We start from the raw sequence: 118,172 nt of genomic DNA on the forward strand, positions 1-118,172 counted from the left end.
AGAACAGCAGGTGTGTTAATTGGCAGTTTAATCAGCTCATTCAAGCTAGGATATTGGGCAGTTAATTGCTTTTGACAGTTCCGAGCTTGCTATTGAAGAGATTATAGACTTCACGGGTGTTTTCATCTGTCCTGGCCATTTGGGTACCAAAGTACCTGAGCCCAAAACTGTGAAGGCAGGATCTTTTGTCTTAGCAAGGACCCCATAACGATCAGTTCATGATTATTTCAATAAAGCAATTTTCTTGCAACAAAGTCTGCTTATTGGAAGTAACTGATAAACTCATGCTGTGTCTTTAACACCAGCAACAGATGAGGGTTACCAACTGGTCAAGAAAAAACCCAGCTTGGCTCACATCTGGGTCCTTAACAACTGATCAGTAGGCAAAATTTTTCTTGCTGTGGGGAGGAATGTGACCACTGGTTCAGGGACCTTATGGACCTTATGGACTACATGATTGTGCTCTGCAGCCGTTTTTTTTCCCTGCATGGCATTTGTAGCAGAACCGGCCCACTTTTGCCTTGCAAAGCCTGTTCCGACTTGCTCACCCCCTCTTCTGGCTGGTGGCCAATTCCAGAAGAGCGGCAAAAGGGACTCCCTCTGGGTAACACACACTGCCACCACCTGGCTGCAATACAGGGCCGCAAGCTGGGAAACCAGGACTTCTAGGTGCCCCTTTCTTCCTGAAGTCTCACCTCCGTGTGTCCCGCAACCCCAGCATGTGAATGCCATGGAGCCAACTCACTGCTAAACTCGCCCTATCTGATGTTAAATACAGGACAGGTGCCTTTCCTGAAGTTTCCAAAGTTTTCATTGCGTTATCAGCTTACCTGCAGCCACATGTCCAAGATGGCTGCTCACCTCTTCTCATTAGAGCAACCTCCTGCTCCCATGGTCAGCAGGCAAAAGTACCACATTTTACTCTGGTCAGCCGTAGAAATAGTTTCCTGTCCCCTCCCATGGACAGCTCCTCTTCTAGGAAGTCTGGGAGGAAGGAACTCTCCCTCCCCCCAACTCCAGGTGCCTGTTTCCTGGTCAGGCCAATCAACATTTGAAAGGGAGGGTGAGCAAGGGATTAGTGACTCTCTTTTCTCTTCACAGCAGAGGAAAAAAACCTGGCTGGTTTTGGGCTAAGGCACTTTGGTACCCAAATGGCCAGGACAGGTGAAAGCACCTGCAAAGTCCCTGGCCACCAGCCAAGTTTTTTTGAAATAGAAACGGTGGGGGGCAACTTGCCACACCATTCATAGTATTCAGGGCTATTCTTATTCCTATTCATACAGTATTCAGGGGCTAATTCCCTCTCCTGTGAGGCAGATGGGCTGAGAGAGCTCTGAGAGAATTGTAACTGATCAAAGGCCAAGCAACTGGCTTCGTGTGGAGAAGCAGAGAATCAAACCCGGTACCCCAGATTAGAGCTCACTGCTCTTAGTCACCTCACCAAGCCGACTCCAACTGGCTTCCCCTGCTTTTAAGACTCCACCCTGAAACACTCCATGGAAGAAAACAAAAAGGACATCCAAGGTCCAAGTTTGCCACAGTGTGGGATCTCTGAGGAATCTCTGTCAACTCAGACCTCTTTGCCTGACTGCCTGCAAACCAGCCAGAGAGGGCTGCAATTCAAACCTTCTTTGCCCCCCTCTTCCCATCTGAGATGCCAAGGATCACAGGTTGCAGCTGGCCCCAAACACAGAAGGGGATGGGCAGACTGGCCACGCCCTTTGCCATTGACCTCCATCCTGTAGTCAGCCTGTCCTGCTGCCCCCTCCCTGGGGTGTGTGTGCCAGGGTGCCCCTCATGCATTGTCTGAGCAGTTCAAGGGCACTATTATTACAGGGCCTGAGTCCAGAGGGAGGTGGCAATGCCAGAAAGGAGGGGGGGCAGGCATCGAGGGATGAGAGGAAATTAAAATCTAACATCCACCCTGCTGTCCAAGGCCAGTTCTAGGGGTATTATTGGGGTGGGGCAGATAATGCTGAGGCCCCCTGACTGTCCTCTGTCTACCACCAGGCCCCCTTCCACTTCCTGGCCCCCATTCCTGTGTCTTTCCCCCACCCCTCCCTCTTATCACCTGCCCTTGCAGCTGCCTCTTCCCTGGAGATGCTGGGGAGGTGTGGGGTTCATGAGCCCCATCGGAAGCCTCAATGTATGCTGATGCCAGTCCTGCTGCTGATGGAGGTGGGTACAGAGGACCAGAATTCTTTAAGGAAGTCTTAACATGACAGAGTAAAAACTTCCTCGAGAGGTCACAGAAGACACATCACCACTGCCCTCAGGTCTTAGATTGGTATTGCAACACTGTCCTTCAGCAATGATTCGCAAACGGATGGTCCACCTAGGAACATCCTGTTGCTCCATTTTATCCAATGGGACAGAATCTTCATTGGATAGGAGATATGGGGGCAACCTCTTTTGAAGCCCCTGGACGAGGGCTCCATGGTCCTATCATCGGGGAATTTGGAGGGGCATCAGGAAAGAGCCTCTCGGAGCAACCCTGAAGGTTTGGAGGCTGTAACCGGAACTCCCACCCTCCCAGGCCCCGGGAAAGGCAGGAACACTGGAATTCCCATTAAAATCAATGGCGCCATTGACTTTAATGGACACCGAAGCCGAATCGGGCCCCTGCTTAACAAGCCTATTCCAGACCACACGTTACTGAAGAAACAATCCAAGATCTGAGAGATTTGGCACCAACCAGCAGATCCTGGTTTGCTGGACCTTCCCAAATTTAGACCTGCCAGCAGGTGTTTTGACCACAAGGTGGATCTTCAGCACATCTGCCGGCTGTCCAGGGCACACGGCCAGGAGTCACGGGCTTTTCTGCACAGGCAAGAGAGCTGCATTCTACTGAATGATTCACCAAGTTAGGGACTGTGGTCTGTACCACTCCGTATTGCTTGCCAGGATCTGGCTGTGGAATTTTGCGTCATTTCAGTGTTAATACTTCTGCTTTGCTTCTGTCCCAATCCCAGACTCCTCTTTGACTCCCCAGCCCTAATCCTGCTGCATTATTCCTTGAATGTCCATCAGTCGACTGGGTGATCTCCCTCAACTCCGTGTGAAAGAGGGCTGGAAACATACAAATATAAAAGGCAGAAGTTGCAGAAAAGGGATACACCAGCTTGTGTTTCTTCAAAAAGGCTACCGTTCCCCCATCTGAAGCTGAGTGGATGAAACCTAACACTGCAAATAGCAACCTTTGCTGACATGCCAAAGCAAGCTTACAGTCCCCAAATTTGGTTAATCTCTTAAGACATTACTGGACTGACTCTTCCCTGCATGCTTTGCAACGGGGAAATAGGCCTAGAGCTGCAGCATCGCTTGGACAGGTAGGATTAGGGGAAGGTGTGAAGCCTTCCAGGACTCCTCTGTGTGGCTGTGATAGCCTGGAGCAGGGGTAGTCAAACTGCAGCCCTCCAGATGTCCATGGACTACAATTTCCAGAAGCCCCTGCCAGCATTCGCTAGCAGGGGCTTCTGGGAATTGTAGTCCATGGACATCTGGAGGGCCACAGTTTGACTACCCCTGGCCTGGAGGGTCACAACTGAGGAAGGCGGGGAAGGGGCAGATCCATTGCTGGAAACAGGCCCCAAACTGGACGTGAGATGGGGAAACGGGCAGGACAGAGGATGTACGGACGTTCCTTCGTCTCTCCCCTCCTCTCGGTCACACAAGACTACTGCCAGGAACCTGAGATGTATCTAAGCATCATGAGCAACCGAAAGCTCATTGATGAGTAGGCCAAGATGCATCACTTCTGGTTCACACCCTTCACCTTCCTTAGTTCAGAAATCCTTAGCCTGGTTTGCTGAGGCCCACAGGAGGGCGTTTTCAGCCTCTGCCAGAGTGAATGTGAGGCTTCGGAATGGAACAGAACTTTCGTTTTCCAGAATGAAATTGCGTTATGAATATAGGCAGATAGCAAGAGAGGGGACAGGATGGGATGAGCCCTGGAGGGATGGACCAGAACCAATGGGTGAGATTAATTCAAAAGAAATTTTGTCTAAACATCCGGAAGAAGTTCCTGATAGTCAGAGCGGTTTCTCAATGGAACAGGCTTCCTCGGGAGGTGGTGGGTTTTCCATCTTTGGAAATTTTTAAGCAGTGGCTGGATAGCCATCTGACGGAGAGGCTGATTCTGTGAAGGCTCAAGGGGGTGGCAGGTGACAGGGGATGAGCGAGAGGGTTGTGAGTGTCCTGCATTTTGCAGGGGGTTGGACTAGATGACCCCGGAGGTCCCTTCCAACTCTATGATTCTATGTGTATCTGGACCCTTGCAACTGCATCTGCAGGAGTAGCACTGGTGGAAACAGAATGTACAGAAGAATTCTATTCCTTCCCAATCCCTACCTCCAGCTGATGCTGTCCCCTCCCAAAAATGATCACAGGCAGCAATCTTCTTTCTGTGCAGGTTTTTTTTCTCTTTTATATATAAACAGAATTATCTCCTACTTTCCAACAATCAAAACTCTTCAAGCCAACTCACACCTTCATTTTTGACAAAAAAAAAAACATCTTTTTTTTTTTTTGCTTTTCTTTCCTGTGATTTGAAGTCTCTTCCTTCCAGCTCACATTCCCCGGGGTCAGAGTGGGTCCAAGCGATCCAAAGATTTTCCCAATTCCGGTTGCAATCCTGGTTTTGTTTTCGGGGGGGGGGGGGGGGGTCTGATATATAGATTTATGCATATATATTAAAAAAAGAAACCTAAGAGCCTTGCTATATTACAAAGTTTGTCTAGAGCCATTCTTTTCATATTCCCTTAAAAAAAAAAGAACTGCTTGGAACCAGGGAGGGGGAGAGGGTGACCACCTCACCCGCAGAGATCCGTAATTGCGTCTTTTAAAAATTCATCTCTGGATTTATTTTTTTCTTTCCTTTTTTAACCTGAAGTCCTAAAACACTGCTGACGTTTAATTAAAAAAATTATATAATATCAAAAACACAAGAAAAACAAAGCAACCCTGCTGTCAAGCCAATCCACCACTAAAATTTTTCTGTCGTTCGGCCGGGTTTCAGCTATTTTACAAACAACGTACCTCTATACAAAAAAAAAAAAAAAAAAGCGCCCCAAAAAACTAATTGAAACAAAAAAAGGAAAGGGGATAGAAGCTTTTGGGGAATTGCTTCTCCAGTGCGCTAAACAAATGTTACAAAATGCAGGGGAAATGTGGAAACAGAGTGGTTTGAGTTAGGGGGGAAAGACACAATGACGGACTCACACTGTCTTGACCTTTTTCTCGATTCTTACTCATATGTAGCCTGGAAGATTGCTTGATTAAGCATTAGAGGAGAAGATGTGGGGTGATTTTAACCCCTCCTCCACCTGCATATTCTCTGGAAAACCTGCCCCTGAACCGCTTTTACCCTCAGTAGGGAGAAAAAATACCCCCAAAAAACAAATACAGGCTATGTGCACTTTCCCCCCCAAATGGGAGTAAAATCAAACTTATACCTGCATCCCCCCCCCAAAAAAAATAGGTGACAGCTGATCAGAAGCAGTGCTTTCAAGTGAGACAATAAAAAGGGAGGAAAAAGTTAAAAAGACGGAAGAAAGTTTTGTGTATCTGAGCCCCCAGGATTACAATCCAGCAACATCTAGTTGTGGCCAGAGCCCTGTGGAAAAAGGGGAGGCGGGTCAGGTTCACACGTAAAGGGAAATGTAGTGGAATTGGGGTGGCAGAAGGGAGTGCACCATTTCAAACAAGCAGGGGAGGCTTCCGAGCGACAAGTATTGCCTTTGCATAAAACACTCCCCGCAAGCAGAAAATAGAACATGCCTTGTTTACTGGTTTTCTACCTGCAGGGAGTTTTATTCCAAAATGGGATCCTTCAAATACAATCCCAAGTGGGGCAGCTTATTCTATTGCTTCATTCCCTTGCTTTAGGCCTATCCAGACATGCTCGGTTTACACGTGCGAGAGACTGAGATAGGCGTTAGACAAGAAATGCTGACTGTACCATCCAGCGGAGGATCACCAGCGGCAGCGTTAGCCTATGTCCCACCCTCCCTGCTACTTGAAAGCCAGCGTAGCCAGCAAAGGAGAGAGAAGTTTTCTCTCTGCAGAGTTAGCTTTCTACTTGCACCGAGGTTTTATGCAAAGGCTGGGAATCACCGCTTGGAGTTTTCCGCGATCTTGCCTGGTCAAACATCTCTGCAGCCTGCTGCTTTGTTCTCCTGCTGGCACGCACAAGGTCGTCTCGGTCGCAGTTGACCGGTCCTGACCATGCAAGCCATTGGCCTGCGCCAGCAGGGCAGTTGGATTTTACACAACCGTCTACGGGTGTCCACTAGCACGCAAAGAGAGCGAGGAAACGTGAGCAGGGCTTGTTTTTGCACGTGGGAGCCTCCGACGAGAAGTGAGCCAAAGAGGGTGTAGTGTCCGAGACCCTCTCTTGAAGAATCACCCACAAGATGCGGGGGCCGTACAGCTGCCCAAGCTCCCGGCCGCTCAGTTCGGTGGCCAGAAGCCCAGCCTCACTAGGTGCCTGCTTCCCGCCAGGTGGAGAAATCCTCAAAGGGCCAGGGAAGAAGAGAAGACACAACCGGACAGCTTGAAGGGCCAGGAAAGAAGAGAAGACACAACTGGACAGCTTGAAGGGCCCCGGACAGCTTGAAGGGCCAGGGAAGAAGAGAAGACGCAACCGGACAGCTTGAAGGGCCCCGTTTTGAAGGGTCCTTGCTCCAGAGATCCAGCAGAGTAGGAAAAGAAGTGTTAAGAGTCTACTATTTTTTTAAAAATGCAGCTGTCATCTCTTTAATCTTACCGTATCCTAAGTAAAGGATGAGAGAAGGGCCGGGGGGGGGGGGAGGAGAAGAAATCAGGAAAGAAAAAGGACACGGACGTTGGAGGATCCTTTTGGGAAAAGAAGAAGGGCTGGGCCGGCGTGGCTAATACGTCACATGGCTGGATTTCCTTCCCCCTCCCTCAATTCCCCCCTCCCCTCTGACTTCCCCACCTTGGGGGAGGAGGGGCTGAGGCAAGGTTCACTCAGAGGAGGGGGAAAGGGTCTCTTTGCGCTATATAAAAGGGACGTGGAGGTGGAGATCCCGTGTGTGTGTGTGTGGGGGGGAGGCAGTGTGCATGTGTCATTTGGAGGGGGGGGGTGTTACTGCCCCGGGGTGTCTCCCACGATCTCGATCCCGTGCTGCTGCAGCTGGGCTCTCAGAAGTGCATTTTCGTTCTTCAGTTCTTCGATCTTGGCAGGAGCAGGGGGGGGGAGAACGAGAGGGAAAGAAAGAAAAGTTAGTGGCTGCTGCCAAGTCCGAGGCCTACGAGGGCTGCACCGCTCCACAGAGCCGTAACGCTCGACAGGCTGCGGGCGAGGGCCTGTGGGTAAGCTACGCTCGGCGAGATCTGCTGAACGGGCCTCTGCGTCTGGCGTCTTGCTCGCCTGCAGTGGCCAACCGGATGCTACCAGCTTTTATTCCTGACCGTGATCATGGCTATTTTATTGTTGTTTGACTTATTTGGTTGCCAACCGCTGCGAGCCGGCTGGCTGGAGAGCAGCTGTCAACAAACCTAATTAATAGCACTAATAGTAATAACGGTAATAATAATGATAATAATAGTAACAACAATAATATACGTGGGGTACGGAGGCTGAGGCCTCCCCGACATTACAGCTCCCCAGCGGCCGGCGTTCAGGGGCTCTTTAATATGGAGGTTCTGTTTGGTCCCCGTGGCAACGGATGGGCCTCTATCTACTTCAGGGGTAGTCAAACTGTGGCCCTCCAGATGTCCATGGACTACAATTCCCAGGAGCCCCTGCCAGCGAACGCTGGCAGGGGCTCCTGGGAATTGTAGTCCATGGACATCTGGAGGGCCGCAGTTTGACTACCCCTGATCTACTTTGCTCCCCGACCCTGGAGGGAGAGGATGCGGCCCACGACCACCAAGGCCCACCTGCTGCCGTAGTAAGTCGTTATCCATCTGCAGCCTCTCGGCCTCCTTGAAGGTTTCCTGCATGCGCTGATTCGTCTGGCGTAGCTCCCGGATGTAGTCACAGGCTTTGGAGAGGATGCCGCCTTTACTCTGAGGGGGGAGCAGAAGTTGTCTTGGACCCCACAACGGCTCCATCGCTGAGCCGCAGCCCTCTCCGGAGAAGGGCCAGACGGTCCCCTCTTCCCTCATAAGAGATGGGAGTGGCAAACAATATACGCCCCAAAGTATCCACAAGGGTGCACATCCCACGGTTCCTGGGGGCCTCCCCATTGCTCCCCACTGAGGTGCCCCCCCCCAGATCCTTGTGGCCCTCCTCTCAAGCTTCCCCTTCTGCCCTGCAATCTCCAGGCACTACTTTTTGCCACAGGTCCCTTGGCACGAAATTGGGTGTCCAAAGGTGCACCTACAGCAAGGACATGGGGAGAAGCAGTGGCCATGAACTTAGCATGAGGAGTGGGGATGGTGGGAAAGGAGAACAAGGAAGAGATTATTTCTTTATACCCTGCTTTTTACTACATGAAGGAGTCACAAAGCAGCTTACATCTTCCCCTTGCTCTCCCTACAGCATTGGGGTCGAGAGTGCTCTAAGAGAACTGCGGTTTGAGAACAGCTCTAAGAGAACTGTGACTAGCCTGAGGTCACGCAGCTGGCTGCAAGTGGGGGAGCGGGGAATCAAAGAATTGGTTCTTATATGCCACTTTTCTCTACCCAAAGGAGTCTCAAAACAGTTTGCAATTGCCTTCCCTTTCCTCTCCCCACAACAGTCATCCTGTGAGGGTGGTAAGGCTGAGAAGAAGAATTGGTTCTTATATACCTCTTTTCTCCACCTGAAAGAGTCTCAAAGCGGCTTACAGTCGTCTTCCCTTTCCTCTCCCCACAACAGACACCCTGTGAGGGATTTGAGGCTGAGAGAGCCCTGATATTCCTGCTCAGTCAGAACAGCTTTATCAGTGCTGTGACAAGCCCAAGGTCACCCAGCTGGCTGCATGTGGGGGAGCAGGGAATCAAACCCGGCTTGCCAGATTAGAAGTCCACACTCCCAACCTCTACCCCAAGCTGGCTCTTCAAAAAGAGCTCAGCCCTCCCCCAACTGAATTCAAAAACCTTCCCTGCAACACAGCAGTCAAGAAGGGGCAAGATAGCTCTCTGCCACCCTTTGGGACCACCTCCTCCAGACGGCAGCCAAGGCCTCCTCCCTGCTACCCCTGCCCTGCCCTGCGGAGACCCTCACCGCTCCAGTCTTGCTGTTGTCGGTGTTGCAGTCTGGAATGATTTTCGACAGCTGAACGATCCAATTGTTGATCTTGTCCCGCCTCCTCCGCTCCACTGGGGACAAAGAGGGGAATGAAAGCAGCATAACCCTGCTGTTGGAAATGTCAGACGTGGGCAAATCCCACCTTGGTCAGAACAGTGCTATCAGGGCTGTGACTAGCCCAAGGTCACCCAGCTGGTTGCACGTGGAGGTGCAGGGAATTAAACCCGGCTTCCCAGATTAGAAGCCTCTGCTCCTAACCACTGCAGCACTGCACGCAACCAGTGCATGCTAAAGCCATGCAATGTTTCTTCGATATAAACCAGAAAAGGGGGAAAGGACCAGCTGGCACTGCAGCCAGGTGACAGCCCACAGGTGGCAGGAGGTGTCTTAAGACCAGAGAAGCTCAGGTGGGCCTCTTTAATAATTGTCTATTGGTGGTTGTGATCTGCTTTTGCAATAACATCCATATTCTGGTTTAAATACATAACTCTGAAAAGTACCATAGTGCAGATATGATGGTTTGGAGCATATGGCTGAACATCTATTCATGTGCTTTTTATGTTGCAGTTAATGCGGGACTTTTATGTGTGCTCCTCATTGTGGAACAAAATTTGAGCCCAGTGGCACCTTTAAGGCCAACCAAGATATATTCAAGATGTGAGCTTTTGTGTGAACGCCCGCTTTCTTAGACAATGTAACAAGAAACATCAGAGTACAGAAAGAGAGAATAAATTAGGAGCAAATTAGTAAACAGCATCACAACTGTTATGCAGCATGACAGTAAAGCTTTGTTGCTCTTAAAGGTGCCGCTGGACTCCCATTTTGTTCCGCTACTTCAGATTAGTCCATCCTCTTGGTGGGTTTACGCTTCCTGGGAACACTAAACAGGAGCCAGCTTTCAAAAGATTAGCAAGGCAAATGACATCCGGAGGTGCGGCGTGGACACCTGACTTCTTCGACAGCCATCCAAGCCCCTTTGGAGGGGTCTGGGGACAGCAGTGAGTCAGTGTGGCCAAAAGGGAAAAAAAATCCTAGAGCCAGCCAGGGAGGAGCAGAATACAAAAATAAAATCATATTTATAGAAAAATGGAGATCCAGTTCCGCTTGCCCACCTTCGTTGTGCTGAGCTCTCCTCCTCTCGTCTCGCGGCGTCCGCGTCCCGTCCATTTTCCTAGGTTTCCAAGGAAAAGAAAAAGGTCACCCAAAGAATAGATCAGGGGTAGTCAAACTGCGGCCCTATTGGATAGCATGCTGGGGGACTGGACTACAATTCCCATGAGCCCCTGCCAGCAAACACTGCGGCTCTCCAGATGTCCATGGAGTACAATTCCCATGAGCCCCTGCCAGCAAACACTGTGGCCCTCCAGATGTCCATGGAGTACAATTCCCATGAGCCCCTGCCAGCGAACACTGCGGCCCTCCAGATGTCCGTGGACTACAATTCCCATGAGCCCCTGCCAGCGAACACTGCAGCCCTCCAGATGTCAGGGGCTCATGGGAACTGTAGTCCATGGACATCTGGAGGGCCGCAATTTGACTACCCCTGGAATAGATCAACTTCATTGCTCCATTCACCACCTGAAGCAGGAAGCGGCAAAATCACATACACACACCCCTCTTAAATTTAAAGATCGGGTGGCAAGATCTCAATCTAGTATTCTGCCACCATCCTGGAAACAGGTAGTGGGAGACAGAACACGCCCTTCCCACCCTAAAATGAGAGGGGAAGAAAGGGGTATTAATAGTGCCCATTGGGGGAAATCCTGTTTCCTCCCTCCATTTCTCAAGGGAGCAGTGGAAGGAAAATGGGGAGGGGGGGAACAATGACAAAGGCACAATGTTTAAATGTCACTGTTACCCCCAAAGACACTCTAGGAGAGTGGTTCTCAACCTGGGGGTCGGGACCCCTTTGCATGTCGAACGACCCTTTCACAGGGGTCGTGGCAGGGCGAGCAGCTTGGCTGGGTGGGGGACACCATCACACAACAGCCTTGCGGGGCAGATTGAGATAGAGTGTACGTCTTTCTAGAGCAGCGGAAAAGAGCGGGATCAGCATGGTGGGACAAGAGGCAGAACTGAACTGAGAAACCCCGGAAAGAAACCAATTTATATACAATCATGAACAATGGATCTTCACACCCTTGGTCAGTTTCAGTTTAATTTCTGGGAAAGAACACTTGCGTAATTTTATGGTTGGGGTCACCACAATATGAGGAACTGTGTTAAAGGGTCGTGGCATTAGGAAGGTTGAGAACCACTGATTTAGGAGCTGATCAAATCTCAATGGTGTTTACCAGTGTTTGTGGGACACTTAAGACTGTGTGTGGGCATGCACGCAGTGACATCACACCTGGAAGTGACATCAGTGCATCAGTGATGCTTTCCCCACTCAGGCCCTGCCCCCAAACAGCCACCAGGAGCACAGAAATTATATCCCCTGTCGGAAAGGGTCACATGAGGATAGCCGTGAGGGATCTACATTCTGATTCAGGGCAGTTCCGGCTGCATTTACTGCCTGCAATGAGAATCTCTGCCATATTGCTATCCTTGGCAGCATCTCCACCGAAGAGGGGAACCTGAGCAGACAGTAAAAGGTAAAGGTATCCCCTGTGCAAGCACCGAGTCATGTCTGACCCTTGGGGTGACGCCCTCTAGTGTTTTCATGGCAGACTCAATACGGGGTGGTTTGCCAGTGCCTTCCCCAGTCATGACCGTTTACCCCCCAGCAGCAAGCTGGGTACTCATTTTACCGACCTCGTAAGGATGGAAGGCTGAGTCAACCTTGAGCTGGCTGCTGGGATCGAACTCCCAACCTCATGGGCAAAGCTTTCAGGCGGCTGCCTTACCACTCTGCGCCACAAGAGCAGACAGTACATCTGAGCAATACCCGGGGGGGTCTTGGTTACCAGGTAGAAGTACGGTAGCCAGCCTCCGCCCTATGGTTCCCTCTGCTCCCAGAGCCATACGTACGGAGAATAGGGGTGAGTACGGGGGGCGATGGTGCGTTGCGTTCCCGTCTGCAGTACGTCTTGAGGAGTCATCATTACGTAGAACTGGCCTAAGGAGGAACCAAGCAGAGGAAGGGCCCGTGTTAACGCGGGAAGTCCGAACAAGCTAGGGCGCAAGGAAAACCTTGCCTGCGGGAAGTAGAAACTTCATGTGGGGGACCACTAGGGGCTACAAGGTGCCAATAGGTAGATCTGCACACATGCTGCGATTCTACAAAAGTGCGCCAAATGGGTTTATGCTTCTTGTGGATCACTGTTTCTGATTTCCAGATGGAAGAATGAGCAAGTTCTCACAACTTCTGAGACCTCCTTGTATAGCAGCTTGCAATTCTGCAGGGCAAGGAGAAGGCTGAATGCCCTTTCTTGTCGAAAGGAGGGCAACAGATATGCACATTTCGCAACCTTACGGCTGACATGATTCAAATTGCCAACGAGCAATGAGACAACCCTGCAAAATTATACTCAAGAAAGTAAAAGCTTATGTATATACGTGCAGAATTCAGCATTCATAACTATGGGTATCAACATTATTATTTTATTATTATATTTACATTAGATTTCTAGCCCACCACTCCCAATGGCTCCCATATATAAAAACCCCAATAAAATATCCCAATAAAATTACACTAAGACCAAACTACAACAATCTCAATATGTCCAGAAGCAGCAGACTAAATGGGGGGGGGGGGGCGTGGGGGGGGCGTGGGGACGATGACCATAACCCGCCTAAGAATAACTAAGAATAACATAAACCATGTGAGGACATGCTAGAGAGAACAACGGAAGATGCACTGGACATATAGAATCATAGAGTTGGAAGGGGACTCCTGGGTCATCTAGTCCAACCCCCTGCATGATGCAGGACACTCACAACCCTATCGCTCATCCACTGTAACCTGCCACCCCCTTGAAAACACATCGCGCTTCCTACCTCCGGCTTGGGCTAGTGACTGATCCGTCGTCTGCACCGACACTGCCGTGGCGTCCCCCACCGTCGAGGCCGGGAAGTAAGCGAATCGGGCCTCCCCGCTGACGGCGTCTGTTGCCGGGCTTCCGCCATTGCTGAACGGGTTCTGGATCACGGCCTAGAAAACAGCACAAGGAGGCTCAAGCATGTGGGGTCGGGGTCTGATCGCCAGGGCCAGGGAGGGAACGGAAGCTGCTGGGGTTGCAAACAGAGGCTGCTGGCAGAGAGGAGGCCGGATTCCGTAACATTTCCCAGCAGCCTTGCAATGAAGATGCTCCGAGAGCACACTGCCCCCCTGTGGTTAAAATGGGAAACCTTGCCGGATCGAATGTGAAAAATGCAGTCATTTGGAACTTATTTTTAAAATTCATTTATGCTCCACTTTTCTCCCCAGCGGGACTGGGGCAGCTTACATCATTTTCATCTTCGCCATTTTATTCTCCAAACAACGCTCTGAAGTGAGGCTGAAAGAGTGGGATTCGCCTGCATTACAGTCTCCCGACAAGCTTCCATGGCCAAGTAGGGGTTTGAACCTGCGGCCCCCCCTCAGATCCTGGCCCGACACGTCAACCACGAGAATACACTGGCTCCCTCAATGCTGACATGGAATTAAACAGCTGCTTATCCAGCCCCCTTTTAATCCACAACTAGCCAAAGGGAGGAATTGTTTCTCATCCACATGAAATAAGATTTTTTTTTCTTTAAGAAGGTCTTCTCTGAAAAAGGGAGGGCCTGTTAATATTTTCTGTTTCCCAGGCCTGTTACAAGACGGCTACCACAGGCAATCTCTTGCAAATTGTTGAGGCACTAATTAATCACAGCCTAGCTCATTAAAACTGCCCCATGTGCAACCGGCTGGGTGAGCTTGGGCCCAGTCATGGTTCTCTTAGCCCTCTCTCAGCCCCACTTTTCTCACGGGGTGTCTGTTGTGAAGAGAGATAGGGAAAGCAATTGTAAGGCACTTTGAGAAGCCTTCAGGTAGTAAAAAGTGGGGTACCAAAAACAGTTCTTTATTATTTATTGTTTTTAACGTTTTTAAAGCCTACATTTTATCGATGTAAATGGATGTAGTACACTGCCCCGAACCGCATGGGAGGGCATAATAATAATAATAATAATAATAATAATAATAATAATAATAATAATAATAATAATAATAATAATAATAATAATAATGGATGTAGTACACTGCCCTGAACCGCATGGGAGGGAATAATAATAATAATAATAATAATAATAATAATAATAATAATAATAATAATAATAATAATAATAATAATAATAATAATAATAATAATACCATCCTTATTTTACCGTTTGAGATGGCTCTGTCTCTACTCTGGCTGTGTCTGCCAGGAGACATCTTTGTTGGCAGACTACTCTTTAAAAAAAGCCAGTTGTGACTATTTTGGCACAGGCCTGAACAGAATCTGCCAGTTCACGCTGGAGCAAACCACAAGCCAATAGATTGAGTGTGCACAGCCAGGAATCCAGGGCTGCAGAGTTTGCATTTCAGGGAACCTTTGCCAGCTGGAAATGAGGCAGCTGGTCCTTCTGGGTTCACAGAAAAAAGCAGGCGTAACAACAAAAGAAGCTCCAGAAGCCACATGATATCCAAGGATCCTCTAATTCAGTCCTCTCATTGGCTCTTTGGGGTCACATGAAGAGAAAGGCTTCCACCAGAAACGGAGAGACTAACTGGAGACCTCAAAATCTGAATTCAACGCTGGCTGAAGGCAAACTTTGCGTTCTACCGCCATTCTCTTTCCAGGGATTTCAAAACTTGTGCAAGTTTTTCCAGGGCAAGGTTCAAATGACCTCACGGTGGGGTGGGGGAGAGAGAGGAGAGGGCATGAGAGCACTGCATAAGCAGAAGCCAGTAACCACATCCTGGTGGCGTAGTTCTCCGAGGGATACCACCAATTCACAACCTGAAAGCTAAAAATAAAACACTCCGCAGGTAGCGGAATAGAAACCTCAGCGGCGTGACAGCCGAAATGATGGAGCAGTGAGAACTCCAAATCCCCACATTGTCACAAAGCTCTCAAGGTGATCTTGGGCCCTCTCTACCAAGGGATGGGCTTTCTCAGTACGGCTGAAGACTCTACCTAGGAAGTGGCACCAAATTCCGGGGCCAAGAAGCCACCCCCTTACCTGGGCAACAGCCTGTTGGCCGCTGGTGAACGCCGCGGTCGAGACCACGCTGACGGCCCCCGTTGCGTCCGTCTGTCCGTCCAGCTGACTGTCCGTCACCTGGACTACTCTGTATGTTACCTGGGGGAGAAGAGGCACAGAAGAGTCACTCTTGGCCAGGGGGGGGGGGAGAGATGTTTTTCTTGGTTGGTAATGCCTGTCTGGAAGGAACAGGAGGGGGGGGGTGCTAATAGAAAACATGAAAATGAAATTGCTGATGTTCAAGGAAAACACGCGCTCTAAAAGACACAACCCTGATTGGAAACCTTACCAAAAAAATCCACACATGCGCTTAAAAACACCACACAAAAACACACACGCTTGGAAACAAAAACCCACTAGTCCGCCAATCAGTGCCTTTTTGGAAGAGAATTAAAAAGTGACTGGTATTCATATTTATAAAGACTGCTGCTGAAGACCACCAATTCCACAGAGAGACCTGGAAGCGGCTGGCCCACAACCTTTCTACATGCAGGGAGTTTTTGGGGGACACGTGTGCCATCACATGACAGTGCCGCTGGTCAAATTGCAAAAGAGTGCAGTCCACAAACAAGCCCCTAAGCCTCAACGCACAGCCCATGGGCACTTTGGGACCTTCCCTGGCACCCGCCAAGAAAACAAGGGTGGCATTTGCCCAGCGAGGCTCCCGATTGGCCTCTGGAGGTCTGAATGGCTGTGCAGTTTTTTAAGAACGCTGCTTTGGCAGCATCGGCCACCGTGACACAAGCTTCTTCATAGTGTGGGGAAGCCATTTTGTGGCTGCCCTCACCAAGCAGTGTCAGAATTCCAAAAATGGCCGCAGGCACACAAAGGCTGGGGACCCTTGCTCTATGCCAGGGTTCACTCAGAGGGGAGCTGGCCAGAGGGCACCATTGTATACCCCAGGCCCTTTCCTCTCTCATCCGCCTCAAGCCGCAATGGCAGGCCCAATCCTTCCTCAAAGTTACCTGTCCTCCATTGTTCTCTGTGCGGAACTGGTATTGGATATTATGGTCTGTGAAGGCCGCTTGCTGGACGCTGGCGATAGCCACTGCAGTCTGCTCATCCGCGTTCGTGCCGTCTCCTGGGAAAAGCAGGGACATCCGATTACCTATAACGGGCATCAGAGGTGGGGGTGGGAGCGACATCTGGAACTCTGCTGGGTCCAAGAGATGGCCTGGCTTATGGGAGTGGGGGAGGGGGTGAGGGTCAGAACAGGGGAATGAGGGTGGGCTAGAACCGAGCTCCATGAAGCCTGCCATTATTGGCCTCTGCACATGAGTGGTCCTTTTGGGATTTAAGGGGGACGGATTGCACAATCTCGAACTCATGACAAATTCACGTTGCATGTGATGCAAAGTTGTGGGAGACCATGGCATCCCTACAGAGGACCAGGAAGCCGGTGTCGTTCCCCCAGCTAGCCTATGTCTCCCACAATGCACTACTATCACTTCCTCAATTCATCTGGCCCTAAACTTACCTCTTCCAGTATACCTATCTGTATCATAAATAAAGCCGGACAGAAATGGTGGGAGGAGTTGGGACTCATTGCCTACTTGATTGGCTGTCCGTCCAACGAACGACCAATCAGGTAGGCTGTGCCACCCGATTGACCGCCCATCCAACGAACAGCCAATCAGATAAGCTGTCCCACCCCTGGCCACATCCCCGTCCACTGTCAGCCCGCTTCACTTGACTGCCTGAGAGGGATAAGGCAGCCAGCAAGTGCGAAGTGGAAGGACGGGGGTGGGACTAGAACTGCAGCCGGTACCAGGGTTTGTGAGGGAAGGGAGCCAAAACTTGGCCTTGTTGGAGCATGGGGGGTGGGTAGGGTGGGGAAGGCCACAACCCTTGCCAGCAATCTCCCCTGGGACCTTTGATGGGCCTGCGGGGGGGGGGAGTAGGCAGTGCTCCCCCCTGCCCCGGGTAGGCAGTGCTCCCCCCTGCCCCGAGAAGGTCCACCGTGGCCTCTTCAGGCTTTGGCAGGCCTACCCGGGGTGGGAGGGGGGGGGAAGGCAGGAGGCAAGTCCCCAGCAGTGCTCCCCACCGCCCCAAGAAGGACCGACGTGGCTTCTCCGGGTCTCTGCAGGCCTGCCCAGGGCAGGGGGAGACAAGGCTAGCGCTTGTTGTATTTTAAATGACAAGAGGCTATTTTGCTAGTGAGGATACACTTGCCAAAAGTTGTTCCTGCCTCGATTGCCAACCTCCAGGTTGGAAATTAAGAAACAATCCCGTGTAAGGCAAAAAGAAAAAGAAGAAAAAAATCTCCAAGTATTAGCAGCAAGCTTCTTTACTTACTGACTGAATATATATATTTTCTTAAGTGCTTTCTTAAAATAGAAAGATGTCTTATTGAGAGAAAGGAAAATTCAGCTCTTTGGCGTGGCAAGTCAATAATGCACTTCTGATGAAAGAATTGAAAATAAGAGTATCCGTTCGCTATTTCAGTGCTTATTTCCCCCCCAATTGTCTCATCTTTGTCTTATCAAGTACCACGCACATTTTCTACGCACTCTGTGAAGTTTCCTTTGTTAAGCAATTGTCATCATTACGGTGAAGTTTTGTTTTCAAGTACTTTGTGATGAACCCCTGTTCTATTTTGATGAAACTACTTGATATGCAGCTACTCAGTAAAGAAGCTTTCTGCTAGTACTTTGAGAAACAAATATTGAGCTTTTGCCTTACACTGGATTGTTTCTTAATTTCCTTTTGACCGTGGGGCCAACTTTCTATAGCACCTCCAACGGGGGATTGGGGCTGAAGATCTCCCGGAATCACACCTGATCCTCAAAGAAGATGAAATGGCTGCTTTGGAAGGTAGATTCTATGACACAAGGTCCCTCCCCTCCCAGGGAATCACTTCCCAAATGTCAAGGAATTCCCCATCCCCGGGGAGACAACCCTACTCTTGAAGAAGAGGAAGAAGAGTCGGTTCTTATATGCCGCTTTTCTCTGCCCGAAGGAGGCTCCAATTGGCTTACATTCGCCTTCCCTTTCCTCTCCCCACAACAGATTCCCTGTGAGGGAGGGGAGGCTGAGAGAGCCCTGATATTACTGAAGAAGAAGAAGAGTTGGTTCTTATATGCCACTTTTCTCTACCCGAAGGAGTCTCAGAGGGGCTTACATTCACCTTCCCTTTCCTCTCCCCACAACAAACACCCTGTGAGGGTGGTGAGGCTGAGAGAGCCCTGATATTACTGAAGAAGAAGAAGAGTTGGTTCTTATATGCCACTTTTCTCTACCCGAAGGAGTCTCAGAGGGGCTTACATTCGCCTTCCCTTTCTTCTCCCCACAACAGACACCCTGTGAGGTGGGTGAGGCTGAGAGAACCCTGATATTACTGCTCGGTCAGAAGAATTTTATCAGTGCTGTGGTGAGCCCAAGGTCACCCAGCTGGCTGCATGTGGAGAAGTGGAAACCAAACTCAGTTGTCTGAATTAGAATCCATAGCTCTTTAACTACGCCACCACACTGGCTCTCTACAAGATGAACAGTATTTTGCATGGGATGGGACCGCCACTCTGGAAGGGGCGTGTGGGGATTGTGATGCCCGCTGCGGTCCGGGCAGATGTAGGCCCAGAGGGGTCCTGTCGGAAGAAGACTAAACGCTCACCTTTTTCCCATAATACAGACATTTCGCATGTCTTATATTATTGGGTGGGTTCTGGGCCAGCCCTGGACCCCTCCTCACCTTCTTGCAGCTCGACTCCCTCCTCTCCTTCTTGAGGTTTTTCGTGGCTGTAAACAGACAAACAAGAAATGGGGTGGGGAGGGGAAAGAGACAAGTCACTTAAAAACCTGAGAAAGAATCTGTGTTGGTTGAGCCCCTTCCTATGCTTTAAAGTTATTTATTTTTAAATTTATTGACTACCACTTTTGGACCAATCTGACTCGTGGCGGTTTACGGTAAAAACACTGATAAAATTACAGCATTCCCAAGCAGCATTATCCCATTTTACTCCCTCCTCCCTTACTGGTCCAGCACAGGCTGATGGTCCTTCCTCTGCATCCATTGCTGATCAGCCTTGGGGTAGGGATGGGGGTGGGGGGCTTCCTGCCCTACATGTTCAGGGCATCTTGAGGAGACACCCCAGATTTTCCACAACCTGACCTCAACCAAATACCTGGTGGAAGAGCTCCATCTTGCAAGCTCTTCAGAACTGTGATAGCTCCATCAGGGCCCTCAGCTCTACTGGGAGCTCATTCCACCAGGTCGGGTCCAGGATCCAAAAAGCCCTGGACCAGGTTGAGGCCAGGCACACCTCCCGTGGCCTGAGAACCATCAACAGATTCAAACTCACAGAGGGAAGAGCCTTGTGGGGGGCATAAGGAGACAGGCTGTTCCTCAGATATGCAGGACCCAGACTACAGATGGCCTTAAAAGGTTAATCCCAAAATCTTGAACTTGCTCCAGAATGCAACCAACGCAGCTGCCTCAGCGCAAGCTGGATACGGGCCCTGCAAGATGACCTGGCGAGGACCCTAGCAGCTGTATTTTGCACCAACTGTAATTTCCGGGTCAAGGACAAGGGAAGGCCCGCATAGAGCGAGTTACAGGAGTCTAGTCTGTAACTGAAGGTTGCGTGGATCACTGTGGTCAGGTGTTCCAGAGACAGGTAGGGTGCTAGTATCCTGGCTTGGCACAGATGGAAAAATGCCACCTGGGCTACTCTGGTGATCCATAGATAGAGAGGTGTTGAAGATCACCCCCAAATTCATGGTGGTTGGTACAGCCTCCAGCTGCACCCCACCCAGGGAGGGGAGGCGCACTTCCTGGTCCTGCCCCCTTCTAGCTGGCCACAGGACCTCCATCTTGGAGGGACTGTCAGCCAACTCTGCCTGAGCCACCTAGGCATCACTTCCAAACATCTGGTACACATTTCCGGGGGTAGGGAGTCCAGCCGTCCATCCGTCCATCCAGCAGAGATAGAGCCTCAGTTACAAGAACAACACCCATATGGTCTAGGGCAGCTGTCCCCAATCCCCGGGCCAGGGACCGGTCACGGTCCATGGATCAGTCAGTAAAGGGCCGCGGCTCCTCCCCGGCTGCTGCCTCAGGGGCTGCCCTGCCACTCTGCCGCCAGCTCACCTTTGGTGCTCTCCGGTGGCTGCCATGGCTAGGGCTCCCTCTAGGAGTGGCACTGCACAGCTACTGCTGGCAGTGCCCCCCAGTAGGTGGCGGGAAGTCAGGGGCACCAGCGGGAAAGCAAGTGGAGCAGGGGCTCAGGCGGCGGAGATGTCCCTCAGCAAAAGACTACCCCCCCCCCCGGACCTCAGTAAAATTGCCAAGCATTGACTGGTCCCTGGTGATAAAAAGGTTGGGGACCACTGGTCTAGGCCCATCATACCAGGGAGACCCCCCCTCCCATGCGTCCCCCAAAGAGCTTAATGGGCTAGCAGGCAAAACTTGCTCAGGATCTTAGCCTTGGTCCTGGCCTGGCAGGGGCTTGCCAAACACAACAGCTCCGCCAGGCCTATGGCTGAAGCCTGCAGTAACATATGAATGATGCTGACCTCTCCACCGAAGCCTTATTTACACACCACCTAGGGCTGAAAAGATCCTCCCAGCTCCTGTCTCTCTCTTTCTTAGTAGGACAAGAACTACCAGATAGGCAACTGAATTTGTTTGAGGTTTTAATGCATTCGATCATCTAATACAGGGGTAGTCAAACTGCGGCCCTCCAGATGTCCATGAACTACAATTCCCAGAAGCCCCTGCCAGCATTCGCTGGCAGGGGCTTCTGGGAATTGTAGTCCATGGACATCTGGAGGGCCGCAGTTTGACTACCCCTGAATAGTTCCTATTTTCCCCACTGTATTTTACCTCGACGTGATTTTACTGCGATCTCATGGATGGACTCTGCCCTGAGTCACATAGGCTAGGGCGGAAAATAAATATCAACAATAACAACAACACAACCAACTCCCTTTCTAAAGGCCAGGCATTTGGGGACAGAGGAACTGCACAATCTCGGAACCGATGCCCACAAGCGTGAGTGACGATCCGGCATGGCAAATCATAGAGGCAGGCAAGGGTGACAAGTGTTTCCCCCATGCCTACTTGTGCACATGCCAGCTGCTTGCGTGGAACAAAACGCTTGAGGGCAGGGGTGGCCAAACCATGGCTCTTCAGATGTCCCTGGACTACAATTCCATAGGTTGGAAGGGACTCATGGGAATTGTGGTCCATGGACATCTAGAAAGCCACGGTTTGACCATCCCTGCTCAAGGGTCATGGAATTCCATGGAACACATTGGGGTTTGTATGGGGGTTACCTCCCCCCCCCAATTCTCTCCATGACCGTGACTGTGGTATTCCAGGCCGAGATAACTATGGAATCACTGAATGGGAAGGTGAACTCTGTGGATTCACTGCAACCTTTATTGGAGCTTCCGCCATAGGAACAACCCGTGTGGCGTAGTAGTCAGATTACGAGTCCTGGGTTCAAATCCTTGCTGTCCTACGAAACATGGACTCTTCTTCAGAGTTCCCTGGAGAAAGGAGTTCAAGGTTTGCTTCCCACTCTTTCCCCCTGCTTATGGGAGCGCAGAAGAGAGATCTATCAAGGGACAGGCAAGAGAGACACGCTTTCCACCCACCCACCCGTTATATGCACAGAGGATCTGGCCACAAAGAGTATGCAGACCGCTGCATCAGACGGCTGCTTTGCTCTACGTTACAAGACATTTCCCACAGTCTCCGGCAGCAGCTCACAAACTTTGTACTTGCAAAGAACCCTCTTCTTGTGCACCCATCTAGAGCCTCAACTCATTGCCACACTGCATTCTCAATGCTCCCCTGTGGCCAGGGAAGATCTGTAGTAGCAGGCCAGCCTGCCTTCCCTGGAGGGTCGCTCGCTGTCCTATATCTTCTCCTTCTTTGTTAACATTTCTAAGAACAGTTTCCCCAGAATACATCCTGAAAAACCACAATTATATCGTCGGCTGAGACGCGCAAACCCCACGTCAGCCCAAACAGCTCCTGGGCCGAGAGAAGCTGAACTCTGCAAACCACAGGAGGAGAGGGAGGGCTCGCCTGCAAACTTCGTAATTCTGCGCACTTCAGAATTCCGCCCATCTAGAAGAGAGGCTACTCTTTTTGCATGAGATCAGAGCCCTGAATGAGAGGTCCCAGGGCTTGCAGGGCCCTTCCCTAAAGTCCTAATGGCCATTAGCATCGCTAGATGTCACTGGAGCCCATTTCCCCTGTTGGCCTACAGACCTAGCCCCTCTCTCCACAATGGAAGTGGTCAATGATCGATCAATCGATTGGCTGGCTCCTGCATCTTACTTCCATTGCCAAGATCACCACTTCCAGGGGGTTCCTCAAAGCCTGACCAATAATTCAGAGATTCTTCCATGGTCAGAATGGTCTTTAGGCTGCCTTAAGACAGTTCCGCAGGGCTTGAAAAAACAGAGTTGTTCCGCCAGGCCTATGGTGGAAGCCTGCCGTTTGACATCTAAATTTGCCGATTTCTGTCTGCACCCACCAAATTATGCCCTGCAGAGAGGGTTATGCTGCCGCTCTCCCCATCCCAAACAAAAGACAAGTCTCTATGGGCAATACCAGTAATTAATTGTATGATGTTTTAAGCATTAATTTTAAACTAATCAGATTTCTGGTTTTTTTGTATCCTATAATTTTTATTATGCGATTTGATTCATGCTGTGATTCTGCCTGGAGTGTGCTGAGATATGACAGAATTAAAGCCACACAAAAAATAAAAAATAAACGGAATAAATGCTGCCATTCTTAGCATACTAATTCATGCCCATAAGGATGTTATCTGGCCTTACATGGTATGGCTACAGAATATCCACCAACACACCTCTTCTCTTTGCTGCTCCCATTAGAATCATAGTCTTCGAAGGTCCCTCCAGGGTCATCTAGTCTAACGTCTGCAGAATGCAGGAAATTCACAACTGCCGACCTACACACAGTGACCCCATTTCCATGACCAGATGATGCCCCCTCCAAAAACCTCAGAATCCTTATCCACTCTGGCATTCAGGCATGCCCCAAACATATGACACGCTGATACCTTTCCTTCTTGCTGCTAGACTAAGGAGAGCATCAGGGCTGCTCACACACAGAATCTTTACCTATAAGGTAGGAGCAGGCTGTAGGAAAGGGAGGGGTCCAGGGTCACCCAGAAAGCCTGTGGTGTAAGTCAGGCTGGGGGGGAAGACAAATGTATGCTCGACAGGCCTGAGGTCTCTTGGGTACATGCGGCAACAAGCATGTTTGCATGCACCTTTTGCTTGCAACATCTATCCTGAACTGTTCACTCGGAAGGTGCCCTGTGCACCAACACTACAAACAGGGCATAAGACAGTTGTTTTTTAAACCTGGGGGTTGGAACCCCTTTGTGGTCAAACGACCCTTTCACAGGGGTCTCGGCAGGGCAAGCAGCTTGCCCGGGGGGGGGGGGGGGCGCCATTTACACAACAGCCTTACGGTTCGCCTGTCCGGAGCAGTGGAAAGGAGCAAGATCGGCATGGTGGGACAAGAGGCAGAACTGAACTGAGAAATCCTGGAGAAAAAACAATTTATATACAATCATGAACAATGGATCTTCACGCCATTGGTCAGTTTCGGTTTAATTTCTGTGAAAGAACCCTTGCATAGTTTTATGGTTGGGGGGTCACCATAACATGAGGAACTGTATTAAAGGGTCATGGCATTAGGAAGGTTGAGAATCACTGACATAAGACAACAAATAAAACAAACAAAAACTCCAGAAAAATATGGAGCTGGTGTTATGGAGCAGCTAGTGCCAAAGGAGGATTGAGAACACATATGTTCAAATTAGAGACGTGCGTTTGGGGATTTCCATGCCCAAACGGTGTTCAAAATGTGTGCTTGTTTAAAGTGCCATCAAGTCACAACTGACTTCTGATGACCCTGTGAGTTTTTCAAGGCAAACGGGGCTTTCCTCTGCTCAGCAACCTTGGAATTCCTCGACTGGCTCTCATCCATACACACCAGGGCCGGCTCTTCTAAGTTTCTGATATCTGACCAGATCAAGTTAGCCTGGGCCATGCTGAGCCAAAAGTCAGCAGAGAACTGGGGTCACTGCTGCGATCCATAAATACCTGAACGTAGACCCCTTGTCCCGATGGCTCCAGGCCACACAGCTCACTGAGAGCCGCCACAGTGGTCATGCTTTCTTTCAGCCCAGCCTACTCTGCAGGAGTAGCGCAAGGATAAATGGAGGAGAGCATATGCCATGCTGGGAAAGGGCGGGACAAAACCTCAACAGATGAGAGGACTCTCAGGTTATCGAGGAAACCGAATTCTCCCTTTCTTTAAAAGAAGCAAGTTTCTAGTCCTCACTGAGGCTGAGAGATATCTGAAAGCTATTGGGTTACAACTCCTGCTGTTTCAGAAGCAAAGGGAGTAGTTGTTAGGTTTTCAGAGATCCATGGGATGAGCTGTGCACCCTATGGTGATTAGCAAAAACAGAATATTTCCAGAGAGAGACAGAGACAGAGAGAGAGACAGAGAGAGAGAAAGACAGAGAGACAGAGCAAAACTTAAATCAATGCAGAATTGGTCAAAACATAGAGAATCTATACCGTCCACTGCTGTTTTATCTGCAGGTTGCCAAATTGGTGCGGAATTCGTATCACTCCATACGATCTCTCACCATGCAGCACCCCAGATTAGCACAGCCGTGTGCTTGCATCAGAGGAGGGGTTCTAAAGCTCCGCTACGCGGCTCTCACTACTCCGCCGTAGCGCTCCTGGAAGCCGGAGATCTTGTTGCTGATGTCTGCATGGCGGGTAAAATTAATATCCTTTGCTTTCATAGAGACAGGATGGAGGCGGGCATGCATCCGCCTACAGAGAGGCGAGGGAACGCATTAAACGGCCTTAATCCTTCACACTGGCAGGGAAAGATAAGGCTCTGTATCTATCTTGACACGACCACGGCAGAAAGGCCGCCAGGCCGCCAAACGGCAGACAGGCCAAAATGCCTGATGGATAGGAGAGGAGGCTGGGCAGCAGAGCTCCTAAACGGCCGGGCCCTTAAAATCAAAGCAATCTTAGGAATCTCTCGGATAGGAGCTGGTTTTGCCCGTTCCATGCCCCAATTTTTGACTTCCTCCAGCTCTGTATCGATCTCCAACAGCTTTTGCCCTGCAACACCAAAAAAAGCTATGCCATCTTTTCTTAGACGGTTACCGGAACAACCGGAAGACTTTCCTGGGAGCGCCCTCCTCCCCTGTGACGCCAGATCCAGTTTTTCCTTTGGCCAGGCAGGGACAGGAGAAATATTTCTAGGATCTCTCCCCTGCCCCTCAGCTGTGGCTTGGCCTCGTAAAATCTGCTATCCTATTGATGATGCCCTGGCTTTGTGGCGAAGGATCAATGCTCTTTCCCGGCTCCCACAGACAGACGGAAACCACTCACACAGCTTAACTCCTTCAAGCCTGTTTCGAACCCATCACCCAGCGTGCCACTCCACCCTGAGACAGTCGGAGACCCTCTGGCCGAGGCTAGCACCAGGGTTTCCTCTGGCCCAGCCAAAGACTTTGAAATTATAGCGATGTCTTCCGAGTCCCGTATCTTATCCGAAGCTGAAATTACCGGGTGTCTCGTTGGGTCCCCGTTGGGATGGATGGTGAGAGATAAATAAATGGAAATAAACTAAATAAACCAAAGACGGCTACATGAACTGCATCAGACCCTAAATCTCCCTGCGTTACATGTGTGTGATTCTCCGGAACCAGCATAGAAGTACATGCTTTAAGCAAGCTTCGGTGCGTGAGTACTTCCATCACGCAGATCACATTTCTGCCTTGACCCCAAATGACCCCACTGACTTGTATGAATGCACAGACAGGAAACACCACATCCTAGAAGTGGGGTCTGCTTAAGGCAGGGGTAGTCAAACTGTGGCCCTCCAGGTGTCCATGGACTACAATTCCCATGAGCCCCTGCCAGCAAATGCTGGCAGGGGCTCATTGGAATTGTAGTCCATGGACACCTGGAGGGCCGCAGTTTGACTACCCCTGGCTTAAGGAGTATGGGGGCTTCCCCAAAGCGCCCCTGAAAATATTTCGAACTTCTGGATGAAGTCAGAAGTGGCCAAAAGGCCACTGTGCTGAATCTAGGGCGAACACAGGAGCCCTGCTGTCCAGCCGCTGCCTGAAGACTGCCAGTGAGGGGGAGCTCCCCACCTCCTTAGGCAGCCGATGCCACTGCTCAACGACTCGGATTATGAAAATATTTTCCTCCTACGTAGCAGGCACCATTCTACACTTAGTTTAAAACCATTACTGTCCTATCCTCTGCTGCCAATAGGAACCTTCCTCTGCCCTCCTCCAAGTGACGACCTTTCAAATACTTAAAGAGAGCAATCCTGTCCCCTCTCAACCTCCTCTTCTCCAGGCTGAACATTCCCAGGTCCCTCAGCCTTTCCTCCTAGGGCTTGGTCTCCTTGCCCCGGATCATCCTCGTCACTCTCCTCCGCACCCTTCTCAATTCTGTCCACATCCTTTGTGATGTGAGGCCTCCAGAACTGCACACAGGATTCCAGGTGGGGCCTGACCAATGCAGTACACAGCAGGACTATGAGATCTTGCGGTTTTGATGTGATGCCTCTGTTGATACAGCCCAAGACTGCATCTGCCTTCTTTATCCCTGCATCACAATGTCTGCTCATATATAACTTACAGTCCATGAGGACCCCCAAAAGTATCCCCTCTCCATGTGAGATAGGATACACAAAGTCAGGGTGGAGAGTTTCCCCCAAACCTTGGCTCCTTAACTCTTTCCCCATAAGGAACAGTTTTCATTCATGCATATTGGGGGGGGGGGGGGGAGGAAAAATCAAAGAGGAGAAAAGGAAACCAAGAAGAAAAGCTGCTTCAGTTTGTACCCTGAGTTCCACGGCTTGAGTTTCAACGCATCAGGAGAACAGAAATAGAGTGACACACGGGAGAACGACCAGAAATTCCCCACCCCTGAATCTACTGGGCACATTCTCTCTTCTCTCATCCCATCCTCACAACAACCCTGGGAGGTAGTCAAGGCTGAGTGCATGCCTGGCCTAAGGACCTGTCGGGGAAGCTCAGTGATGCAATCCCAGTGATGAACTTGTAGCTGATTTATGGCGACCTCTCAAGGGGTTTCTAAGGCAAGAGATGTTCTGAGGGGGCCTGCCATCCCCCCCCCCTTGGCGTGGTGACCCTGGACTTCCTGGGTGGTCTCTCATCCAAGCCCTGAACAAGGCCAACCTTGCTTATTATCATTTATTTATTTATTTCAATTTATTACCCGCCACTCCCAAGTGGCTCGTGGCGGGTTACAACAGTCTGAATAAAATCCCCAATGAAACTCCCCTTAAAACCACAGACATAAACACAGAGATCCATAATCGCAAATCAAGAAAAGATCTAAGGAGATCTAAGGAGAGCAGCCTAGGTGGAACCATCCAGCTTAAGACTTATAATTACTACCCCCCCCCCACACACACACAAATTTATTCCCCAAGTCAGCCCTTCTTGTATTTTGACAGCCCTGGAAGAGTTTCCTGAGTGGGTGGAAGTGATTTAATTGTTCAGATTTTTTTTTTTAAATTGTTAAACAATTATTTGGTGACAGAACCATATGCGATCATGTCGACCTGGCCCTCTCTCCCAAAATGGCCAATGTTGGGCCTGGAAAAGGGATGGGGCCTGTCCACAGCTCTGCTTCTCCCGACCCTTTTTCTGCACCATCGTACCACTTCTGGCGTTTCTCAAAGCCTGAAGAATCTTTCAGGGGGTTCTCAAAGGTAAAATAGTTGAGAAAGCCTGCCCTAAGTACAGATCTGAATTTATTTATTATATTTATATACTGCTGTCCCCGAAGGCTCAGGGCGGTTTACATCAAACAGGAGCGATACAAGTGACTCAGTTTCTAACAATACAATAACAGTGGAAACTGTTATGGGACAATAGAACACTGGGGAGAACAAGTCAACCTGTACTGATGGCCCAGTGAGATGGGTGAATCTGCAGTGATGGCTGTAGGAGGGAGGCTCGGGGGGAGTGGAGAGAGATGGGAAGTGGTGGTTTGGCTCGACCTCAACCAAATGCCTGGCGGAGGAGCTCCCTTTTGCAGGCCCTGCGGAACTGTTCGAGTTCCGTCAGGGCCCTGATCTCCTCCGGGAGCTCGTTCCACCAGGTAGGGGGCCAGGATGGAGAAAGCTCTGGCCCTGGTTGAGGTCAAGTGAGCTTCCCTGGGGCCAGGGACCACCAGGAAGTTGGAAGCGGTGGAGCGCAAGGTTCGTTGTTGGGTGTAGGCCGAGAGACGATCCCTCAGGTACACTGGGCCCAGACCACATATGGCCTTAAAGATGATAACCAGAACCTTAAGCCTGATCTGGAATTGAACCAGGAGCCAATGCAGCTGCTGGAGGATGGGCTGGATGTGGGACCTCCGAGGTGTTGCTGTGAGGACCCTGGCAGCAGCGTTCTGGATCAATTGTTGTTTCCAGGTCAAGGATAAGGGCAGGCCAGCGTAGAGCTAGTTGCAGAAGTCCGATCTAGAGGTGACCGTCGCAAGGATCACTGTGACTAGGTGTTCCAGGGCCCAGTAGGGCGCTAGTAGTTTGGCCTGTCGAAGGTGGTAACCTTACCAGCCACGTTACCTTCGTGATCTGAGCCTCCACTGAGAGGGAGGCATCAAGGATTACCCCCAGGTTCCTGGCGGAGAAGGTCACTGATAGCTGCACGCTTCCTCGCTTGGACCTTTCCTGCCCCTCCACAGCAGGGCCTCCATCTTTGAAGGGTTGAGCTTCAGGTGACTCTGCTTGAGCCACCCCATCACTGCTTCCAGGCAGCTGGCTAATGCTTCTGGGAGAGAGTATCTCACCCCCGGGGACTGGCTGCCATTCACATTAAGGAAATGCTGCCCCCCTTTGCTTCCTTCCTGCCCCTAACTTGCCCCCATAAATGTCAAGGTCATCAAAGGTTCCTTCCTAGAGACGAATATCATTGCCATTCCCCAATTCCAAAAAAAACACTTCCAGGGATCAGACCAAGAAAAGGAAGGAAGACAGATGCAGGGAATCTTGCCAATGTGGTGTAGTCATTAAGAGTGTCCGACGAGAACCTGGAAGACCCAGGTTCGAATCCCCACTCCCGCCCCGGGAGCTGGCTGTGTGACCTCAGGACAGTAAAAACTCTCTCGGCCCAACCAAACGCACAGGGTGGTCATGAGGATAAAACGGAGAAGGGAATACAGGTAAGCTGATTGGGGTCCTGATAGGGGAGAAATAAAGTAAATAAATAAATCCACTTCTTTGCTACATGCACAGCCAGCTGAGTAGAGCAGTTAGTGAGCTGGACAAATATGTGCGAAACTCAGGTTCGAATCCCCGACTCACCCCCAGACAGCCTTAGGGGCTTCCTGGGTGGTCTCCCATCCAAGAGCTGATCTTGCGTAGCTTCTGAAATACACACACACACACGCGTACATATTCCACAGAAAAAGTTGCAATCCTGGCCCAGCTACATTCCATGCCAGTAAAGCAGTGGCACATAGAGCTGCTTATTTGGGGGTGGAGCCTGGAGTGGGCGGGGTTTGGGGAGGACAGTGACTTCAGCCCAGTATGCTGCCATAGAGTCCCCTCTCCAAACCAGCCATTTTTCTCCAAGGGAAAAGATCTTTACTGCCCTGGGGGACCAACAGGAATTCCAGGAAGTCTCCGGGCCCCACCTGAAATCTGACAACCCTAGCCCTGGCAAGGCACAGGCAGACCTCAAGATCCAGGTTCAAGTCACACAGCTATAAACCACAGGCACGCCAGGATTCCATCCCTGTCACCTTCGCCCTCCCCACAGGACACTCACTATTATAACATAACAAAGGTAATAAAAGGTTTATTTTATAAAGGTGGCTGTTGTCCAAATTACGGAGAGAGAATGGAGAACATGTACACAAAGTGCTTTGGATCCTCACATTATGCGATATAAAATGATTATTGTTATGATTATTTGAAACTCATTTTCTCTCGGCCTGATCCACCTCACAGGGCTGTCGCGCCAGCTGTCTTCTGTGCGCCTGATCAACCTTATCGGCTTGTGGCGCTGGCAATTCTCTCTCGGCCTGATCCACCTTGCAAGGTCGTTGTGAGGATGAAACGAGGAAAAGGAAAACCACATACATTGCTCTGAGCTCCTCGAACAAAGGCCCGGAGAATCATATGTGACACTTCCGAGCCCAGGATAAGCGCATGGAGCATTCACACGATCCTTATGGTACACTTTTCAACTGGCTAGGCCTGCCAAGTTGCCAGTGCGCTACAAGAAGCCGGGCCAAAGCTCTCCCACAACCAGGGAGCATGGGACACCCGGGGAGAGGGGGGGGGGGGGCTTTATGACACTCAATAGTTGTTTTGCCCCGTCGGGGCCACTGAGCCCAGGGCAATGCGCAGGGCTACTATTCCCAGCTTCTCAACTAGTGCGCAGGCGGTGCGCGCAGAGCCCCGAGTCCTCCGTTCTTAGGCTTCAACTCTCTCCCGCACCCCCCATTGGAAACCCCCCAAAACTGCAGGATCGCGCCCCCAGGACTCCACTTCTCCCCCCCCCCCCCGCCTCCTTCTCTGCCCGGCGATCCCGCCCCAGACAACGCCGCCTTCCTTCTTCGCAAGCCGCTCTCCTTCCCCCGGGGGCGCGTTCTCACAAGTCCCCCCCCCCACCCCCGGGCTCCACGGTCCCTCGGCAGACCCCTAATCCCCCGAACCCACCGCCAGGGGCCTGCCCTGCCCCCCATGCAAGGCTCGCCCCCCAGCCCCGCCCTGGCCCTCTGACAATACCGCTTCGCAGACCCCCCCCCCCCCAAAAAAAAAGAAGCCAGCCAGCGAGCAAGCAAGCGGCCGTCCCTTGTCCCCGCCAGCCGGGACCGAAGTGGCCGGGGCGCCCCCTTAGCCCCCCAAGCGCTCGTCTCCCGAGCAGCGCCTCGTCCTCCATTTTGTTCTCCCCCTTCTCTGTGCTGCTGCTGCTGCTGCTGCAGCCGCAGGAGGAGGAGGCGGCGGCGGCTCATGGCCGGTTTCCTCTCCCCTCCCCCCACGCTGCCTAGGCCCGGCCGCGACGGCGAGGATCGAGGCCTTCAAAGAGAGCCTGCGGGCTGGGAAGGTGGAAAGGGGGGGGGGCGCTCCTCTTACCTGGCGGCAGCAGCGGCGGCGGCAGAGGCAGTGGCTGTGTCCAGGCCGGGATCCAGCATGTCCATGGGGGGAGAGGGAAGGGGGGGAAGGGAAGGGAAGGGGGGAAGGGAGAGGGGGGGGAGAGAAGGCGACCAGGGGGGGAGGGAGGGGTGGGGGGAAGGGAGGAAGGAGAGAAGGGGGGAGCGAGTCGAAATCTCACGCCGGATGGAGGTAGAGGGGACGCGGAGGAGACACGGGAGCCGAGGCGCTGATCACGGGGACAAACACTCGGGTCATGTGAGGAGGAGAGCGAGCGAGCGAGCGATCCTCTCCCTCCCCGCCTTCCCCAGCTGGGAGCCCGGGACACGTGAGGGGGAAGAGACGGGGCGAGCCGCGGGAGCCCGAGGCCGGAGGACGCGGCGGGGCTGCAGGCAGGCAGGCGGGCGGAGCGCGGCGGCCGCGGCGGCCTGCCTTGGAACGTTCGGCGGCGGATGGAACGTTGCAACAGCCCGAGCGGGGAGGGGGAGGGGATAGAACGTTGCGACGATCCGGGGCGGGGGAAAAGCGGCCGCCGCAGCAGTAGCAGCAGCAAGCAGCCGCGGGAGGAGGAAAAGGAGGAGGGCGGAATGGAACGTTGCGGATGGAACGCGGGGCGCCCGGATCGAACGTTGCAACCCGGGATGAAAGAGCGGCGGGGAGCGGAGCCGCGCGCGCGATCGGGGGCTCGACAGTCTCGTTTCGCTCTCTTTCTCTCTCCCCCCCCCCCAGCCCGTTCTTCTTCTGCACCCCCCCCTTTTGTGGTCCCCAGGGCGCATGCGCGCAGGCTCCCGGGTCTAGACAGTGGCTGGTCGGGCCCAGTTATGGAGGAGTGTTGACAGTTCGGAAGGAAACGGGAGTCCCCCGCACGGAGAGGGAGGGGAGACCAGGCAGGGGCACAAAAGCGGTTCCCGGGAGGCTGCGATCCTGAGCACGACTGTGGCTAGGAAACGGAAATGGCTAAAGGCGCCGTAAAGACTCGGAGGTTTAATTCTTCACGTGCAATGTACACGAGAAAGGGGGGAAGGGTGTCCACGAATGCTTATTTCTGGAATACAGCGCTGTCTTAAAGGGTGTTCCCGAAATCCAGCGGGTTTGTTTTTGTTGCCACCGGATCGACCCTGCTGCCACTTGGAGATTAGTAGTGAAAAGTAGTCAATGCGGCAAGGCTGAATGGTGCCTCGGATCGCAGTCCTCTCCGCCGAGGATCGGGCTGCGCTTCCTTCCTGACAGCTTCGGAACTGGCTTGTGGGGCCGAGAGCAGTTGGATTTGTTTTAACATCACACTCTTGTGCCTGCTCCGAAGTAGCTTCAAGTGGGTCACTCTGTAGGTCTGAAGCAGCGGAACAGATTTTTGAGTCCAGGGACACCTTGGAGGCCAACCGAGTAAACTTCCTGTTGCATTGCGTGGAGTTTGGCCCCGAGGATCGTGGCCCTGTACCCCCTGAGCAGAACCCCCTGCTGGTGCTTCGATTCCAGCATTTCACAGTGGCACCCTTGCTTTCTCTGAATAGAGAACTGTCCAGTCTGGAGAGATTCAGGTGGGTCGCTGGGTTGGTCTGGAGCAAAACAAGAGAAGAGAACAGGCTTCCTCGGGAGGTGGTGGGTTCTCCATCTTTGGAAATGTTTAATCAGAGGCTGGAGAGCCATCTGAGGGAGAGGCTGATTCTGTGAAGGCTCAAGGGGTTGGCAGGTGACAATGGATGAGCAATAGGATTGCGAGTGTCCTGCATAGTGCAGGGGGTTGGACTAGATGACCCAGGAGATCCCTTCCAACTCTATGATTCTAAAAAGTTGCAGTGCGGTGGGATTCAGGGTATAAGCCAGGCTTTCTCAACCAGGGTTTTGTGAAACCCTGGGGTGCCCTGACGGCCCTAGCAGGGTGTCCTGAATGGGTGGGAGTTAAATCAGTTTTGTATATATTTGATGTGACTATAGATAAGCCATGTTGACCCCTTACCCCAGTGGCCAGTGATGGGCCTGGAGGGGGTGAGATGGGGAAGCACAGCTACGCTTCCCAATAATATCCTGCACGATTGTGACACTTCTGGGGTTTCTCATTGGCAAAAAAAATTGAGAAAGTCTGGTTTAAGCTCTCCTGAGCAGGTAACTGAGCAAGTGTGCGTTGGGAGGGGCGGTGGGACCGGCACAGTGCGAAAGCTCACACCTTGAATAAAACTTTATCTTAAGGGTGTCGCTGTCCAGTCTAGAAACAGAGAGAGAGATTTGTTTTCCACACCCTAACCCCCCCCCCCCCATTTGTGTGTTTATATTAAAGGGAGGGACAGATTTTGTTCAGTTGCTCCAGGCCATTTGTGATTTAAAAGACTGCCATGATCGTCCTTTTAGCCCGGAGCATCAACAGAAACATCATGTTCCCTTCCCTCATAATCCCATGTCTGTCCCTTAACCAGAATACAAACAAGAAGGATTTTTTTTAGTTCTTTTTAAGGAGAAAAGGGAGTGTAAATTGGCCAGTGGAGAAAAGGGAGTGTGAATTGGCCAGCCTGTTTGTTAGAACTGGAGAAGGCCAAAGCTTGTAGGGCGGGAGGGGGAATGTAGCATCTTAAAAGAAGGGTTAAAAGAATAGAAAATTTAGGAATTGTAGAGCTGATAAGGAGGGAATATGCTCAGTGGCGCTTTGTAGCCTTAGTTTGTCCCCCGAAAAGTTATTTCCTCCCTCTATAACCAGATCCTCAATTAAGGAGAGGATCTGGTTATAAAATGTATGTATTTATGACATGGGGAGGTGACAATGGGGGCTGCTCAAGCCCACATACGTTTACTCAGAAGTAAGAGCAACTAATTCTAATTCAGTCCTGTGTCCCGTTCCCCCAATTTAAGGATTCTATTCTGAGCAAGCCAGTGTTTTCTTGAATGGTGATAGGCCAGAGCTGGTCATGTGGTAAGGCTTGTCCAATGAAGACTTATGTTTAGGTGGGCCCTGGAGATCTGACAGAATTAGAACTGATGTCCAGGCAGCAGAGGTCGATCCCCCTGAAGAAAACAGCTGCTTTAGAGGGCAGAGAGAGATGGGTAAGGAAGATTTGTAGGATTGTGCAAGGTAGAGGAGGGAGAGAAAGAAGTACTTTTTCTCCCTTTCTCACGATACAAGAATTCCATGGACATTAAGGAGCAGGAGGCCTCCAGAAGATAAAAGGAAGTCCTTCTTCACCCCAAGAGTAATTAACATGGGGAATTCACTGCTGCAGGAATTGGTGGTGGCACCAAGGGTAGACACCTTCAAAGGGGGATTGGAGAAATACATGGAACAGAGATGCATCAGTGGTTCTTAGCTACAAGGCACAGATGGATCACTGTGTGGGGCAGTGATGCTCTGTGTTCTTGGTATTTGGGGGGCTACAGTAGGAGGGCTTCAAGGGGTCTGGCCCTGCTGGTGAATCTCCTGACAGCACTTGAGTTTTGACCACAGAGGATGGACCATTGGCCCGATCCAACATGTCTTTGCTTGTGTCCTTATGACTCCATGGCGTCACTCACTGTCCCATTCCTTCCCAAGGACCTCCCTCCTCAGGCTCCACCCCCCAAATATTTGGAATTTGGGGAAGAGAGGGGTACAATGCCATAATCTCCCCCCTCCAAAGCCGCCATTTCCCGTGGGAATCTGCTGTCTGGCAATCAACAATAGTGGGAGATGTCCCCCAAATATTTGGAATTTGGGGAAGAGAGGGGTACAATGCCATAATCTCCCCCCTCCAAAGCCGCCATTTCCCGTGGGAATCTGCTGTCTGGCAATCAACAATAGTGAGAGATGTCCAAGCGCTACATGAAGATGAGAATTGGTTCTTATATGCCACTTTCTCTACCCGAAGGAGTCTCAAAGCAGCTTACATTCATCTTCCCTTTCCTCTCCTCACAACAGACACCCTGTGAGATAGATGCGGCTGAGAGCCCTGATATTACTGAAGAAGAGAGCCCTGATATTACTGATATTACCCTAAGAAGTCTCAAAGAGGGCCTACATTCGCCTTTCCTTTTTCTCTCCCCACAACAGACACCCTGTGAGGAGAGCCCTGATATTCCTGCTCAGCCAGAACAGTTTTATCAGTGCTGTGGCGAGCCCAAGGTCACCCAGCTTGCTGCAGTTGGGGAACGTGTAATCAAACCCGTCTCACCAGATTAGAAGTCCGCACTCCTAACTACTACACCAAGCTGGAGGTCGGCAACCCTATGTGGAAGGTTGCCTGTTGTTTGCTGCAGATATTAAAGGGACTGCCATTAAAGAGACTTACACTTAAAGGGATTGCCAGAGAGACATCTTTAAAAAGTTGACAACTATATGTTGAAAAAGAAAGGAATAAAAGTATTTCTTTCCCAAATCAGACATATCAGGCCGTACATGCTGCAAAGTCAAGGAGTGACTCAGTTGCTCAGGGCGTTGCATGTTTTCTGCGTGTGGCCAGGCCTGAGTGTCCCCGTGAAACAGCTGAAAAACAAAATGGTGTCCGAGGGGGAGGGTTCTGCTGAACAGCAAATCGATGTTGTGCAAGTTGCCAAGTTTCTCCATCTCTGGACTGGAAACTTAGAGCTCTTGTAACCCAGCCGTTTCTGGAAACAGGAGTATCATGGCAACAGGAAGATGGTGGCAAAGAGCATGCATTCTTCTCCATCATTCATGGTGCTTGCCAAAGTTCATCCCGTTGAACTATCTAAAATTGAAAAAGTCTTTACAATCCTGGGCCGGATTCCCTGGAAGACCAGATTCCATCTTCTCAGTCCTGACAGTTTCAAGATCCATTTCTGATAGAGTCTGTCCCTTCTGACTTGACTTTAGACTCCCCGTGTCAAAGTTGACAGGTTTCTGGGTGTCATGCAAACATAAACTTGAGCCTTTCCCCCTCATGGTTAATTATATGGCATTATGAGAAAGGTGGAGGCTCCCTTGGCCAGGATAATGAATGTGTGTCCAATTGAAGGTTATTTAAAATCCTGAAGGAGGTAGATTTTCTAGACTCCTGCGGGTGAGAAGCCTTCCGTGCTTGAGAAGGATGTAGCAAATTATACATCGGACCTTCTTTGGAGGAAGGCAGTTGAGTGGGTGGTGGTAGGTTTTGGTGAGCTGGGGTTGAAGGAGAGTGTGCTAAATTAAACTGATACTTGGCCACTAGCACCCTGCATGGCTCCGGAACACCTAGTCACAGTGATCCATATGAGGGTCACCTCTAGACTGGGCTTCTGTACATCGCTCTACGCTGGCCTGCCCTTATCCTTGATCTGGAAACTACAGCTGGTATAGAATGCTGCAGCCAGGATTCTCACCAATACACCATGGAGATATCACATCCATCCTATACTCCAGCAACTCGGATGGCTCCCAGTAGAATTCCGGATTAATCTTAAGGTTTTGGTAATCACCTTTAAGGCCATATGCAGTCTGGGCCCACTGTATCTGAGAGACTGCCTCCCTGCCTATACCCCCAAAGAGCCTTACGCTCCGCCACCTCCAAATGGCTGTGGATCCCTGGCCCCAGAAAAGCATGTTGGACCTCAACAAGGGCCAGAGCCTTCTCGGTCCTGATCCCCATCTGGTGGAACGAGCTTGCTAAAGAGATCAGGGCCCTGCCTGAACTCTCACAATTTCACAGGGCCTGCAAAAGGGAGCTCCTCTACCAGGCATTTGTGAGGCCGACCACCCAGGCACCCCCTCCCATGTCCGGAGAATCTGACCAACCCCAAAGCTGTGTCAGTATTCCTGTTCCTGTTAAATATTGTTCTGGTTGATATGTTATGATTGTTATATTTGTTATATATTGTTATATAAATATTATATTTGTTGCAATGTTCTGTTTAATTATGTTATAGGTCATATATGATGCTATACGTAAACCGCCCAGAGCCGTATGGAAGGGCGGTATAAAAATCTAAAATAAATAAAATAAGGTGGGATGGGGCGTGACACTGGTTAGAATGCTGTCAAATCGCAGCTGACGTTTGGCAATCCCAGCAAGGGGCTTTCAAGGCAGAAGAAATGCAGAGGCTTTTGCCTTCCTTTGTGGAGTCTGTCATGGTGGCCTACCATTCCCGTGTTGAGCCCTGCATATCTTCAAAGATCACCCTGTACAGTGCTGCTTTCCCTGCATTTGGCTCGAATAGCCAGGGTTAATTTCTAAGAACAAGGGCTTGGGGCACCTGGGACAAAATGAGCCAGCAATAACTCACTTTGAGATTGCCTCTGATTTCCCTCAGGGAAGCTTGGCACAGCATGTGACTGTGTGGGTTCCAGCTCATGAAAATGTAGGCCACACTCAGTGTGTTAGTCTTCAAGGGTGGCACGGCAGTCTTTGGCGGTTGCGTGTAGGTGACGGATGTGGCTGTCTCGCTGGAAATTTGTTTTAGAACTCGTCATGACCTGTCATTACTCTTTATTATTCCATATACATAAAATGAAAGATGTGGTGGTGATGACTCACTTCTTGAAGGAGGCGGCGATCGCCCCCAAGTGGAGCATATTCCAACAATAGGAAAAAGGCAGTCCGAGGGATCTGCCTAGCAACTGCTGACAAAACGAGGCTGCCTTTTCCCTATTGGAAAAGAGTGCCAACTTGGTGTAGTGTTTAGGAGTGCAGACTGGTAATCTGGCGAGCCGGGTTTGATTCCATGCTCCATGCAACCAGCTGGGTGACTTGGGCTCGCTACAGCACCGATAAAGCTGTTCTGACCGAGCAGTAATATCAGCCCTCCCATAGCCCTACCTACCTCACAGGGTGTCTGTTGTGGGGAGAGGAAAGGGAAGGTGATTGGAAGCCGCTTTGGGACTCCTTTGAGTAGAGTAAAGTACCATATAAGAACCAATTCTTCTCCTCCTTCATGCAATATTTCCCACTCAGTGTCAATTGTGACTTTTGCCCTGAATTCCATGCCCCCCTTCCCTTCAGGCCTGCTGTGAATATGCTATTGTGAGGCTGGGGTGCCCCTGGGAGTGCCTTTCCCAGCAAGGCCAGGGTGAGACAGGAGCAATAGAGGAGGCTGGTGCCAGGCCAAGGTACCACCACTGATGCTCAGGCGGTCACCACAGCTCCAAACAGTTACCTAGCCCGGACCACATGGACCTGAGCGCACAGTGCTTTGACTCACCGCTGGTGCTGTACTCGGAGCACACACCTCTGCCGTACCTGGCTCTGTTTTAACAACCTGGCCAAGCACAAGAGTGTCCAACACAGCCTGCTCCGTGGTCCTAGACACCAGCGAGGAGGCTTGGCCGGTGCAGCTGCCCCACTTGAAGCCGTACCTGGAGCCGACCTGGCCGTGCCCCTGCTGACTCTGAGCACATCTAGCGCCTCCACACCCTCATGATGGCAAAGGAGCCTGGTTGAAAGGTGGCTGAGGATGTCCGAGTAGGAACCAGAGCCCCATCCACCTTCTGGAAACACTAGGTGAGCACCAAGAAAAATATTGACTAGTGTCCATGGTCACCATGTTGGGGGACCCCTGCAACACAGCAACAATTCCATGATGTGGCCTGCAGGCACCAGTATATTTCATTAGAAGTAGAACAAGAAGTGGCCAAAGATTTTTCAATCTTGCATGGTAACCTTCCAGAGAACCAGAAAATCTTTTAATATTGCTCCATGGAAGGCACATTTAAAACACACCTGAGAGCTAGTCAGGTCGAAAAGCGACTTCTTTTAAAGAGGGGGGAGATCCAGGCTTCCTTTAGAGGCTGAGGAGCCTTCTAAAAGTCTCTTCACCACAAGCATGTACAACCCAAGCTGGTTTCCCAAGACACAACAGATGAGGATCCAGGGAATAAGAAATTAGCCTTGGTGTCCTTAAGAATCCCGTCTACATCCTTTAGGTCAGTGGTGCTCAACCTGGAGTCGGGACCCATTTGGGGGCCGAATGACCCTTTCACAGGGGTCACAGCAGGGCAAGCAGCTTGGCTGGGGGGGCCACCACTGTTGCTCCTCCTGCAGGCGTCTGGAGCAGTGAAAAAGAGCGAGATCGGCATGGTGGGACAAGAGGCAGAACTGAACTGAGAAACCCCGGGGGAAAACCAATTTATATACAATCATGAGCAATGGATCTTCATGCCATTGGTCAGTTTTGGTTTGATTTCTGTGAAAGAACCCTTGCATAATTTTATGGTTGGGGGTCACCACAACATGAGGAACTGTATTAAAGGGTCATGGCATTAGGAAGGTTGAGGACCACTGCTTTAGGCAATAACTCTTGGACAGTTTACCTAGATGAGGACTTCTCTGGTAAATGTGCACCAAGTCCGAGATACAGCAGCTACAAGGAATCCTGCCTTCTTGCTCAGCCGATCTTCTGATTTGCCAGTGATCTTATTGGCGATGCAGACTAAAATTGGGTTGCCAACCCTGAGTTGGGGAATTCCTGGAGATTTGTTTTGGGAGGGGTGGGTGGGTCAACATGATCATAAGTGTTCTACATAATATATTTCTGATAAGGGCTTGGAGGAGGAGCTGGCCTCATGGCTTAAGTGCCACTCAGCACTTAACACCCACTCAGATAAGCTGTCCTGCCCCTGAGTGCCTCCTCCTCCAACCAGCTTGCCTGTCTGTCCAGTGGCCAGCCAATTGCCTTCCATCCCCCGCCCCTGACCACCCCCTCCTCCTTCCACTTCCCTCTGAGGCTCGGAGGCTGCAGATGCCTGCTGCGTGAGATCTGCCCCTGCCAGTGAGTTCCTTAACAGCTGCCTGCAGCCTTTCCAGCTGCCTACAGTCCTGGGGGGAGGGGGAGGCTGTCTGCAGAGTTCTTCCACCCCCAGCCCCAATTGGGTGTATTGTATTCCTCTATTCCTGAATGCAACGGGCTTGGTGCCTACTATGGTTATATTACCCAATCAATGTTTAACGTTTTTTGAAAAAATTGACTCCCTCCTATTCAAGAAACCACGGGGTTTTCACGAAAGCCTGGTTGAGAAAGCCTGGTTTAAGCATTAACATGACATGAAGTGACACTGCAATTACATAAAGATCCTATTTAAAATGAGCTCATTGATCCAAGTACGTTTGTGCAGCGTTTTGAACTGTGTAAGCCTGTGTCCTGTGCAGAAACGCTCGATAGTTCAGTTCTGCCTAGTTTCCGGGAGACTGGGAGCTCTCCTGACCTCCACACGCAAGCTGAATTTCGTCTCTGTTTATCCTCCTAGCCTGCAGACGTTCTCCGATTTCCTTAATTATATTTCTGTACTGCTTGTCCTCATTGCTTCAAAGCGGCTCGCAATAAAAGAAGCAAATTAAATATTAACACAACGAAACATTAAAACCAAGCTAGGAAGTGTGTGTGGGGGGAGGAATGATCTAAATCAGGGGAAGTCAACCTGTGGTCCTCCAGATGTCCATGGACTACAATTCCCATGAGCCCCTGCCAGCTGGCAGGGGCTCATGGGAATTGTAGTCCATGGGCATCTGGAGGACCACAGGTTGACTTCCCCTGATCTAAATGATACAGCCTTGTGATGCCTTCTCCGTTGGATCAGTGAAAACCCTCACTTCAAATTGACATCCTGTTCTGGAACCAGGAGTCCCCTATAGAGAAGGTTCTTGTCTCGGCGGTCACAAATGCCCCCTCCTTGAAGAGGAAGGTGGAAGAAATCTTGTGAGGATCTTAAGGCCTCTCCAGGCTCACATTAGCTTTTGGGCCCAGTCAAAAAGCTGGTGCTCACGTGAACAGCAAAGGTTGGGATCTATATTCGCCCTGCTTGTGGAACATGGTATACAGTTTTGTACCCCATATCTTAAAAAGGACATTGCAGAGTTGGAAAAAGTACCAAAACAGCCAAGCAAGATGACTAGGGGGTTGGAGAACCTTCCCTATGAGAAATGGCTGAAGTGGCTGGGAGCTTAGAAAAGGAGAAGAGCTGGCTTTTGGTAGCCTGCTTTTCCCTTTCCAAAGGAGTCTCAAAGCAGCTTACAATTGTTTTCTCCGTGGAGAATGGGGTTTGTGAGGGAAACGGAGACAGTTGTAAGCCGCTTTGAGATCCCTGCAGGTAGTGAAAAGTGGGCTATAAAAATGAACTCTTCTTCAGAGAGTCCCAACCAGGCATCTCCCCTATATCCTGCCTTAATGGACTTGTTGTTGTTATGTGCGAAGTCGTGTCCGACCCATCGCGACCCCATGGACAATGATCCTCCAGGCCTTCCTGTCCTCTACCATTCCCCAGAGTCCATTTAAGTTTGCACCTACTGCTTCAGTGACTCCATCCATCCACCTCATTCTCTGTCGTCCCCTTCTTCTTTTGCCCTCGATCTCTCCCAGCATTAGGCTCTTCTCCAGGGAGTCCTTCCTTCTCATGAGGTGGCCAAAATATTTGAGTTTCATCTTCAGGATCTGGCCTTCTAAAGAGCAGTCAGGGCTGATCTCCTCGAGGACTGACTGGTTTGTTTGCCTTGCAGTCCAAGGGACTCGCAAGAGTCTTCTCCAGCACCAGAGTTCAAAAGCCTCAATTCTTTGACGCTCGGCCTTCCTTATGGTCCAACTTTCGCAGCCATACATTGCAACTGGGAAGACCATAGTCTTGACCAAACGCACTTTTGTTGGCAGGGTGATGTCTCTGCTTTTTAGGGTGCTGTCTAGATTTGCCATAGCTTTCCTCCCCAGGAGCAAGCGTCTTTTAATTTCTTTGCTGCAGTCCCCATCTGCAGTGATCTTGGAGCCCAGGAAAATAAAATCTGTCACTATCTCCATTTCTTCCCCTTCTATTTGCCAGGAATTGAGAGGGCCGGATGCCATGATCTTTGTTTTCTTGATGTTGAGTTTCAAGCCAACTTTTGCACTCTCCTCCTTCACCCGCATCAACAGGCTCTTTAGTTCCTCTTCACATTCTGCCATTAGAGTGGTATCATCTGCATATCTGAGGTTGTTGATATTTCTCCCTGAAATCTTGATCCCAATTTGTGACTCCTCTAATCCTGCATTTCTCATGATGTGCTCTGCATACAAGTTAAATAGGCAAGGCAACAGTATACAGCCTTGCCGAACTCCTTTCTCAATTTTGAACCAGTCAGTGATTCCATGTTCAGTTCTCACTGTTGCTTCTTGACCTGCATATAAATTTCTCAAGAGACAAATAAGATGCTCTGTTATTCCCATCTCTTTAAGAACTTGCCACAGTTTGTTGTGCTCCACACAATCAAAGGCTTTAGCATAGTCAATGAAGCAGAAGTAGACGTTCTTCTGGTACTCCCTAGCTTTCTCCATGATCCAGCGTATGTTGGCAATTTGATCTCTAGTTCCTCTGCCTCTTTGAAATCCTGCCTGTACTTCTGGAAGTTCTCGGTCCACATATTGCTGGAGCCTAGCTTGTAGGATTTTGAGCATAACTTTGCTAGCATGAGAAATTAGTGCAATGGTGCGGTAGTTTGAACATTCTTTGGCATTGCCCTTCTTTGGGATTGGAATGTAAACTGACCTTTTCCAATCCTGTGGCCATTGTTGAGTTTTCCAAATTTTCTGGCATATTGAGTGTAGCACTTTTACTGCATCGTCCTTTAAGATTTTGAATAGTTCAACTGGAATGCTGTCACTACCACTAGCTTTATTGTTGCTTAGACTTCCTAAGGCCCATTTGACTTCACATTCCAGGATGTCTGGCTCCAGGTCAGTAACTACCCCATTGTGGTCATCAGGGATGTTAAGCTCGCTCTTGTATAGTTCTTCTGTATAATTTTGCCACCTTTGTTTGATCTCTTCTGCTTCTGTGAGGTCCCTACCATTTTGGTCCCTTATCATACCCATCTTTGCATGAAACGTTCTCTTCATATCTCCAATTTTCTTGAAAAGATCTCTGGTCCTCCCCATTCTATTGTTTTCTTCTATTTGCTTGCACTGTTCATTTAAGAAGGCATTCTTATCTCTTCTAGCTTTTCTCTGGAATTCTGCATTCAATTGGGTGTATCTTTCTCTTTCTCCCTTGCCTTTCACTTCCCTTCTCTCCTTAGCTATTTGTAAAGCTTCCTCAGACAGCCATTTTGATTTCTTGCATTTCTTTTTCTTTGGGATGGTTTTAGTTGCTACCTCTTGTACAATGTTGCGAACCTCCGTCCATAGTTCTTCAGGCACTCTGTCTATCAGATCTAATTCCTTAAATCTATTTGTCACCTCCACTGTGTATTCGTCGGGGATATTATTTAGTTCATACCTGAGTGGCCTAGTGGTTTTCCCTACTTTCTTCAATTTAAGCCTAAATTTTGCAACAAGAAGCTCATGATCTGAACCACAATCAGCTCCTGGTCTTGTTTTTATTGACTGGATAGAACTTTTCCATCTTTGGCTGCAGAACACATAGTCAATCTGATTTCTGTGTTGACCGTCTGGTGATGTCCATGTGTAGAGTCGTCTCTTGGGTTGCTGGAAAAGAGTGTTTGCTATGACCATTGTATTCTCTTGACAAAATTCTACCAGCCTGTGCCCTGCTTCATTTTGTACTCCAAGGCCAAACTTGCCTGTTATCCCGGTTATCTTTTGACTTCCTACTTTAGCATTCCAATCCCCCATGATGATAAGCACATCACTTTTGGGCGTTGCTTCTAGAAGGTGTTGTAGGGCTTCATAGAACTGATCAACTTCATCCTCTTCAGCAGCAGTGGTTGGGGCGTAGACCTGAATGACTGTGATGTTGAATGGTTTGCCTTGGATTCGAACTGAGATCATTCTGTCATTTTGGGGATTGTATCCCAAGACTGCTTTTCCTACTCTCTTATTGATTATGAAGGCTACTCCATTTCTTCTGCGAGATTCTTGTCCACAGTAGTATACCTGATGGTCATCTGAATTAAATTCACCCATTCCTGTCCATTTTAGTTCACTGATTCCTAAAATGTCGATGTTCAGTCTTCTCATTTCTTGTTTAACCACGTCCAGCTTGCCTTGATTCATGGATCTGACGTTCCAGGTTCCTATGGAATAAAAATCTTTACAGCATCGGACTGTCTTTTCGCCACCAGTTACTTCCACAACTGAGCTTCCTTTCGGCTTTGGCCCAGCCGCTTCATTCATTCTGGCGCTACTCGTACTAGCCGTCTGCTCATCCCCAGTAGCATATTGGACACCTTCCGACCTGAGGGGCTCATTTTCCAGCGTCATATCGTTATGCCTATTGGAACTTTCCATAGAGTTTTCATGGCAAAGATACTGGAGTGGTTTGCCATTTCCTTCTCCAGTGGATCACCTTTTGTCAGAGCTCTCAGCTATGACCTGTCCGTCTTGGGTGGCCCTGCACGGCATAGCTCATAGCTTCACTGAACTACGCAAGCCCCCTTGCCACAACAAGGCAGCGATCCTTGAAGGGGGTTAATGGACTTAGCTACAAGTTATTCCCAGCTTTGCCATGAAGCCTGCTTCCATTGACCTGGGAGTGGCATTCTCGTGCCGTTAATGGCTCTGGGAAAGGGGGCGGAGCCTGGACGCCTACTTCTGCCTTGTGCAGCCTCGTTTCTTCCCCGCAGTTGTCCCCGGGCGTGGCAAGGATGCATGGTCAGCTGATATCACTTCTGGCTTGGTTCCAGGGCTTCTTGAAGCCTGAACAATATTTCAGGAGCTCTTCCATGGTAAAAACGTGAAAAGGGCTGCTCTGGAATTTTGTATTAGCTTCTGGAAATTAAGCCTACAGATTGGGAATGAAGCAGAAGGAACATTTCTTTTTTATTATTTGGCCATTCAGTCATTCTAGGGTTCTATGTATCTATGATGTATCACAAATTAGCCAGTTATAGCTTTGTCTTCCACAAAAGAATGGAAAGCAAGAGGTGACTGTATACACTGCTCAGTCTACAAGGGTCAGAGGCAAACCAAGTAGGTAGCAGTGTGTGTGAATGGGACCTTGGGGTACTTGAGGACTGTACAGTTCATATGAGCAGGCAGTGTGATGCCATGGTAAAGGAGAATGCAGTCTTGGGCTGTATGAGCAGGGGTATCACATCAAAATCTCAAAATGTCATAGTCCCACTGTGTACCACATTGGTCAGGCCCCACCTGGAGTCCTGTGTGCAGCTCTGCAGACCTCCCTTCAAAAAGGATATGGGCAAAATTGAGAGGGTGCAGAGGAGAGCAACAAGGATGATCTGGGACCAGGGGACCGAGCCCTATGAGGGAAGGCTGAGGGACTTGGGAATATTCAGCCTGGAGAAGAGGAAGTTGAGAGGGGACCTGATTGTTCTCTTTAAGTATTTGAAAGGTGGTCACTTAGAGGAGGGCAGGGAAAGGTTCCTGTTGGCAGCTGAGGATAGGCCCCGCAGTAATGGCTTTAAACTACATGGAGAACTGTACTAGCTAGATATCAGGAAATAAATGTTCACATTCAAAGTGGCTCAGCAGTGAAATGGGCTGCCTAAGGAGGTGGTGAGCTCCCTTACACTGAAGGTCTTCAAGCAGTGGCTGGACAGATACTTCTGGATGCTTTAGGCTGATCCTGCATGGAACATGGGGTCGGACTAGATGTTCCCATCACCACTTCCAATTCTATTATTCTATGAAAGCTGGGCCAGCTGATAGCCAGGCAAATTATAAACAGCTGGCAGAGCCACACAGCTACCCTGCTGATCGAAAGGACCATTAAATCACTTCTGAATGGTTGTGCCCCTGGAGGTTTTTCAAGGCAAGAAATGTTCAGTGGGGGTTTGCTGTTGCCTGCCTCTGTGTCAACCCTGGACTTCTTGGTGGTCTCTCATACAAGTACTAAGGAGGGCAAGTCCTGCTCAGCTTCCAAGATCTAACAATGTTGGCCTCTCCAGGTCAGGATGGCTACTCTCACTCTTAAACTGCACAGGCAAGGTGGCACTGGAAGAACTAAACAGACAGAGAAATTCTTGGATACAAAGAAGAAAGGGTGGCTGTTCTAAATGTCCCATTCACATGTGTTCACTTGGCCAAGAGCCACACAACCACTTCTCTGAGTGAGTTTCGATCTCCACCTTATTTACTAGGGGCCAAGCCCGTTGCAATCAGGAATACAACGGGTGCTAGATGGGGAGTGGAGGGTGGAAGAACGTCTTCAGATGGCCTCTCCCTCCCTCCAGGACCTGGACAGGCTGCAGGCTGGAGGCCCCCCAGGAAGGGAACTCACTGGCAGGGGCAGCTCTCACACAGCAGGGATCTGCAGCCTCTGAGCTTTGGAGGGTAGTGGAAGGAGGAGGGAGTGGTCAGGAGTGGGGGACGGAAGGCGATTGGCTGGCCACTGGACAGACAGGCAAGCCGGTTGGAGGAGGAGGCACTCAGGGGCAGGACAGCCGCACTGAGTGGGTGATAAGCGCCGAGTGACACTTAAGCCATGAGACCAGCTCCTCCTCCAAGCCCTTACCAGAAATATATTATGTGGAACAGATGTATGTATATATTTATTTATTTTCTTTGATTTTTATACTGCCCTCCCATATGGCTCTGGGCAGTTTACATAAGAGTGAAAGAAGAGCATCCACTGCCCCGTACCCCTGGATCATCTGAACTTCTACTTATTTATTCCAAAGAGTGGCTTGTATTCTTTCAACAAAACTTTCAATGTAAAACACACACACACATACTTGTATAATCACAGTCAACAAATATAGAATTGCCGATTAACATGATTAAAGGATATGAGATCAACAACAAACCAGTACTTCAAAAGCCAAAGCAATGAAAAGACAAAGACTAAATTTGAAGGCCTTGAAACACAGGTTACCCACTGGTGATGTGCAAGCAGCAGAAGGGCCAGGTAACCATCTCTAGGAAGAACCTTCTGCCGTGCAGGTGCCAACAACCTGTCAATTCCTGCTCCATTTATGGATACAAGATAAAGAGTAACACACAGACTAGGACCTCCTCCTTGGACCTGAGCATCGTGTGGTAGGAAATATTGCCTAAGGTTGGCAAAGCTAGGAGGTTTAGAGTTTATCTGTGATAACTAGATTCAGGTAGGTAGCCGTGTTGGTCTTAAGCCACAGAAGAAAGCTTGAGCCCAGTGGCAACTTTATGTTTAATTCTGGGAATAAGCATTGGTATCTGAAGACGTGTGCACACACATAGATTCAACCTTTGTTCACGTAATAGCTAGGTCTTTAAGGTCTGACCCAGCAGTTCTCGAACTGGGTCAGGACCCCAATGCAGGTCGTAACTTTTTGAGCCGGGAGGGATGTCTCTGAAGGTCTCAATGGTAGAAATCTGGGGTAGAAATCGGTATGATGTGGAAAATGTTCATGAGATACAGCTGGCTGCTGTCGATACTCAACATGAAACAATAAAATAGCAACTTGTTCTGTGCAAACTGTTGCAAAATACCTGATTCTTATGTTGGGGAGAGGAGGAAGGCACATGGAGTTACTTTGCAAGGGCCGTCCTGAATAGTATAATAACTAGAAATGGGTGCTGTTTCAGAAAATTTGATAATTCAATGCTTTAATCAAGCCATTGGGTTACTGTTTTGTTTTTTCAGTGGTTTAGGTTAACTAAGAACGATTCCCCAGATAAAGAGGGTTGCCAACCTGGGGTTACAACTGATCTCCAGGTGACAGGTCAGTTTCCCTGGAGAAAATGGCAGCTTTAGAGGATGGACTCTGTGGCATTATACCCTGTGAAGCCCCACCCCTCCCCAGACCCTCCCCTCTCTCTTCAGGCTCCATCCCCTAAACCTTGAGGAATCTCTCAACAGGTGACCCTGCCAATTAATCAAGCAAGTGCCTATGGAAACGGCAGGTAGGTCTGTCATGTTGAAGAGGCATTCTTCATTTATGTATGGATGGGAATGGTTCTTCTAAGCTGTTGCCATGCCTCAGGCATTCTCCTCTGAGAGCCAGCATGGGGTGTTGCTTAAGAGCAGTGGACTCTAATCTGGAGAACTGGGTTTGATTCCCCGCTCCTCCTCCTCCTCCACGTGCAGTCAGGCGGGTGACCTTGTGCCAGTCACAGTTCAGTCAGAGCTCTCTCAGCCCCACCTCCCCCACAGGATGTCATGGGAAAAGGAAGATGATTGGAAACCACTTTGGGACTCCTTTGGGTACTAAAAAGCAGGGCATCCGAAAAAGCTCTCCTTCCATCTAAGAACAAAGTATGTCAACCTGTAATGATTTGATTTCTGGACTAGTTTAATGGACTGGAAGGTCTTTAATTGAATGGCAGCCCCTGTAAGGAGAAGAATTGGTTTTTATACCCTGCTTTCCACAGCCTGAAGGAGTCTCAAAGTGGCTTCCATTTTTCTTCCCCTCCTCCCCTCAAAAAGACACCCTGTGAGGTACGTGAGGCTGAGAGAGCACTGAGGCTGAGAAGACTGCTCTGTGAGAACAGAACTATCAGGGCTGTGACTAGCCCAAGGTCGCCCAGCTGGTTGCATGTGGAGGAGTGGGGAATCAAACCTGGCTTGTCAGATTAGAAGCCGCCGCTCTGAACCACACCACCACCTTGGCTCTGTAACATAATGAAGATGTAGATTTAACTCTGGAAGCTGCAAATGCCTCTATTGCACTGAATCGACCCCCCTTGGTCAACAGGCCACAGAATTTGGTACCAGGTGTGGTTCCAATCCAACCGTTGTCACTAGAGAGCACTGCGGTCATCCAGGCGTCACGCTTTTGCCGACAAAACTAAAGTGACAATTGAACATCATCCTAATTATGCCGATGACACAACTTGTTCCTGCCATGGGGACCCAGGCTCGAGCTGTGAGGTGGACCTCTGCAACTATAGGAAGTGTCAGTGGAGTAACCTCTTGGCCTTAAATGCTCCTGAGCATCAGGTAACGTTTTCAAGAACTGGAACAAAGGCGAGGATACCAGAGGTTTAATGGGAAAGCCGTAGACGGCAGCATTAAAGCCATAAAAATAACCCCACTTTGTGAAATCTGGAACTATGAAAAAAAGCTAAAACGGGCCGTGGTTGGTGGGGCTCATGAACTGAAGGTTGAGCGGCTGCATCGGTGCAGAATTCGGGATGGCCAGGGGGGCAGGCTGGATGTTCCGGTGGCCTTTGCCGTCCTGGACAAGAAAAGACGGCTCCCCAGGAAGCATGGCGGTGGCCACGCACGGCATGTTGGTAATGACCATGATGTCCGGCTGCAAGGGAGGGCTCGTTTCTTGCGAGGGTAGCCCGGGGGTACCGATGAGGGTTGCCTTGCCGGCGTAACTGAGCGCCAGCTGCTCCAAGCGTCTCTTCTTGAAGAACGCCTGGGTGGTGGCATGCAGGGGCTGGAGAAGACGGGGGACGGGCTGCCCCGGGTGCAGGAAGAAGTCGAAGCCAGCGCAGTCGGCCGGATCGTAGGCCACTTGCTGGCCCGCTTCACCCTCGCTGGGCCAGGCGAAAGGGAACGGGAGCGTGAAGTCCTCGGTGAGGATGCGGATCGCAAAGTCGTCTTCTTTGCCGAATTCTTTGTACGCCCTCTGGATGCTACGGAAGTGTTCCTCCCATTTCTTCATGTCCCCGTCGTAAATGTCTGGGAAGGAGCCGGGAAGGGTCTGGACCTGCCTTGGGGGTGAAGAGGAAGCGGCGGGGCCTGACACGCTGTAGACCACTCCCATCGGGTCGCTGGGCGGGGCCATCTGGTTGAACAGGGGAGGCGGCAGCAGCGGCAGCAGGAAGTCTTGGGAGTTGCTTCCGGCCCCTCCCCCAGGCTTGGAGCCACTTCCTGTAAGGGGGAGGGGCTTCCCCGGTTGCAAGGGGGGTGGAAGAGCAGGTTTTCCTCCATCCCCTGTGAGAACATAACCCAAAGGTGGCAGGGGTTAGAATCTTTCACTGAGAAATTTGCCGGCCAAATCCCCTTTGTGAGTAGGATGGCCAGCAGATGGATCCTTTCCCAAAGAGTAGAAGAGACCTCTACTTTCGTTTTTACTATATATATATATATATGCTAATACAAATGAAAAGAACCTCTTGTGGCACAGAGTGGTAAGGCAGTGACATGCTGTCTGAAGCTGTCTGCCCATGAGGTTGGGAGTTCGATCCCAGCAGCCGGCTCAAGGTTGACTCAGCCTTCCATCCTTCCAAGGTTGGTAAAATGAGTACCCAGCTTGCTGGGGGGTGAACGGTAATGACTGGGGAAGGCACTGTCAAACCACCCCGTATTGAGTCTGCTAGAGAGTGTCACCCCAAGGGTCAGACACGACTTGGTGCTTGCAGAGGGGATACCTTTACCCTCTAATGCAAATGAGAGAAATTCCCTGGCTCCCTCCCAAGCCTCCAATAAAGGTCGGAGGACTAAGAGAGTTAATAGTGACCATAAACAATGGCCGATAAGTAAGCTTAACCAAGGCTTGTGTAGACTTAATTCAATTGGGGTAAAAGTGTTCCATGGGAAGACAGCACCTGTTAATTCTTGGCATCCATTCCTTGGGGATGTTTGCCAATTAATTCCAGGTGCTTTTCTTGGTTGCCTTCTAGAATCATAGAGTTTGAAGGGTTCTCCTGGATCATCTAGTCCAACCCTCTGCACCATGCAGGACACTCACAACCCTATGGCTCATCCCCTGTAACCTGCCACCCCCTTGAGCCTTCACAGAATCAGCCTCTCCGTCAGATGGCTATCCAGCCTCTGTTTAAAAATTTCCAAAGATGGAGAACCCACCACCTCCCGGGGAAGCCTGTTCCACTGAGAAACTGGTCTGACTGTCAGGAACTTCTTCTGGATGTTTAGAGGGCCACAGAGAGCCTGTGTGGTGGTCTGGTTACAGTATTTCGGACTAGGATCTTAGGTACCCAGGTTCAAATTCAAACAGGAACTCTTTGAATGATCTTGAGCTAGTTAATCTTTCAGCCAAGCGTACCTGACAGGGTTGTTGTGAGTATAAATAGAGGGGGGAGATGATGCCAGCTGCTTTGGATCCCCATTGGGGAACAAAACAACAGGCACATGCATAATTCTTGACTTTTAATTCTTGTTTATTTGGTTCATTTATATGCCGCCTTCCTTTCCAAGAAGGACCTAAAGGACAACGTTCCCCTCTATTTTCCCCTCACAACGCCCGTGTGATGCTGGTTAGGCTCAGTGTGTGTGTGTGTGTGACTGGGCCAAGGCCACTTAGCAAATTGTGTGTCCATGTGTGTTTTCATTTAACAGCTTTCCCATGCCACTGGGACCAGTTTGCATGGAAAGCAGTCCATAGTCTTTCCCCCAAGAAACAAGCCCATGATGCCCACTTCAGAGAGGGCCTTTAAAGAGAGAAGAGGCAAGACCAGGAAAAAAGGTTCCGGCAGGAGGCCAAAGGCCAAGGGAGGGGACAGGTCTGATGGTGTCCTGAAATGATGGATAAAAGCATTTTCCAAGGACTAGATGAGCGGAGATTCAGGTTGGAGGGATGGAGGTAGTGGGTGGAGATGTCAGCTAGAATTTGTCCTGCATCCACCTCATTCAGAAAGGGTATAGATTCTGGATAAGGTCTCCAAACTCATGGTCAATAACTGGTCTGACATAGCAGCAGCTTTGAGGGAGGGACATTCAGTCAACCCTCTTCCATGCCCAGAATGAACTAACCCTCCCACACAAGTTCCACTGGGACACCCACCACTTTCTCTACCCTTCTCTTGCTTCTGTGATTGCAGCTGGCACCCCTTTCAAGGGTTTGGCTTTGGCCCTGGGGCTTTCTGAGGTTGATCCCTCCTTGATATCCCCCCTTGATATCTCCTCTTGCCCCTCCAAGGGCTAGTGAGCATTCCTTCTCCCCAGCCTTGGTGTTGTCCTACCCAGTCCTTTTCACCTGGAAGTTGTGGTAAGTTCTCCAAGGTCTCTGAGGCTAAAGAGGCCATTGTCTGAGGTTGCCATGGCAGAGGGGAAGTGGAGGACAATTGTTGACTGTGGTCACCGAGGAAACTGCAATGGCTCTGTGATGACATCACAGAAGATGAATGGGGAGAAAGGGGGACAGTCAGAACATTCTTGAATGGGGAGCACAACACTTCATTTCCCTGCAGTGTTGAGGAAAACCACCCCAAGGAGGCACCCCATGAAGCTGCCTTAGATGCTGTCTACGTAGCCAAGTAGTCATGGCCCTCCCTTGGTAGAGGTTTGCCATGTGGGATCTTTTCAGTGAGAGATGCCAGGGGTTGAAATTGTAGGGCTTTCTGCAACCAGAATAGGGCTTTGTCCCTGAGCAGTGTGGTTCTTCCCATTACCATATGTCACTTTTGCACATCTTCCTTACCAAGTTTTCTAGAGATTGGGCGGGATCCAACCTAGATTTTTTTGTTCAAACTGGCCATTACTTCCTCTATTAGTACACTCCTCCCCCTCAAGTCCACATGGCATTTCTCCACACAGGTCTCATAATGCCTAAAGGTAAAGGTATCCCCTGTGCAAGCACCGGGTCATGTCTGACCCTTGTGGTGCAGAGTGGTAAGGCAGCAGACATGCAGTCTGAAAGCTCTGCCCATGAGGCTGGGAGTTCAATCCCAGCAGCCGGCTCAAGGTTGACTCAGCCTTCCATCCTTCTGTCGGTAAAATGAGGACCCAGCTTGCTGGGGAGTAAACGGTAATGACTGGGGAAGGCACTGGCAAACCACCCCCTATTGAGTCTGCCATGAAAATGCTAGAAGGGCATGATGCCTATTTGAGCCTTTTTAGGCCATCAAAGACACCTCCTTTTTCACCATTGGAAAATTGGCTGGATCCCACACATTGGTCTTGCAATGGAGACCAGGTAAGCACTTGGGGTGCTAGTCCCCAGATATGGGACCTGAGAATTATACCTCATCTCCAGGTGACCGGGATCAGTTCCTCGGGATAAAATGCCTGCTCTAGAGGGACAGACAAGTAAAGAAGTGGGAAGGAGTAGCAATATATGTTAAGAATCTTTATACTTGTGAAGAAATACAGGTACCTGAGCATGAAAGTTCAATTGAGTGTATTTGGGTAAATATAAAAGGAGTAGGAAAGGAGAGTGGTATTATTATGGAGGTCTGCTGTAGACCACCAAGCCAGTCAGAGAACTTGGATGCAATACTCCTAAACCAAATCACACAATTCTCAAAGAGGGGGGAAACAGTGGTCATGGGTGACTTCAATTACCCAGCTATCTGTTGGAAGACCAACTGTGCTAAAAATACAAACCGTGCTAATTAAGAGATTAATTGTCTTGCTGACAGCTTCATTTCCTAGAAAGTAGAGAGGGGAACCAGGGGGTCTGCTATTTTAGACTTGATTCTCATCAATAGGGGAGAACTGGTGGGTGAGGTGGAAGTAGATAGTAGCAATCATGTGCTTTTGGAATTTTCAACTGTGGGAAAGAGACAACACATTTACTACATTATGACAAATTTGTTTTCAAGGTAAAGAGGACAACCGCCCCCCCTCCGATGATCTGTCCATCTTCACCCAACCAAATAGCTCTCAAGAATGGGGGAATCAGGTAGCCCTCATGGACCATGTTTTTTATGTAACAAAGGACGAGAGAGCACAAAGCCAGTTCTGTGTCTGGGTGACGCTCAGTTAGCTGCATGACTTGACTTCCTCTTCCAGGGCCTGTCCAGATGGCCTATCAAAGAAGCCATTCACCTGATGTTTAGGAAGAACCGGGATCAAAGGACCTTGTTAGCTCTTATCAATGCATGAGCAGGCCAAGGCAGAGATTGGCTCTGAGAGTGCTGCATTTTGCAGTGGATAAAGGGAAAACTTGGCACCTGAGCAAGCACAGAAGTTTGCCCTAATTATCAAAACATTTTTTGGCACTGGACATAGGATTAGACAGCAATGCATGTTGTTGCACTTTATGCTACCCACCTTCTTTGAATCCTTCATCCAAGGTAAGGTGGGGTTGCCAGATGTCCTGTTTTTAGAGGACATGTCCTATTTTTGTGTCCATCGTGTTTTGGCTTTTTGTAAACCAATTGCTGAAAATGTCCTTTTAGGATTGGGAGGGTAAGAATATTCCTAGTTAGCAGCAATTATCACAGTTTAAATGACAGAAGTATTTAAAATGAAATTTGACAATAGGACCACTTGTTTGAAGTAGCCGGGAAACATGCCATTATTTTTGCTTTTCAAAATATAGTACCCCTAAGTACCATATCGCCGAGGGTCGGACACGAATGAATGGATAACATCATTATCAAGTATAGGAGATACCATCGGGGCAAATGGCCATGCTGCAATCCTTGCAAATGGGCCTTGCAGGAACTGAATTGTTCAAGAAGATGTTTTAATAAAAAGGATAAAGGCTGTTGTTTTTATGCTGCTTTTTACTACATGGGTTTCTAATTTCTATAATAAGGTAAAGGTAAAGGTATCCCCTGTGCAAGCACTGGGTCATGTCTGACTCTTGGGGTGATGCCCTCTAGTGTTTTCTATAATATTATTTCTCTAATATCATTTCACAAATTCGCATTATGCCCACTAGGTGGCAGTCACATTACATGGGTTTCTTTTTCTAACATATCATTTCACAAATTCTCAGTATGTCCACTAGGTGGCAGTCACAGACTTACCTATCTATTATGCATAGACCAAAGAAATGGATCAGCATTGAATTCGCATACATTTCCACCTGCCACCTTCCCCGTTTTCCCCGTTTTCAGTACTTTATCCAATCTCAGTATTGTGAACTCTTATAATTAGCTGAGTAGTAATAGTGAGCCTCAAGATGGACAATATAATGAAGATGGACCCTCACAACACTGAGGAGCTCAAAATTTTGGGAGGGGCCACAAGTTCCAATTCAGCTGTTGTAAACAAGATGCAACAGGCATAAATTAAAAAGTGTGATTGCCCTGGTACAAGAGGGAAAGGAAAGAAAGCATTGGAACTGGGGAGGATATAGAAAAAGCCTGATACCCTGCCCTGGCTGTTTAGCCCATCGGCATAGTAAATAAGGATCGGGACTTGGGCTCCCCCAGCACTCCAGAAGAAAAGGAAAATCTCTCCACAAAACATACTTTATGAGCCCCTTAGAACACATTCATGGGCAACCCTGTATACTGCCCGGAATGTCCCAGAACCTTGTATCTGTCTTGAATGCCACCACTGGAGATCACTCAATTACTAGCACTGAATCTCAAAACAACATCACAGACAGAGAAACCTCCAGCTTAATGCTTCTGAACAATCCTGCTGCTTAATCATGTGGCCAGTAGTTACTTAATGGCGTGCAAAATGCTCTCTGCACATTGTCAGAGGTGCTTGAGTTTCCTTAGAGGCAAGCAAAATTAAACAGTGTTTGGTCCAATCCTCTGCAAAAGGGCCGGATTAAAGCTACTGAGTCTTGGGACTTATCTGCACTGGGCTTTTAAAGCTGGTTGGGTTTAGTTAAACAAAAACCATCTGCACATGATCCCAATCTCCACTCTGATCCTGGTCTGTTTTTTTTTCTCCAGTTTGCAAGGTTGAGCATTGACTCTGCAGTCACACTACTTATTCGCCGGCATCTCCAAGTTTGGTTTTTCTCTATTTCATCAAAGAAATGTGAGCCCATGACACTCTCTTTGGGGTGCAGATGTCCTGCTTATGGGCTTTCTTCCACTTCCCCCAACCATACCTACAGCACAGACATTGTACAGAGGTCTCTGCTGTTTGGTTGGTTTCCAGCAGGAGTAGGCCCTTTGACTTTGGTGGTTCTATTTTAGTGTTTCCTTCATTTTATGCTCCTTTATCAGCCCCCTTAAGTGACATGATAAGCTTTAATATCAGAAGAGGTAGAGACCTTCTTTCCTTCCCCCTCTATCCTGAGAAGTTAACAGTTTGAATCAAACTGATTTACAAATTATTGAACACTAATATTGAAATGGCAATGTTGACAGCCTTGGTTACTCCTCAAAGTTTTCAAGTATTAAAAATATTTCAGATGTGAATTCGAAATTCTCTTCTCGATTGAATGCAGCAGCAGGGATGGACGGGGGAAAGCTACCTGTCCTTTCTGCAAAAAAGACAGTGTGTAGGAAAAACGTGGACCATTTCTGCATTAGGAGGCATACCTTTTTTTAGCCTCTCTTTGGATTTCCTTTGAATGCTGTGAGTCAACTCCAGACTTTCTGCATTTGGGCTTTCCTCCCCTTATTTCCCAGGATGAAATTCGCAATATGCTTCTTGCACCGAGTCCAACAGAGGCAGCCTCCCATGGTGCTTTGCTCTCTTCCCCTTTTCAAAAATGTGTCATTTGCAAAAAGGAGATTGCTTGCCTCTTTGTTTCATTGTGTCTCACTGTGCTGATGATCACCTCCCCTTTCCCATCAAAGTGTCCTGAATGCAATTTTATTTTTTAAAGTCCTGGGTTATAATATTATAATTCTGCTATGCAAGACTGCTTTTTTAAAACTTAGAAACAACAGAGGGAGGGAAGAGGAAGAAGGGAAGGGAAGGGGCAGGGAGGATGGTGACAAGGACAGGGGCATGCCCCAATGACTCACAATGGTGGGCGTGGGGGGAAAAAACCAATTGCACACATTTCCAAATTGGGCAGGCCCCAAATTAGACTCTGCCTTGACTGATGAAATTGCTGTAACTGGGAAACCACAAAATGTGGTTAACTCCAGAGGCAATTTGGGACTGCAACTGGACAGGCAAATTTTTGTGTTGAAACAGGCAGAAAAGCTGGCCCGTTAAAAATGCAAATCTGGATGATATTTCTAGTGCAGAAATGGTTGTGGCATTCCCACTGCTGTTACCTCTTGGTCTTGGAAGCCCTTGTTCACCTCCACCAATGTTCTTTCCACCAGAATGGCTCTGCGATAAGTTAATCCCTCTGACCTTTCTTAATCCTAACTGATTGAATAAGGGAAGGCTTTCAGTTTGGGCAGTGGGGCTTGCAATGCCGTTGATAAATAAAGGTGTCTCAATGCCCTCCCCCCCCCTCACTTGGGTATTTCCACACCTGGGGAGGACGCATCACAGCTGACCAGCATGAGTCTCCAGGCAGCCACTGCCGTTCTCTTTGTCTTCGTGCTCGGCCTGAAGGAAACAGAGTCTCAGGTGAGGAGCACATCCACCTCTTGAGGCCCAGCATAGCCAGCTTGGTGCAGTGGTTAGGAGAGCGGACTTCTAATCTGGCGAGCCAGGTTTGATTCCGCGCTCCCCCACATGCAGCCAACTGGGTGACCTTGGGCTCGCCACAGCACTGATAAAACTGTTCTGACCGAGCAGTAATATCAGGGCTCTCTCAGCTTCACCTCCCTCACAGGGTGTCTGTTGTGGGGAGAGGAAAGGGGAGGCAATAGGAAGCCGCTTTGAGACTCCTTTGGGTAGAGAAAAGTGGCATATAAGAACCCACTTCTTCTTTAGTAATATCGGGGCTCTCCCAGCCTCACTCACCTCACAGGGTATCTGTTGTGGGGAGAGGAAAGGGAAGCCGCTTTGAGACTCCTTCGGGTAGAGAAAAGTGGCATATAACTCTTCTTCTTCTTCTTCTTCTTCTTCTTCTTCTTCTTCTTCTTCTTCTTCTTCTTCTTCTTCTTCTTCTTCTTCTTCTTCTTCTTCTCTTCACACCAACTTGTGCTGATTCAGAACGCCATTCTTTCAAGGCTAGTTTTGTCCACTCAGGCTGCCAGGGGCTTTCAAGAGTCTCAAGCGGTGGTCTTTATTATCACCTACTTCCTGAGATGCCATGGATTGAACCTGGGATGTTTTGCATGCCAAACAGCTGTACTACTGAGCCACAGCCTCAGCCTAATTAGGGCAAGAATAAGAAAGTCTCAGCTTTACATGTTCAGCTTACAGGATCATATTGAGATGGATGGCAGCGGGATGATAGCATAAGGCCCACGGATCTTGGTCAAAACCTTTCCCACAAAAGGGGAGGCAAGGAAGATTTCTTGTTTTCCCTTTAAAAAACAAAGCCTTGCACATGAATTGCCACTGGGTGGCAGCAGAGTTATGCACAAACAAGGAGAGGAAAATTGTAGCAGAAAACAAAAGCTATTGTAGGGTAAAAAATTAGCGACCGTCTGACTCTCACAAGGTATGTGGAATGCATACCTGCTCCGGGAATCCTAGAGTTGGAAGGGGACACATGGGGCATCCGGTCCTACCCCCTGCTCAATGTCGGATCAGCCTAAGGATAAATAACTGTCCAGTTGCTGCTTGAATTCTACCAGTCAGGGGGAGCTCAACCTCCCCGGGCAGCTGATTCCACTGCTGAACTACTCTGAGTGTAGAACAGTTTCTCTCCAACTTAGATATTTCGGGAGAATGCACAATCTGTCTGCATAACCGTTGTACCTATTTGACTACATGTTTTGTATTATTATTTGCTTTTTTGTGTGTAACTCTGCCATACGATAAATCATCATCATCATCATCATCATCATCATCATCATCATCATCATCATCTAATATCTTGCACCCAAAATGTCATTTTTTTGCTTTTCATAATTGGACTTGGGGTAGACATATATTCCAAAGGCAATAGGCATCCTTTACAGCAGGGGTAGTCAACCTGTGGTCCTCCAGATGTGCATGGACTACAATTCCCATGAGCCCCTGCCAGCAAGTGCTGGCAGGGGCTCATGGGAATTGTAGTCCATGCACATCTGGAGGACCACAGGTCGACTACCCCTGCTTTACAGGGCTCCCCTCCCTCACACACAACTTTTCCTCCCATTGACCCCACTGTTCTTTTAGATTTGAAGCTTTTCAGTGGTATATGTTGGTTGATTTCCAAACAGCCTGTGAGGTGCTACAAATCCAGGGAATGTCATATAAATAAAAAAATAATTTTAGTATGATGCCATATTTCCAGAAGGGGTCCCCCATCTTTTGAGTCTGTGAGGACCTTAGAAACTCCTATACAGGGTTGTGGACGTAACCACAAAATGGCTACCAAGGAAGGTACAGCTGACTACAAAATGGCCACCATGGGAAATGGAACGACCTCTCCCACCCCAGACCACCAACATTCAGGGGATGACAAAGTGCAGTAGATGAGGAATGATTTTTTTTAATATAGTGGAGAAGAGGAATGAAACAATAAAACCAATGCCGTTGCTGCCAAAACATTATTATAATCCACACAGCCAATAGCCAATAAGAAATCTTGTTGGGCAAGTGCCCCACCTGGCACGACCCACTTTGAAAAAACAACTTGGAGGGTACCAGGAAAGTGCTTGTAGGGCCCATGGTGCCTATAGACATTATCCGGGGGACTCCAGTCAACAGTGTCATATTGGGAATTCTGGGTTCTAGCCAGGGATTAGGGACAAGTGAAGAACCTCAAAGATGCAGGGTATCTAATCTTGTCTGCCTTTTCTGTTTTAGTTATTTGGGCCTCTTTTAGGAGGCGGAGGCGGTGCCAATGGAGGAGGCTTTTCCCCAGTGAGTATCACTACCCCCCCCCTTTTCCCCCAATTATCCTGCCTGTTATAAGAAAGGCCAACAAAAGAGAGAAATCAGGATTGGGCTCCCATCGTTTTCGCATTTCATCTCTAAAATGGTAGTGTCACTGCTGAGGCCAGCTGGGCTCTTAATGACAGCTCCAGGTGTCTTCTTCCGTTGTTAAAAATGCTGAGAAGACTGGATCACAGCCCTCCCTGTGTCTCCCTTGGCCTCTGGCCATGCAGTCATTTCAGACTCTGGATTGAATGATCTGAGTGGGGAGGGGGTTGTTGAGAAGTAGGTAATGTGTGCTTCAAAGGCAAGGCTGTGGCCTGTTTTTAAGTCACTCCTCCCCTGGTTGAGCCCACAAACGAGAGTCCGAAATTCCCTCCCGTCCCTCAAGTCTACTCCTGACAACAGCACTGGTCAGAAATCCAGCTAGGAGAAAAGATGGATGGGGAGAGCTGGAAGCCCTGCAGAACACTGTGGCGGTCTCAACTCTCAGAATTATGTATGTAAACATCACAAAGTCTCAGTTGCTGCACAGAGACCCCAGCAAGGGGTTTTCAAGACCTCGGAGAAGCAGGGCAGGTTGGCCTTGGCCTTCCTCTACCCAGTCTTCCTGGGTGGACCCTGCATAGCTTCCATGATCTGAGGAGGCTGGGCTAGACCACAGACTTATGGTGACCCCAGCAAGGGGCTTTTAAGGGAAGCAGGAAGCAGAGGGGGTTGCCCATAGCTGTCCTCTGCAGAGCCTTCCTGGGTGGACTCCCATCCAAGTACTGACCCTGCATAGCTTCCATGATCTGAGGAGGCTGGGCTAGACCACGGACTTATGGTGACCCCAACAGTGGGATTTTAATGAAAGCAGGAAGCAGGGGGGGTGCCCATAGCTTTCCTCTAAAGAGCCTTCCTGGGTGGACTCCCATCCAAGTACTGACACTGCATAGCTTCCATGATCTGATGAGACTGGGCTAGACCATGGACATGCAGTGACCCCAACAAGGGGCTTTTAAGGAAATCAGAAAGCAGAGGTGGTTGCCCATGGCCTTCTTCTGATCAGCCTTTCTTGGTAGTCTCCCTTCCAACTACCAATGCTTCTTAGCTTCCGAGATCAGGCTATGCTGTGCCACTTTCCCCTATTGATTGATTGCCACCCCATAGGGTTCCCAAGGCAAGCGACCTTCAGGGATGGTTTTCCTTTGGCTGCCTCCATGTCACAACCCTGGTGCTCCTGGGATGTCTCCCATCTGAATGTGGACCAGGGCTGCTTTGCTTAGCTTCTGAGATCAGCAAACTTCAGGCTAGCCTGGGCTATCCACATTCTGCACCCAATGGTTAATGCACTTTCAATGCACTTTCAAAGTAGATTTTCCTGTTCTGCACAGGAAAATCCAGCTGTAAAAACACATGGAAAGTGTATTATTCTACAGGAGCAGCCCAGGTCAGAGCCCAACTTCCCTATCCGTGGATAGCAACTGTCTCCCAAACTTCTTTTGCTTAAAAGAAAGAATATGCAATGGTTTTCCCCCAGGCATTTGTTTGTGTTTGTTTTCCTTCCCACAAGCCTCAAAGGAAATGGGGCTGAGCAAGGGGAAATAAAGAGCCTCTTCTAATATCTGCCTTTTTCCTCTTGCAGTTTGAAATCATTAACAAGGTGAGGAGATGGGAAGGGATTCTGTTTCCTGAGCTGCTTTGTATAATCTCTGGTTCGAGCAGAGAATCTCAGGTGTGATTGAATGAAGGCTGGCCACTGGAAAGGTCTGCAGTCATTGGAAATTGGTGGATAAATCTGGCTGATGAGGAGACCTGGGTCCAGATCACCATGCCTGTCTTTCAGCCAAGCCTACTCCACAGGGTGGTTGTGAAGACAAGACTTGGAGGAGGGGGAGGCTATTCTACTGTCCTGAGCCACATGGAGGGAGGGGAAGGAACATTCAGTCTGTCAATTAGGGGAGGGTTGCATAATTCAACACTTTGCAATATTAAAAATTTAGAGTTTAGTGGCACCTTTAAACCAACAAAACTTTAGAAGAGAACGAGGGAAGTTACCACTGAGTTCTTTGGATTTGGTTGATAAATGGGGAATGGGGAGTATGTGGAGAAATAGAAATATAACTACAAAACATTTAACCTTTTTTTCCTGAAAAACATAGTTCATGGTCCAGATTAGATATGATTTGGATTACAAAGGATATATGTAGAACTGAGATACTACCTGGATGACTACCAGATCATAGACCTGTAGTAATGAACTTGAAGTCAAAGAGAAGGAAAAGTAGTCAAAGGTGGAGAATGATGGATAGTCTGTTATTACATGAAGAAATTGTGAAAGACTGTAGAGTGAAATTAAAACACTTCCTTGAATTAAATATACAGGAGGACATAAAAACATTGTGGGAGACCAGTAAAGCTTACATGAGAGGTTTATTGATAGCCCACAGCTATACATTTAAAAAGCTTAAAGATCGAGAAAGGCAGAAATTATTCAAAATTACACGAGAAACAGGAAAGCTCTGAGGATTTCAAGTGGGAACATTCAAAGGGCAAGGCATAAGGAGGAAAGCAATGTCACTTCCAGGTAAAGACTGTGTCAAGTATCGCACTAGGCATTTCCCCAATCCCTATGGCAGATAATATAGAAATTGGGGGGGGGGGGATTCCTAGAGTATTTCTTGATGTTCCATGTAAACCACCCTGAACCACAAGGGAGAGTGGTAAATAAATACAATAAGACAGACAGACAGCTAGATAGACGAACAAATGGATGGATGGATGGATGGATGGATGGATGGATGGATGGATGGATGGATGGATGGATGGATGGATGGTGGACAGAAGGACGGACGGACGGACGGAAGGACAGACGGACAGACGGACGGCTGGAGGGACAGACAGACAGACAGACAGACAGACAGACAGACAGATAGATAGATAGATAGATAGATAGATGAACGGATGGATGGATAGATAATGGACGGATAGATAGACTGATAAATAGATAGATGACAGATAGATAAAATATGGTGACGTCACTTGTGGGTCTTTCCTGGAAGTGACATTGGTGCATCGTATGACATTCCCCTGCCATTTTTGCTCTCACTACCGCACCACGATGGGCTTCCTTAGATGGTGGACTATCACTTTACCACCAGGCAAAGCCATTCACGTCTTCCTTTGGAAGGTGCAATTCCTTCTACCCGGATGGAGAATTCCAATTCACAAAGAAGGGAGCTGCCCCTGCATGAGTTAGCATGAGGTCATGGCTAAGTAATCCAGATGAGTGCTTCATGCCACAAACCCAAACAAAGAACTGTTCCCTTCACAAAACAGAAGTTGAAATTTAATTTTCTAAGTCTTCCTATTATTTCTTGAAGTCAAAGATTCAAAAAGAACCCCACGCAACTAACCATGTCAGTCTTTTCCTTTTTAGCTTGTTGCACCTTTTCTAGGAGGAGGAGGAGGAGGAAAAAGTGTGAGTATTGCCAGGGGAAATAATATCCACATGATCTTGTCTATTGAAGAACCCCGAAATGCCTAAGAAACAGATAGTGCCTTCTGGCTGCATTCTGATATAATGGCAAACCATGGGGATCCTCAGTCTCACCAGCCTCGTTCTCTTCCTGACTTCCTGCCATCTGTGGCTCAGATACTGAAAAGTCTCCATTTGCAACAAACCATCATTTGCCATGTATTCTACACTACTGGCCAGGAAGCTGTGGTCCAACTCTATGGCAGAATTATGGTTGCTAGCAGCAGGGGAGGGGAGTGGGTAGGATTGCCGTATCCAGGCAGGGAAACTTTTGGAAATTTAGCGTTGGAACCTGGAGAGGACAGGAGCTTCAGTAATGTGCAACGCCATGGAGTCCACCTTCCAAAGTGTCCATTTTCCCCAAGGAAATGGAACTTTTTAGTCCCGAGATGAACTGTAATTCTGGGGGATCCCCCGGTCCCACCTGGAGGCTGGTATCGCTATTTGGAATCCTTGTTCATAGGCAAAAGAGCTAACCATCGAGTCATGATAATGCCCAACCGGAAAGGGCAACCCCAAGAGGCAGAGGTGACAGCGCCACCTGATGTGTGGAGGTCGAAAAGACAGAATAAAGGAATACCTGCAAAAGAAGGAGGCAGAAAAAGAACACATGGCCCCAAAACTTACACGGCCCCTACCTGTAATAACAAGCCTTAGGTCAGAATGTAGTCCATGTCCAGGAGGGGGAAGTCTTTTGTCTCCGTATTTTCTTGGGATTTAACTGACATGTTGTACAATCTGCAAGTGAAGAAACACACCAAGCTGATGATGGCATGTAGGCAACTTTTAATAAGGATATGAATCAGGGCCAAAACAAGCCCTGGAGCAGGGGTAGTCAAACTGCGGCCCTCCAGATGTCCGTGGACTACAATTCCCAGGAGCCCCTGCCAGCGAATGCTGGCAGGAGCTCCTGGGAATTGTAGTCTACGGACATCTGGAGGGCCGCAGTTTGACTACCCCTGCCCTGGAGGAATACAACTCAATTTCAACAACAATCGTTGTCTTCATCAATGTCTGTAGGAAACACAAAACTGAGACAGTGAACACACCCATCATTTGAAATCCTGCCCAAGCCCTGGGCCAGTTGCCTCGTTCTATTTACTGTATTTACTTCTAATAGTATCACATAGACCAGGGGTAGTCAACCTGTGGTCCTCCAGATGTCCATGGACTACAACTCCCATGAGCCCCTGCCAGCAAATGCTGTCAGGGGCTCATGGGAATTGTAGTCCATGGACATCTGGAGGACCACAGGTTGACTACCCCTGACATAGACCACAGAGGTTCAAGGATTGTTTATTCAATGGGGATTGAGTGGTGACCATTGGTGTGTTCTTTCTTTCCCCTCCAAGTCCATCTGAGAAATGGGAGATTCCACTGTTCTTGGCTGCTGGGTCCTTCGGTTTTCATATCGCGCTATCCTGCACAGGGGCTCTCCAGTCTAAACCCACAACTTTCAGTGGGCTTGAGCTAGAATCAACTTGCACACATGAGCACTGATAACAGAAACCTTTCTCCCAGGGAATGGCCAGTGAGTTGGCTTCTAGAAACGGGGCTGTACCTTTCCTTTTTCTAAGAGGACATGCCTTAAATTATTTAAACACCCTGGGAGGATCTGGACTGTGTGGTACAGTTTTATTTCAATGAGCAACCAAATCTGTATCCCAATGACTGTTGGCAGAGTTTCAGTATGCAGAGAAGAGCCAAGCACCAAGCTGCTTAAGGAACAAAATAGTTTTATTTTTTATGAAGAGAAACAACTATGTAAAGAGAGAGGGGGAAGGGGCCAATCTGTTTCTGCAGGTATTCTCCTGTTCAAGCTCCTGTTCTGGAGGCAAGCAGGAAGTAAGTGGGCTCAAAAAGCAGGAAGTCTACTTTTGAGCCAACCAGGACACTAGATGGGATAATTTGTAAATCCTCAGGAAGTTCCTATCCTACGTAAGCCAAATATACATCTCCTCCGATGTTCCATGCAGGACACCCTTTAAATTCCGCTCAGTTGTGCACACTGCAGATCTTTCAAATTCCAACAATGACAGGGCATCTGTAGTTATATAAAATGGATCTTCTGAAAAGGCCTTGAAACCAGTTCCATGGGGGAGCCACAGCGCCTGGCGGCGGCCAGGAGACAACAGCTGTGGAGCAACCAGGGAGGTGGCCATGGAGCTGCCAGGGAGGGGGCAGTGACAGCGGCGCTGCTGGAGAGCGGCCGGTGCCATTGTGCAGGCATCATATGAGGCTGTGATGTTGACTGCACAGAGCACGTGGTGGCAATGGAGAGCCCTGTGAGGAGCCCCCAAACACGCCACAGGGGATGTGGCGGCAGGGGAGGTGCCGTGCTCTAGTTAATGGAGCAGGCGGCGGCAGCTGGACTGGGGCCCACCAGCCCCGAGGCCAACCTGCCAACCCTCTCTGCCCCTCCACATTGCTGCCTTCCCTGCAACCGCCGTCCCGTTGGCGCCATGTTGCATTTCAGCCTCTGCAGCAGGCTTTCTCCGAGTAAATTAATAAAAGGAATGTAATCCTGTCTAGAAACCGTGGTGGTGGTATCCACAAAAACTTGGGCTTACATGCTGCTTTATTTCATAAACAATGCATATGGAAACAAGATAAAACAGCTGACTTTTTTTCTTTACATTTATTTAGGCTTGCAGTGGCCCAGTGAGTATCAGCTATTTGTTTGTCTCCTTATGTCTACATACTCCTATGTTGACATATAAATCATATGGACCTCCCTCCTTCCCTCTCCAGAATAAAATCCCACCTCTTAATACTGACTGTATGGAAGTAGCAGGCATATCAGAATGCTCAGCGCATTTGTTTTATAGTTTTTATTATATCTTTGATTAATTGAACCAAAAAAAGATGCATTTGGGGTCGAAATGTCTTCCTTTGAACTCTGCAATTCCTTTCGGACGCCGCTGAGATTCCCTCTACAATTTTAAATGTTAAATGTTGAGAAACTTTATTTAATGTTAAACATTTTGTTTGGTAATTAGGATGTTTTAATATGACCTATGCTGCCCTCAGCAGATGTGCTGGGAGGGCAGTATAGAAATGTTAATAAACAAACAAAAAATATAATTCTAACATGTTGTGAGCTTGTCCACAAAGTGGGGCAATATAAAAATTTAATAATCAATAGAATAAAACATAAACAAAACATTAGATGCCCCCTGTTGACAGATATCAGGACCAACAAGGATTAAATTGCGGTTTTCAAAGTTCAGTTATTGGGAAGGAAATGAACTGTGATTAGTTCAGAGTGAGTTAGTTGAAAGCTTCTGTCTTCAAATATGGTGAACAGCACACAAGGATGAAGGAGGGAATGGGGGAACCCAACATTTAATCCAACTAAAATTTTGAAGCCTGAATAGATTTGAGGAAGTATATTTCATCAAGATTCTATCTGTGATAGCTTTGGTAAGAACAATAGAGACATTGGGTAATTCCTAGAGAGTCACCATGGAAACCACTTTTTCTGCTGTTCTCTGTTTCTCAAGGGTAGGAGAGAGAAGCCAAGGGTGGGAGTTCATTTGCTTTCAGAGGGTAAATAACAAGGCCCCTGTGCCAAGATATATCAACTAAGCCTTTAGTTGTTGGAGTAGACTTTTGAGGGAGGAGGGTGAGCTGTAGCACATCTTGGCCCTCTTCTTTGTGTAGACTAAGATAAACCAAGCGGGTAGTAACACTGGCCAAGTATGCCACAAATGCTGAAAGAGTCATGTATATATAAAAAAATAACTCTTTGTTTATGTTGTAGCATGGACCCAGCAACTTCAGACCAGTGAGTATAACAACTTTTGTTCAATTTGATAGTGCTGTTTGCCTCTTAGGCTGGTCATTTGACTGGTACCTTACCAGACCCAGTGGCCCTATAGTAAACCCCTGGTTCTTCTGTGGGAGAGGAAAGTTATAAAACTCTACCTGTTTGGAGCATCTCCAGGAATGCAGCAATAGTTAAATGAGAGAGAGAGAGAGAGATGGCCATGTACCAGAATGTTGACAATAGTTGAGTGTCACTAAAAGGAAAGAAGAAGTAGGAGAAGAAATCATCCTGGCTTATGTTCCTGAGTTCATAAAAAATCCTGGAAGGGGAGAAACTCGAGATATCCTCATGGGCCCCTAGTTTGTACATGTCCATTTAGTAGCTCCTGTATCTTTTGGTCGTGTCCTGTCCATACCACCTGTTTTACCTCACAATCATGGATATTCATATGAGTGTACAACCTGAATTGTGCTCCATAAATGCTCTCCACGTGTTTCGTGGTCTGCATCTCTGGTGGGAAATGATGAGTCTTCATTAAAAGCAAACTGAGGGTCTTGGGACTATTATTCCAGTTCACTCACAGAAGACGTCGGCATTCAGGTCTTTCGATGATTACCTCAGAGATGAAACAATATGGTGCATCTTTCAGTGAGGAAGTCCGAGTGCTCCCTACGAATACACAACCATTTCACCTTTGTTGCTTTATTAATGCACATCCTTAAAGAAGAACCCATATATAAGAGTAGGGATTTTGAAACAGAGTTTCATGTCTTTGATTATGCATACGTGAAAATAGGACCTGACTTGTAAATATCATTAACCTGTCATAAATTATGGCATTTTTAATACACCGACAAAGATACACATCTCTGTAACATTTATGCTCTTAAATTAATATTGGTGAAATAAACAGGCTCAACTAGTGTATTTAAAAAAAATGTCTATAGGGCAATCCTCTTGATTGTGGTCAGCAGGGTCACAACCCTCAAAGCCATGGGTTTCAAGACAACACTCCACAGCCCTATGGTCCTCAGTCCTTTGGGGATTTGGTAAGTATCACAAGTTTTGTTTCTCTGCATATGCTACTGCATATTTCCCTTTATATCAGGCTTTCTCAACCAGAGTTTCATGAAACCCTGGGGTGTCTTGAAGGCCCTAGAAGGGTTTCCTGAAGGGCTGGGAGATAATTAATTTTTATATATTTTTTAAAATTGTTAAACACTTGTTGGATGACATGACCATATATGTTGACCTCCCCCCCCTCCCAAAATGGCCAGTGATGGGCCTGGTGGGGGTGGGAAGAGGAGGGGCCTCCGATGGGTGTGTCCACAGCTGTACTTCCCAAACATATTGTGCACTATCATTCCACTTCTAAGTGAACAGGCAAGGCAGCCTTACACAGAGTCAGACTCTTGGCCAAAGGCAAGACTGTCTACACAAGTGAAGATGTCTATAAACAAATGAATTACACATATCCTGAAAAGACCTTTATACTAATTTAATGTATTCGTTTATTGATCTGGGCCCATTCTGCACACATAGGATAATGCCCTTTCAATGTGCCTTGTAAGCTGGATTGTCCTGTGTGAAACAGGAAAATCTACTTCTAAAGTGCATTGAAAGTGCATTATCTATTGTGTGCAGAATAGGCCTAGGTTTCCATAACATTTCAAATGTTTAATTCTATAGGAGGGAACAAACGTGTATTTTTCTAAAATAAAATCTATAGGGTGGCCCTCCGCGCTATGGTTTCCCACCCAATGGTCCACCACCGCACTTTGGTCCTCCATTGTATGTGCATCACATCAACACTCCTCCACCCTATGTCAACAGGCCTCCTCAGCCCTATGGACCTCAAAGCTATGGCAGCCCAGTGAGTATGCATAACTTCGCTTAGAAAAGCAACCAAAGCTTATTGTGGTGAAGTTTAGGTTGGAATCTGCAAGATCTACTGTGCATCAACACAGAAAGATAACTAGAATATCCTGTAAGAGCAGTAAAGGGGACGGCTAGCTAGCCTGTTCAAATTGTTCTTTTCTTGGCACTTGGTTGGCTTGTTAAGGAAGAAGGTTTTCCCCATTCTTCTGAGAACTGTGGGTTCATTTCCTCTCACTCCCAGCTAGATTAGACAGATGGGTTTCTGTATCTTTGCTCTTCCCTATAAAGCTTGTTCTGTTCTTTAAAAGTTTGTTCTTCCTCATCTTGTGCTCTGCTTTACTGCATAGACTCCTCTAATGGTCTACAGGAAGGATTCAAATGAGTAGCCTTGTTGGTCTGAAGTAGTACAATAAAATCAGAGTCCAGTCGCACCTTTAAGACCAACAAAGATTTATTCAAGGCGTGAGTTTTGAGTGCAAGTCTAAGGAAGAGTGCTTGTACTCGAAAGCTCATGTCTTAAATAAATCTTTGTTGCTCTTAAAGGTGCTCCTGGATTCTGATCTTATTGTTCTACAGGAAACTATTCCCCAGAAAATGTATTGTCGAAGGCTTTCACAGCTGGAATCAACTGTTTTTTTGTTGTTTTTTCAGGTTGTGGGGCTATGTTCTGGTAGTTTTTGCTCCTAACGTTTCACCTGCATCTGTGGCTGGCATCTTCAGAGATCTGTCACAGCAAGATGTGAATTGCCACAGAGAGATACATATCTTGCTGTGAAAGACCTCTGAAAATACCAGTCACGTATGCAGGCAAAATGAAAAGGTAGGAGCAAAAACTATGAAAACACAGCCCCACAACCTGAAAAAATGACGAAAGCTAGCATTCTCCAGAACACTGCCTCAAATAAATTGGAAGGTTCATACATGCCTATAGTCAGTGCTTGTTTCTATTAACATTTTGTCTTGATGTTACATTTGTGGAAACAACCAGAACCGACACAAGTATTTTGTTCTGTTCCCATAGGCTGGCCCTGAAGGTTATGCTCTTCAGGTGAGTAAGACCAGGTTATTTCTCCGCTAATTGCCCTTTTAACAGATAACAAGGACCACCTCCTTCTCTGATATGAAACCACACAGCAAGATGGTGTGTATGTACATGGAAAGGAACATTTGTAGTACATTTGTAGGGCAGAATGCAAGGGGTGAACTTCTCCCAGGGTATTTCACTTTTCAAAATGGGCTCCTCCCAAGCAGCCCAGCAATCATTCATGACAGAGTGGGAATTAAATTATAAATAAAAAACAAAATGCTAAAAAGCTTTTCCCTTGTTGGCTGTGTCATTTAGGTTCCCATAATTAAAAGCAGTGAGCCTGAGTATGGAAAGCCAGTGTGATGTAGTGGGTAGTGTCACACTACGGCAAGCTTTCTCAACCAGGGTTTTGTGAAACCCTGGAGTTTCTTGATGACCCTGGAAGGGTTTCCTGAATAGGTGGGAGTTAATTAATTTTTTAAAATATATTTTTAAAATTTGTTAAACATTTATTGGGTGATATGACCATGTATGGTCATGCCAGTCTGCTCCCCCCATCCCAAAATGGCCAATGGAGGTGCCAGGATGGAGTGGGAAGGGGAGGGGCCCCAGGTGGGCATGTCCACACCTCTGCTTCCCAGCCATATCCTGCATGACTGCACCACTTCTGGAATTTCTTGAAGCCTGAAAACTATTTCAGGGGTTTCTCAATGGTAAAAAAGTTGAGAAAGGCTGTACTAGGGTTTGAGAAATCCAGATTCGAATTCCCATTCTGCCTTGTAAATTTCCTGGGTGACTTTGGTTCAGTCACAAACTGTGTTAAATTCTTTTAAATCCGTGGCTATCAATAAGGAGGGGTCTGGGGAGAGGCGGCCTACGGCGGGATTTCAACAAATTATAATGCCACCTACACCACCATTCACGGCAGCCATTTTCTCCTGGAAGAACTGAAATCTCTAGTCTGGAGGCAAATTGGAATTTCAGAAGATCTCCAGGATCCAACTGGAGGCTGGCAACCCTACTGACACTGTATTGATGTCTGCTTTTGATTTGAGCTATTTGGGCTCTTTGTTAATTCACTGGGTGGTGCTCATGCCCGGAAAGGCTGAAGGGAGAATCTCTTCCGTCAAGAAATAAGGGATGCACCTGAACCATAGCTATACAGTCCATTATGATGAAATGCAACCAGAAATCACTCCTGCTTTTGCCATTTTAGGTCTTGACAAGGGTTCTTGAAACTTTGAAACCACAAGTGGTGAGTATCTCAACATGGAGTGGGGGAGCAGTGATGTAATCTTGACTCTTGAAATTGTGCTGAGCCAGGCCTTTTTTCCATTTAAAGGTAAAGGTATCCCCTGTGCAAGCACCGGGTCATGTCTGACCCTTGGGGTGACGCCCTCTAGCGTTTTTATGGCAGACTCAATGTGGGGTGGTTTGCCAGTGCCTTCCCCAGTCATTATTGTTTACCCCCCAGCAAGCTGGGTACTCATTTTACCGACCTTGGAAGGATGGAAGGTTGAGGTCGGGATTGAACTCCCAACCTCATGGACAGACAGCTTCAGACAGCATTTCTGCTGCCTTACCACTCTGCACCACAAGAGGCTCTTTTTTTCCATTTAGCCAGGCCTAGAGTTGCCGGCTCTGGGTAGGGAAATACCTGGAGACTTTGGGGGTGGAGCTGGGGGTGGGCAGGATTTGGGGCAGGGAGGGACTTCAGTGGAGTATAATGTTATGGAGTCCACCTTCCAAAAGAGCCATTTTCTTCAAGGAATCTGATCTCTGTTGCCTGGAGATGACCTGTAATTCCAGGAGATCTCAGGCTCCATCTGGGGACTGGCACCCCGAGCTGGTGCAGAAGAAAATTCTCATAAGGAATTAAGGAAAAAACACTACAAAACTCCAGTGACCCTCTCGATTTCCATGCTTGTTATTATTAGTATGACTTTATAGGCTGCTTATAATCACAAGCAGGCTCAGGACGATTTATCACATGCACCTATAAGCGAACGGTTTCAACAAGGTTTTTTGCTATGTTTCCTGTAGGGCGCCTATGGCTTCGGTGGCCAAGTGAGTATTAAACATGCAATGTGTCTTTGCGCACTATATATGCTTTTAGATCAGGACTCACCCAAGGCACATACCAATATGTCTCATAGCACCTGCTGAACTTTCCAGAAAGTGGGTAGGATGATTGTAAGGCAAGGGTGTGTTTGTTTTTGGTTTGTTTTTGGCTTCCCTCATTCAAATAATGGAATCTTCTACCAGGGGATGAGGAGGAGTGGTAAACAACCGGGCTTCCTTAGTCAGTCTGTGTGTCATTTCATCCCCCCTTCAGGATTTCCTTCTTCCCAGGAGATATATGGAGATGAATATGCCATTTGGCTCCACCTCCTGAGGCAGCCATTTAACTCTAAAATGGAAGCCATTTTAGGGTGCTCTTCAGCAACCCATCTCAAAACTCCAGTGGTGCCTGCAGCTTCCAAAAGGTTGAGGGCTCTGTCTTCGATACCAGGCAAGCATTTGATTTGAGAGCAGTCGCTTGGGGCCACCAGAGCAGAAACACAAATGGGCTTAGCACAGTTCTTTTTGCTCAAGATCTTATCCAACACCCGGTGCTTCTCTTCCTATATATCACAGTGCCCAGGAATGAGTTGCACCAGACACAATGGGTTTGACACAATTGGCTACTGTGGTTTATTTCTTGCATTTCTGCCTGTGCGAGGGGCTCTAGCATGAGTAGAAATGTCGCACCAGATCCAACCCATTGTTTACAAGGCAACCAACTGGCCCTGCCGATATCCTGTCACCCACCTTGAGCCCGAACAAGGCAGAGGGACTGCACATAAAATCAATAAAAATAAGTAGGCAGAACCTTATATTGTTTATTTAATTATATTTAGATTTACAGGACACCCCCCTTTCCAGCCCAGCAAGAAGAGCTGGTTTTTGCATGCTGCTTTTGGACCATTCAATGTAGTTTCAACACACCTTACAATCACCAATCCTGTGGGTGAGAGAGCTCAAAAAGCTCTGGCCAGCCTGAGCTCACCCAGCAGGGCTTCATGGGGAATTGAACCTGGTTCTCTAGATTTGAGGCCATCACTCTTAACCACTACACCAAGCTTGCTCCCAAGAAAGGGGCCCATGGAAACCAACAGTGTTTCACTGTGCATCAGTCTTTGGAAAGAAAGAGTTTCAACAGAAGCGGCTGGAAATTCAGAAACTTAAAAACCTGACGCTGTCTCATGGGCCCATTATGCACGGAGTGGAAAGTCCACATTTGGGGTGGAATGGCGGCGGCTAAAATCACCAATTATACACACCGCGGGCGGCAACCGGGCGCAGAGTCAATGTATGCCGCCGAAAAAGCCACGTTAGCGAGATGTGGAAGAAAGTGGAGCTTCCTGGGACAAGGGCGCAACCAGAAATGGCTCCGGAGTATCCGCGTGCATAATCGGATACTCTGGGTTTTGCCGCCATTGTGTTCCATCCTGTGCGTAATCGGTTTGCTTCACTTCTTCCTCCTCCTCGTTCTCCATGCCGCCGTTTCAGCGGCCGTGCATAATAGGCCATAGTGGGGACCGACAGCTGGGTCTATCCGGGTTATCATGTCTAATCTGACTGACAGCATCTCTCTGGGCCCTAGCCAGAGGTCTTTCATATTGCCTACAGCCTGATCCTTTGAACGGAAGGTGGAACACCATTGTTTCAGAAAGACGAGAGTCTTGTTTACAACAATTGCTGTTTGAACTGAATACATGACCTGGGCTATGGGAAACAACTCCTGGAAGCAACAAGTGTATTTGTTTATTTTTGTAGGGTGGTCCTGGCTATGGGGTCCCAGTGAGTATAAAAAAGGTTTTCTTTTCTTCTTGCTCCATGTTGACTTTTGACTTTTTATACCTGAGGAAACCCATGGGACTGATGTGTATATATATTATTTAACTTTGTAGGCTGGCCAACGGTCTGGCTATGGTTGGCAAGGCATCAGTGGCCCCGTGAGTATTCTGTTTGGTGGATTGTGCCATTTGGTGTAGTGGTTAGGAGTGCGGACTTCTAATCTGGCATGCCAGGTTTGATTCTGCGCTCTTCCACATGCAGCCAGCTGGGTGACCTTGGGCTCACCACGGCACTGATAAAGCTGTTCTGACCGAGCAGTGATATCAGGGCTCTCTCAGCCTTACCCACCCCACAGGGTGTCTGTTGTGGGGAGAGGAAGGTGACTGTAAGCCGCTTTGAGCCTCTTTCGGGTAGGGAAAAGCGGCATATAAGAACCAACACTTCTTCTTCATCTGCCTTTGGAGAGTACTGAATGAACCCCTTCATTTGAATGCCATGGATTTTGAGATGGCAAGGGAAGAGTTGTAGCAAAAAATAGCAATCAGGTTGCAAGCCAGAAATGTATTTTATTGATGTATATATTTGAGAAACCCAATGGGGTGGTATGATGTCCTGTGTCCACGGCCAGGAAGCCCCTTCTCCAGAGATATAGCATCCAGTCAAAGTTGAGTCTCATAATCAACCCACCTTGCCATGACCTCAGATGGGTCTTCTCAATGGGTTTGGATGCTGTGATGGCAGGAGAACCAAGATCTGTTGTTTAGGCACAAATTCTAGGGATTGGACCCTCCAAATGTTGATTCTGTGCATCCTGGTCTTTCTTTACATTTCTCAAACCCATGCTAATTTTGTTCTTGGGCTAACTTTGTGCTTAGATCTGAAGGGTAGACTTCTCGGGCTTCTTTTGCCCTTCTTGGAGGAGATTTTAAATGCCTCAGGGATTAAAATGTTTCTCATAAAACCAAGACCCCCATCCCCTGAAGGATGTACCATGGTGTACCCACATCCTCCAAGATGACTCTTCATTCAAGAGATGCTGAAGTTGCCCGCTTCATTGATTAGATGAGTTCCTATCTGCTGTCCCAAGATTAGCAGTTGTCCTGCAGCTTGGCTGGTTTGTCCCTGGTTATCTCCACCTGCTTTCTCCCAGACCTGCTTCCTCCACTGAGATCCTTCATCTGATCTTGGTATCCCTGGCTTTGGCCATCTTCTCATAATGCTGGCAGTAGCTAGGTCCTGAGGCACTTTTGGCCTCTTGGCCAGGAATGCCACTTTCCTCATCAAGGGGAGACCTGTGTCTCTACCCCTCATCAAGGAGTCCTGTGTCTCTACATGACAGATTGATAGATGTTTGTTTTTATCTCTACAGGCTGGCCAAGGCTATGGTTGGCAAGGCAACGGTGGCCCGGTGAGTAGATGTATGGGTACTCATAATCAGGCAAACTAAAGAGCAGCCATTGATGAACTCAATGAACTCCTCCCTTCTAATGCCCCTCATCTCAAGGCAACCTGCGTAGTGTTAAGGATCGTAAAAATGTGAAGCTGGGAAGACACTAAAGGCCAAACACTAATTTGGTCAAGAGGAGGAGAGACCTGTAGCAAAAATAACTTACCCCTTTGGCTGTTTTCGATTTTCTGGGCTGCGTGGTCTGGTAATTTTTACCAGTAACTGAGGTTGGAATCTTCAGAGGTAGGACGCTCTATACTTCTTCAGGTTGAGATTCCCATCTTGCTATTTTCTATTTCTACCTTTATGGATATGGAAGTCTGTGTCTTTGTTTTTCTGTGGGTATAGGCCAGATTGAAGTGTTGGGATGAAAGTAAATAAAAGTAAAGGAGTGTGCCCAGACAGAAATTTCTGAAATGTTTTATATCGCACCATCAAGAAAATGGCAAGTGGGAAAAAAAATTAATTTGCTTTCTGGTAGACATTGCCCAATTAAAATTGAGATTAAGGCTGTTTTATTTGCCAGTTATGAAAAAGTAGGCACCAACAAGGGCTCATGGGAATTGTAGTCCATGGACTGTGGCTCTCCAGTAGTCCATGGACATCTGGAGAGCCACAGTTTGGCCACGCCTTCTTTAGAGAGTTTAGTCCCTTCAAAGTCACCAGAAGAGTATTGCACAACTTCTATTGCGTGCATAGCTCTTGGATCAGCTACCAAGCTCACAGTATATTCAAATGAAGATTCGGTATGTGTATCAAGGTGATATTTTAAAAGACACAAAACCAAACCAGATAGATTATGAAACGGGATCTTGTCCCTGAAAGGTTATTTATTTATTTTATTTATTTATACCCAAATTTATATCCCTCTTGACTAAGTCGATTCAAGGCAGCTTACAACAATAAAAACACACCTCATAAAAACCCATAAAACATACAATTCCTTACAATAAAGCTATCAGGACCACAGATGGCAGCAAAAACCAAGGGCCTTTTCGCACGGGGATCTTTGTTGCGAATTGTTTGCGGAATGAAAAGTCGCCATTTAAAATAGTGGAATTCGTCGTTATGCATACCTGCCTTTGTAGTGGAATCAGTTGCGTTTTTTAGCGTTTCCCACAGGCTTCCGGTCTCGGCAGAAATCGCTAGAAAGGAAGCGCTATTGCCAAGCTCGTCCCGCCCCTGGCCGTCAAGCAGCCAATGGGCAGCCGTTAGCATGCTCCCAAACAGCCCCTTTCCCTTTAAGAAAGGTTTTTTTAAAAAAAACAGACCCATAGCAACGAATCTAGGTAGATTCGTTGCAACGGAGAGACCCATCCAGCTGCCTAATGTGAGCTGTCGTTTGATTGTATGATCGTTGGCACGCTGCCTCGAGTGATAAAAAAAAAATCCCCCCCCCTCTCACGGGCCCGATTTTCGGCTGAATTAATGTGTAAAAAATAAAGGGACTTTATTTCAGCAAACGGGCTTTTATGTGGTTTGTGCTTAGTGACTAAAGGTGAAGGACTGAAGCCAGGGAAGCCTCTAAACAGAAAGAGGCTCGCTGGTGCGTTTATCCCCGCTCGCTCGGAAAAAAAAAATGGCGATCGCTTCGCCGGAAGTTTGGAGGACAGGCTCAGGAGGAGGGACTTTGAAGAACCCGCAACAATGGTAACGCACAGGTCTTTAGCGCTAGTGTTGCAGATTGGTTGCAGGAGTGTATCGCTATCCGGAGGGTGAATCCACTTTTCTGGATTCCCCTGAAAGCGCTACAACGAAGCGCTTTTTGCTGATTGGTTTCAGGAGTGTTGCAGATTGTCTGCGACGTCGTGCGTTAAGGCAAATTAGTAGCGTTTTCAATTAGCAACCATTGTGCTATTTTGAAGCCGTGCGAAATGGCCCCAACAATTATCCCCTAAATCCATCAGTGGTTCTAATTTTCTGATGCATCTACTAGCTTAATTCCTCCAGGCTCACATCTATCGCACCAGATGTACTACGCACAAGACACCACCCCTCTCTCCCCCCCCTTTTTTTTTTTTGCTATGAAATAGTAGCACGGCTAGCCTTCTGGAGTACTTAAAAGTATATATAGAGAAACAAACAGGATCAATTAACTTCTTAACAAACCCATTCAATAGGCTGGCCAAGGCTATGGTGGTACTTCTGGCTACGGCAGTCAGCGCTACAATGGCCAGGTGAGTGTGATGGTATTTATGTCATTTCTTGAGTCATACCCCTCTTTTGAGAAACTCCTGGTGACAACCTCAGCTCCAATGCCATCCATTTCAAGGCTGCCTGCCTGCCTACTTATAGCCAGCTTGGTGTAGTGGTTAGGAGTGCAGACGTCTAATCTGGCAAGCCAGGTTTGATTCCGCCCTCCCCCACATGCAACCAGCTGGGTGACCTTGGGCCAGTCACTGCCCTGATAAAAGCTGTTCTGACCGAGCAGTAATAGCAGGGCTCTCTCAGCCCCACCTCCCTCACAGGGTGTCTGTTGTGGGGAGAGGAAAGGGAAGGCTAGAGAAAAGCAGCATCTATGAACCAACTCTTCTTCTTTTCTTCCTCAAAGCCAGGAAAAAATCTTTGGGATTCCTGGAGTGGAACATTGGGACATTGACACCTGTCCTGTGGTGTGGCTCTGCTGGAGTCAAACGGCAACCAAATGAAGTGTCTGTTTCAATCTCAGACTTATTTTAACATTAAAATCCAGTGCAAACAGGTTTATGTCCCAGAAAGGCTACGTTGTAAGGACTATTTTAATGACGGATGTAGCCTAAGATACCTTTATTTGTAGTTGGTTTTTGCTGTAACACAGTAATACGCCTGGGCTTCTGGAATATACAGAATTATATTTAAAGGAAGAAACGGGATCCATAACATGCATCCTAATTAATTTTATAGGGCGGCCAAGGCTATGGTGGTGGTTCTGGCTACAATGGTGTTTCCGGTTCTGGTTCTTCTGGCTACAATGGTCCGGGCTATGGTGGCCAGGTGAGGATGGTGGTATTTATGTAGCTGATTGTCCTGTAGCCTCTTTTGATGAAGACCTCACTTCCAATGTGTCAGGTTTTTGCCAATACCATCAGTTCAGTAGTTTTCCCCTTAAATCTGTTGTATAGGGTAGCCGAGGCGATGGTGGCAGTTCCAGCTACAACGGGGGTACCGGTTCTGGTTATTCCGGCTATAACGGTCCGGGCTACGGTGGCCAGGTGAGGCATTTGTTTTGGATGACTGTGCCATAGCCCCCTCTGGATGGATCCAAGTTGGGCAACTCCATTCTGATGCCATAGTCCTGGTTTTCTCAACCAGGGTTTTGGGAAACCGTGGGGTTACTTTACAGCCCTGGAATGACTTCTTGAATGAGCCAGGCTTCTTCCTCAGGCACTAGCTCTGTGACCCAGCTGGTGCACCGTTTCTCTGTCCCTTACATGCATTCCCCTGGGAGCCAGGTCTTCTGCATGCCTGCATCCAAGAGAGATCAAATGAGTTTTGATGTTTCCTTTATAGGAGTGGAACATGTTTCCTTTATAGAATAGCACAGACACAATGGAAAACCAATATGGCAAGAAAAAATATCCAAATTGGACTTATTTAGAGTCGTCTCTCTTCAGTTTCAGTAATTTTTTAATTCTTATTTCACACAAGTCCCCACGCGTTTCGCCTACAGCTTTTTCAAGGGACGTTTTTTGTATTTAAGGACCATCTTCAACTTATTAGGAAATCTCTTGACAGAGTATAAGGTCATATAATAGCTAAACTTAGCTTGTGGCGTTTCAGACTTGAGGTGTCTGAAACGCCACAAGCTAAGTTTAGCTATTGTATGACCTTATACTCTTAATAAATTGAAGTTGGTCCTTAAATATAAAAAACTGTCCCTTGAAAAAGCTGTAGGTGAAACACGTGGGAACTTGTGTGAAATAAGAATAAAAGAATTGCTGAAACTGAAGAGAGACGACTCTATATGAGTCCAATTTGGATATTTTTTATGGCCATATTGGTTTCCCAGGGGGTCTGTACTATTCTACATTTGTCTCTTCATTGGGACCCACCCCTTCCAGTTCATTATTCTTGCTTCAACATGTTTCCTTTGACATTTGGAGTGCCTGTGAGGGAGCTGCATCATTCTGCTGCAATGAAAATAGTCTATGGCAGGGGTAGTCAAAACTGCGGCCCTCCGGATGTCCATGGACTACAATTCCCAGAAGCCCCTGCCAGCGAATGCTGGCAGGGGCTCTTGGGAATTGTAGTCCATGGACATCCGGAGGGCCGCAGTTTGACTACCCCTGGTCTATGGGCACCTTTCCTCCGCTTTACAAGGAAAATATGTATGGTGCTATTCAAAGATTGGACAGCAGATGGCAGTCCTGGGCCTTGTAACGCCTGGTCCTTGGCTCCTTTTCCGTTTCAAATGTTGATATTGTGATTAGACAGATGGCCAGTAAGCAGCAGCATTCCTTCAAAATAGGCAGGAGAGAGAGAAAAATGAAATAAAGAGAATATCAGGGGAAAGATATTGTATACTTGAGATACTGAGATAAAGAGAAGTTGAGATATTGCGGGGCATACTCCACAAGATGAAGGCAGGCAAAGGACAAAATCAGCAAAGACACAATTCCACCCCCCTCCCTGACACCATTTAATTTTGGGGGGTTCTGTTCTTATTGTACCCCTCTTTGGGCATCTTGCACATAACTTTTGAGAAGCATGTCCAAAGGCTAATAAATAGAGGGGGGGGGGAGAAAGAGGGACTGGTGAAAGGCATGGGAAACAAATCATGTAAAGCCAAACCAAAACAGCCAAATAAGCATTATGTATTAATGCCAGGGCATGGATATATTTCTAAAAATCAAACAGGTATATAACAGGTTCTAATCCAAGAAAGTTTGCACTGCAGGAATTCCATAAGTCTATATGGTGCTATAGGGCTACTTTTAATTTTTGCTGTGACATGCTATCTTGGCTACCCATCTGACATATGGAAATGCGTACTTGAGATAACAGAAGATCAATAACTGTTTTTGTTTGTTGGTTTGTTTTGTCAATGCTGCAGGCTGGCCAAGGTCCGAATGGTTTCGCTTCTAGGGGCTCAGGCTACGACCGTCAGGGTGGCCAAGTGAGTATCTCGCTGTTTATTGAGCTGATTGTTCCAAATCCCCTTTTGGTGAACCTCAGAGGAAGACCTAAGTTAGGAGTAGGAACTTCTAATCTGGCGAGCCGGGTTTGATTCCCCACACCTCTCCCACATGCAGCCAGCTGGGTGACCTTGAGCTTGCCATTGCACTGATAAAGCTGTTCTGACCGAGCAGGAATATCTGGGCTGTATCAGCCTCACGTCCCTCACAGGGGGCCTGTTGTGGGGAGAGGAAAGGGAAGGCGACTGTAAGGCACTTTGAGACTCCTTTATGTAGAGAAAAGTGGCATATAAGAACCAACTCCTCCTCCTCCTCCTCCTCCTCCTCCTCCTCCTCCTCCTCCTCCTCCTCTTCTTCTTCTTCTTCTTCTTCTTCTTCTTCTTCTTCTGAACTCCTGCCACCATTGTAGTCCATGGGCATCTGGAGAGCCACCATTTGGCCTCCTGTGCTACAGGGTGAAGAGACCATTCTGCCTGGAACAAGCCAGATCTATGAGGAAGATTGTGAGTAAATGACAGCCCTTCTGGAATATCGCCAGGCAGGAACACGCCCTCCCCCAAGGAAACCATATGTTCCATAGAGAGAGTCAACTATGAGGATTTCAACTCTTCAAATGACTTGAGAGAATGAGAAGAGCAGATGGAATCCTCAGGCAGGAATTTAGCTCTGTTCCGTGAGCTTTGTCCCCAGGAATGGCTTCTGAAGATTACAGCTTTAAGCTAACTTCCTGAAAGGAGTATTGCAAGTGCTTCCCCTGTGCTCTCAGCCTGACTGCCACCCCTTTCTCCATGCCTTTATTAAACCCGAAGCTGCACCCGGTGGCAGGCAGCACCTGGGCCAAGTGATATCGATGGCCCTCTTCCAACCCCTATTATTAGACGTCTGGGGGGGGGGGGAATGTGTATTTGTTAATTACTGCCATGTTTTGTACTGTATTGTTGTTATGTCCTGTATTTTAATATGGTTTTATCCAGGATTTTTAACAAAGGACTATTGTAACCCACCATGTGACAGCCACAGGAGTGGCAGGGAATACATTTGATAATGATAATGATAATGATAATGATAATGATAATGATAATGATAATGATAATGATAATGATAATGATAATGATAATGATAATGATAATGATAATGATAATATTTGAGGAAACAAACAGGATCAATGAAGTATTTTTTAAACATTTTGTACAGGGCGGCCAAGGCTATGGTAGTAGTTCTGGCTACAGTGGTGGTTCCAGTGCTCCTGGCTACCGTGGACCAGGCTCTGGGGGCCAGGTGAGTACGAGGTGTTTGGTTTGGCTGATGAGGCTGTAATTCCTTAAGGATGCATCCAAGATGAGCTCTTCTGCCCTGATTCCATGGACAGTGGACTGGCCAGTTGTATCTTGCTAAGGACCGCAGTCCAGCATGGTCATTAGTATGCATGGACAGCATTATACTTTCAGGAGGCCCCTCTGGCTTGCTGGACAACACATTATACTTTCAGGAGGTCCCTCTGGCTTGCTGGACAAGCCAGAGGGACCCACTGAAAGTATAATGCTGTTGATTGCTCCACATGAAGCTGCTGTATCCTGAGTCAGAGTTCTGGTCTCTCAAGTTCAGTATTGTCTGCTCTGATTGGCAGGGGCTCTCCAGGGTCTCTGAGGGGGGTCATGCCTCCAACCCTGATCCTTACTGTCCTGGGGAGGATGGGGATTGGCCAGGAGCTTGACCACTGAGCCACCTCTCCACCTCTGTAAGGGAAGGGGGCGTGAGCCAAGGAAACTCTTTTGGGGAAGTTAAGTTGAATCCCCCCCCTCCACACACACTAGAACTCTGGAACCCTGTGCTTTATTTTTGACTCTTTCTTGGACGTCATGGTACCCAATAAAGTATTGCTTAACAAGTCTACCTTGCAAAATATTTCCCTGGAGAGAGTTGTGCCTTAAAAACCACAAAGCAGCTCATGGTCAGTTCTGCTTTTCAATTAAAATACGTAAGAAGCTATTCCCCCTCTGCTCGGATTCCGAAGTTTATATTGCAATTTTAAAAGTGGCCACTAGGTGGCAGCACCTACTAGCAGTAGGCAGGAGCCAGAAGATAATAAGAGTCGTTTTTTTGTTTTGTTCCCAGTTTTTGCCAAAATGAAGCAACAGGGCTAGTCTTCTGGGATATGTAAAATGATATTTGGAGAAACACACAGGATCAATGAAGCTGTTCTTTAAAATTAATTTTACAGGGCGGCAAGGGCAATGCAGGTGCTTCCGGCTACAACAGTGGCTACGGGTCTGGTGCTTCTGGCTATAACGTTCAGGGCTCCAGGGTCCAGGTGAGTATTAAGGGTATTTCTGTAGCTGACTGTGCTGCATCCACCAGACGGGGACCTCAGTTCCATCCGAGGCCAGTGATTTCAAGGCAGCCTGCTTATATCTCTGTGTGGCTAAGATTCATAGCCCAAAGCCTGGGGGAGGAACTCGGGGATTTTGTGGCAGGGGCAGGACTAGGACACTGACCTCTAGGTATGCTAAGGTGCACTGCAAAAGATTCTCCCATCTCTGAAAGGTGATGTCTTTTAAAATCTATTTATTTTTATTATTTTTATTTTTATTTTTATTTTTTAATTCAATTTATTACCCGCCACTTCCAAGTAGCTCGTGGCGGGTTACAGTAGTTTGAATAAAATCCCCATTAAAACTCCAGACGTAAAAGCACATCTTAACACAGCCCGTGGCGCCGCGGACTAAATAAAGCCATAAGGGCTTTGTGGGAGGAGTTAGGGCGGGCTCTGTCCAGGATGAGGAAGGGTGCCAATTGGCCCCTTCCTCCAGTCAGACCATCGGCCGGGCCAATCGGCAGGCGCTTTGCGCCTGCCGTTTGGCCCGGCCGATTCCTGCCCTGCCGACAAGGGAGCAATTGCGAGCCGCGCGGAGCGCCTCCAACGCATCAGGCCACCGCCCGAGGGAGCCCCTGGCAGTCACGCGGAGCTTTGTCTCTAGTAGATCCATAATCACAAAACAAAAGAGATACAGCAGAAAAAAACAATTGAAAACTATCCACCCCCCCCCCCACACACACACACTAGAAATCTCATAGAGCAGTGGTTCTCAACCTGGGGGTTGGGATCACTTTGGGGGTCGAACAACCCTTTCAAAGGGGTCGCAGCAGGGCATGCAGCTTGTATGGAGTGGGGGGGCGCCATCCACACAATAGCCTTGTGGAGTAGATCGAGATAGAGCATTTGTCTGGAGCAGCGGAAAAGAGCAAGATTGGCATGGTGGGACAAAAAGCAGAACTGAACTGAGAAACCCCGGGAAAAAAGCAATTTGTATACAATCATGAACCATGGATCTTCATGCCATTGGTTGGTTTTGGTTTAATTTCTGTGAAAGAGCCCTTGCATCATTTTATGGCTGGGGTCAGCATAGCATGAGGAATTGTATTAAAGGGTCGCGGCATTAGGAAGGTTGAGAACATCATAGAGGGAGGTGAGAAGAGAGGGGCAGATGGAACCTGCAGCTGCCATACATATTGCTCTATCCTGTAGGGGGGAGGGCATACAGATCTTCCTTGCTGTGCCAGCCTCAACCATAGACCTGGCAGAAGAGCTCCATTTTGCAGGCCCTGCGGAATGCCAGATAGTGATAGAACATGACTTCTTGGGTTGGGGCACAACATAGCAACTTAGCCTTCTGCCATATTTGAAAAACCATTGGAAGAAACAAATAGGATCATTGAAGTTTAATTTTTAAATCAATTCCACAGGGTGGCCAAGGCTATGGAAGGGGCTCTGGTTCTGGTCCTTCTGGCTACACTGGTCAGGCCTACGGGGGCCAGGTGAGTATGAGATTGGGCCATCACCATTTCCCCAAGATCTGGCTGCAATGGTCGGGACTATGGTATCAGACTATATGCTGAATGGTATCAACCCATATTTTGTATCCCCCCCCCAAGGAACTCCAGGATCTGGCAGTCTAAATTTGCTTGGGGTGCAAAACGTGATGGGGAAGGGAATTTGCTATGAAATAGTGAAATGATCCATCTGTCTGTAATATTTCAAATGATGATATCTGAAGAAAAAAAAACAGGACCAATGACATTTATTTTAAAATTAATTATATAGGGTAACCAAGGCTATGGACGTGGCTCAAGTTCTGGCCCTTCAGGCTATGATGGTGAGGGCTACGGAGGCCAGGTGAGTAGGAGACGTTTGCTTTGGTGGATTGTGCCATAGCCCCCATTGGATGCATCCAAGACGAAGAATGAACAAGGCTATGTTTCTGTAGTTCTAGCTGTGATGGTTAGGGCCCGGCAATCTCCCCATATTCTGAAGCAGTCCGTATGAGTCTCAAGGACGTAGATGCAGGACAAAGCAGGTTCTTGGCCCTGAAAGTGAGGCAAGATGGCTTTTGCGGGGAGGAATGCAGTAACGTGGCTACCTCTCAGAAATATTTTAAACTGATATTTTGAAGGAACAAATGGGATTGATGAAGTGGGGTTTTGTTTTTGATTATTGTATAGGCTGGCCCAGGCTACGGTGGTGGTTCAGGTCCTTCTGGCTACAACGGGCAAGGCTCTGGGGTCCAGGTGAGTTTGGCAACATTTATTTGTTCCTTTTGAGGAACACCAGATGGAGACTTCAATTCTAGGGCTGTTGATTTCAAAGTAGCCTGGTTTTGACGGGGCTGTGGCTAAGGAGAAAGACTGTATCCAAATGAAGTTTCTGCATTAGCCTCAAGGACAATTCCCCCCTCCCCCTCAATCCAATCCAGCACAGTTTCTCATGCTGAAGGATTATCATAAAATGATACAGTCAGAAGGGATCTCCAGATTGCAGGAAGCTCACAACTACCTGTCCACTCAGTGACTCCAATTCCATGCCCAGATGATGCCCTCCCCCCAAAAAAAACCCAGAATCCCTGCCCCCCCCAATAATTTCCCCTGGATGACAGTAATTGTATAGGCTAGCCAAGGCTACGGTGGTGGTTCAGTTCCTTCTGGCTACAACAGCCAAGGTTCTTGGGCCCAGGTACATTTGGTAACATTTGTTTCTCCCATACCTACCTTTTGAGGAACACTAGATGGAGACCTCAATTCCAGTGCTGTTGATTTCAAGGCAGCCTGGCTCTGGCTGGGTGTGGCTATGATCCACAGCCAAAAGCCAAGGGGGGAAAACCTCCAAAATACCTGGAGATATCTAGAGGAAAAATGGGGCACCAATATCTGGGGTTTCCTGGAGCGGAAAACCTGAGACACCAATCTTTAGCTATGATGAGGTGCAGTTGAAAAGAGGCTCCCGTCCTCAAAAGGTTATGTCTTTAAAAAACCCTATAAATTATTAAAGTGATAGGAAATAACTTTTTGGGGATTTTGACATAACATAGTAACTTAGCCTTCTGGAGTATTTGTATAAGCTGCAGCAACAATTCCCACCCCCACCCCCACCCAATACAAAACAGGTTCTTATCATTAAAATAATATGTCATACTAAATCAATTAATGATTGAAGGAGCAAAGACGATTGGGGGGGGGGGCAGATTTGCTGTGAAAAAGTGAAATGACCCAGCCTTCTGGAGTATTCAAAATGATATTTGAAGAAACAAACAGGATCAATGACATCTATTTTTAAATTAATTCTATAGGGTAACCAAGGCTATCAACGTGGCTCAGGTTCTGGCCCTTCTGGATACGATGGTGAGGTCTATGGTGACCAGGTGAGTATGAGACATTTGCTTTGGTGGATTGTGCCCTAGCCCCCTTTGGATGCATCCAAGATGGACACTTCTGTTCTAAAGCCATAGACCAGAGGTAGTCAACCTGTGGTCCTCCAGATAGTCATGGACTAGAATTCTCACGAGCCACTGCCAGCAAATACTGGCAGGGGCTCATGGGAATTGTAGTCCATGGACATCTGGAGGACCACAGGTTGACTACCCCTGCCATAGACAATGGACCAAACATGGCCAAGGCTAGGTTTCTTAATTCTGTTGCAATGGTCAGGACTGGGGTATCACCCCATATTCTGAATAGAAACCTTTAAAGAGAGAGATTATATTTGCTCTGTTTTCCCCGATTTCCAATCCAGCATGGTTGGCAGAGAGAGCTGTGAAAGTACCATCCAAGATGGGATAAGACTTCTTTAGAGAATTTAACCTCTTTGAATAACTGAAAAGAAGACTTGCATGACTTAAGTTGTGTGTATAACATCAAGGAGCAGCTATTGAGGTCAAATAATGTCTGAATGACCAGTCCGTATGAGTCTAAGGGGGGCATAAATCCAGGATGAAGCAAGTGTATTTTCTGAAACAGCCAGGATTGCTGAAATGGGTCCCCCCTTTCAATTATTGTATAGGTTGGCCAAAGCTACAATGGCGGTTCAGGTCCTTCTGGCTATAACGGTCAACGCTCTGGTGGCCAGGTGAGTTTGGCAACATTTATTTGTGCCATACCTGCCTTTTGATGAACACCTAATGAAGACCTCATTGTTAGGGCCGTCGATATCCAGGCAGCCTGGTTCTAACTGGGTGTGGCTATGATTCACTACCCCAAACCAGGGGGACACCCCCCGATTTCTATAGGAAATGGGGAACTGTTATCTGTCCTTCAGTTTCAGTGTACTGAGAAGAAACAACATCCAAATGAAGTTTCTGTACAGTTCTCTAGGATAATTCCCCCCCCCACGATCCATACTAAATGGTTTCTCATCCCAAAAAATAATGACTAAATCGATTAAGGATTAACAGGACATAAGGTGATTGGAGTGGGGTGTGTTGCTGTAAAATAGTGAAATAACCAAGCCTCCTGGAATATTTAAAATGATATTTTAAGGAGCAAAACAGATCAATTGTTTGTCTTTTAATCAATTCAACAGGGTGACCAAAGTTATGGAAGTGGTTCTGAGAGTTCTGCTGGTTCAGGTTCTTCTGGTTTCAAAGACCAGGCTTATGGTGGCCAGGTGAGTTTGATGCATTCCATTTAACTGATTGTGCTATGTCCCGCTTTTGATGCTTCCAAAATGAACACCTCTATTGTAATGCCAGAGGCATTTCAGGACAGCCTGATTCTAACCATGTGTGTGGCGAAGATTGACACCCCAAAGCCAGGGGGAAAACGTTGGAAATTCCTGGGGGGAATACCTGGGACACTGATATCTTGATATGCTGAGGTACGTTACAATAAGAGTTCCCATTCCCATGTTGACTTTTTTGAGTTTTGACACCACCCTCTAGAATAATTAAAATGAAATTTGAAGATACAAACAGGAACAATGATATTTATTTTAAAATTAATTATCTAGGGTAGCCAAGGCTATGGACGTGGCTCAAGTTCTGGTCTTTCTGCCTATGATGGTGAGGGCTATAGTGGTCAGGTGAGTATGAGATGTTTGCTTTGGTAGATTGGGCCCTAGCCCAAGATAGAAACCTCTGTTTTAGTGCCATAGACAGTAGATGAAGTGTGATCAAGACTATAGTTTCTGCGATGGTCAGGGCTGGAGTATCACCCCATATACTGAATAGAAGCTTTTAAAGAGAGATTATATTTGCTCTGTTTTCCATGATTTCCAACCCAGCATGGTTGGTGGAGAGAGCTGTGAAAATACAGACCGCTAAGGGATAAAACTTCTTTAGAGAATTTAATCTCTTCAAATAACAGAAAAGAAGTGCATGACTTACGTTGTATCTAAAGCATCTAGGGTCAGCTACTAAGGTCAAACGCTGTGCAAATGAACGCGCCACATGGGCCTCAGGGAGACATAAATACATAATGAAGCAAGTTCTTATTTCTTGTTTGTTTGTTTTTTATTATTATTAGAAGAAGAAGAGTTGGTTCTTATATGCCGCTTTTCCCTACCTGAAGGAGGCTCAAAGCGGCTTACAGTGTCCTTCCCATTCCTCTCCCTACAACAGACACCCTGTGAGGGAGGGGAGGCAGAGAGAGCCCTGATATTCCTGCTCGGTCAGAACAGTTTTATCAATGCCGTGGCGAGCCCAAGATCACCCAGCTGGTTGCATGTGGGGGAGTGCAGAATCGAACCTGGCATGCCAGATTAGAAGTCCGCACTCCTAACCACTACACCAAACTGGCTCTCTAGAAATTACTTCAATTTGTATACCACATAAGGCTCTGAGCGGTTATGGGGCCAAGTGAGTATGGGATGTTTGCTTTGGAAGATCGTACCATAGACCCCTATGGATGCATTTCCATGATTTCCAACCCAGCATGGTTGGCAGTGAGAGCTGTGAAAACACAGACCGCTAAGTGATAAAACTTATTTAGAAAATATAATCTCTTCAAATAACAGAAAAGAAGTGCATGACTTATGTTGTATGTAAAGCATCTAGGATCAGCTACTAAGGTCAAACGCTGTGCAAATGAACGCCCCACATGAACACCCCACATGGGCCTCAGAGAGACATAAATACATAATGAAGCAAGTTCTTATTTCTTGTTTGTTTGTTCGTTTTTTATTACTTCAATTTCTATACCACCCTTCCATAAGGCTCTGAGCGGTTTGCACAAAATGTAGGGATAAAAGGTAAAGGTAAAGGTATCCCCTGTGCAAGCACCGAGTCATGTCTGACCCTTGGGGTGACGCCCTCCAGCGTTTTCTTGGCAGACTCAATACGGGGTGGTTTGCCAGTGCCTTCCCCAGTCATGACCGTTTACCCCCCAGCAAGCTAGATACTCATTTTACCGACCTCGGAAGGATGGAAGGCTGAGTCAACCTTGAGCCGGCTGCTGGGATTGAACTCCCAACCTCATGAGCAAAGCTTTCAGACGGCTGCCTTACCACTCTGCGCCACAAGAGGCTCTTAAATGTAGGGATAATACAGTGCAATTCATAACATTAAAAAAAAAAAAAAAGTAGTAGGTTCCATAACAAGTCTTGTAACATTTCTCATAAGAACAATAACTTTCTAACTGTGATCCTGTAAGTTGGTTGGTTAGGGTTCAGATCAGAGGTATGTGTGTGTGTCTATATGCCCAGTGGATGTTGTTGAGTCGGTCAGCCTGGGACATGGACATCTTGCCATGCTGAAGTACATTTTGAGAAGGGCGCCCATTCCCAAAATGACTTTTTAAAGGTTTTGACACCACATAGTAATTTAGCCTTCTGGAATACTTAAATGAAATATGAAGATAAAAACAGGATCAATGACATTTATTTTTAAATTATTTCAATAGGGTGGCCAAGGCTATGGACGTGACTCAAGTTCTGGCACTTCTGGCTATGATGGTGAGGGATACAGGGGCCAAGTGAGTATGGGATGTTTGCTTTGGCAGATCGTACCATGGACCCCTTTGGGTGCATCCAAGATGGACACCTCTGTTCTAGTGCCGTAGACAGTACACAAAGCGTGATCAAGGTTATGGTTCTATAGTTCTGGCTGCGATGGTCAGGGCTGGAGTATCACCCCATTTTCTGAATGGAAGCATTTAAAGAGAGAGATTATATTTGCTTTAGAGAATTTAGAGAATTTAGAGAATCTTTAGAGAATTTAATCTCTTCAAATAATGGAAAAGAAGAATTGCACGAGTTACGTTGTAGGTACAGCATCTTGGATAAGCTATTGAGGTCAAACACTGTGCAAATGAATGCACCACATGGGTCTCAGGGAGATACAAATCCATGATGAAGCAAGATCTTATTTTTTATTCAATGATTTATTACTTATATTTCTATATCACCCTCCCATGAGACTCAGGGCAGTTTATACAAAACGTAGGGATAATACAGCACTATTTGTAACATCAACAACAATAACTGTAGGTTCCATAACTGAAGGCAACAAGTATTCTAACATTTCTCATAAGAACAGTAACTTTCTAAGCTTGATCCTGTAGGTTGGTCCGTTAGGATTCAGATTGCAGGGGGGAGGGTGTCTGCCCAGTGGATGTTGTTGAATCGGTCAGCCTCAGCCAAATGCCTGGCAGAAGAGCTCCCTTTTGCAGGCCCTGTGGAATTGTGGGAGTTCAGGCAGGGCCATGATCTCTTCAGAGAGCTCATTCCACTAGATGGGGACCTGTAGGGTTATGCCATAATAAATATATTAATGAATAAGAGTTGCATGATGCTGGGGGCGGGGTTGGAATGCAGTAACATGGCACCCCCTCTGAAATATTTACAAGTATATTTGACGAAACAGCCAGGATTGATGAAATGCCCCCCTTTCAATTATTGTATAGGCTGGCCAAGGCTACAATGGTGGTTCAGTTCCTTCTGGCCACAATGACCAAGGCTCTGGGGGTCAGGTGAGTATGGCAACATTTATCTGTGTCTTTTGAGGAACACCAGATGGAGACCTCAATTCCAGGACTGATTATTTCAAAGCAGGTTCTGACTGGGTTGTGGCCAAGGAGAAAGACTGTATCCAAATGAAGATTCTGTAGACGCCTCAGAGACCATTCTCCCCTCCCCTCAATCTAATCCAGCACAGCTTCTTATCCTAAAGAATTATCATAGAATTATAGAGTCAGAAGGGATTTCCAGGGTCATCTAGTCCAACCTTTGCAGCAGGCACAATGCTCACAACTAATTGTCCACCTCAGTGATTTAAATTCCATGCCCAGATGATGCCTCCCCCCCAAAAAAAAAACAGAATCCTTTGCCAGTCTGGCCTGGGAGGAATATACCTTCTGATCCCAGATTGGTGATCAGCATTATCCTGGACATGCAAGAAAGGGCCACAAGAGCCAAGCATGGACACAATCCCTTCTGCCCTCCACTCACAAACTGCCTAATTTCACAGAATCAGCTTTTCTGTCAGATGGCTATCTAGCCTCTACTTAAGAACTTCCAAAGAAGGAGAGCCCACCACCTCCCAAGGAAGCCTGTTCCACTGAGAAATTGTTCTGTCATGAACTTCTTCTGGATGTTAAGCGGAAAATTGTTTTGAATTAATTTCAACCCATTAGTTCTAGTTCAACCCTCTCTGGGGCAATAGAAAACAATGACTTCATTCTCTATGTGACAGCCTTTCAAGTACTTCAAGATGGTTTGTTTGGATTTGTTCGTATGGGTTTCTCCAAGGATCCTATATTGCAAAGATTTGAATAAGGAACTGAATCAGACTAAATCAATTCATGTCAGATTAGATCAAATAATGATTAATGGGACAAAGAAAATGGAGGGACAGAGTTGCTGTGAAATATGAAATAAACTAGTCTACTGGAATATTTAAAATGATATTTGATGGAGCAAACCCAATCAATTAAGTGTTTGTCTTTTAATCAATTCAATAGGGTGACCAAAGTTATGGAAGCGATTCTGGGAGTTCTGCTGGTTCTGGTTCTGGTTCTTCCGGTGTCAAAGATCAGGCTTATGGTGGCCAGGTGAGTTTGAGACATTCTGTTTGACAGACTGTGCTATGTCCAGCTTTTGATGCCTTCAAAATGAACACCTCCACTCTAATCCTAGTGGCATTTCAGGACAGCCTGATTCTAACCCTGTGTGTGTCTAAGATACACAGCCCGAAGCCAGGGGGAAAAAAACCTTGGGGATTCCTGGGGGGGAAAATGTGGGTCACTGATATTTTGCTATGATGAGGCACACTACAAAAAAGGTCTCCCATTCCCGAAATGACTTTTTGGGTTCTGACACAACATTTAGTCTTCTGGAATATTTAAAATGAAATTTGAAGATACAACACGATCAATGACATTTATTTTTTAATTAATTCTTTAGGGCGGCCAAGGCTATGGACGTGGCTCAGGTTCTGGCCCTTCTGGATACGATGGTGAGGCCTACGAGGGCCAGGTAAGTAGATTTTTGCTTTGGCGGATTGTGCAATAGCTCCCATTGGATGCATTCAAGTTGGACACCTCTGTTCTCATGCCATAGATGGTGGGCAAAGCGTGATCATGGTTCTGTAGTGATGGTCAAGACCGGGGTATCACCCCATATTCTGAAAGGAAGCATTTAATGAGAGAGATTATATTTGCTCTGTTTCACATGATTTCCAACCCAGCATGGTTGGTGGAGAGAGCTGTGAATACACAGACAGCTGAGGGATAAAACTTCTTTAGAAAATATAATCTCTTCAAATAACAGAAAAGAAGATATGCGCGACTTGTGCTGTATGTACAGCATCTAGGATGAGCTCTAGAGGTCAAACGCTGTGCAAATGAACACACAACATGGCTCTCAGGGAGCCAGAAATCCATGATGAAGCAATTCCTTATTTCTTATTTATTTGTTTATTTCTCATCTTTCTATACCGCCCTCTCATGAGGCTCAGGGCGGTTAACACAAAACATTGGGATAATACAGTACAATTTGTAACATCAATAACAATAGTAGCAGGTTCTGTAACTGAAGGCAACAAGTATTGTAACATTTCTCATAAGAACAATAACGTTCAAATCCTGATCCCGTAAGTTAGTCAGTTAGGGTTCAGATCATGGTGTGTGTGTGTGTCGGGGGCTGTCAAGTGCTGACAAAACTCACAACAAAACTTCTGTAGAAAGAAAGCTTTAATGGAAGTTAGATCTAGTCACTACGTTAGAAGTTAAATCTGCCCGATACAAGCAACACAGGCACTTATCAATACTTTCCTCCCGCCCAAAACTTGAGTGTTCCCATGGGAAGGGGGGACCCCCTTTCCCAGGTGCTATCCCAGGCTTCCTGCCAGAGGTGTTGAAACTCACGCGGCCTTGGTCAAGCCGGCGCCACAGGCTAGCTGATAAGCCTTTGCAGGAACTGCAGGATCCTTGTAACAATGTTTCACAGTAAGGGGGAGAATATGCAGTGTGAACTAGCTGGGCATATCAAAGGGGACATATCAAATCAGGCATATCAAAGGGGACAACTACAAGGGCTGGTTACATGGGAATTGTGAGAATACATGGGGCACAAGGACACAGCATATAGGCAACCAGCAAGATGGAGTCAGACAGGTTTGCTGGACAGAAATCATGGCAGAGAACAGGGACTGATTCTGACAGGGGCCCAGTGGATGTTGTTGAATCAGTCAGCCTCAACTAAATGCCTGGCAGAAGAGCTCCCTTTTGCAGGCCCTGTGGAATTGTGGGAGTTCTGGCAGGGCCCTGATCTCTTCAGGGAGCTCATTCCATCAGGTGGGGCCTGAAGGGTTATGTCATAATAAATATATTAATGAATAAGTGTTGCAAGATGCTGGGGGGCGGGGAGGTTGGAATGCAATAACATGGTAACCCTTATGAAATATTTCATGCTGTATTTGACAATACAGCTAGGATTGATGAAATGGGTCTCCCCCCCTTTCAATTATTGCATAGGCTGGCCAAGGCTATGGTGGCGATTCAGGTCCTTCTGGCTATAATGGGCAAGGCTCTGGGAGCCAGGTGAGTTTGGCAAAATTTATCTGTGCCTTTTGAGAAACACTGATGGAGACCTCAATTCCAGGGCTGCTGATTTCAAAGCAGCCTGGCTCTGACTGGGTTGTGGCTAAGGAGAAAGACTGTAGGTTGCTATCTAGCTTAAAAACTTCCAAAAGAGAACTCACCACCAGCCGATGAAGCCTGTTCCACCGAGTAACCGTTCTGTCAGGAATTTCTGGATGTTTAGCTGAAAATGTTTTGAATTAATTCCAACCCATTGGTTCTTTTCTGACCCTCTCTGGGGCAAAAGAAAACAACTTCTCCATTCTCTTTGTGACAGCCTTTCAAGTACTTAAAGATAGTTGTTTGGATTTGTTTGGGTTTCTCCAAGAATCTTATGTTGCAAAGATTTGAATAAGGAACTGGATCAGTCTAAATCAATTAATGTCAGACTAAATGTGACCGAGCAGGAATATCAGGGCTCTCTCAGCCTCACTCACCCCACAGGGTGACTGTTGTGGGGAGAGGAAAGGGAAGGTGACTGTAAGCCGCTTTGAGCCTCCTAATGGTAGGGAAAAGCGGCATATAAGAACCAACTCTTCTTCTTCTTCTAAATCAATTAATGATTAATGGGGGAAAAGATGACTTGGGGGGGGGGAGTTGCTGTGAAATACTGAAATAACCTAGCCTTCTGGAATATTTAAAATGATATTTAAAGAAGAAAACCAAATCAATAAAGTGTTTGTCTTTTAATCAATTCAATAGGGTGACCAAAGTTATGGAAGTGGTTCTGGTGGATCAAGTTCTGGTTCTTCCGGTTTCAAAGATCAGCCTTATGGTGGCCAGGTAAGTTTGAGACATTCCGTTTGACAAACTGTGCTATGTCCAGCTTCTGACGCTTCCAAAATGAACTCCATTCTAATCTTAGAGGCATTTCAAGGCAACCTGATTCTAACCGTGTGTATGGCTAGGATCCACAACCCAAAGCCAGAGAAGAAAACCCTGGGGATTCTGGGTTGGGGGGGGGTGTGTGACTTGGATCACTGATATCTTGCTTTGTTGAGATACACTGTGAAAAGGGCTCCATTCCCAAAATCTGAAGATGCAAACAGAATCAATGGCATTTATTTTTAAATTAATTCTATAGGGTGGCCAAGGCTATGGACATGGCTCAGGTTCTGGTTCTTCTGGCTATGATGGTGAGGGCTACGGAGGCCAGGTGAGAAGATGTTTGCTTTGGCAGATTGTGCCATAACCCCCTCTGGATGCATCCAAGATGAATGCCTCTATTCTAGCACTGTAGACAGTGGACAAAGCATGATCAAGGTTATGGTTCTACAATAGTAGCAGATTCCATTACTGAAGGCAACAAATATTGTAACATTTCTCATAAGAACAATAACTTTCTAACTGTGAGGTGTGTGTGTCTGGGTGCCTAGTGGATGCTGTTGAGTTGGTTGGATTCAACCAAATTCCTGGCAGAAGAGCTCCCTTCTTCAGGCCCTGTGGAATTGTGGGAGTTCAGGCAGGGCCCTGATCTCTTCAGGGAGCTCATTCCATCAAGTGGGAACCTGAAAGGTTCTGTTATAATAAAGATACTAATGAATAAGTGTTGCAAGATGCTGGGGGGTGGGAAGGTTGGAATTTAGTAACATGGTAACCCCTCTGAAATATTTACTACTATAGTTGACGAAACAGCCAGTATTGATGAAATACGTTCTCCCCCCTTTGAATTATTGTATAGGCTGGCCAAGGCTACAGTGGTGGTCCAGGTCCTTCTGGCTACAACGGCCAAAGCTCTGGGGGCCAGGTGAGTTTGGCAACATTTATCTGTGCCTTTTGAGGAACACCGATGGAGACCTCAATTCCAGGGCTGTTGATTTCAAAGCAGCCTGGTTCTGACTGGGTTGTGGTTAGGGTGAAAGACTGTATCCAAATGATGTTTCTGCATAAGCCTCAGAGACAATTCCCCCCCCTCCCCTCAATCCAATCCAGCACAGCTTCTCATCCTAAAGGATTATCAATTATACAATTGGAAGGGATCTTCAGGGTCATCTAGTCCAACCCCCCACGGAATGCAGGAAGCTCACAAATACCTGTCCACCTTATTAACTCCAATTCCATGCCCAGATGAATCCCCCCCCCAATTGACCAGTCAGGCCATGAAGTAATTTGCTTCCTGATCACAAATTGGTGATCAGCGTTTCCCTGGGCATGCAAGAAAGGACCACAAGAAGCAAGCACCTACATAGTCCCTTCTTCCCACCCACTCACAGTCTCCCTTAATTCACAGAATCTGCATTTCTGTGAGATGGCTATCTAGCATCTGCTTAAAAATTTCCAAAGAACGAGAACCCACCTTCTGGAATATTTAAAAAGTTATCTGAAGGAGCAAACCCAATCAATTAAGTGTTTGTCTTTTAATCAATTCAAAAGGGTGACCAAAGTTATGGAAGCGGTTCTGGGAGTTCTGCTGGTTCTGGTTCTTCCAGTTTCAAAGATCAGGCTTACAGTGGCCAGGTGAGTTTGAGACATTCCGTTTGACTGATTGTGCTATGTAAGAGACTATTGCTTTGGTGGATTGTACCATAGCCTCCTTTGGATGCATCCAAGAAAGACACTTCTGTTCTAGTGCTGTAGAGAGCGGACAAAGCGTGATCAGGGCTATGTTTCTGTAGTTCTGTCTGCGATAGTCAGGGCTGGGGTGACAGCCCATTTTCTGAATGGAAGCATTTAACGGGAGATTATATTTGCTTTGTTTCCCATGATTTCCAACCCAGCACGGGTGGGGGAGAGAGCTGTGAAAATGCAGACTGCTGAGGGATAAAACATCTTTAGAGAACTGAATCTCTTCAAATAATGGAAAAGAAGAATTGCACGACTTATGTTGTATGTACAGCACCTAGGATCAGCTATTGAGGTCAAACACTGCGCAAATGAACTCTCCACATGGGTCTCATGCTTCATGATGAAGCAAGATCTTATTTCTTATTTATTCATTTATATCTTATCTTTCTATACCACCCTCCCATGAGGCTCAGGCCAGATTATACAAAACATAGGCATAATACAGCACAATTCATAATATCATCAACAATAGTAGTAGGTTCCATAACTGAAAGCAACACGTATTTTTTACATTTCTCATAAGAACAGTAACTTTCTAATGATTATCCTGTAGGTTGGTAGGTTAGGGTTCAGATTGTGTGTGTGTGGGGGGGGATGTCTGGGTGCCCAGTGGATTTTGTTGAAACGGTTGGCCTCAACCAAATGCCTGGCGGAAGAGCTTCATTTTGCATGCCCTGTGGAATTATGGGAGTTCAGCCAGAGCCCAGATCTCTTCATGGTGGTGTCTTGAAAGGTTATGTCATATTAAATATATTAATGAACAGGTATTGCAAGATCCTGGTGTGTGTGGGGGGGGGGAGTTGGAATGCAGTAACATGACAACCCCTCTGAAATATTTACAACTATATTTGATGAAACAGCCAGGATTGATGAAATGGGTCCCCCCCCTTTTATTATTGTATAGGCTGGCCAAGACTACGGTGGCAGTTCAGGTCCTTCTGGCTACAATGGCCAAGGTTCCATGGGCCAGGTGAGATTGGCAACATTTATTTGTGGCCATATCTTCCTCAATTCCAGGGATGTTGTTTCAAAGCAGCCTGGTTCTGACTGGATTGTGGTTATCTGGAAAGACTGTATCCAACTGATGTTTCTGCGTAAGCCTCAGGGACAATTCCTTCCTCCCCCAATGCAGTCCAGCACAGCTTCTCATCCTAAAGGATTATCATAGAACTAGCTGTAAAACCCATTGTGAATACAATGGGCGCTAGAAGGGCTTCCCCCCACTCCCCTCCCGTCCAACTCCCCGGCTTTAGGGCAGAAAAAGGAGCAGCCCCGCTGCATCTGCAACACGACATGGCTGCCCCTGTTGCTGCCCCGAAGCCCTCCCTTTGGCCCCCTCCTGCCCAACTCATGCTGGGATGGTGTCAGCGGGCTCTCCGGGTCTTCTTGCAGCTGGTGGTGTCACACTCGTGGGGACTCTGAGGGTGGCGCAGTGGCTGGGCGCCTAGCGAGCATTGTAATGGTAGCAGGCGGCTGCAGGCGGGCGACTTCGTGGGCTGGTAGGGAGGCGCTGTGCACCTCCTGACTGGTTGGAATGGCAGTCTAGGGCTCAGGGGACCAATTGGGAGCTGCGCTGTGTGCGGCTCCCGATTGGCCCCTTGGCCCCAGATTGACAAGCGGAGCGGCCAATCTACTTCGAATTCTGTTCAGCTTACTCTCAGGAAAGAGTATTCAAAATTGTAGCCTTAAATCTCTGGCATGGCAAGGATAGGGGGAATCAATCCACAGGGCCTCGGGAACAGTAGTGCTTTTCCAGAGGTTGGCTGCTATCCCTTTCCTAAGACCTTAGGGAAAACCTTTCACCCTGAAGTTCCCACCAGCCACTGATATTCCAGATTTCTAGGAGAAAAACAGGGCCGTCTCACCTTCAATCTGGCTATGTTGAGAGCTTTATTCAGATGAAGCTTTATTCAGATGAAGATTCTGTGTAAGTTTCAAGGACATTTTAAAACTCAAATCTGGTCTGATGCATCCTTTCCTTCCTGAAAAGTTATGTAATAATAATTCTACCCATGATCATCATGACACATAAGAAGCCTGTTTGGTTTTTGCTTTGACATAGTAACTTAGCCTTCTGGGATATTTGAAATGATATTTGAAGAAACAAACAGGATTAACAAAGTGTTGTCTCTTAAAATCAATTCAATAGGGCGATCAAGGCAATGGAAGTGCTTCTGGGAGTTCTGGCTATGACGGTGGCTCAGGTTCTGGCCCTTCTGGCTACAATGGTGAGGGCTACGGCGGCCAGGTGAGTACAAGACATTTGGTTTGTCTGATTGTGCCATAGCCCTCTTTGTTCACAGGCAGGGCAACTAGCACCCTATCTGTCCACACTTGCCCTAGCCATAATGACCTACACAATGATCACCACCAGGCTATTATCAGCTCCCCAAAGGACTGTCCCTTCCAAATGCAGAGGAATAACTAACTGGGGTGGTGAAAGGAATAAAGAACCACAATGGAGGGATAACAGAGGCTGTCTAGGAAATGAGGGGAAATAGATGGTGCATCCTGCACAGAAATATCAGTCTGAGAAAAAAAGAAAAGCAGTCGCAGGTGTAAGGTTACCCCACGAGGTGTTATGAGCCTCCAAGGCATGGATACTTTCAATTCCACTTAGGGATTCCAATTCTGGGTTGGGAAATGCCTGGATATCTGGCTGCAGAGATTGGGGAGGGCAGAAGGACCCCAGCAGGAATGAACACTGTATGGTGCACCTTCCGAAGCTGCCATTTTTGCCAGGGAGAATGATGTAGGTCACCTGGAGAACAGTGATTCCTGGAGAGCTCCAGGCCCAACCTGGAGGCTGGCAACCCTGCCACCCTAAGCCCCGATTAAAATGAAAGGAGATTTTTTGTATAGGCCTCCTGGCTCTCCTTGCAGTCCAGTTTGGTATAGTGCCATGTTTGTTTAAGACTGGTGAGCACAGCTTTCCGGCTGTCAAGACGACCCCATGTGGTTTTCAAGGCAAGAGACATGCAATGGTTGGCCATTGCCTTCCTCTGCAGAACAGCCCTGCACTTCCTTGGTGGTCCCCCATCCAAATGCTAGCTATGGCCCTCCCTGCTTAGCTTCCAAGAATATTTGCAATTCCCATTCTGAACAAAAGTAATTTCTCAATTCTTCTCCCTTTGCCTTCTCCATATCTCTAGAAAACAAACCTCAAGGAGTATACATTCCTATCTACCAAGAGATTTGCCTTTCTGTATTGCCCATAACATTCCAGTAATGTCTGCTTTTCCTCTCTTTAGCCCCCTCAAAGAGAACCACAAAATGAGTCTCAGCAGGTCAGTATTCCTTCCTTCCTTCCTTCCTTCCTTCCTTCCTTCCTTCCTTCCTTCCTTCCTTCCTTCCTTCCTTCCTTCCTTCCTTCCTTCCTTCCTTCTACTGTTCTCTTTCATTTTCATCCCTCCCTCCCTCCCTCCCTTCTCCTTCCTTCCTTCCTTCCAAAAAAACTTGCATCTTGTATAATTTTTCTCTTTTAGACTTCTTCAGCAGAAAATCAACCTCAAGTAATATATATACTGTGTTCCCCCTCCCCAAGAATTTTACATTTGCTGTATTACTCTCAAAGTGCAAATAACTTTTCCTGCCCTTGAGCCTTCTCAGAGAGAGCCAGAAAGGGAATCTCAGCAGGTCAGTATTCCTTCTTTCCAGCGAAGCAGCAGGAAGCAGAATATAGTGGTCACAAACCGACAGAAACTAGTTTGATTTATGAACCAACATCCCAGTTTATATTGGTTCAAGGTTCGGCCATAAGCCACAAACCAAATCACAACAATGTAGCTCATGGTCATCCCTACGCAAAATGCAAATACAACCCCCCCCCCCCCCAGCTTCTCTGATAGAACCAAGAAAGAAATCTCAGCAGTTCAGTATTCTTTTCTTCCAAGAAAACATGCATCTTTGGTTTTGAAATAAAGTAATATTATATATATACTAGCAAGAAAGCCCATTGCAACCAGAATGCAATTGGCGCTAGGACCCAGGGGACACTGAGAGGTGCAGATCTCTCTCTGTGTGTCTCTCTCTCCTTGTGTGTCTTGGTATGCCTTGCAGCAGGAGCCATAGGAGGTAATTAGGGCTTGTTCTTAGGAGGGAAGCAGAGCTGGTCAGCAGCTTGGGGCAGCTCTGTGTCTCTCTCTGTCTCCCTCGCAGCAGGAGTGATCCCTCCTGAGGGCTCATGTTCGGTCTGGCAGGGTTCTGTGTGTCTTTCTCTATCTCTGGTGTGGCTGAGAGGAACGTGGCTAGCATCCAGGGAGGGAGGGTGGGAGCTGTAGGGACAGGGCCAATCAGGCTGCAGCCAGTGTTGCTGGCTGCACCCTGATTGGCCCTATTCCAACTTGGACAGCCGGACACGTTCCACCCTCTAGGCTGTTTCACAAATATATAAAGGAACCAGGGATAAGGATATATTTTCTCTTTTAGCCTTCTTCACCAGAAAATCAACCTCAGGTAGTATATATACTGTCCTTGTAAGAGTTTTGCATTTGCTGTATTACCATCAGAACTAGAAATGGGCACAAACCGGCTCATGAACAAAAATTTGTGATGAATTTTGGTCAGTTTGTGGTTTGCGAAGTGGAGGTAAACTGAAGAACCTCTATAAACTTCTATAAATTTTAAGGCAGTTTTTAGCAGTTCGTGAAGAGCAAAAAGCAGGGGTTTAAATGGCTCTGAGTCATTTAGACCCCTGCTTTCTGCTGTTCATGACAAACAGCTGAGTGGTGGGGAACAGAAAGCAGGGGCTTAAATGGCTCTGAACAATTTAACTCTCTTCATTCTGCTCCTTGTCAAAAAGAAGCAGGGAACAAAACATAGGGGTCACAAACCAATATAAATTGGTTGATTTATGAACCCACATTTGTATTCGCTTATGGTTCAGTGCATGGTTCAGTCACGAACCACCAACTAAATCACAAAAATGCAGTTTGTGCCCATCCCTACTCAAAATGTAAATAAGTTTCTCCCTCTTTAGCCTGCTCAGATACAACGACAAAGGGAATTGCAACAGGTCAGTATTCCTTCCTTCCAAGAAAACTTGCACCTTTGGTCTTGAGATAAAGTAAAATTCTCTCTCTATATATTTTCTCTTTTAGCCTTCTTCACCAGAAAATCAACCTCAGGTAGTATGTACACTGTCCTTGTAAAAGTTTTGCATTTGCTGTATTGCCATCAGAACTAGGAATGGGCACAAACTGGCTCATGAACAAAAGTTTGTGATGAATTTTGGCCAGTTTGTGGTTTGCGAAGTGGAGCTTGTAAACTGAAGAGCCTCCATGAACTTCTATAAATTTTAAGACAGTTTGTAGTTGTTCATGAAGAGCAAAAAGCAGGGGTTTAAATGGCTCTGAGTCATTTAGACCCCTGCTTTCTGCCCATCATGAAAAACAGCTGACTGGTGGGGAACAGAAAGCAGAGGTTTAAATGGCTCTGAACCATTTAACTCTATTCTTTCTGCTCCCCATCAAATGAAGCTGAACCATCAATTCCTCCAATAATAAGTAGACCAAATCCAAAGGAAATCTGGAGGGTGCATATAATTAGGTCCTCAATCACAAACATTCAAAATATAATTTTATTTCTCACAATTATTAATCATTTAGGCCAGGGGTAGTCAAACTGTGGCCCTCCAGATGTCCATGGACTAGAATTCCCAGAAGCCCCTGCCAGCATTTGCTGGCAGGGGCTTCTGGGAATTGTAGTCCATGGACATCTGGAGGGCCGCAGTTTGACTACCCCTGATTTAGGCAATCAAAACAGTGTCCTAGGTATTGAACTACCTGTTTTCCTGAGCCTTTTTCAGTGATTGCTCCTCTCTGGAGACAGTTTTTTTTCAGAAGCAAAATTAAGAGAATATCATCTTGGCTTATACTCTTGTGTAATGGGGTAGTTCAGAGAACAAGAGCATAAGTCTATATGAGTGTTAGATAGAACACTCAGATAGAACCACAAAGGGAATCTCAACTGGTCAGTATTCTTTCGTTCCAGAAAACTTGCCCCTTTGGTCTTGAAGGAAAATAATTCTGTATTCTTTCTTCTTTTAGCCTTCATCAGAAAATCAACCTCAGGTCGTATGCCTACCATCCTAACAACAGTTTTTCATTGGCTGTATTACCCTCCGAATGCAAATAACTGCTCATGTTTTTTTTTTTGCTTCTTTAGTTTGCTCAGAGAGAACCAGGAAGTGAATCCCAGAAGGTAAGGATTCCTCCATCCCAACAGGGCCTGCAACTTTTATCGTGAATCAGTCAGGCAATCCTGATTTTCATTAAATCTCAGGAGCTAAGCAAGGAAGGGTGACCTCCAAGGAATACCAGAGTCATGATGTGGGGGAAGACAATGGCAAACCGCTTCTGAGGTCTCTTGCCTTTTCTTCTGTGGACCCCCAGGGGTCCACAAGATCTCCAATGGGGATCCATGGCTTTTCCCTTCCTGCTTTAATTGACTCATCCACAAGCTCGGGAAACAGCCACTTCCATTGCTCCCCTTCTCCCCCTCCTGATCATGAGTGTGTTCTTTCATGGTTTTTTAACCTGGGAGGGGGAAGAGCCTGCCCTTCTACTTCTGCCTTAAACAGCCTCCTGTCTCTCATCCCCTCAGTCCTCCTTGAGCCTGTCTGTTAATGCGGGTGTTGATGTCACTTCCGGTGACATGTCCCTTTTGGGGGGCGTGGCAGGAACGCCAGCTGACATCATTTCTGGGGCTCCTCAATCCCAGAAAAAATTATTTCAGGGGCTCCTCCCTGGTCAACAGACTTGGAAAAGGCTGGCGAACGCAAATGGAATAATTCAAACAGTGACTTAGATTGAAGCTTAGAAGCAGAAGTAGGGTCAATGACCAGTTATTTATTTCCAGATGTTTAGGTCAAATTACAAGTTACCTGGATGATTGTTCTTGTTTCAAATTAAATTCTTCTTCAGAGTCTATCAACCATAAAACATCCAATGAATACAAACACCATAGAAACACCATACAAATGCCATTGCATTGCAATTAAAAGAGAAAACTTACCTTATTGCAAGTCTAAGAATTCAGTTTCCTAAAGGATCTGTAACATACAACAGAATGACATCTAGCTGTTATAGCTACATAGATATAATACAATTGTTAATGACAAATACATCCTTCCAAGAATCATAGAATCATAGACTTGGAAGGGACAGCCAGGGTCATCTAGTTCCAACCCCCTGCACAATGCAGGAACTCACAACTACCTGACCACCCATAATTTGCCTAAGTTTATAAAATCAGAGTTACTAACTGCTGACTTACAGAGCCTCAAACTCCTTATCTTAATTCATACCCCAAGCTGGAAAGTAATCTACACTAGATCACTGTATGTACATTTGCCCTTGTAACAATGGTTGATAATCTGTACCTGCTGAAAAGGCTCTTAAAGGGGGAATCAGCAGTTTCTAAAGCTTGAAACCATATATAAAGGCAAAAGATTTTAAATCTTCAGCTTCCATGTACTATAATAACTACAGAAATGAGGTGAAATTAATTCCTGCACATTTTACTCCCTGTCGTGGTCTTGAAAGATACCATATACAAACTTCCTAGTCTAACTTCAAACTGCTACAGTAAGCAAAATTACCATTAACAGAAACATTTTATATGAACTTTTCTATAGAAAAGTTATTCTTATTTATAGGAAACATGCATAGTCGATAGAGGCGTTGATCCCAAATGGTGTCCGAGATTTTAATGCAAATATTAATAGGGCTTTCTTTTGTGGCAACAATCTATTCACATATATGGTCAAACCTATGTTACTTTACCATCTCATTAATGAAAAATCTAATTTCCCCTGCTAAATGGCATCTTTCTTTAAAAGTTAAATCAATGGAGTATCTTCTTTGCTTTGCCTAATTTTAGATTTGTGTTCACTTATGCTTATTTTCACAGGTTTCATCATTTGTCCCACATATATGAGATCACATTGGCATAATAACACATACACTACACTTGGTATTGCAATTAGAGAACTGACCCAACTCCCTAACAAAATGTACATCTGGTCTTTCAAATCTCTTAATCGTAATTGCATTCTTACAAGCTACACATCCCCACTTAAAATGTCGCTTGTATCCACTCTTAGATGTTTCATAATAGTAGTCTGATTTCATCATTTCACCTAAACCTTTAGAACTCCTCAATCCCACCAATGGGATTTATCTGATCCTATTCATTGGGGAAGGAGATCTTTGTTCAAATACATTTTCCCTAGACATTCACTTGGCCTTTTCTTGGCCTGTCTAATACTGCTTGAGGACAGCCTCTACTGCACAGTTGTTTCAGTACCTCTGCAGCTTGGTGGAAATTATAACATTTGCATTGTTATCTGTATCTTTTCTTGTTCCCTGTAAACCACACTGAGCCTTCAGGGAGGGCGGTATATAAATATAATAAATAAAATAAAATACACTGGTTATTTGTACTTTAGTTCATATATTTGTATATATCTCCATATATCCTCTTGTGATTGTTGTGTATACTACATACAGGCCATATGATAATTAAATAAACCATTTTATTTCTTTTTAGCCTTTTTCAGGCAGTATGGTTGTCCTTCCTACCAAGAAGTTTGCATCTACCCTATTACCTGGAAATACAAAATAATCCCTGCTGTTTTCTTTTAGGACCCACAGGCAACACCAGCCCCTCAGTTGGTGAGTATTTCTCACCCAAGAATAGGACTTGTCCTTAAAAACATTTTCTTGAAATGTTTTTTTTAAGGTTCACATCTCTCCCCCATGGCTGTTTGCAGCTGCAACAATATATTTTCCTCCAGCTTGGAGGATGCTTTCCTGGGTTCCTGAATGGCTCTGCAGCCTTGAAGCCCTGCTATAAACTGGATCAGGGTTCCCAACATGGTGTCTATGAAGTCCATGTTGCCCATGAACACCATTCCTGGCATCCAAAATTATGCAAGTCCTTCAGATCACAATCCTGGTCACAATCCATGTAGGGCTTTAAAGGTCAAAACCAACACCTTGAACTGGTCTTAGGAGTGGATTGGTAACCAGTGTAATTTCTGTAATATCAGGGCCACATGCTCCTAACAGCTGGTAACCAGCCATCTAACTACAGTGTTATGTCCTATTCTCTGCTTTTGAATAATCTTCAAGGGTGGTCACATGTAGAGTGCATTGCAGTGGTCCAGTCTAGATATCACTAAGGCAGAGATCATTGTCACTAGATCTGACTAACCCAGAAACAGACACCGTTGATGTACCAGCCAAAGCCAGGCAAAAGCACTCTGAACCGCCACAGCCACCTAGTTTTCTGAGGTGACCAATCGGTCGAAAAGCACTCCCAAATTGCAAACTTGACCTTTTAAGGAGAGTCTAACCCTCAAGTCCCACATCTGCCTTTCTATTAACTCGGTGAACCTCTGCCTTGTCCAGATTAAGTTTGTTCACCTTCATCTAGCCCATTACTGACTGCAAACACAAGTCCAGAACTTCAGTAAGCATCCTTTGAATTAGATAGAGAAGCAGAGCTGGGAATTATCTGCATATTGGTGACACCATAGCCTAAATCACTTAATGATCTCTCCCAGTGGCTTCCCATAGCATGGGGAATGAGACTGAACCCTGTGAAAGCCCACAAGTCAATGGCTTTGGGGCAGAGCAAGAATACCCAAGCACAATCATCTGGGACCTTCTCATCCAAGAACTACCGTGGCATGGCACCCTTCCCCCAGTCCCAGTGCTGAGAAGTGGCTCAGTAGGATACTATTGTCAATAGTATTGAAGGCCATTGAGAGATCCAACAGAACAAGCAGGGTCACATCCTACTGCCTAGATCTTGGTAGATGTCACTAGCCCAGGTGACCAAAGAGTCTGTATTTCAAACTCTGGGGTGTAGCCAGATTGAAACCGGTCCAGAAAACCAGCCTTTTCCACGAGCTCCTGAAGGTATGCAGTACTCCCTACAAAAACAATGTGATCAAGAATGGGAGATTGGAGACTGGCTGGAAGTTCTCCAAAATAATAAGGCTCAGGATGGTTTCCCCAAAAAACACAGAGAGACAGCTTGGTGTAGTAGTTAGGAGCACGGACTTCTAATCAGGTGAGCCGGGTTTGATTCCCCACTGCTCTCCTACATGCAGCCAGCTGGGTGATCTTGGGCTCGCCACAGCCCTGATAACGCTGTTCTCACTGAGCAGTAATTTTAGGGCTCTCTCAGTCTCACCTCCCTCACAGGGTATCTGTTGTGGGGAGAGGAAAGGGAAGGTGACTGTAAGCTGCTTTGAGACTCCTTCGGGGAGAGAAAACAGCATATCAGAACCAATTCTCTTATTCTTCTTCAGTAATATCAGGGCTCCCTCAGCCTCACCTCCCTCAGCCTCAGCCTCAGCCTCAGCCTCAGCCTCAGCCTCAGCCTCAGCCTCAGCCTCAGCCTCAGCCTCAGCCTCAGCCTCAGCCTCAGCCTCACCTTGTGGGGAGTGGAAAGGGAAGGCGGATAGAGAAAGGCAGCATATAAGAGCCAACTCTTCTCCTCCTCCTTCTTCTCCTTCTCCTCCTCCTCCTCCTTCTTTGAGCATGGATGATACTACCCCTGCCCTCAAGGAAGCATTTGCCATTCCCCATTATATCAGGCAGGAAAGTCAAAGGTCAAGAACACAGGAGGTAAGTCTCACCTCTCCAAGGATCTTGTCCAAGTCTATGGGCACCCCAAGCCGGAAGGTATCCATATAAATCAGACTAACAAGAACCAAATATACATCACCAGTGGCATCTGACCTAGATGGTCTGCCAAACAAGAAGTGAACTGATGATTACAGGCTGTCATGTGGTCAGAATCTAGTTCTCAATGGGGGGGGGGATATGATGTAGAAGCCCCTGGACCCCACAAAACTGTACAATGGTGGTGGAGAATCATTGCCCTTTTTGCTGCCACTGTGGGCTGTACAGCCTGCTTGATCATTTCCCAAATTTTCTATCAGCATCTCCAGCCATTGTCCCTCTCATGCCACCACCACCAGTTCCCTGGTAATCCAGGGAGACCATTGGGGTCCGTTCAGGGAGAGAGTGCTTATGGGCAATTGTGTCAACAGCCCAGGCTATTTCCCTCTTTCAGAGACTGATCAGGGCCTCAACCGCTTCGGCAGCGGCCAAGGCAGGAAAATCCCCAGTTGCCAATAGGAAACCAGCAGGACTTCTCGGGATCCTGGGGAAGACCATTGCAGGCTTATAACCTCCTGTGGAGAAAGGTGGAAGCAGTAAGTCTACACTCTTATCAGCTAACAATCTGTCCCTGCCCTTTCCTCTCCCCACAACAGTAACATTTCACTCCCCCACCTCCAGATTACCTTCCCCAAAATGGTGGTCTTCTCCCAGCTTCATCCCCACACCCAAACAAGAGGGAACACGGAAGAAGCTTCACAGCCTGAGATGTGACAGAGGCTTTTTCAGCTCTCCATTTGTCTTTTGTATCATGTTCACGTACAACTACTAGTTTATGCGCACTCATGAGTTGAACGTGTGCAAGAGCCTGTGTGGTGAGGCTAAAAGCAAAGGCCTCTAATCTGGAGAATCAGGTTTGATTCCCCTCTCCTCCTCTACATGTGGCCAGCTGGGTGACCTTGGTCCAGCCCTAGTTCTCTCACAGCTCCCTCTGTCCCACCTCCCTCACAGGGTGTCTGTTGTGGGGAGAGGAAGGGAAGGCGATTGTAAGCCACTTTGAGACTCTTGGTAGAGAATGTCTGGGGGCAATTTTGCACATCTGCCAATGTTGCTGGATGTCCACGACAGCCCAAACCGCTACAATTTGTAGTGGAATATTGACATTTCGCCCAGTGCAGTTTGTAGTGCAATATTCATGCACCCGTAGCGCTTTTTTGGTAATGCACATGTTTCCGGAATTGCAAACAAGGCGCTCTAAATTTGTGCCACTTCTGACTGCCTCTGACCATCTATCAAACTGACAAGCCAATGAAACAGCTCTTTCGGGGCTCCGAAATACCCCTTTCCCTTTAAAGTTTATTTTTTAAAAATCCAAAAACATACGTGGCAACGAATATGTGTTAATTCATTTCTTCTTTGCTTCACACGGAACTGTATTTCATGGTAATTCCCCCCCCCCCCCAAAATGTTTTTTTACACAAGGCTTAACCAGGGGGGAGGTATTTAAATTTTGAAAGTTGAAAGTTAAATACCTTGAGCCTCTTGTGGCGCAGAGTGGTAAGGCAGCAGACATGCAGTCTGAAAGCTCTGCCCATGAGGCTGGGAGTTCAATCCCAGCAGCCGGCTCAAGGTTGACTCAGCCTTCCATCCTTCCGAGGTTGGTAAAATGAGTACCCAGCTTGCTGGGGGGTAAATGGTAATGACTGGGGAAGGCACTGGCAAACCACCCCGTATTGAGTCTGCCATGAAAACGCTAGAGGGCATCACCCTAAGAGTCAGACATGACCTGGTGCTTGCACAGGGGATACCTTTACCTTTACCTTTTTTAACCTTCGGCTGAACAAAAAGCATGCTCGTTTGTTCATTGCTTTATATGGATTGTAGAGGAAAAAAGGCATTCCTGTCTCCCAGGAGCTTGGGGGTGGGAGCGGAGGAGGGACCTACTTTCTAATACTATTTTGAGAGCGCACATGTCTTTTGCTGATGTGTTGCAGAAGTCAAGCACTTTATAAAAGGGGAATCCACTTTTACGATTCCTCCCAAAGTGCTACAAAAAAGCGAATGTTGCGGGCGTGTTGCTGGAGTGTTGCGGTTTGTGTACGACATTGTGCATAAATGTCAAAAATGTAGCATTTACAAAGTGTTACAATTCAGCTACCTTGTGTGGAATGGACCTGGGTATATACCACTACCTCTTCTACTGCCACCACCACTACTACTATTAAAAAATTGTCTACACATAGTTTCTCCAATTGGGGGGGGGGGAGAGGAAATAGTGCTGCTTGACGTTGGGAAAATGGCACCAGAGAGGATGGGAAGTTTTGGATCCTTCTTCCTGTGTGATGTTTTGTTAATCCGAATTGGACTCCACATTCCTGGGAATGAAGCTGATCTCCCAAGGCAAGCCTGTTTGCCAGGACACAGAGTGAACAAGGAATGCAGCCATAAACAGCATGTCATGTGGTTAGACACCCAACCTCCCATCTGTATTGTGAAGATGGTGGTTTCACTTGTTGATTATTGGGATCAGCCTACACTTCTTAAGGCACCTTCTCCTCTCTAATCTTTCAAAGCATTATATATGGAAAGTGAACAACTGTAAGATGAGCTTTCTTCTGAGGTGTTCAGCATTATCAACCTTCATGTTGTTTTGCACACACTTAGAACTGGTTGTGTGCCATATTCCCCCCAGGGATCATAAGCCTCCACACTTGAGACACACGCTAAAGTAAGGGCCAAAGCTTTTTCAGGTTTTCTAGTGGAGGGATTGTACTTGTTCAGACGATTCATGTAGTAGGTCTTTTGGGGAACCGTGCCAACTTCAGAATGAAGGTGGAAAGTCTTCTATGAGACTAACCACACTTGATTGCTGTGAGAATAAACTTTTTTCCCCTTACTTTTTATAGAATCACTGACCGATGATGCTGAAGAAGAAACTACAGTGTCTGCTCTGATGCTTTCCACTCACAAATATCTTGCCAATTCCATTCCAAATGTGAACTCTCACTTTCTTCTAACAGAAGCTATGGTGATTTGTTGTTGGTTTCTGGTTCTGTTTCTAAAATAGAGAGCATGGGGACTCCCTGTGAGCTTTGCAATAATTAAATGTATAGATATCTACATATAAAACCATGTAACCAAGTGTTCCGAGTGACAAAATCAGGTTTTTCCATCCTCAGGTGAGGCTCTTTCAATTATATCGGTCTTGGTTAGAAGTTACAAGTTGAAACAACATTACTTAAATATTTGAGGAAGCTTGGCACACTTCCCATGTTTCTGATAGCCTCATCTAGATTTTCAATAATGAACATACTGCAGATATAGTAAATGGAAAAACACTCTCCCTCCATCTCCTTCCCCGCTACAAATTGATAAGCAGGTTTTAACAGGTACCCTGAGGCTATGCACACGTGGACTCAGTTTCTGGTGTGTGTGTTTTCAGCTCAGGGATATTCACCTGAGTACAAAAGGTATCAAAGAGAGCCTTGAGCCGTCTTCAGGGTTGTGGGAGTGTGGGACACTTACAGCAATGATTAATCCAATCAAAGAATGTTTCCTCTTTCAATATTAATATTTCCATTTTTCAAAAAAAATTAATAACTGGGAAATTGTTAGTTTTTTTTAAGTGAGAACTGGTGTATCTTGTAGTGGGTTAGGTTAATATTCTAATTATCTGACCAAGCCAATTCTGATCTTTTCCGCATTTGAGACATATCTTCGTTTAGCCTTGCTTTGGATTTCCATTGGATGCTGCAAGATGACACTTTGCTATCCGCATTTGGGCTTTCTTCCCTTCGTTTCCCGGGCTGAAATTCACCATGTGTTTTCTGCATTGAGAGTTGAAAGGAGGCAGCCTCCCATGACGCTTTGCTCCCTTCCCTTAACCGTGTAGTAAGTGACAGGGCAATTCAGGTCTGCACCTGGAAAGGCATATTTTAGTGCAGAAACGGATGGAAAATTCAGCCATTTAAAAATGAAAATCTGAACAATGTTGATAGTGTGGAAACAGTTTCTCCAAGAACTAGATCTCCCGTGGTGGCTTTTTCAAAATAAAGTGATGTCTGTTTAATTCAAGGTACAAGTTTTTGTGTGCATGCCAAAGGCCCAGCTCCTCTGATTATGCACAGGTCTAACCTGACCTAGCCCTCACCTGCGCGCTCAGGAGACCCAGGGACACAGAAGAATCTGCATTTCCTTAATACAGGTCTTCCGAGGGCCTGGGCTTGGTGGCACACAGGATGGTGGCGATGTCTAGCATAATCGGGGATTTTCCCCGATGCTCTGTTCTGGCCCGTGCATAATGGGTCATAGTGAGGCCTGTCATGACTTGCAACTCAACAATTTCACTTTCCAGTCTGTTCTTGAGATTCCTTTGCAATAAAATGGTTACTTTGAGGTCATCCATTGAATGTCCTCCCAGAACATTTTATTACAAAGTTTTATTGCAAAGGAACTTCAAGAACAGACTGGAAAGGGAAATTGCTGAGTTGTAAATTATTATTATAACACTCTAACCAAGGGAATCCCCAAGATTCCACAGGGATATTGATTTTTTATCTCATGGCATATGCAAATCTCATTCTGAGAACTTGCTTAAATTATCATTACAAGACCACATTGATTTATGGATACTTCAAGGCCATCACCAGATGAGGATTGGTGGCCACTGTGTTCGCTGCATGGCTTGATTGGTGCCACATGACCTGATGCCATTCCTGATTCCTTCCCTCCCCCCTTCCATTAAAATCCTCATTGTTCAGTACCTTACATGAAAGGGAACATGAAGAAATGCAGTCATGCTGAATGTCAAGAGAGTGCAAAAGCTCCTGGAGACTGATGGGAAAGTGGAAAGAAAGGGGGAACTGTGGGGTTGCTGAGAGGGAAAGAGGGAATCATGCCAATTTTTGTAGGAAAGTGCTTACTAGCCCATTCTGTATGTGGATGCACACACCTCTCACTGAAGTTTGACTGTCACTACACTCAGTGTGAGCTCCAATCTAGTTTGTATATCTAAATGATTCTTGGAAGAAGGCTTTCAGCCAAAAACAAACTTAAAACAGGTGATTTATTCAATCGTTACTCAGTCTTGTATTATAAGCCAATTACTCTGAAACCGGTTACTAACAATGTTTTAAAAATATTCTTGTCATTTCTTAATTGTTTAGCATGCACAGTTTCTGCAAATGCTTTTTGAATCTTGATTATTCATTAACTGTGGCTCTGTGTTCATTTTGGGTTCAATTGATGGCATATGACCTAAGGCCAGTCTTGATCCCCCTCCCTCCCTTTCAGAGCTTGCAGAGAAGCTCCTTGCTGGAGAACATGTACCTAAAGAATTGCAGGACAATGCCACCTCTTGCAAAACATTTAAAGCTTTCCCTGTCCATAACGTCCCCTCTTTGTGATCCAAGTTTAGCAATAAATGCATATCACTAGACTCATCCTGCTTGCCAAACCCATCCAAATTTGTACTTGATGGGGAAAGTAAGCAATAGTGGATTTTGTACACTGATGAAGGAGGGAGAATGGTAGAAGATGCAGAGTGTGAAGAATGACCTCAGTGTGGATGATGGAGTGTTCTCTGACGGATGGACAAATTGACGGGTAAAAAATCCAAAGGAATCTGTATGCTCTTGAATTATCTTTATGGCACTTTATGAAATCCCCAGATGATTATGAGCATTTTGCCAATGTGATATTACAACTACTACTATGACAGTATATTGGAATAGCAACCACTGATGAAGATAAAACAGAAAGCGGGTCACTTAACTTAGGATCCTGTTTTGGTTGACTCTTTATGTTTGATCACATGTTTGACCATTTAGACTTTATGTTATAACCTTTTCACTTATAAACACAGAGAAGACTACTTTATCATTGTGCCTTGTGATTTCCTTTTTTCTTCTGAGTCCACATTGAGGAATCCACGGTTCTATACTTGCTTGAATGATCTTTGGCTTGGAAACAAAGCACAAAACCACTCTCAGAAAACTCAGGAAAACATGAACCAGAAAGTGAATTGAGTGTGGAAGGGCGAAAAATCAATGCAGAAAGAAAAAGAAAACTCAAAGGACATACATGGTGAAAGCAAGAGAGAATACCTGTGCATAATAGGCCATGGTCTTTCATAAGTTTTTCACATACCAGTCTCCAGCCAAAGGGCATGCAAACATACCTGCCACTTTTATCGGTTTCCTGGAGCTTTATTGGCTCTCTGTTATTCCCTGTGATAGAACAATTTTCCAAGAATGTATGCTTCAATAGAAGTCTTTTTCAGTCCTGCAGTAATTACTCTTAGTTGATAAAAAGTACTGAAGAGGGTAACCTAGATGTTTGCGGGGGCGGGGGGTGTTGGAGCACTTAACTGTGAGGAAAGTCTGAAGAGTCTGGGACTTTCCAGTTTAGAAAAGAGACATCTAAGGAAGGACATGATAGAAATTTATAAAATAATGTCTGGGGTGGAGAGAGTTGATAAAAAAAATTTCTCCCTTTCCAAAAATACTAGAACATTAAGGCATTCAGTGATGCTGTTGGGTGGCAGCTGATTCAGGACACACAAAATAAAATTGTTCTTTACACAGGGAGGGATTGAAATGTAGAATTCCCTGACAAAGGGTGTAGCTATATGATCTTGCAAGGTCACCTGTTTTTTGTCCCCCACAAGGTGTAAATACTTTTTGGTTCCAGCTCCCTACCTCATTTTTCTAAAAGTAAACAACTTCAGAAGGGCCTTTACTCTGGCTAGATTTTCAGCCCTTCCCTCCTCTGTCATGGATGGCAAATATAATAGGATTCCATCCCTGAGATAATTTGCCCTTGGCCCCTTGGAGAAATTGATACCGAGCACTTTTTTCCCCATTGCCCTCTGTGTAACGAATAATGGCATAGAACTATTTTGTCACTATTAAACAAAACTTTCAGATTTTTCTGATAGAATATGTCTTTCAAAACTTTCGGCTGATGAATTCCTTTAATTTCAAGATGAATTGCAAAGTTTTGTGCTTTCATATTCAAAGCTCATAAAGGACCCAATAAACTATAAGAATTTGTGGTTTTTCAATTAAATGACTGCTTGTAATTCATTTCTAGATATCAGAATTATGAATTTTATTCTGATGTTGATAATTTTGATGCTATTCTTTTGTATATTTATCTTTCGTTAACATATTTTATCTTTGGTCTTTGACCACAAATAAATGTGATGCTGATAGCCATGGCCACAGGAATAAATGACTTTAAAGGGTTATTAGATTCATGGAGTTTAGGCCTACCAGTGGGTACTAGTTATGGTGACTGAGGGTAATTGCCATGAACACCATAAAATTGATTATATTTTGAACAAGGTGACATGACAGTGGTCTCCTAAAATATATCACCTTTTTTTTTGTACCTGAGGAACCGCCTCCCTGCCTATGCCCCCAAAAGAGCTCTACGCTCTACCACCACCAACTAGCTAAAGATACCTGGCCTTAAAGAAGCCCGTCCGGCCTCAACCAGGGCCAGAGCCTTCTCTGTCCTGGCCCCCACCTGGGGGAATGAGCTCCCGGAGGAGATCAGGGCTCTGACAGAGCTAAAACAGTTCCGCAGGGCCGGCTAAAGGGAGCTCTTCCACCAGGCATTGGGTTGAGACCAGGCATAATCAACAACTTCTACAGGGCCCCTGCTCCAACCCTCCCTCCCTCCCTCCCTCCCAGAAATCCTGGACCTGTTGCACTGTTGCCATTGTTACAATTATCAGTTAATAGTATTAATAGCGGCTGTGACTGAGCACGGGCGCTGTTGACGCCGCGGGGGTGCCCTGTGATGTCATCAGGCCACGTCAAGGAGTGGTGCAGAGGGGCGGGGCGTCCGGCCTTAAATAGGCCGGCCCCCTCCTTTTCGTGCTGGCCGCCGGCCAGACAGCCACCCGCCCGCCCACCCGATTTGGTTTTGGTTTGTTGTTAATCGTCACAGCCGCGGGTAATGTGTGGTAGGGAGCCTGTTGGCAGGGAGGCCCATCTGCGCACGGGACTGCACGGCCCAGTACCGAGTGATCTACGGACCGGTACTGGTACCAATCCCTGGCCCGGGGGTTGGGGACCACTGATCTAGTCCAACCCCCTGCACTATGCAGGAAATGCACAACTACCTGCCCAACCAAAGTGACCCCAATTCGATGCCTAGATGATGCCCCCGCCAAATACCAGAGTAACTTTGATAAAGCTACTTTGGTATTTCTCAATTTTTCAAAAATCTTTTATTTCCAACTGGAATTGTATAGAGTTTTAATTGTCTTGCAGTGCCATTAGCGACCCTAGGGAATGATTTTCTGGTTGAGGGTCAGGATATCAAGGTTTAAGAAAAGGAACATGTGATGTTCTCCCATTCAAGAAACACCTGCCTGTTACCTGCCAAGTAAACAGTAACGTGGAGTCTGCCCTTGGCATGTCACCTTTCTAATACTGACAAAAAAAGATAATGTTCCCACGTCATTCCTTGTCAAACATGTTTTCGCACTCAAAATCTAATCTGGTTTTTTTAACCCCTATTAGCTAGAAGGGCAATTTTTTGTTTGTTTATTGAAAAGGGTACATTTCCTAGAAGAAAGATTAAAGTTCCATTATCAGACCATTTCAGCATTAGGGTAACCCCTCATTAACATTCTTAAAGAACTGAACAATGCCAAACCTTCTGCACAAAATGGGGGTCCCCCAGGAGTAAATTTCGTTCCCCCCTTACCCCATGGTTTTTTAATCTTCCTTGACGTTTTCTGCACCTTCGTGTTACTGCTGTTTCCTGGTGCGTTGACATGCAATGATCCAACTCTGGAGTGCTCCCTTCTTGTACCCATACGCTGACCAACCATGGATCTGTCCCTTCCCCAAAATTAAATAATTAATTAAATAATTGTGGCACATGCTAAATGTGTTGTCATGTACTTTGTCAGTGGCAGACCCCACACCCTCACATTCTGTTTCTTAGCTCTTGCTTCTGTTTGCTCTTCCCTCTGTTCTACTCCTCATGAATTCCAGTTTTAACTTGACAAATGTCTAGAATACCAGGGACCGTTTATGCACTGGGAACTTCACTGCCCCAGCTCTCATGCAGGAGCACAAATAGGGGGTGGATGAGGTGCACCAGGCCAAATGCTCCCCCGTGTGAGTGCAGGAAGAGGTGGGGCAACCTGCCACGACTAAAACTCCAGCCTGCAGTCCAGCATGAAACCTCCAGTGCATAAACGGTCAGGGAGGGGACATTACTCAGTAGAACCGATTATGCATGAGTTGGGAAAGGCGGGCTGGCACCTGCATGCCACTGTCCACACTTATGTATGATGCTGGTACCATCCAAGTCCTGGTCTGGCCCTGGCCCATATTAGGGCGTCTGATGGCCCACGGCAAGGGAATAAACAATCTTCCGCATTCCCTATCTTGCCGCAGTGGTCATCAAAGGCCTGGCCAGGGCAGTCCTATGCACAAGGGACAAGCTGGGCCTTTGAGACCTGGCTCTTCCCCCCCACCTACGGTGTCCCTGCAGAGACACAAAACTCTCCGTTTGGCTTCACAGTGCTGCGGAGCCAAATGCGGCATTTGTATATCAACCACGATGATGGGATAGCAGCATGCCACTATCCTACCATTGTGCGGTGGGACCCCCATGCCCCCCAATCCCTGTTGCTGTCACTGCCATGAAGCATGGCAGACCCTTCCAACCCTGGAGTTGTGTAGGCACATGCACAACTCCAGGACAATATGTGCCAGGGAATTTCATCCCCCGTGTGTACATGTGAATTGGTGGCATTAAGAATTGATGGCAGCTTGGCAGGGGCAGATGATCAGGCATGGACCAGGTCTAAGGTTGCCAACTCTGACTTGGAAAATACTTGGAAACTTGGCATGTAGCTTGCAGGTGATGGAGTTTGGGGAGGGGAGGGTGCTCCATGGGGATTAAATTCCATAGGGTCCACCCACTAAAGTGGTCATTTTCTCTAGGGGTAATAACCTCTGTCATCTGGAGGTTGGTGACCCTATCTGTGGTACAGGAGCAGGCATGGTCTGGACCTGCATTAGTGGCCAGCAAAGCTCTTTTTCTCACATTCAGGTTCAGTGGACTGGGGGGAAAGCAACCAAAGGCAGCTTCTGGGGTTTGCCTAACTAGGTCATAATGGAGCTTAAATCCTACAATGGATCAATTCTGCTAATGCATTGGTCTGAGCCACCAGCTGGAGCACGGGCTGTCAACCTGGCACAATGTCTTTTCTCTGCTGCATCTGTACCAGCCCTCTGCCTCTGCTGTTCCTATTGGGTGGGGGAATATTCTAGCAGTCTGGGCCTTGGTGCAGTATGGATGACATGTAGTGTTCCAGGATCTACGTGGGGTAACAGGAGATTGGCATGCTTTTTGAGATCGGCTCCTGGAACTGATGGGTAGAGGGTACTGCTATAGTGTGGGGATTTCCCTGATTGTCCTCTTCTTCCTTGGTTCTGATGGCTTTGAGCCTCAGGCTCTGAACTATCCAGTGGGTACACATAAAAATGTGTTCACTAATATACATATCTTAGAAATACATCCATATCCAAAGTAGAACAATGTTTGTGTCTCCCTGTCCAGTGTATACAGAGTGACGAACCCAGGTTCTATGCTGTGTAATATATTCTATTATTCTTTTTTATTATTAAACTTATTGACCACCACTCTCAGGCCAGCCGGCTTGTGGCAGTTCACAACCAATTAATAAAAACACAGTAAAATCACAACACAATCAATAAAACCCCGACCCCCCCCCCAGCAACCCTATTGGTCTCCACCAAATTGACCTGGCTCCAGCCTCAAGGTAGATGTAGATGTTTAACAATTTTTTTAGATGCTGAGAGATTAAAGCATTTGGATAAGGGGCCACACAGATCTTCCTTGCCCTGGCCTTGACCAAACACCTGGCAGCTCTATCTCGTAGGCCCTGCAGAACTGTAGTAGTTCCAACAGGGCCCTCAGCTCATTCCACTAGGTAGGGGCCAAGCATACCCCATGTGGGCCAGGAATCACCAACCTGAGAGTTCACAGAGCAATGATTAATCTTAACAGACATGTATTGGGGACAATGCAGAACACATGACACATGAGCAACCAATCACATTTCACCTTCACATTTCACACAGATTTGAAATCAAACAACTTTTTGAAATTCTGCTTTTTTTGGGAAATGGGAAAATACAATCCACATTTGTAAAAATCTGACTCATTGATTTATTTTAAGATTCTGGTGAGTTCTCCTTTGAGAACTTAAACATCCTTTCCGGTTCTGTACGATACCCTTTGACAGTATTGTGAAGAAGAATGGTTGCATTC

General features: G+C 47.2%; 3 protein-coding genes across 5 annotated transcripts; 1 reads left to right on the top strand and 2 right to left on the bottom strand.

Annotated features, from left to right (window-relative positions):
• Positions 1–4,397: 4,397 nt before the first annotated feature.
• Positions 4,398–31,988, bottom strand: LOC143837283 (upstream stimulatory factor 2-like). Of its 3 annotated transcripts, none has more exons than XM_077336913.1 (10): positions 31,506–31,988; positions 19,038–19,084; positions 16,315–16,457; positions 15,329–15,448; positions 13,139–13,292; positions 12,170–12,257; positions 10,312–10,370; positions 9,176–9,270; positions 7,906–8,034; positions 4,398–7,198 (listed from the first exon to the last, which is right to left on the bottom strand). In XM_077336913.1, exons 1-10 carry the CDS (start codon positions 31,568–31,570, stop codon positions 7,109–7,111), a joined length of 990 nt encoding a protein of 329 aa, XP_077193028.1. In that variant the 5' UTR covers positions 31,571–31,988; the 3' UTR covers positions 4,398–7,108. The 3 variants fall into 3 exon arrangements, with proteins under 3 accessions (XP_077193028.1, XP_077193029.1, XP_077193030.1); XM_077336914.1 differs by having other exon boundaries at positions 16,315–16,430; positions 31,506–31,985; XM_077336915.1 differs by lacking the exon at positions 31,506–31,988 and having other exon boundaries at positions 16,315–16,430; positions 18,960–19,084.
• Positions 31,989–49,318: 17,330 nt separating this feature from the next.
• On the bottom strand, positions 49,319–52,482 carry LOC143837284 (uncharacterized protein C8orf90-like). Its single transcript, XM_077336917.1, has 2 exons — positions 52,146–52,482; positions 49,319–50,157 (listed from the first exon to the last, which is right to left on the bottom strand). Exon 2 carries the CDS (start codon positions 50,006–50,008, stop codon positions 49,334–49,336), a length of 675 nt encoding a protein of 224 aa, XP_077193032.1. The 5' UTR covers positions 50,009–50,157; positions 52,146–52,482; the 3' UTR covers positions 49,319–49,333.
• LOC143838857 (uncharacterized) lies at positions 50,240–113,422 on the top strand. The gene is made up of 45 exons (XM_077340768.1): positions 50,240–50,269; positions 51,100–51,157; positions 53,727–53,806; positions 59,638–59,694; positions 61,334–61,351; positions 63,128–63,169; positions 65,873–65,887; positions 66,990–67,013; positions 67,943–68,044; positions 68,725–68,868; positions 69,895–69,921; positions 71,117–71,155; positions 71,944–71,967; positions 75,110–75,148; positions 77,308–77,364; positions 78,071–78,160; positions 78,289–78,378; positions 80,220–80,282; positions 81,496–81,579; positions 82,523–82,612; positions 84,046–84,117; positions 84,404–84,475; positions 84,802–84,867; positions 85,923–85,994; positions 86,633–86,698; positions 87,152–87,235; positions 87,578–87,649; positions 89,467–89,538; positions 90,469–90,534; positions 91,525–91,614; positions 91,967–92,038; positions 93,538–93,603; positions 94,345–94,425; positions 94,727–94,798; positions 95,324–95,389; positions 96,016–96,099; positions 98,357–98,455; positions 99,459–99,494; positions 100,636–100,662; positions 101,186–101,221; positions 101,307–101,333; positions 102,255–102,278; positions 102,373–102,408; positions 104,853–104,882; positions 109,751–113,422. Exons 1-45 carry the CDS (start codon positions 50,240–50,242, stop codon positions 109,757–109,759), a joined length of 2,670 nt encoding a protein of 889 aa, XP_077196883.1. The 3' UTR covers positions 109,760–113,422.
• Positions 113,423–118,172: the final 4,750 nt, after the last annotated feature.

Source organism: Paroedura picta, chromosome 5, assembly GCF_049243985.1.
Source record: "Paroedura picta isolate Pp20150507F chromosome 5, Ppicta_v3.0, whole genome shotgun sequence".
Taxonomy (NCBI): domain Eukaryota; kingdom Metazoa; phylum Chordata; class Lepidosauria; order Squamata; family Gekkonidae; genus Paroedura; species Paroedura picta.

Coding starts and splice junctions, on each gene's coding strand:
- LOC143837283 (XM_077336913.1), bottom strand. CDS start 31,570: ATGGACATGCTGGATCCCGGCCTGGACACAGCCACTGCCTCTGCCGCC. Junction 16,458..19,037: donor GGGAGTCGAGCTGCAAGAAG/GTGAGGAGGGGT, acceptor TGCCCGTTATAG/GTAATCGGATGTCCCTGCTT. Junction 13,293..15,328: donor GCCAACAGGCTGTTGCCCAG/GTAAGGGGGTGG, acceptor GCTGTTTTCTAG/GCCGTGATCCAGAACCCGTT.
- LOC143838857 (XM_077340768.1), top strand. CDS start 50,240: ATGGCCAGCAGATGGATCCTTTCCCAAAGA. Junction 67,014..67,942: donor GACCCAGCAACTTCAGACCA/GTGAGTATAACA, acceptor AAATGTCTATAG/GGCAATCCTCTTGATTGTGG. Junction 94,426..94,726: donor ATCAGCCTTATGGTGGCCAG/GTAAGTTTGAGA, acceptor TTAATTCTATAG/GGTGGCCAAGGCTATGGACA.
- LOC143837284 (XM_077336917.1), bottom strand. CDS start 50,008: ATGGCCCCGCCCAGCGACCCGATGGGAGTGGTCTACAGCGTGTCAGGC.